The 123,385-nt window shown below is 38.6% G+C and overlaps 2 protein-coding genes across 4 annotated transcripts; one reads left to right on the forward strand and one right to left on the reverse strand.

Annotated features, from left to right (window-relative positions):
• Positions 1-15,945: 15,945 nt before the first annotated feature.
• Positions 15,946-97,733, reverse strand: zgc:153039 (uncharacterized protein LOC767698 homolog). 2 transcript variants are annotated; one of them, XM_057838001.1, is made up of 13 exons: positions 97,196-97,733; positions 90,043-90,177; positions 89,589-89,726; positions 89,019-89,336; positions 88,079-88,186; positions 86,933-87,044; positions 66,606-66,763; positions 65,551-65,633; positions 49,804-49,928; positions 37,724-37,916; positions 24,470-24,644; positions 23,675-23,821; positions 15,946-18,518 (listed from the first exon to the last, which is right to left on the reverse strand). In XM_057838001.1, exons 1-13 carry the CDS (start codon positions 97,413-97,415, stop codon positions 17,575-17,577), a joined length of 2,856 nt encoding a protein of 951 aa, XP_057693984.1. In that variant the 5' UTR covers positions 97,416-97,733; the 3' UTR covers positions 15,946-17,574. The 2 variants fall into 2 exon arrangements, with proteins under 2 accessions (XP_057693984.1, XP_057693985.1); XM_057838002.1 differs by lacking the exon at positions 88,079-88,186.
• Positions 97,734-103,790: 6,057 nt separating this feature from the next.
• Positions 103,791-110,877, forward strand: LOC130917790 (uncharacterized). Of its 2 annotated transcripts, XM_057839477.1 has the most exons (5): positions 103,791-104,627; positions 104,722-104,764; positions 105,153-105,236; positions 107,698-107,943; positions 108,228-110,877. In XM_057839477.1, exons 1-5 carry the CDS (start codon positions 104,229-104,231, stop codon positions 108,683-108,685), a joined length of 1,230 nt encoding a protein of 409 aa, XP_057695460.1. In that variant the 5' UTR covers positions 103,791-104,228; the 3' UTR covers positions 108,686-110,877. The 2 variants fall into 2 exon arrangements, with proteins under 2 accessions (XP_057695460.1, XP_057695461.1); XM_057839478.1 differs by lacking the exon at positions 105,153-105,236.
• The last annotated feature ends 12,508 nt before the right edge of the window (positions 110,878-123,385 follow it).

Genomic DNA, 123,385 nt, shown 5'->3' on the forward strand with positions numbered 1-123,385 from the left:
TGCAAAGAGACTCCTGTTGCATTTTAATGAACTGGTGTGTTTGCTAGTTGTAAAATTAACACTGTGAGTGCTCTATTCCCATTTCCTCTGCATGGATAACCTGAGCATTTTATTCACAGCATTGTGAGCTAATTACAGCTGTAAACACCCACAACAACAAAAGCTTGTAACAATTTGCCTTGCTAATTTCAGTGAGACGCATTGACCCGTTTTTCATGCCGACTGAACAACAATTCCGATGCAGTGATCATGCTGGGCTCGACTGTGTGAGGATGTGCAATTTGTTTGTTCTCTGAGTCACACAGAGATGACTGGACTTCTCTCTGCTACGGAAGTGGGCTCAGGAGACGCTAGTGTGGGTGCAATTTAATCTTCATGACTGAATATATGTGATTACATCTGTGGCAGGGTGGGGGCAGCAGGAGGTGACAGCCAGTGAAATAAGAGGTGGGATGATAATGACTTGCAGCAGGACTGAAGCTGAGCATAGATGAGATCTGGTTTTGTTCTTCATTTGGGTCACCGCTTTGATTGCGCCACACAAAATGAGTACTAGCATTTCTTTTTTCTCAAAATATAGTTTAAGCAGCCCAATAAGGAACATTAGAGACGTCATAGATGGTAGATTTGTGGATGCCTCACTTTATAACATGTTTCAAAGTAATAGTAGTTCTGATGATGAAGTACAGTGATAGCAAACAGCAATGCTGTTTGACAAAATGCAATTGTTGGAAATATGACACCATCTCAGTTAATGTGCTATTGAGCACAACACTTAATATTTGACACACTAAGTAATGGTAATGATGGTGATTTTATTAACCAAAGAAAAAATACTATTCAGACTCCAAATACCTGGCCCTGTGTGAAAAAAAAAAAAAATTGCTTGGACCACCTTTAACCCTGCAACAACTTCAATCAAAAGCCCCATTTTTCCTTTCAGAATTGTTTTTATTCTGCAACAATGGAGGGGTTTGAGCATAAGCAGCCTTTGTATTGATTGAATGGAAAAAATAAAACACAATTAAAAAATAAATAAAATAAAGCTCATCAAATGTAACTGTTAAGCACTTTTTAGATGTTCAAAGGGAGTAGGAAGAAAAAAGAAAGCTACAACTTCTTCTTCTACCTCTTTTTCTGAACACAATACTATGCATATACAACAGAATTTTTTGACTCCCGGGACTGAGGGCTCAAAATCTCACTTGCTTTGTTCTTCTTGGTGAGAACACTAAAAAAAAACGGCTACTCCTCTGTTAGAATAAAATTTGGTAGGTATGTTCTTGGGAAATATATTCATCAATCCTCAGAACCTGATTTTTAATTTTTTTTGTCTCATGCCTAATTATTTGGGGAATTTTTCTTGAGTTCGCCAGTAGGGGCGCTCTTTGGGTGTGCTTATCATGTCTCTGAGCTGAATATACATTTAGGAAGCAAGTATGTATGGGGAAAAAAATAAAAAATAAACACTATTCCTTTTGAAATTTGGTGGGTGCAGTTTATAGTCCAAAAAATCCTGTAAATATTTGCTCAGTAATGCAGCACCTTCATTCACTGGACATAGACAAGGACATGCCTTGTCAGTGAAAAAAATAAATAAATCAGTAACACCTAGTGTGCCTGACCACTGAATATTTATCTTTTTGTGTGTGTGTGTGTCAAGTGGTTGCACGAAAAAACTAGCGGAAGCTATATATTTTCATCATCTAAATGCTCAAATTTACTAATATTACTGCATTTGGGTACTGCATTTTGGCATGCCCCAGTGGCGAAGTTATACACACCCAGGGGTCGCGTTAACCGAATGTTTTCCGTCGTTGACCGATTTTTAAAAACGGTGACGGAAAAAACTGAAGTCAATCCGTCATTTTGACGGGTTGCAATTCACACCCCAGACCACAGGGTGGCGAGTGAGCATATTAATTAGCTATTGTCTCTCTTGATGCATGACGTCGTTGGCCTTACTCTGAAAAATGTCAAGGCAACTGAGTGTCCGAAGTTTCTTCAAAAAGCCCCAAAACGACGATGGTGTTGATAAAAGAGGTGAAAAAACAGGGACTGCACAAGCGGGCACACAATTCAAGTCCATTCGCACCAGGAGGAAAGTGTGAGACTACGTTCAGTCCACAGCAGGTGAACTGTTAATTTCATTGTTCCATATGCAACATATTGTAGGCTACCTAACTACTGGGGCCACAGTCAGCTGTTTTTGTCACTGCGGAGAAAAAGTTACATATTCATCTGCTTGATGTGTGATGGCACGGTGTGGATTCTCTGTTAAGCTTGTTCGGACAGAATATTAATTTAAAATGAATGAAAACTAAATACTATTGAATATGTTGAAGCGGTATGCAATGTTAAGAGTCTTGTTAGCTGTAGGCGCACTATCCTAGACCCCTCACTATCCACTCGCGGGGGCCTGCGCTTGTCAGTGACGTTCCTTATTCTCGCTATATGATTATACAACTTTAACATTTGTTAATAATACGCTCTGTGTGTAGTATCATCCATCGCTTTTCCTTTTTAAATGGGCACTTATAAGCGAACGCAAGAAGTAACAACGGGAACATTTTAAACAGGCATTTCACGGGAGAGCATTTCGACTCTTCGGCCAATCATATAGCGAGAGCGAGTGGATAGTGAGGGGACCGCGCGCGGCTCTTAAGTGTCTCTGTCACGTGACTGTCGTAGCCGGTAACGCGCTCGGCCAAATGGACACACAAGTATGGAAGGTGAATTATGCCAAACAAAGGGTCACCACAATGTCATTATCATCATTTTAAAAATTTAAGTGACGGGTAAAAATAGATTATGACCGGATTTTTATGACCCTGTCAGTCAAAATGACAGACAACGAAAAAGTCTAGCGCAACCTCTGTACACACCAAAAGGTACGATGAAGACTGTTATGAAGTCGCGAGTGTTTATTTCAATGCATTTTATTTATGTAATTATATAGCTCTCTCCTTATAAACTATAATATTATGACTGCTTTTTGAGTTAGCAATACTATACAGAAACTATTCTGATATACGTTAAGCAATGTGGTAGGTGGATTAACAGTGATGTCCAGAAAGTTTGCAGCTATGCTATAAATACAGGAAGAAATTAAGTTATTGTACAAAATTTACAGTATCAGTGGTATCCAGAAAATATTTATAGTCAGATGTGCTATGAACATTTTAATATACTGAATTAACAGGATTATACACAAAAATATAGCTGTGCTATTAATGTATTAGTGGATTTATACGATACACTAATATGCATATACAGTATGTTATGTCACCATAATGCTTGGGTGCAGCCTGGAAATTGTGACTGAAGCAGCTTCTTGTGGAAGCAGTTTCCTGAATGTAGAAAAACATTTAAAACAAAAAAACTCAATACAAGGAGTGAATTTCCTTTCAGTGAAAATACACTTTAGAGATTACATTGTAAATGGTACACGGATGATTCACAAGGTAAATAAAGTCATCACAAATTGGAAGTCGAGATATATTAGTAGTGTTTGTTTTTGGAGATTCTATTGTATTAAAGACTGTTGCAGGCTATGAGGCATAAGAACACTACTAAATAAATGTTAGATAATTTAGAGCTGGCAAGGCTACACTTTTATGGAGACTCATTTATAGGGGTTTGTGCATCTCCCAAATCAATGCAGCAATGATTCGCAGTGTTTAAAATGTATACGAAGTATCGTTTATAAAATGCAACTGAGAGGAAAAGAGTTGACCAAATGGTTCCAAGAACTCAAGAATACCTTTTAATGGACTTGAATTACAGTGACAGAAAGGCGAATTGTTTTAGGATCAAAGTGAAAATAGGTCACAGAGAATTTCAATGTGATTTTACAGAACTAACAGGTCATTGTTTCAGTAAACCAAAAGTTGCAGATATACTTTTCCATGCCTGACTGTAATGTCTTTAGAGGTGTCTGGCTATCAGTTCTGTGTGATGTAATTTATTCCTACATCATGCTCTCCCTCGAACAGAGGTTATTAAAGTTTAGTACAAATACCAACAGTGGTTTGTAGCATCCTTCTAGTCGTATGTGAAAATTTCAAATAAATTATCAAACGACTTTTTTATTGACTACAGTGCATTCATGTATTAGTACAGTTCAGTTGTATTTGACTTAAACTACAATAGATCCAATTTTTTTTTTTTTTTAAGAACGGTTTCTTTTTTTTACTTTTACTAACAACATCTAAGTGTAATAATTACCATTCAACTCAATCCTAAAGTACACCACCCCCTAAAATCTAATGGGAGTGTTAACGTTCAAATTGTGGTTTATAAAAATAAAACTTCTATCTTAAACCTCTAACCTCTATATAAAGCTCAGTATTCTTTGAGGTTGCACTTACTGTTAAATGTTTGAGAACCACTGCAGTAAAAGACACAAAGGGGATAGGGTTGTGCCGCATGGTGACACAGAGGAACCAAAAGGCAATGTTCTCCATCCAGTGAGTCGCCTTGTTTGTGAAGCTTCTGCTGCCCTACCTGTGAATGGAAATGATGGATTTTCGTAGTACAGTGTAGTCCACAAATGAGGGAGAATAAGAAATGAGGAATAGCCGTCCACCTGTGGCTCTGCAAGCACAATCAGCATAAATATTCAAACACACTATGGGAGGCTCGTTGAGGTGCCTGGCGGGACGCCTCGCACACACAGCAGATCCTTTACAGATGGATTACATTACATGTATCTTATCATTCCATATCTGTATTTCTTTCCATATTGGATTAACATTGATAACAAGGCAAATTCTAAAATAGACACAGAGAAAATAGGTATAAGAGTAAAAAATTAAAATTCTAAAGCAAAGCATATTTTTCGTGAATCATGAGCCAACACAAGTGGACAGACATTAAACAACTTTTTATTGGCTCTTGTGTCACTCCTGGTTGAAGTCAAATGAAAATAGTATACTTTCATATATATTAAAAAAAAAAAAATTGTTGTTGTTTTTTAAATTAAACTTTCCCAGCGTTATTTCGTTGTGTAAATGGTTTTATAAATCTCATAAAAATATGTAGACTATTTAAATATTGAGTAAACTTGCGTTTTTTTTTTCCTGCCAACGAGAATTCGTTACGAAAGACACTTTTATTTATGCACACAAAGGCAAATGTGATCCTTTCGAATCTTCTCCTCTGTATGTCTGTAAAACCGTGTTTTTTTCAAAAATATTAAACTTTCCCAGCGTTATTTTGTTGTGTAAATGGTTTTATAAATCTCATAAAAATATGTAGACTATTTAAATATTGAGTAAACTTGCGTTTTTTGTCTGCCAACTGAGAATTCGTTACGAAAGACACTTTTATTTATGCACACAAAGGCAAATGTGATCCTTTTGAATTTTCTCCTCTGTGTGTCTGTAAAACCTTTTTTTATTTTATTTTTTTTATTTATTTTTTTTATTAAACTTTCCCAGCGTTATTTCGTTGTGTAAATGGTTTTATAAATATCATAGAAATATGTAGACTATTTAAACAGTAAGAAAACTTGAAGAAATGAAAATAAATTGCTGCTGCATTTTTTTTTTTTTTCCGCATCACTCGGCTCGGGCATGCAAATCTATAGTTAATTGATCTGGCCGGTCGGGCTTCAATACCAGCGGGCCGTGTCGGGTTGGGCTGGAATTTTTTAGGCCCGATCTAACTTCTACGGGCTTGCTTTGAATGTAAAGTAGCTCTTTTTACAGGTAAACATGAGAATAACAATACAAATACCAAATTCATTGCATCACCGGAATTGCGCAGGGAAGATTTTTGAACGTACTTATATATTTTAAAATGCGCCTAATCGATTCAGCGTGTTGCCCGCATCGAATCGAATCGTCCCTGCCCCGCATCGGGATGCATCGCCGCATCGATTATTGTTGACACCCTTAGTGGATACAGCTGAAAAAATGCTTTAATTGAAGTTACCAAAAACAAATTACAAACAAAAGACAAAAGGATCCAGAAATCGAATACGAGGGGCTTAGACACTGCAATAAACAATAACGCAACAAGGACTGAACCAAAACGAGGAGCTCAAATACACAGACAAGGGGTAACGAGACAATGAGGCACAGGTGGGTGATACAAGATGCAGTGGATTGGTCAGAACACAAGGAGCAGGCAAAACAGGTGAAATCAAAGGGTAATCACAAGAACCAGTCACACTAGGGCACAAACTTAATACTAGGCCTGAACACAGGTCTTAAGGCTCCCCTGATGCAGGTTTGAGGTCAACAGATTTTTTTCCCTTGGAGAAGGAACCTGTCTCGTTAAAAAAGGCATTTCCTGTTCTCACTAGGGGGCGCTAGGTCTAATGGGTAATCTTTCAATGCACTCGTGTGAAGGGTGGGATACCACACGTACATGGCAGATATGAAAAAGATTGAAAGTTGTGTCAAGGAATTATTAGTCATTTACTGAATTCGGTGTTTTGCCCAAAAAATGGCCGACTTTGGCACCACGCCCAGGTCAGACCCGTGAATGAAAACGCACCATTTTAGAAACTTTACATCTCATATGTCTCCTGAACAGTCTCACCAATTTTGAAGATGATCCAACTAAATCCCTCGGCGAAAAGGTCTCAAATGTGCACCCTGTAAATCGATAAAAATGTCATATTCGAGCCAAAATAACCGACTTCCTGTTGGGTTTGGAATATGGGTGCCAATGCTTTTTTGGAGCGGTTTTGGACAAGGTATAGACTCCCCAAATTTCATTGCTCTACGCTGACAGACCCTAATGTTATAGGCCAATTTTAAAATTTCAAGGGGGCCCCACTGAGCCATTTTGTTTTTTTTGCAACGTTGCAAAATTATCGAAATTTACAATTTTCCGTACGTATGTGCAAATTTTGGTGACTTTTCGTGCATGTTCAAGCCTCCAAATTGGCCGTTTTCATTTGCCCTGAAAAAAAAAAAAAAATAATAATCCTTTGCAAAACAATAGGGCCTTCGCACGCTTAGTGCTCGGGCCCTAATAAGTCAACTCAAGGCATGACAGAACCACTCTCCCTTACATATGCACTGCCACTGAACTGAGTGGGAACCGATTCCACACTACCTGCTCTGAAGAAAGACACAATTCTCACTACACCATTAGTGACTTCTATCTAGTGCCGCAGTATGTAATTCATACATTTTAGCAAATGACACCTTGAACTGATTGCCAGCTTTTAGCCTAATATCTATTCACATTCATAGACAAAATATGGAAATTTCCGTTGACCTGTGATGCATTTTTTATGTTGGAAAAAGCCTGATTACCTTACCTACGCAAGCATTCAATGAAAAAAAAACAATATCTCTACACGGAAGACGAGATCACCTGTTGAATTGCTAAACGATTTAGCATCCTCTTGAGGTGGGGGGGGGCTGCTCTCCATTCTGTTGGCCCCAAAGCAGAAACAAAGAAATTAAGTGGGCGTTCTTGGGATTTCTGTATAAATAAGGCCTCCACTTGTTCAACTACAATGGTCGTGTACTCTCTTTTCATTCCTACACCACCTCCTCTTGGCGACTGGCTGGAGAGTCTGCAAGGAACGCCAACAGATTGCAGAAAAACACACAACATACCCATGATATTTACGAATTACATTATTTCCCCCCCCCCCCCCCCCCCAGTTTCGGGCATCTTTACCTGAAACAATTAATACATTAAATCACAAAAGGTTCCAGAGTAATCCTATATGCTTCCCTTATATGGGTTATTTTCTTTGCTGCTGCTTGCCTTAGCTACATTCACTTTTTAATTTTAAATGGCTTGACATTTCCATTTGAACAGATTCTACAGAAGCATATATTTGCCCTGGATTTTATAATAATACAGGATTCATCTTGAAAAAGTACATTTGATTGGTCCCCCATCACAGGCATGGAAAAATAAAACTACTTACGGTATATAGGCCTATTGTCCTGTGTGATTACTTCACGATAGGCCTGCAATTGCACACTGAAAAGCCTTTGACACATTGAGTACCTCAGCTATGATTACTCTAGACTCACCAAGCTAACCTTTAAATATGTCAGCACTGTGTTGCCAACTGAAACGTTTTCTGCATATTTTAATGCATATGGCTGAAAGCAACCGCCAGGAGTCTGTTTGGCTTCTAAAATTCTTAACTGGTAATCGAATCTGTGTGTCAGCATGACCAGATTGCACTTGACATCCCACCCTCCATACATCTTTTAATTCTTTTCCCCTCTCATTTTCCCTGATCCATGTGATGAGTCAGGAAAACTGTGTGTCTTGTAAAATAAAGTGGATGTGAAGATGCGGGGAGGCAGATGAAATGGAAAGTAGGCTAGAAATTAAAAGTGTGGTGATAAGGAGCATGGGAATTTTTATGCAGAAGTGTTAAGCCTATGATACATGAGGGAGTGACACATTTCCTCTGATCAGGGCTGTGGACGTGACAGGGCAAAAAATGCATTGCCTCGAGGCAGACACACTTAGCCCTGATGTTGTCTACCTTTGATTTTGCCAGATCCACGCGCACACGCACGCACACATTGAAAAATTTTGGTGTTTCCTCTTCACTACTGCGTATCCTTTCATCACTTTTCCCCTTTAGAAAGATCACACACACAAAAAAATAAACATGCTAGTAGACCACTGAAATGTATCCCACGGCACAACCGCCATTAGTTTATGACATCTATTTCATACAAACCGCATCCATAAAGTATTGCAGCATCAGGAGAACTCAACGATGGGCTTTTAAAGGGCAACTGAAGAGCTTTTCGGATTTTGTTCTTGAGTGTTTTACTCGGTTGAATTGTATTAAATGCATCATTCGCTGTCTAAAAAAGTCACATAAAAAAAAAAAAAATTGACCGCGTAGTTTTTGAGTTATGGCCATAGCAACACCATAGCAACGAGGGACGCGCCGCCCTGCCGACCGCTACCTGATGACGTAACTTCCAGGGAGCTTCGCCACCACTCAGAACATGGAAATATAGCACCACGCTATCCTCGCCATATATTGCAAACATTTTCTGGGTTTTACTTGCGAGATTCGTCATGCCATCTCGATGTGTGTTGATGAATTGCTCATAGGAAGACTTGAGACTCTATGAGTGGTCCAAAAAAACTTCTCCTGCAAAGGTTTGAACCGTTTTTGGGAGCATGCATACAGGTCCCCAATCGGCTCATTGTTTTCATCATTTCAGTGACGAGAGCTTTGAAAACCTACAACAATGCAACCTTGGTTTTACAAAGACGTTAGTAGACCCTTACTGGCTTTTCTGATTCTGAAATTTGATGCACTTTTGTTGATAAATGAGGGGGACTCCTACTGCCTGTTTGTTGAAGTGCGACATTGTTTTTTTTGTTGCTGTTGGCCTGTCATAAGTAGATAGGTTTGCTGACAGGTCGTCTACTCGTGATTTTATTGCTATATCAATAGGTATTATGTAAATTCAAATGTCCCCCGCACCAAATAGGTCCTTGGCTCGTTGTTTTTTGGCCTGTCACAGGGTAAATATAAAGCCAGTATCATGGGCATTAATGAAGTGAGATAATTTGCCGGATGACACTAAATGACATCTGTCATAAGCATTCATTAATGCTCATGACAGTATCATGTCATAATTATGATGGTCTTCTGGCAGCCTTATGACTCCACAGTCAAAGTGTTACCGGTTCATATCTTTTGGTGTAAATATCCCATAATACAGTGAGAAAAGCTGTTGCTTATAGTCCAGTGCGGCTTACCTGTAAACAAATGTTTTCGTGTCAAATTTGTTGGGTGGCAGCTTAGTCTGTTGCGCCTTAGTACGACTATTACAGTAAATATAAAATAACACAACTTGGCTAAAAAGGAACATTAAAAGTGCAGGGGAAATGTAACTCACCATACGCTGAATCAACCTTTTTTAACAGCGGCCTAGCCTAAAATTTGACGGCATATATCCTTGGTCACTGTTGTGAAAGTATTCTTGGCTTGAGCAATATGGTTTTTCACTAGTTATGATGCTCTCAGTGCATTTGCTTTTGTTGATGTAGTGGCCCTCAGTCACTTTTTCTGTCCTTTGTGCTTGCACTTTTTTCTTTAAAAAAATTCAACAGTATTCCTGGGTGCTTAGTTTCTTATCGGAGTAGTTTTGAAGGCTTCATTGCCTCGTTTGCTAGCTTTTGGCCACAATTAATGCGGAGAAGTTTTCGTTTTCTTCAAGGTTGTATGCTCCTCTTCTGGCTCATTAGGTGGCCTTTTCACTGTAAAAAAAAAAAAAAAAAAAAACTGTCCAAAGACGTCTGTTTTTCAGTTATCTTCGCTAGCGTGTGGGCTTATTATTTCCGGGAAAAAATCTGATACGCGTACATTTTTATCGAGGACAAGTGCACATAGATATGGCAGAAAACACAGACAAGACTGAAGACTGACTTGCACCCCTCTTTAAAAGAAACTGTATAACTGTGTAACTGGATTCTAAACCAAATTAACTGTTGTGTTTGATAGAAAAATATTTCTAGATGCTGCCATAGCAGATTCATGGCGCACTAAGCCTCCGAACTATTTTTAATTTGTCTGTTTTACCCTGAAAACCCCCGTTTACAGACGTCGCTGCAACCTAGCCAAAAAAGAAGGTAATTATATTTATTATTCAAAATTTCATTTTTAGCTTAGAATCATTCATTGATGTCTAATATTTAGTTTAAAAAAAAAAAAAAAAAAAAAAAAACGACTTTAAAAAATTATTCACTCGCAGATTTTAAACTTTTAAGCAAATTACGTCACAATGAAAAAATTTGGTGTCTGTAAAAAAGTCACGGATATCTACCTCATAACTATCGCTTAATTGTATTTTTTTTTTTTTGTTACCGTCACATTTTCCCCGATATGTTAGATAAATAATCGATCCACAAAAAAAAAAAAAGAAAAGAAAAATAACGTTTAAAAGGGTAACTATATGAAAAAGAAAATCTCAACCACTCCTTGCTGTCTGCGATTTTTGATCGCATCCCTTGTTATATCACCATGCTTCACCCATAAAATCCCCCAAAAATCCGTCAATGTCTTGACACTCGGTGATACATGCTACATGGAGTTTTTGGACCGAAACATGGTATGTACGCGATAATATCTCGTTAAAATTGTGGCGTCTTTAATTCTGTTCTCGCGTGCTCTCCCCTCCAGTTAGGGTTTTACTGTTTAAATATATATATATATATTTTTTAAAATGCCCTCCTGTTCAAAAAATTTTCTTCCCCCAGAAAACTGAGATTTTAAGCTTTCCAATGATGTATCACATGTGCATATCGGACAATTCTGAAATGTGGCCAAATTGGTGGTCTCAGAGCGGAACTTCATGTTACCCGAGTGTTTTCCGCCATATATAGAAATAGATGCTAGCGCAAATGGAATTCAATGACAACATACAATCCGGTTTTATTATAAACAATATTAATATTAGTAATAAAGAATTTGTTTCTGTGCGGCCTGGCAGCAAATGCGCTGCGGACGGGAACTAGTCCCCATGCAGCCCAGTGGTTGGGGACTCCTGCTATAAACAGCTATCAAAACACATTGCATTGTAAATAAACGTAGCAGTTTTTACAAAAACATTGTCCCACGTTGATGGAACCGAGGTTTTTCATTAAAAATATACTGTATTGTGTTCCTTTCTTAGAGTTTAAATGCAAATGAACACATATGACGAAATCTGCTTATCAGGGTTTCTGGTATCAGCAAATCTCATTTAATGCTTTTTAATGCCACTTTAAAGTGCCTATGACAGCAAAAAGTATGTTTATTTCATATTTCACACAGTATTTTATGCTCCTGAATGAAATGGACCACTTGGATGTGTGTGGAAGCGATTGATTTATTTATTCAATTTTTTGAAACCCGCACGATGAAAATGAGTGACTTCCTGGATTGAGAAAGAATGCGAATGTGACGTGAGCCGGGTCACCATCTCACAATACAGCCCTTACTATATAGCATGCAGAAGGATTCAGCTGATTTTGCAGATTAATGGATTTATTTTTTGCATCACGCCAGCCCGATGTGCTGCAGGCTCTTGTTGCTGCACCAGGGTGAGGCATGTGAGCCTTTTTGGGTTTCAAAAAGTTCCCGTTCACCGCTAAAAATGGCACAAACAAGTCCGACAACTGTGGGACTATTGGACCGACGAGGAAGTGAGTAAACTACGTGTTTTTTATTATATCAAATACTGGGATCATGGCACATGTTTTAATAAGTAGGTGGCTTGCATTTTGTGGGTGAAAATGCTCTCTGTCCACTCAGAAGGCCACACGGCCGACACACCCCCCTTGGTCCTCTTTGAGTGCCCGCCCACATAGCGCTTTACTTGGCTTGGCCCCCGAACAGCGCCTCCGCTTCGACGTCGGCTGGTTTGTCGCCGAACTCCGGAGTTTGGCATTCATTCCCTTCTCTCCCCTCTCAGCTTGCCCAACTGGGCCACAGCAGATTGACGAGCCGTAACTTGCTCGCCACCGGTGGATAGCCGATCAGCGAAGACATCAACCCCGCTGCCGTGTTTGACATGAGTCGGGTAGTTTTATGTGATTTTTCATTTTCGAAAGGCGAGAAAAAGACTTAGAAAAGCCGCTCGGTTCCGGTTAGCATGTCGGCTAGCTGTCACACCTCCTGTTTTGTTTACGCTCTTTCCTCCGTCTCCTAAACCGGGGCAGGGAACTGACAAAAGCCGGACTAACTCTGATGGCATAAATTACCTTTCGGCAGGAGCAAGAAGTCAGCACTTTTTACCATTATGCAGTAATTTTGCCCTGTCATACGGAATAAATGCATTTTTAATATTTCATATTCTATGCTATAATGACAGGCGGGGCTAAACGACAGATTAAAAGACTAATTTCTCGTCATCTGCACTTTGCCAAATTGTTGTATATACCGTAATTTCCCGAATATAAGGCGCACCCGAGTATAACACGCACCCCAACTTTACCTGTAAAATCTAGGGAAAATTCTTGTACCCGTGTATAATGCGCACCCTAATTTTAGCACCAATAAACATGAATAAACATCGTGTCTCGAACTTTTATAAAGTACGCGGTTGCAGCATTTTTTAATCCTTTTGTCAAATATTTAAAAAAAAAAAAAATAGAATATTAATTTTCTGTGGTAAAATTTCTCACAGTATATGATAATAATTTTCACAAAGTAAGGAGTTGTAGCGAATTTTAACAGAATTCACCAGCAGAACTAATGTTGGCAAGTTGTGTAGTTCTCGGGGGGAAGAGTTTAGTTAAGGGAACAACCGGAAGTAAACAAATCCCAAATTTGCGTGCAAAACGTACGTTGTTACTTTGTGAGTTTCAATGTAAATAAAACAACGCGGCTTGGCTCAGTGGTTCGACACTCTTCTTCAGACTCCTGTCCTAGCTCGCCACACGGTCAACATTGATACGAAACGGATCACATCGCCATGTGCCGGCATGTTGCAATGCAAAGGTAAGAAAAATGTACCGGTAAATAATAAACGAATAGTACAAAAAAAACTTTTTAATTTTATTAGATGTGAAAAATATAATGAAAACAATTATTTACCACATGACACTTGATTATTATATCACTGTCGTTCGGATTAGGTAATATTGTGCTGGCCCATGCTTACAATGGAGCATGAATCATGATGAATTCTTTTCTGTCTCCGTCCCTGTACCCGTGAATAACGCGCACCCATGATTTTACGAGTAAATTTTGGGAAAATAAGTGCGCGTCATATTCAGAAAATTACGGTAGTCGAATTCTCTCAAAATATGATTTTAAATCACATAATAACGCTATTTAAGATTTTTTTTTTATGCTGTCTCAGGCCCTTTAAAGAGCATATGACACGAGAAAAAAAGTCTTAAATGGCATTATTATGTGAATTAGAATCATATTTTGAGACGATTCGACTATATACAACAATTTAGCAAAGCACAGATGACGAGAAATTAGTCTTTTAATCTGCCGGTTAGCCACGCCTACCATTATAGGGCTTTAGCGTCCCCAACAGGTGGATGACGTCAGCGGTAGACTGGGCTCATCGGTTTTACTATTCAGCCCATTGAGGGGGAATTGTTCAGAACGAGGAAAACGCGATGAAGAGAGCAGCAAAATGTCATTGTTTCAGTCTCTCTACTAAAATATTTTTACAGGATATTCTTTTTATCCAAGTATTTTTCCCCAATAGCTATATAAATGGCTTGAGAAGGACCAGTCAGCCCGTCGAGGGGGAACGATTCACAACGAGGGAAACGCGACGAAGAGAGCGGCAAAATGTCATTGTTTCTGTCTCTTTACTTCAATATTTTTAGAGGATATTCTTTTTATCCAAGTATTTTCCACAATAGCTATATAAATGGCTTGAAAAGGACCAGTCAGCCCGTCGAGGGGGAACTATTCACATCGAGAAAAACGAGACGAAGAGAGCGGCAAAATGTCATTGTTTCTGTCTCTTTACTTCAATATTTTTACAGGAGATTCTTTTTATCCAAGTATTTTCCCCAATTGCTAAATAAATGGCATGGTCATGACAAATAACAGTCTTGTGCTGAATGGAATATGAGATAATAAAAATGCATTTATTCAGGACGACATGGCAAAATTTCATAATGGTCAAAACTGTCGACTTCACCTTTACTGTCGCACCTCCCGAACGATATTTCATGACACCTAAATCGGACATATGTCATTTCCCTTCCCCGGCTTCGGAGAATGTAAACAAACTAGAAGGCGTGACAGCTAGCTGACATGCTAACCCGAACCGAGTGATGTTTCAAAGTCTTCGAAGCGGAAAATCACACATAACTACCCTGGATCATTTGACATGACGACCCGGTGTTGTGCCGAAAAATAGCCGCCCCGCACAACACCGGCGGAGAGCAATTTACAGTTCGTTCCCCGGAGGAGGGTGGCTGGAGTTCCTGTGCAGCTAACGTGCTGCTGCTAATGAGCATTAGGAGAGCTTTTTACATGCCTATCAATGATCAAACGTAAGTAGTCCTTCATTTAAAGAAAGTTTGTAGTGTTTACCTTGTAATCGCTGTATTCGTATTTGACATAATACAAAACAAGATGTTTACTCACTTCCTTGTAAGTCCAATGGTCCCACAGTAAATATCCACGTGAATGGGAACCTTTTGAAACTCCAAAAAGGCGCATACGCCTCTCCCTCATACAGAATAATTTTTTCTGCAGCCGTTTGGCTGGCGTGATGCGAAAAATAAACGTATTAATCCGCAAAATCAGCTGAATCCTTCGTCCTCGTACACAACAGTACACTGAAGCGTGAAGAGGACGTCTTCTACCGTACACGTCACAGCGCCCTCCTCCTCAATGCAAGACCGAAGCCGGAAGTCACTCATTTTCATGGCGCGGGATTCAAAAAACTAAATAAAAATAGCGATCGCTTCCACACACATCCAAGCGGCCCATATCATTCAGAGGCATAAAATACCACGTGTATTATGAAATAAACATGCTTTTTCGTGTCACAGGCACTTTAAAATAATTTAATGTCCATTCACAACTGCAGATAGCTTCACACACACAAACTGTAAGCGTTAAAAGAAACCAGAGTAGCTACTGGTACATAAGAGCGATTCCTGGGCTAAAGATAACATAACTCTTTCGGAGGCCGAACTGAGAAGCATAAGCACCCATAATCTCACACAAACTCATCCAGAAAAATGAGAAAACTACAAATATACACTTTATTGATTGACTACAATGAGTGTGTTTAAACCTGCATTTCCCCCAAGCGAAAAATGCTTTGTTTATTCCCTTAATCCCCAGTCTCCCATTGCCCCCTCAAAAAACAACTTAGTCTCTCTTTGACGTCACCTCCGCACCCACACTCACACGCATCATCAAAATTAGATTTAAAAAATGTAAAAAAAATATAGCTTTTAACTTACAAGTTGACATAGTTTTTAATGCCTCAAAAATTTAATTTAATGCTTTAATGCTTTTTAAGGCCTGGATTTTGACAAAATCCATTCAATGACAATGCTTTTTAATGAACCGCATAAACCCTGTTTATGTTGGAAATGTATGTCTAAGTTTAATGGTCACTATTTCTGATAATTAATTATTGTTGGCCACTTCAGTACCAATCACCTCTGATCAAGTACAAACAAGTCAATTTTGAGGAATCATGGTGTAATCATTTGTCATCAACTTTTTAGTAAACACCACACAAAAAATGAATAAGATATATATACTAGTATATATATAAATAAAAATAATAACATAATTAAAAAAAAAAAAACATATATTATTGATTTCAGGTCTCTAATCTCACTTTTTCTAAGCACCTTTCCTACCTGAAATATCACAGTGATGAAAACACTTTCATTAATAAGCATGATATATATCATGTACAACTATATCAAGAATTGAATAACATTTTTGTGTACTAAGGAGTACTTAGAAATGAACCGAAGGAAATCAATCCACAAGGACAATACATATTTCGGTTTCAGCACCAAACTAAGCATCAATTAAATGTGATAAAAAACTTTTTGGACAATCAATGGAGCATAAATAAGATTAAATTTGCATTCTTTTTCAGGGAGAAAGACCAAAAAGGAGACTGTGAAAATTATCTTTAGTAGCCACTTGGTGATAACACTACACAATTAAAATTGTGTTAAAAGGCTAAGAATTACTTTCCATTTTGGCACCTAATTGTTAAAGTGATCTGACAGTGCGAATGAGGGAAAAACATTTCAAAAATTTGCAAAGTACCTAGTATAAATTCAAGCAATTAAATACAGTAGAAATCACCACGACGCTTGTGAAGACTGTAGGCTGTGCAGTTTGCTAGTTTCAAACCGCCCAACCCCGAAAAGAAAGTTTCATGATCCGATAAAATTTGAAGGAACTCATGAGTGTATCTGCTAGGAAAATTAACAGTCAGACTCGTCCAGGTTGTGCTAGTTCCACACATTAGATCGCTAACATGCTCGGCACTTTTTGATCTGGAGGCGTATGGAATGATCATTTTTTAGAAAATTGAAGGGCGACCCATCTCTACCCCTCTCTGAAAAACGAACTGGAAAAAAGAGGCCACAAGGGAAGCCAGAGGACACTTCAAATTCAGCTCAGTCTGTGGAAACCACTCGCTAGTGTGGGACAGAATTATATGAGGGAAAGGGTTGGCTGCCCATCTTGATGAGAAGATACAACACTGCATAGTCCCACTTTTGCACTGGTGATACATCCATTGTTTCTTTCTAGATGTCCTTATTACTGTGTCTTCATGCCAGGTTTCACCTGATGATTAACAATTATGATCATGACTTTTCACTTTTATTAAAAAAAAAAAAAAAAAAAAAAAATCTAAAGACAACTATATTCTCTGACAGATCTAGACAAAGTACATTCTGTGGGCCACATCCAGTTTATCCACTGTCTTTGACTGGCCCCTCAACGTGTTCATGAAGTCAAAAATAAAATGTAAACTATGGTTCAGTCCATATTTTGAAGAATAGTTGTCTGAGAAGTTAACTACAGACAGCAACTTTAGCAGCTGTATTGAATATACAAAGCATTGAAGAGGTTGCTGCATGTGACAGGAGGTTGAGTGTTCAGATATCAGTGGTGATGACAGGTGTCACCCCATGAATGAGCAAAGTGGGGCCCAGGTCATGGGTCAGCAGTTCTAGCTGGTTCAAATAAGAATTGTAGCGACGGGTGTCAGCCGGGGGGCGGGGCAAGTACAGGAAGCGCACAGCAGGTGGAGGCTGGGCTTGGTCTAGGATCAGCTGATTTACAGCTGACAGGTAGTCATCAGACAATCGCATGCTGTTGCTCGGGAATCTGTTGCCGTATTCATCTTCATCCTCCTCCTCATCCTTTCTCAGCTTCTTTTCTTCCTTGATGGCATCAGGGGACTGTGATGATTGCCTCTTTTCCAATTCACTTTGGCGCTGCCAGTGTAGTGCCACCTGTTGGTCCCAGGGCACAGGGTAGATTTGAGCTTTAATTCTTAGCTCTTTTAACAGCTGCCCTAGCTTTTCCTCCAAGCCTCTCACACTTCTCCCTTCCTCCACGCAAAGGAAGAGACGGAGTGTAGCTTTACGCCAGGATCGTACCATATTAAGAATGCAAGCTAGCTGCAGCAAGAACAGAGAGCAGGTATCCACATAGCTAGTGCCGTCCGGACGCAGTAGGTTGACTGGCCAGACGTCGACGTACACAAAACTCTTCCCTGGAGAGGAGGAGGACGCTGACAGAGCTTGTGCTCGGTCAAAACTGTTAAAATAGCGGGCCAACACCACGTTCTTCAGCATCTTGATTGCATCTGCAATGATTGCTACATATTCCTCAGACCTCAAAACCTTCCCATCATACATGTCATCATTTGCAGCCCCGCTACTGGACCGAAGAGAAGCAAAGTGGAACGGAGTAGGGCGCTGTTCAAGGTCCTGAAGGGGCCATGAAACATCTGTGAGCTGACTGGTGGACAGCTTGTCTTTTGGGACACTGTCATCGTAAAAACCCAGGACGAGAGTGTTGGGACGCATCCCACCTAAAATGTAAAGACAGAATATAATGAGTTAGTGAAAAACAATGATTTGTTTCAAAACTAAGAAAATCAATTCCGCATTACAACTCTGATATCTTTCTACACACTGAGACTGGAAAGTATCTGTCAATCCATTAAACAACATTTCATCATGAAATTACATTTATTGGTCACAGCACTAGGTGCTAAATGTTAAGATCATAAAGGGGCAGAATATCTATCCACCATGTAGCGCTTTATTCGAGGTCAGGTCATGTGTGCAGCAGTCTCAGAAGGTAAGCCCAGGCTTCCCTCGCCCAATCAACTTTATCCAGCTCCTCCAGGGGCATCCGAGGCCTTCCCAGCGTGTCCTGGGTTGACCCCAGGGCAATCACCGAGTGGGATCCAGAACACTTCACCAGGGAGGTGTCCAGGGGGCATCATTATCAGACTCCTGACTCTAATCTGAGCCCCTCTTAGCTGACTGGGCTTCTCACCCTATCTGGGGATGTAGATCGACCGGTAAATAACGAGTTTTACCTTCCACCTGTGCTCCTCCTTTACCGCGACAGATGGATAGATACTGTGTTCACAACACTGCAGACACCACACCGATTCACCTGTCGATCTCCCGTACCATTCTTCTCTCATTTGTAAAGCCTGAACTCCTCCACATTGGGAAGGACTCATTCCTGACCCAGTGAGGGCATTCCACTTTTTTTCCTGACTGAGGACCATGGTCTCAGATTTGGCGGTGCTGATTCTTATGGTGACAGCTTCACAATTGGCTGTGAACTGCTCTTGCCAGAGTTGAAAGTCACCGCCTGAAGAAGCCAGTAGAATCACATCGTCTTCAAAAAGCAGAACTGCAGAACTCAGGTCACCAAACCAGACCTTCTCAATGCCTTGGCTGCGCCTCGCTACAGTTTTCTGTCCATAAACGTTACGAACAGGATAGGTGACAAAGGGCAGTCTTGGTGGAGTCAAACCATAACAGGAAAATGGATTGCCAATACAGAAACAGATGACACTGCTCATACAGATACTGAACTACCTATACAAAGGGGTCCAGTATATCATACTCCCGGAGCACCTCACACAGGATGTCCCCAGAGACACAGTCAACACTGCTTCTCCTGAATCTGAGGTTCAACTTCCCGATAGATCCTCTTCTCAAGTACCCCTGAAAAGACCTTAACACTCCGGTCCCCTTCTTTAAAAAGGGGAACCACAACCCCAATCTACCAATCTAGACTGCAGCGTCCCTGATGTCCAAGTGAAGTTGGATAAACATGTCAACCAAGAAAACCCAACAACATCCAGTCTTAAGGAACTCCAGGTGCATATCATCTCCCCTCGGGTCCTTGCCACTTAGGAGCTTATTATTTAGCAAGGTGCCTTCACAGTAGATAAGAGAGCCCACCTCAGAGTCCCCAGGCTGTGCTTCCTCATGGGAAAGCGTGTTGGTCAAGTTGTACAGGTCTTCAACATATTTGGCCTGCCGACTAAAAAACATCCTTGAATCGAGGATAGCTGCACCCCATCTCCACTATAGACAGTGTTGATGGCGTGCTGCTTTCTCCTACTGAGATGCCGGATGGTGGATCAGAGCTTCTTTGAAGCCATCTGGAAGTCATTCTCCATGGATTTGCCTAACTTCTCCGATGGCAAGGTTTTTGCTTCAGTTACAACCAGAGCTGGGTTCCACTTGGCCTTCCAGTATCCATCACCTGAATATGGAGTCCCACAGGCCAAAAAGGCTCGATAGGATTCATGGTTCAACTTGACGGTTAAGAGCCAACTCACCAACAGTTGGTGATCAGCTCTCCCTTCACCCGAGTGTCCAAGACATGCAGTCGCAAGTCTGATGATGCGACATCAATCATCGAACTGTAGCAGCTGCACATATGGATCCCCCTATGCTTGAACATGGTGTTCATTATATACTTTCTGATGTACAGTGGTACCTCAAAATACAAAATAACAGTAATTTTTATCAGAATGGCTTTCATATCATGTTTTTAATTTTTATGTCGTTGTATGAGGATGCTATAATGTTCACCCGTTCTGCGCTTCTTATAATTTTTCTTCTTATGATTGTCTTAATGTACGCAGGCTCCTGTCTATAAACTTTGAGTAGCTTCTTAAGGATACCTGCTTCATTCATGATCATAGCTGAGCATTATGAGATGATGTACACTTTGTGAATATGGATGTGTATGTGTGTGAATAAATTGAATTAATTTTTTTCATATAATGAATCCCATTTAACATGCAAATCCCCTAATTCGTTGCAACCCTACTACAGCAACACATTAAATTTTAAAATCAAAGTAAAGCCAGAACAAACACATTTGAATCACTCAATGTAACTAACATAACTGTTAATACCTGTAATAGTAGTTGATAATATACCATAATGCAAAAAAATACGAAATGTGGAAACTTACCTTTTATGTGAGGTGATGTCTGAAAGCAAACGTCATAACAAAGATAGGCTAATTGGAGAGCAGCTCATAGCAAACATGAGCTCCTTTCTGACATACGCTTAACTCCATTTAAATTCCGGGATTTACACGGGTAGCCCTTATGTCTGAAAGCAACTTCCAGGGTAAATTGACACGGACATTAAGCGGGATGCGTTCTAGTATAATGTCCGGGACTTACCCGGGACGCAGCATGCGTGAAAGTAGCCGTTTAATTCCCGGGTCACAGCCGAAGGCTGATGACATAAATATCATGGCGGGCCGATCGTCATTTCCTCTTTCTTTGTAACAAGACAAAAAGCGGTAAACAAACATCGCAAATCAACATGGCAAACTGGAAATAGCTAAATTAAAAATGAAACCTAACAAAATTAAATTGCTACTGCATCTTAGAGACGAGGAAGAGACAGTCCATCGTCCATCTTTGGAAATGTGTGGTTTATTTTGTTGCTGATGCTGATGTAGTGTCCGGGTTATAAATCCCGCCCCATGCCCTTTCCGCAGAGAGCCTGCCGAGTCGCCAACATGGGACAAGTTGCCTTTGACACCATTTCCCACACAATCCTTCTCGACAGACTCTCCTCCCTTGGTATCACCCACACACCCCTTTCCCAGTTCACTTCCTACCTCTCCGACCAAACCCAAATTGTCAGATTCGGCCCCCATAAATCCAATTCCCTCCCTGTCTTCACTGGCGTACCCCAGGGTTCTGTCCTGGGGCCGCTCATTCACTTCCACTGTTACGCGGATGACACCCAGCTCTACATTTCCTCAAAACCAACCTCCTCCCTTCCACCTTCCTCCATCACCCTCTGTTTGGATGACATTAACTCTTGGTTCTCCTCTAACTTCCTCCTACTCAACAGTTCAAAATCAGAAGTCCTCCTAGTTGGAACGACCGCCATGCTATCTCATGTCAATATGTTCTCTATTACCATCAACAATGTACCAATCTCTCCTTCTGCTCAGGTTAAGAGTCTGGGTGTCATCCTCGACAGCCCGCTCTCCTTCCGGTCACATATCAACGGCATCACCAGATCCGCCTACTTCCATCTTCGCAATATTTCTCGTATCCTCCCTTCTCTCACTCGCCATACCGCTTCCACCCAGGTCCGTAGTCTAATACCTTCCCGGCTCGATTACTGTAACTCACTGCTCTTTGGTCTCCCAAACAATTCCCTCCAAAAACAGCAGCTCCTCCAGAACGCCTCATCACTCGGACCCCCGCCACACAACACATCACCCCCATCCTCCGTCAACTTCACTGGCTTCCAGTCAAACAAAGAATCAATTACAAGATCCTCATCATTACCTTCAAAGCACTCCATGGCTTGGTCCCTCCCTACCTTTGTAATCTACTCTGTTTAAACAATCCACCCCGTCCACTTCACTCTTCCACTATCCTCCACCTTTCCATCCCCCGTGTCCATCTCTCCACCTTTGGTTCCAGAGCATTAAGTCACTGTGCCCCCCAACTCTGGAACTCCCTACCTCCTGACCTTTGCAGTATATCTACCCTTTCACTCTTCAAATCCAGACTCAAAACACACCTGTTCACTCTTTCCTTCCCACCATGATCCCCAGCTCTGTTATATCTTTACGTCTCTTTATCGAGCTTTTAATCTTTTTATGATTGTTTTGTTGGTATTGTGATTCCATCTGTCTTGTGAAGCGTCTTTGTGTGGCTTGAAAAGCACTCTAGAAATAAAATGTATTATTATCATTATTATTAAGTGTGAAAGTGTGTGAAATTCCCGGAACATCTCTCAATGTCTGATAACCATGACACAGGTAAATCCCACACCACCTTACACGGGAAATTACCGGGATATAGGTCTAAAAGGGACTATTGAGTGCTAAAAGACTAGCTAACTTCAGCAGCCTTTGTATCATTGCAGTGCTTACCATTTCATCTTGCTGTACCTGCCTTGAAAAAGCATCGCTTGTAAGTAATATTCTTTTGTTTCATATACATAAGCATTGTGTAGCACATTGTGCTCCGTACATTTCGTTTTTTGTCAAACGTAGTCACATTATTGCACTGCTGTGAGTGGGAATGATCCCTAACAGTATGTATTATCTTTTGTATGCTAAATAATTTTTCATAATATGAAGCAAAAGAGCTTCGAAAAACTTTTTGTTAAATGAAATTCTCATGTACCGAAGTTTTCATATCTCGTGGTACTGCTGTACTTTTGCACAATGCTTTTTGCCCGTGCTGGGCAAGTACCAGCCCGTATATTTTCAGAGATTGAAGGAGGAATGCGTATAGATGTGCGAATCATTGAGTGAGCACAGTCAGATGCATGCTGTCAGTGAGTCAGTTTCATCCAGGAGGTCCAAAGGTTTGGCATTTTCTTATCCTTCATGAATTAATGCAGCCTGATCAAATGTTTTGGCATGTCAAACTTTTCCTATCGATGATTGAGAAGAAATTTAAAGGAGGATGAGGAGAGGCCAGTTTCATCGGGTGTAAACTGTCTTAGTGACAATTCTATGACAGTATATCATAATTCCCTGTTGCACAGGAAAACCTCTGGCATCACAAGTACAAATCCTGCATGATCAGGGAGCATTCAGAAAGTATGCAGGACATGTCTCATAATAGTAAATTGTTCATTTGTCTCATTAGAATGTGGAAAGTGTGCAAGCAGATTGCAAAACTTATGAGACTTATATTAATGGAACACTAACCCAGTCCAGAGATGAACAGAAGGTGTTGGATTCCATGACGCACCGAATCAGCCAGTGTTAAGTTAACGAAAGCCTTAATATTGAGATGGTCCACCAGAGATAGCCAGGAGGCATACTGGGATTGTAGAGGGTCTGAGGGCAATGTGTCTGTAAGTCAGCAGGTGGGAGGACAAACATATACATTAGTCAAACGCAAAACATACAGTATCAGTAGAGCATCATCCACAGGCCACATCTTAAGGCTAAGAAGCATGAATGGCCTGAAAATAATGCGGGTGGTACATATTAATTACAAGATAGCCTCTTCAGTCCCATCTGTGTGTGCGTGTGAATAACGGCCTCATATTTCTTAACACCAAGTGCCTGCTGAAATTAGAGAAGGGCTCTTCACCTGCTAATGAAAATATCATTCCCACTATTGTGCTCTGGTGACACTCAGACAACCTTGCGATTTTGATTACATACAATTCATTCAGGGCCAGCCCTCTGTCCAATATGAAAATAGAATATCTGTATGAGAAAGAAGGCTTCATATTAACATAAAATAAATACAGTAGATGCAAACACGACCAAAAATCCAGTTGAAAACAAGAGCCAACGCACAAATATTAATTACAGCAGTATAATGTGTCGTGCTAGATGTGCCCATTTGTCCATGACGCGGAAGTAACAGTTCTTGATTAAATATTAAAACTAGTAGTCTTGTGATTTTCTCCTAAATTTGCAGAGATTCATAGAGACTCTGAAATACAGTAACTACATTTACACACTACAATCCCAAATCAATATTCTTACTGAGATCTCCAAGTTGGACATGCCCCAGAACGTAGAGTCCACTCTTTTTAATATCATTGATGAAGGTGATGAGGCCAACACTGCTGCGGGGGTTGGAGATCATCAGCAGAATTTGAGGCCTCCAGAACTTGACGTGATCCTTCCTCACATCCAGCATCAGTAAATACTTGCGCACCTGGAAGTAAAAAGGCCTTTAAGGAACTGAAATAAAATGCTGACAATATGTTAAATGTGCCTTGTTTGAGCCTGATTGGTCAAAAAGAACCAAGAAAGATAGGCCTTGTGTTTACAGCTGGCAAGCAGGAATCCAGATATGCTGCCTATCCATGGTACTAGGTGAGTCATTCCCAAAGTGACGTTACAAAAAAGTACCACTGTCTACAATCCCTGATGGCTTTTTAACGATATGAGTATAAAGTTACATTTTCATAAGGGTATTTACTGAGGTATAAAATTATATTTTTGCTCGAGTTTAAAAAAAAATTTGGTGTTTAGGTAAAATAATATAAACAAACAAAAAATATCACTTCAATATTCACTTTAAGATAATGGTAAACTACACTCAAATTAAATAAAAACTACACTAAATCAAAGGAGTTAAAGTGCATGTGACACGAAAAAGCATGTTTATTTCATAATACACGCGGTATTTTATGCTCCTGAATGATACGGACCGCTTGGATGTGTGTGGAAGCGATCGCTATATTTATTTAGTTTTTTTAATCCCGCGCCATGAAAATGAGTGACTTCCGCCTTCGGTCTTGCATTGAGGAGGAGGGCGCTGTGACGTGTACGGGTGAAGGCATCCTCTTCACTAAACAGCTGTTGTGTATGAGGACTAAGGATTCAGCTGATTTTGCGGATTAATACGTTTATTTTTCGCATCACGGCAGCCAAACGGCTGTATAAAAATCTTACTTTATGAGGGAGAGGCGTGTGCGTCTTTTTGGAGTTTCAAAAGGTTCCCATCCACCGTGGACATTGGCCAAAACAAGCCCTACCACTGTGGGACCATTGGAGTTACGAGGAAGTAAGTAAACATCTTGTTTTGTTTTATGTCAAATACGAATACAGCGATTACAAAGTAAACACTACAAACTTTCTTTAAATAAAGGAGTACTTACGTTTGATCATTGATAGGCATATAAAAAGCTCTCCTCATGCACATTAGCTGCACGTTAGCTGCACAACAACTGCAGCTGCCCTCCTCCGGGGAACGAACTGTAAATTGCTCTCCGCCGGGCGGTTTGCCGATCCACGAAGACAATCGACAACCCAGTCATCAGGTCAAATAATCCGGGCTAGTTATGTGTGATTTTCCGCTTTGAAGACTTTGAAACATCACTCGGTTCGGGTTAGCATGTCGGCTAGCTGTCACGCCTCTTGGTTTGTTTACATTCTCCGAAGCCAGGGAAAGGAAATGACATATGTCCGATTTAGGTGTCATAAAATATCTTTTGGGAGGTGTGACAGTAGTCAGAAGACAGAAGACAGAAGTCGACAGTTTGGACCATTATGGAGTAATTTTGCCATGTCGTCCGGAATAAGTGCATTTTTATTATATCATATTCCATTTAGCACAAGACTGTTATTTGTCATCACCATTCCATTTATTTAGCAACAGGGGAAAATACTTGGATAAAAAGAAAATCCTGTAAAAATATTGAAGTAAAGAGACAGAATCAATGAATTTTGCATCTCTCTTCATCGCGTTAAATTCTTTGTGAATAGTTCCCCCTCAATGGGCTGACTGATCCTTCTCAAGCCATTTATTTAGCTATTGGGGAAAAATACTTGGATAAAAAAATATCCCGTAAAAATATTGGAGTAGAGAGACTGAAACAATGACATTTTGCGGCTCTCTTCGTCGCGTTTTCCTCGTTCTGAATAATTCCCCCTCAATGGGCTGAATAGTAAAACCGATGAGCCCAGTCACCCACTGACGTCAGCCACCTGTTGGGGACGCTAGAGCCCTATAATGGTAGGCGTGGCTAACCGGCAGATTAAAAGACTAATTTCTCGTCATCTGCGCTTTGCTAAATTTTTGTATATAGTCGAATCGTCTCAAAATATGATTCTAATTCACATAATAATGCTATTTAAGACTTTTTTTCTCCTGTCGTATGCTCTTTAAATTACATTTTGTTTATACTGAAAACTACCATCTTATCAGTCTTCATTTATTTTCCCTTTGGCTTATCCCCTTAGGGGCTGCCACAGTGTATGATCCTTTTCCATGTCAGGCTTTCTTCTGCATCCAGCAGCCTTCATATCTCTTATCACTGCATCCATCCAACCTTCTATTTGGTCTTTCACGCCATCTTTTGCCAGGTAGCTCCCTCCTCAACATCCCTTTACCAATATACTCACATTTTCTCCTCTAATTGTGCCCAAATAATCATAGTCTGCTCTCTCTATCATTGTGTCCAAAAGATCTGACTTTGGCTGCTGCGCTGATGAAACCACATTTGATACTGTTCAACCTGGTCACTCCTTGAGAGAACCTAAAGATCCTCATTTCCGTGACCTCCACCTCAGCTTCCTGTCTTTTTTCAGCGGCATTGTCTCTGATCTGTACATCATGGCTTGTTTCACCACTGTCTTATAACTTTGCCCTTCTTTCGTTCATTTATTCAGAGACAAACAGCTGAAATCTTACTTGACATCTTACATTTAGGGCACAACCACTAATATAACATAACTAATATAACATAACACCCTCGATTTCAAAGTTCACTCTTATTACTCGATAAGACATTATTTTCACCTCCAACACACTCTTAACCAATTATTATTATTATTATTTTTTTAAATAACCCTTACTCAATTTCTGTTGCCATCAACACCATAGTAAATCAATTTGAATCCTGCTCTTAAAGTGCATGTGACACGAAAAAGCGTGTTCATTTCAAAATACACGTGGTATTTTATGCTCCTGAATGGTATGGACCGCTTGGATGTGTGTGGAAGCGATCTCTATATTTATTTAGTTTTTTTTAATCCCGCGCCATGAAAATGAGTGACTTCCGGCAACAGTCTCGAGTTGAGAAAGAGGGCGCTGTGATGTGTACGGTAGACGGAGTCCTCTTCACTATACTGCCGTACTGTTGTATGAGAAGAACTAAGGGTTCAGCTGATTTTGCGGATTAATACATTCATTTTTCGCATCACGCCAGCAAAACGGCTGCAGAAAAATCTTGCTGTATGAGGGAGAGGCGTGTGCGCCTTTTTGGAGTTTCAAAAGGTTCCCGTTCACCGTGGATATTGGCCAAAACTTGGCTGGTAAAAAGCTCTCCTCATGCACATTAGCTGCACTTTAGCTGCACAACAACTGCAGCCGCCCTCCTCCGGGAAACGAACTATATATTGCTCTCCGGCGGGCGGTTTGCCGATCAGCGAAGACAATCGACAACCCAGTCGTCATGTCAAAATTTCCGAGCTAGGTATGTGTGATTTCCGCTTAGAAGACTTTGAAACATCACTTGGTTCGGGTTAGCATGTCAGCTAGCTGTCACGCCTCTTGGTTTGTTTACATTCTCTGAAGCCGGGGAAGGGAAATGACATATGCCCGATTTAGGTGTCATAAAATATCGTTCGGGAGGTGCCACAGTAAAGGTGAAGTCGACAGTTTTGACCATTATGGAGTCATTTTGCCATGTCGTACTGAATAAGTGCATTTTTATTATTTCTTATTCCATTTAGCACAAGACTGTTATATGTCATGACCATGCCATTTATTTAGCAATTGGGGAAAATACTTGGATAAAAAGAAAATCCTGTAAAAATATTGAAGTAGAGAGACAGAAACAATGACATTTTGCGGCTGTTTTCGTCGCATTTTCCTCGTTCTGAATAATTCCCCCTCAATGGGCTGAGTAGTAAAACTGATGAGCCCATTCTCCCGCTGACGTCATCCACCTGTTGGGGACGCTAGAGCCTTATAATGGTAGGCGTGGCTAACCGGCAGATTAAAAGACTAATTTCTCGTCATCTGCGCTTTTCTACATTGTTGTATATAGTCGAATCGTCTCAAAATATGATTCTAATTCACATAATAATGCTTTTTAAGACTTTTTTTCCTCATGTCGTATGCTCTTTAAGCCTCTAAACCTTACTCCACCTTCTACCCTGCAGACACGGTGAATTTATCTTTCTTCTGATTATCATGTAACTGAACTCCCTAGCTTTTGTGTTAAAGTGCCCACATTCAAAGTGGCCATTTTTAGATATGGAGGCTGTCCGTTCCTCTTCTCTTTTTTTTAGCTGAGAAACCATTATCCAACTCTCCTTGATTTTTTGACCCACAGAAGCTGAATGTCCATCAACGCCATGTTGGTCAACAGCGTTGGTGGCGGACGTTGTTATTCCGTATTGTTTTAATATTGCTTATCAGAACTGGTAGAAAAAGTGCTGCACTGACATATTTGTGTTTATTGGGTTACACTTTCCACACACGCATATTCTGGTAATACAATCCTCATTACCAACTAAAAGGTTTTTTAAAACTCAATCCTAACCTCATGTAAATGGCCAATAAACTTCTATTTATGAAGTCAAGCATTTGCATGCCTTGATCTTAAAAGTATAGTTGAGTCGTGACAATCTCTAGCGTCTTTTCTTATTAATAAACATCAATGCCATTTTGAATGGTGATTTGTCTAGATCAGGGGTAGCAAACTCCGGTCCTCGAGGGCCCCTATCCAGCTTGTTTTCCATGTCTCCCTCCTTTAAAACACCTGAATCAAACGATCAGCTCATCAGTAAGCTTTGCAGGAGCCTGATAATGATCCCTATTATTTGAGTCAGGTGTTTTGGAGGAGGGAGACATGGAAAACAGGCTGGATAGGGGCCCTCGAGGACTGACGTTGGCTACCCCTGGTCTAAATGTTTCCCGCACTTGTCAAAGTCAGCTGGGATAGGGCAAAGCTCACCCTCAAGGCAAATGAGTGTAAGCGATTGAAAACAAAGGGACAGATAGGATTCATTGTTGTTTACCGCTTCACAGTGAGCATTTCATACATATGCCATTTATGACTCTGGGGAGTGAGCAGCTTTTTAATGCCTGGGGAGGAGTTTGGAGAGTCATTGGTTTCTTGGGCAAGGTCACCTCAGTCCAGGAGTTTACTCAGTCCCCATACGCCACTAGCAGTTGGGGAATGGCTTTGGATCTCATCACGAGAACTAATTAGAATTTCAAAAATTTATTTGACTCAATGTAGTGTCTACAAGTATATCTTTTCATGGGACAACACTGATAAAAATGACACTTTGACATGATGAAAAGTAGTCTGTGTGCAGCTTATATAATAGAGTTAATTTATTTTCCCCTCAAAATAACTCAAAATATAGCCATTAATATCTAAACCCCTGGCAACAAAAGTGTGTACAACCCTTAAAAACTACGTACATCCCTAAATGTCCAAATTGAGTTCTGCTTGTCATTTTCCCTCCAAAATGTCATGTGACTCGTTGCAGGAGTGCTGTCAGCATTGTTGCAGAGATTGAAAAGGTGGGGGGTCAGCCGGTTAGTGCTCAGACCGCACACTCTACATCAAATTGGTGTGCATGGCTGTCACCCCAGGAGGAAGCCTCTTCTGAACGTAGTTTCTAAGGGGTGTACTCACTTTTGTTGCCAGGGGTTTAGATATTAATGGCTATATTTTGAGTTACTTTGAGGGGAAAATAAATTAACTGAATTAATATAAGCTGCACACAGAATAATTTTCATTGTGTCAACGTGTCATTTTGTCAGTGTTGTCCCATTAAAGGTGTACTTAAATATCTGCAGAAATGTGAGGGGTGTACTCACTTTTGTGATACACTGTACATGTACACATATATACATTATACACAATGTGTGTGGGTGCGTGTATAGGTATGTTTGTCAAACAACATAAATCATTAGCATACTATTTTCCTTATATTTCAATACACTAGAAATAAAATATATCAAATGTTAAAATTGATAAAACTTGTATTTTTGTTTTCTTTTTGGCAAGTGCTTACTAAATTTGATGCCTGATACAGGAGTCAAAAAGCTGGGAAAGGCATGCTTACCACTGTGTTACATCACCTTTCCTAATAACAGTACTTTAGCATTTGGGAACAGTGAACACAAACTGTTGAACTGCGGCTATGAAGGTGGAGTTCTTTCCTATTCTTGCATATAAAACTTTGTTCAAGATTCTGGTTCTCGTTTTGTCGGTTATGCGCGTCATAATGTGCACCAACTTTTTAATGTGAGATGGGTCTGGAATTGTGGCAGGCCAGTCTCGTACTCACAGTCTTGAACTACGAAGCTATACGATTGGAACAAGCACAGAATTTGGCTTGGCATTGGTTGTTGAAATAAACAGAGATAGATGTCTCTGAAAAAGGTATCGTTTTGGAAAGCAACACAGTACAGTGATCGCTCACAACTTCGTGGTTCAGGTTTCGCAGCTTCAGTGCATCACGGGTTTTTTAAAAAAGTATTCATCAAAAAATAAAAAATAAAAAAAATACATGTTTCATTTTGAGGAGCAGGAGACCTGACGCGGGCTTTGTACTATCATAACCTCCCCTATTACGACCGACAGAAGAGTCCAAAAGTGACCTTATCCCATGAGCTGATTGGCTGCATACTATCGCAACCTCCCCTATGCTGATTGACGAACCATAGAACAAATTAGAGTGGATTTATCTTGTGAGCTAATTGGCTGCACACATCACGGCCTCGCCTAGACGCTTACCTTGTTCCATCTCTCCAATCTCACAGGTGAATTTCAACGAGAGGACTTCCCGGGTCATATTCAGTGGTACTTTTCTCCGTTTCTACCAACTTTGAGAGCACCCAAAGCCCACTACAAACCTCCACAAATTCAGGGGGAATTTTTAACTTTTTTACCTGTTTTCTTACCCTAAAATGGACCACTCTATCCCTGCCAGACACCTCCAGGACCGCCGAGGGGATATACAACATTACTTTTCACCATTTTTACCTGCTTTGTGAATACCTAAAGCTCGCTACAAACCTCCAACACCTCACAAAGAGTTTCAAAAACTTTTACAGACAAATGGAGCTCTCTATCCTCTCCAAACACCTTCTGGACCTCCAGGGTAATTTTCAGTGGTACTTTTAACAATTCTTACCCACTTTGAGAGCACCTAAAGCCTGCTACAAACCCCCAACATCTCTGGGGAAATTTTAACTTCTTTTTTACCCACAAAGGAAGCATCATATCCCCGCTACATGAACACTTCGCTCGTGAGTGGACCTACACGACATTCAGGAGGTCTGCCAAGCTTCCCAATGCATCACGCAGGTACTTTAATTAAACCCTACTTCGCGGTTTTTCACTTTTCGTGGAAGGCTCTGGTTCCTATTAACCGCAAAAAAGGAGGGATCACTGTACATGTTATTCCATGTGTCTTCACAGTTGTGCCTGCAGCCATGATACAGCATAAGTATTTTTGCTTTGTATCCATCCATCCCATGGTTACCAAGAAAGAATTATATGTTGTGTTCACTTTAATGAGTGTAACTTCTACTATTTCAAGTAAAGTATCAAAAAGTACCGAATAAGTACATAAATATGAAAAGAATGAATGAGTAACCTTTTGAGTAACTGCTTGTTTTTGTTTGATTTTTTTAAACATTTTTTTTGTTCTCTTAGAATAAACTTATCTGTATGAACTGTTGTTATGATGATACTAATACAATAACTAATTGCATAACCACATTAAGCCAAAGAAATACAAAAAAAAAAAAACTAATTAAAGAGAAAAGAGAGAGAGAGAAAAAAAAAAACAGTAATGAAGCATCATTTGTCCAAAGAGCTTGAGTGCTCTGCGCTCCATTAGAGAAAATGGTTCTAAGTTTGAGTAGTGAATACTGTAGTTTGTTCATAGTTACTAATATGAAATTAAAAGGATCATACCTCCAGTTTTCCATGGTCAATCGGTGCCAAATAAAAACTCTGATAGAGTTTTAAATCCACAATTTTGATTCATGTTGAGGGCAGCGCCCTATGTCAAATACTTCATTTGGTACGGTGCTTTACAGACAGCTTTACAGTGATTGAACAGGCTTGTGTGATGATAGAATGGCAAGCTTGCGTCTGATTGGTCTAGTGGAGTCATGTGATTAAATATTGCAACGTCTCATTGGTGAAATCAGAAGCGCTACTCTTGGCAATAGCACTGCTAGCAAAAAAAAAAAATCTAATATGTAGAATAAAGAGGAAAAATGTAACAACTCTTGTGTAGCCCAAAGTAGTGGAGTAAGAGTAGCATTTTTGTCTTCACAAATCTACTCAAGTAAAAGTAAAAAGTATGGCTTAGTAAATCTACTCTTAGAAGTATATATTTTCTCAAAAATGTACATGTAACGCATTTCTACCCACCAATGCTCAATGGAGGCTGAGAGAGATCAAACCCACCTAAGAACACTCCCAGACACATTAAGCACAATTGTCTAAAATTTAGTCATAATCCGCCCAGCCGTTTTGGAGTCTATAAGGAACGAACGTACACAGACACACAAACACTTTCCGCACACACACGTACTAGGTTGCATTTATATACAAGTATAGATTTAACATGAATACGTATAACCAGTAAAATGTATGAGGAATGTTTTTAATGTTTTTAATTTTTAAAAAATGTTATTTCACACAATTTTGTCTTGCAGTTTTTGATGCAAAATGCTACTACCTGAAATTAATCAGCAAAGGAGTTGTTTTTGAAGTCTTAGCTAATTTTAAACAGAAATGGCCTCAGCTACGGGAAATTAAGCTACATCCATGCAAAAATTCACCATGGCAACTCTACTAGGCAACATAATTCTATTCAATACACTTGCATCAAAACAGTTGATTACAAATTATTCACAGTCATGCTCACATCCCCCTAAATTAAATACTTTTAAAAAACAATTAAATAAACCGTTTAGGGAGGGGGAAAAAAATATTTTAATTGCGCCTTCCTTGATATGGCAATTACTACTTAATCAGTAGTAAAGGCTATCAAGGGTATTTTGCTACAAAACATTCTTCAGAGCACACTTTTGGTGTAAATAAGCAAAATAATAATGTGTTGCAAATTCAATTGAATGAAAGGAGTGCTGATAATGATTGATCCCAGAAGTTGTAGATATCAGCAATCTCGTTGAATGCTTGCTTGCTTGCACATTTAGGATTCAGCCATTTCCAACCATAATTCGATGACATCAATTCTATTTTTTTTTTTTTTTGCTTTTATCACCAAATAACCAGCAATAGTTTCAGAGGTAGAGAGCAACTGCCTCCACTCATCTAATCATTTGTCTTCTTTATCTTCCCATTTTCTTCTGTCTTCTCATCCATCAGGCTATCATCATTTCTGTCTTTTCAGCCTCATCCATCACTTCATTTGCTCAATCACTCATCCTCTCTCCATGCTTATATTCTGTCTCCATCTATTTCTTTACTTGATACCATCAGCGTCAGTTTGCCTTTTTCGTCCTATGTCTTCCCTTAACACTGTTGTCAGCAGCTTGTTATCTCATAGTGGTGTTTTTGTTGTGAGCGTTTCGGTCTCCATTCCTTGCTGCAATACCATCCAGCTGGCACTCATCGGGTACTGTTGGAATTTGACATATTTACCATGGTTACAAGCAGAGTTGGTTAGTAACGTGTCACATGTATTCCGTTACATTTACTTGAGTAACTTTTTGAGAAAAATGTACTTTTAAGAGTAGTTTTACTAAGCTATACTTTTAACTTTTACTTGAGTAGATTTGATGGGGGAAAAAAAAAAAAAAAACGCTACTCTTACTCCACCACTTTGGGAGATACAACAGTCGTTACATTTTTCCCTCTTTATTCTACATATTAGATTTTTTTTTTTTTTTTTTGCCAGCGATGCCAATTAGCTGTAGCAGCCGTAGTAGTAGCAAGTAGCTCTACCGATTTCACCGATGAGACATCGCAACAATAATCACATGACTCTATTATACCAATGAGACGCAAGCTTGCCGTTCTAGCTTCACGCCAGCCTGTTAAATCATGTGATGTCTGTAAAGCAACGTAAAAAGGAGGAAGTATTTGATATGGAGAACTGCCCGCAACATGACCCGAAAGCACGGATTTTAACCTCTCTCTCTGTTTTTATTTTTCACCAATTGACTACGGAAAACCGGAGATAAGCTCTTTTTAATTTCAAAATACTGTAGTAATTATGAAGGAACTCTTCACTATTCAAACTAGGAAATATTTTCTCCACCAGAGGGCACTCATGGTCTTTGGACGAATAATGCTTTATTTATGTTTTTTTTTCTCTCGTCGGAATTCAATGATTTTTTTTTTTTTTTTTTGTAATTCTTTGGCTTAATGTGGGTATGTAATGGATTATTGTACATTGTCATTATAACAACAGTTCATATAGATATCTGTGCTCAGTATAAAAATATAAGCAGTTACTCACAACTTAGGGGCAGTTTACATGGCGACTCTGCTACACAAAGACGCAATGACTGAGTTGCGGACTCGCCTCGCGTGCATATGGTGCCGGCGAAGACGGAAGGTGAAAACGAAAAATTCTGAATCCTGCCTCCAAAGTGAAAGAATCCGATTGCGGGGGGTTGAGGGGGGCTTCCTCGGCATGCATATCAAAGGCTCCTGCTGCGTGAGACCGCGCTGTTAACGTCAGCACTCGTACACGTCACATTGGGCGTGCGCAGCGCTGCTACTAAACATTAAAAACAGCAAATATGGCGGAATGTCAGCTTTAATTTACTGTTTTAATAATATTTTTAAATTAAATATGTTGAACGTTTCAATTTTTGTGCCTTTTTGAACAAAAGAAAAATGACATCGCTTCGAAAGGGCGGGCATATTTTTTTCCGGGCTGAGGGAGCTTGGTGGGGTCAAAGTGCATCATTCTCTGTCGCCCGGTAAATCTGCACTGCCCCCTAGGGCTTGGCATGAATACTACATCGTTTTCATGCGGAATTGCGACATTGTTCAAAAGGAGACGCAAATGCAAAATTGAAATTGTTCGTATTCTCAGAGAGTCACCATGTAAACGGCCCCTTACTTCTTACTTGAGTATTCTTTTCATCAAATACTGTACTTTTTAATTTGTACTTGAGTACATTTTTTGGATGACTACTTTTACTTTTACTTGGATAAAATTTCAGGCTACTCTACCCACCTCTGTTTATAAGATAGCTACACACCAGTCTAATTTGCTATTTACACAATAAATAAATGGAGGCCAAGATGAATAAAAATGGATAGGCACAGTTCATTTGAAAAAGAAATGTGGTTAAGTGTGGAGATGGCCATACTCCCGTATTTACCGGACAATAAGTCACAGTTTTTTTTTTTAATAGCTTGGCCGAGGGTGCGACTTTATACTCTGGAGCGATTTATGTGTGACATTATTAAATCATTATTATATTTTTCACATGTTATTTTAACACTAAACTGCACGAGGCCTGTGCTTCAACATTGGCGGTAACTTATAAAAACAAATAAAAACAACTGAGAATGGTTGAACAAAATAGCACAGAAAAGAAAATTAAATTCTGCAGATTACAAGCCGCAAGTAGTGAAATATGCAGCTAAAAACAGTAATCGAGCAACAGAAAGAAAGTTTGGAGTTAGCGAGAAACAGTTGTTCTTTATTCTAGTTTTATTTTAAATTGCCTTTCAAGTTGACATGTCTGTTCTTGGTATTGGATTCGCAACTTATACTCCGGTTCGTCTTATATGTTTTTTTTTTTTTTTTTCGTTTTCATTGCACATTTTTTGGCTGGTTCAAGTAATAGTCTGAAAAATATGGTAATCAGTTTTGTAAAATATTGTTAGGAGCTGTGTTGAAACTGTGAAATTGATTATCGATTGAACAAAGGGGACAAATATCGAAAACATATTCGTAGTTGTTTGTACAAAAATAGTTGAGTGCTTGTTGCCATTACTATAATTTCAGCAGGGATAAAAAAATATATAGAAAGTGTACTGCAGTAAACCTCTTTATCCTTTGAATATTTTGAGAAAAGCATGTTAACGACACTTTGAATGACACTTGGAAACCTAGTTTTTAGCCACGGCTTATATAATTAAAAAAAACAACATTCCATTACAGCAATTAATGCAAAATAAAGCGGCATGGAAAATGAATGAATGAATGAATGAATGAATGAATGAATGAATGCAGTGCAACACAAGCTGCCGATTCAATCTTAACATGTTTGCCTTCTAAAGAACAATTCAATGTGTTCGCTATGAGAAGTTGAATAGATCGATGCAAATGCATTCATTAATAGACTATTTTGTGCCATTTAAAATGTTTTGATTCTGGTTTACATTGAAAAAATTAAAAATGAATTGATTGAATTACCTATTTAACAGGCGTTTAAATGTGACTGAGTATTTCTAATAACTCATATGCAAATGCTTGAGGTTGTGTGCAACAACATTCATTTTTCATTTTTATTTTCTTTTTGTGAGGAAAAGTTATCTTTTCCTTTTATCTTCTATCACACAGTATATTAGATAAAAGTGCAAAAAATTTGAAATAGTTTGGTATTGTACTTATTTTTACATCACATAAGCCTCGCAGCCTGTTGACTTCTCTGTGCTGAAAAAGCAAACATATAGCCTCTACTGCTGTGCTTATGTGTAATCATTTCAATTGCTGAACTGCTCTGTGTGAGAGAAAAAGCAGGAAAGGGAGGAGGATGATAGGGAGGGAGGGATCAGTGAGGGCTGAAGAAAAGCAAAGGGAGGAGGAGGAGGAGGGAAAAAGTGCAATAAGTTGAGTGGTTGTAATAATGTTCTGCCTCTTGACAAACTGCTTGCCAACCCAACCACCCTGAATCCCCTTGGCAACAGACCTTATTGGCAACAGAGCTACCTCACCTTGAAAGCAACAGGCCTGCCTATAGAGGACATAGAGAACTATGATCTAAAGTAATGTATGCGTGTGCTTGTACAAGTGCAGCACTTTATTGAGGGAAAAATATGCAGTGTGTGTCTGTTATGTCTGATATAAAAATGATAGATGGCTACACAACAATGAATGGGTATGAATATGGAGAGACATCATTTGATGTGTGTGTTGTTCTCTGCTGCATACACTTGGCAAAGGGAAGCAATAGTCTGTTGGTGTGTCTCAATAAACATTTTTAAGAGATTGCTTGGCGAGAACACCGTTTTTCTTTTAAGTTGACAGGGTGAGATTTTAGTTGCTGTAATAATGACGAAGCAGTGTTGTGTGTCTGTTTCAAACCTGGTGGAAAATGAGAGCCTGGCTAATGTAGCCCCAGCTGGAGGTTGGACTGAGATAGTGAATCAGCAGAAGCAACAGCAACATGAAGGCGATGCTAGCCGAGGCGTAGATCGCGTTGATGAGAAACATCATGACGGCACAGCCCACGATACCCAACACGCACGTATGCCAGGTGAAGTAACGAAAAGTGGGTCTAGGGAGGAAACAGAGTAAAATATGTCTTTATTGAATCACTTGTGCTCTAGCTATACATATATAATGTTTAAAAATACAAAACATTTTTCTTTGTTAATCAATATAAATGGTTGCAGAATGTTCCAAGTACAAACTTCAGGCTACTTCTTATTTATCATAAATTCGAACTTTCTGAAACTCTGGCAGTGCTCTTCATTTCACTGGCCGGCTTCTTTTGCAAGTTCAGAGGTCAAGACTTAAACAGTGGGGGGACCGATCTTTTGCAGTTGCTGCCCCCAGGATGTGGAATAGCCTACCCCCTGAAATCCGCACCATTACCAATTTAGGCCTTTTTAAATCTCTGTTAACTCATTTGCTCCCGGAAACGTATACATACGTTCTATTTTTAAATGCTTCATTGTCCCAAAAACGAATTTGTACGTCTTTTGCGGGTTTTTTTTTTTTTTTTTTTAACGAGAAGAATCTTTAGCTTGCGATCTATCTGAGAAACAAAAAACAAGGCTCCAAACCCATTTTAAAGCAATAAAACTGGCCACTGGAGGGCAGTTGCGCATTCTGTAAAGACCCGCAACCCGATTCAACAGCAATGAAAGGCCGGGCAGGACGGTCGGCGCGCTGGCGGCAGTATGCCAGGCGGCGGTCGACCGAACAAAACAACCGAGAGGACGCCTGGAATGCCAGGCGCTGGACGACGGAGCAAAACGACTGAGACCACCGTGCAGCGGGCTCGCCAAGCAGACCCCGCAGAGATTCAAAAATAATCCATCTTTGTGAGACAGACAACGATGAGGGAAAAGTTTACACGGCAGACGCGGCGACAACGGCGTCATCTCTCGGTAGTCATGTGTAAACAAATTGTTACTTTGCTATCAAAAGCTCTATTTGTCTTGTTTATTATGATATTTTGTAAGGTGGTTGGTTGGAGGAACACGCGGCGTCGATGGTGGTGTTGGATCGTGGGTCCACCATCCGTTGCGTCCCCTCTTTATGGTGGATGATGAACGTGGACTCACTGGGGAGTCCATCGCAGTTTCTGGCGACGGGAGCCGATCCCTTCGGAAATGCCGTTCTAATGCATTGACAGGTTTTAGATCCTAAGGGTGGTAACATCGCCATCTGTAGCCGAAAAACCTCGATATCAAATAGGACCCTGCTCCATTTGCGTAGCCACTATGAAAAGGAAAACATTATTCAGATGTTTGGGATGTAACTAATGCAAAAAATAGCTGTGTTAAAGTCAAAGTTATGCTTGAAATGTATGCGTTTACAAAAAGCTAATTTTCTCCGTTTTTTTTATCAGGAATTGGAAAATTGCTCAAACTAAGCTATATTCTATTGCTGATTTCTAAAGAATGGAAAAAGATATCCAGAAAAACAGCCGGAAGCGAAGGGTCTTGCTCTGGTGAAAATGGCTGGGAGTGAATGAGTTAAAGACGCACTTTTTTGAGACTCGCTTTTTCTTCGGACTAGGGTAGCCTGGTCTTATTTCTTAAAGGTTTTGATGTTTTCTGATTTTGTCTGTTTTATTGTTTTATTTGCTGTTTTGACTTATCATGATGCGTTGTTTTGTTTTACTTAAAGTCAATAAATAGTACTTACCTTTTATCTATCATGAACCATGTTTGTCTTTGTTGTAAAGCACTTTGAGGGCATTCAGGTTTTTGTAAAGGGCTATAGGAATAAATTTGATTGGATTTTTATTAAACTGGAGTTTAATAACTAGTGTGGGTGGACGAACAGGATGTACAAGGCTTGACTTCCTGTTCAACTGACTAAATGCTTCTGAGGCCTTCCACAGTTGGTAATCTTTGCCACGTGAAGTAAAAATCCTGGCCTTGTTAAAAGTCCAGCCTTCTTGGGGGTGTTCTGAATTTGTGGGAAGGCGACTGTATTGATTTACAGTGATTTAGAGGCATTTTATTGTTTACATAATTATAGCTGACATTATCTGATTACAACAAATAACATTATTTCAGGTAACTTTAATGCTTTTTGTGCATGTTTGGTACAGCATACATACAAGTTGTAATTCTTAACTTCATTTGTGACAATATAAATTACTATAAACACAAAAAGTCAGACTCCTGTTCTTGTTTGTGGCAAAAAAAGTGAGACCAAGAAAAAAGTATTTAAGAAAAACATAATAATGATAACCTGTACAAATCAATTGGGGGAAAAAATATGTTTCCAAATGATGTGGTTGCATACTTTTCTCACGCTCTCATAACTGGGATGTTGTGCTCAGAATTACCATAAACAACCACATGCAACATTCAACATGTCACAGCAAAAAAAGATTGCATTTATGGACAGTGTTATGAAAAGGTGATAGACTGAAACAATCTAAAGCCAATTTTAAACCCGGTTGCTGTACAAATGGAGCCAGAACAAAGGAATCTCTGTGACAGATTTGAAATCGCTTTTCCATTCTTTTCAGACCACTTATTTGTGTGAAAAGAAGATTCCGTACGCAAGTTGAAAAGTCATGCATACCTTCCAAAATGGAATCAACGGATATAAAAAAAAATGTAAACATAAAACTGCTTAAGGGCACCTTTAAGATAAGACCTGACCTATAGCCACTGACACTCCAGAAAATGATCACAAATTTAAACTTTGCATTTAGTCTTAACCACAAGCCTTAACCCTTCTTCATTCGATTAGCGAGAGGGTGTAATAATGATAAAAGCTCACCTTAACCCCCCCCCCCCCACACACACACACACACACACACTGCTTTTTGTTTTTTTGGGATATTATCAGCAATAATTTGTTCTTCTATGCAATCCCCTCTCTCTCACCCCAGCCCCTGTCTGTGGTTTTCCAGCAGCTGATGCCGCATTGCTGAATCTGCAAAAGTACCCTCAGAATATCACTGCAAATCAGGGAATTAAAACGGGCGACTGGACTGGGCATTTTGCCCTGAATCACGTCATAATAATGGTACAGCTTGGACAAAAACTTGATCTTTATGCATGCGCGCGCTCATACGGTAAGTAATTGAATGAGACATTACGTCAGGCAACAGACTGAACTACTAAATTACCTCAGGTAACATGAGAACAGGCCTAAAAAAATCCAGTACTGATTACTAACATGCCAAATATGTTGAGTAATTGATTTGAGTTTCTAATGGCAATGTGCATTCTTCTCAAACAAATGAACTCTGGATTGATTTGCTCACAGAATATTGTGTAGTCCTATGGAACATCCAAGTGCTCTTGAGAAAAAACTCAAATCCGAAACTTCACATGCAGCTATGTTTTTTAGAAAACAATTGATAATGGAGCATTATGGCTGTGGTCCTTAGAGGAGGCAAAGCAAGCTTTTAAATTGATGCGCTCGCCGCCATTCTTCACAGTAAGTTTTCACTGCTGGTGAGATGTGGCATTGTGTGGTGCTCACACACAATTTAACTTTGGTTTAATCTGCCTATGGAATATAAAAGTGCTCTTTAGCAAACTTCAAACATGCAGCAATTTCTTTTTTTTCAGTGTGCATTATGGCTATGCTCCTGCAGTCATTTTGATAGGATAGCTCGCAACTCATTAGAGAGAAGCAACTTTCAACATATTTAGATATTTTTTCTAATCAATGACTGATAACTAAACCAGACATCTACAGAATATAATTTAACAGCACCAGCAGGGCCAACCAATTATTAAATCCTCGTGTTCAATTACGTCCGTTCCTTCTTATCGTGTGAATTTTCAATAAAAACATGTAAAAAATATAATGGTGTGTGATATTAGTTTAAAGACTCCTTACTATGGCTTTTCACCAGGGGTGAAACTGAGCCGGAACGAGCCGGAATAATGTTCCGGCATGAAATTGGAATTCCGACATACGGTGGTTTGATCCTAAAAAATATGACGGCAACTGTCAAAACCCCATTTAAAAAAAAAACCCTGCCACGCTGTCACACACGCATCTTCTATAAGAACAATCTACTAACGTCAGATTTACATCCACAAGTGTTAACAACAAGCCTGATAAAGAGCTTGTGCCTATCTGTTTCTGACAAGTCGCGTAACTTGCACATGCATTGCAGGCAGCAAAAAAAAAAAAAAAAAAAAAAAAAACCTGGACTTTGCTGTCCATTCAATTGGCTGACATACAAACATCTGATCAGCATGGATAGTTAGCTCTGGTCAGTTCAAATGCGCGTCAACAAATAGAGGGGGAAAAAAAGAAGCTTGTTGTATCAAAGGGGCAATGGAACGGAAAAATGACCAGATCTTTAAAAGAAAGGAAAGAGTTGATGAGGTTTATTTTATTTTATTTGGATGATTTAAAACATCTTCCATGTTAATGTGCACTTTGGGCTTATTTTTGTTCATTTATGTAAGACTACTTATTTATTTCTTTATGATTAAAAAAAAGTTAATGTTTGCTTTGTCTTCAAAATATAGAGTGGGGCAAATAAGTATTTACTCAACCACCAATTGTGGTTTACCCATGTTGACAATTACAGGCCTCTCTCATATTTTCAAGTGGGAGAACTTGCACAATTAGTGGTTCACTAAATACTTATTTGACCCACTATATTCCATTTCACTCTGCATAATTTAAGTCATTTGTACTTATTTTTTGATATTGTGTGTTACTTATATATTTATTATTTGAAAAAAAAAAAAACTCAATGTTTACATTGTCTTCAATTTTAAAGTATATCCGGTGTTCTTGAATAGTTAAAATTGAGGTTTTGCTTTTAGATTTGAGGAAATGAGGGAAAATAAAAATTAGATGAAGTTTTAGATGAAATTTTGTAAATCAGTGAAAAAATACAATTTTGAATGGAAATCAGTTTCTCATTTATGCCTTGTTCCAGTGTAACACAGTAGCCTAATGCATGTGTGAAACCTTTCATTCATTCATTTTCTGAGCCGCTTATCCTCACGAGGGTCACGGGGGAGCTGAAGCCAATCCCAGCTAATTATGGGCAGTATGTGGGGTACACCCTGAAACGGTTGCCAGCACAGTGCAGGGCACAAGGAGACGAACAACCATTCGCACACACAGTCATACCGAGGGACAATTTATTGTGTTTGATCAGCCTGCCATTAGTGTTATATTTATAACCGTGTCAAAAGCAGTTTTTGCATTTCGGTGGTTTTTAGGAGGTGTAAAAAATGTTTACTTTCTATGATAAAAGCACCGTTTCACTGGATATGAGGTCATATATTGATTGCCAAGTTGTTGTGGCAACGCAAAGCCGTCATGTGACTGGTTTGCCTCGTAAATTGAACTACCCAGTTGGTCCAATATGTATGTCAATCATTCACCCAGAAATTAGTGTCAGAAAAAAAGACATTTTTGCAAAAGGCACTGTCAACACAGCTGATGGGGGAAAATATTACATTATGCTTTTGTGATGTATGATTTCTTCTGTGACATAGATTGTAACAACTTCTATTGTTTTTATGGCTGTGAACAACTTCTATTGTTTTTCACCTTGTTCCCATAGTTAGGAGACGCGCTTGAGTAGGGAATCTCACGAGATAACTTGCTTTGAGAAGGGAATCTCACGAGATAACTTGTTTTGCACCCATAATATTTACCATTTGTTGCATCTGTTGCAGCACAGCTCATTTGTCCCATGTGAAAAGCTTTTCAAGGGGGCTGAACCAAAAGTAGCTTTACTGTTTGTCATTGGGCAGGGCCGCGCCGCCCGTGGGCGGAGGTTGCCCTCTCCGCCTCCGCGGGGCGCGTCCCTACAAAAACCGGACATTTCCGGGCGACCCGTGAAGTCCGCCAGCGGGTCACGTACGGATCGCCTGGCTTTGTTCCTTCGCCGCCTTACCAGAGTGTGTTGGCTCCCCACTCATTTGTCACGGTAAGCGATTTTCATTGCTAAGGGACATTTCGTTTTGCTGCAACGGTAACGCATGGATTCTGGGGTTGACAAACTCAAATCTAGCGTCATCGTTGACATTTGTTGATACTTGTTTGCTTGCTCTTTTGGGATTGTAATCAATAAATTTATTTATTCTGCATTTTCTAATCAATAAACATTGTCTATTTTGCAAAAGTGTGCCTGTTACTCATTCACCGCGAACCTGGAAATTTCGGAAAACAACAGCTAAGAAAGTGTGTATTTACTAATCCTTGAGGTTTTAGGGACATACTCAGTTGCACATAATAACTTTCGATGATGTAAAAAAAAATTAACTTGGCTCAAAATATACAGTGCCTTGCAAAAGTATTCGGCCCCCTTGAACCTTGCAACCTTTCGCCACATTTCAGGCTTCAAACATAAAGATATATAATTTAAATTTTTTGTCAAGAATCAACAACAAGTGGGACACAATCGTGAAGTGGAACAAAATTTATTGGATAATTTAAACTTTTTTAACAAATAAAAAACTGAAAAGTGGGGCGTGCAATATTATTCGGCCCCCTTGCGTTAATACTTTGTAGTGCCACCTTTTGCTCCAATTACAGCTGCAAGTCGCTTGGGGTATGTTTCTATCAGTTTTGCACATCGAGAGACTGACATTCTTGCCCATTCTTCCTTGCAAAACAGCTCGAGCTCAGTGAGGTTGGATGGAGAGTGTTTGTGAACAGCAGTCTTCAGCTCTTTCCACAGATTCTCGATTGGATTCAGGTCTGGACTTTGACTTGGCCATTCTAACACCTGGATACGTTTATTTTTGAACCATTCCATTGTAGATTTGGCTTTATGTTTTGGATCATTGTCCTGTTGGAAGATAAATCTCCGTCCCAGTCTCAGGTCTTGTGCAGATACCAACAGGTTTTCTTCAAGAATGTTCCTGTATTTGGCTGCATCCATCTTCCCGTCAATTTTAACCGTCTTCCCTGTCCCTGCTGAAGAAAAGCAGGCCCAAACCATGATGCTGCCACCACCATGTTTGACAGTGGGGATGGTGTGTTCAGGGTGATGAGCTGTGTTGCTTTTACGCCAAGCATATCGTTTTGCATTGTGGCCAAAAAGTTCAATTTTGGTTTCATCTGACCAGAGCACCTTCTTCCACATGTTTGGTGTGTCTCCCAGGTGGCTTGTGGCAAACTTTAAACCAGACTTTTTATGGATATCTTTGAGAAATGGCTTTCTTCTTGCCACTCTTCCATAAAGGCCAGATTTGTGCAGTGTACAAATCAATTGTTGTCCTATGGACAGACTCTCCCAATTCAGCTGTAGATCTCTGCAGTTCATCCAGAGTGATCATGGGCCTCTTGGCTGCATCTCTGATCAGTTTTCTCCTTGTTTGAGAAGAAAGTTTGGAAGGACGGCCGGGTCTTGGTAGATTTGCAGTGGTCTGATGCTCCTTCCATTTCAATATGATGGCTTGCACAGTGCTCCTTGAGATGTTTAAAGCTTGGGAAATCTTTTTGTATCCAAATCCGGCTTTAAACTTCTCCACAACAGTATCTCGGACCTGCCTGGTGTGTTCCTTGGTTTTCATAATGCTCTCTGCACTTTAAACAGAACCCTGAGACTATCACAGAGCAGGTGCATTTATACGGAGACTTGATTACACACAGGTGGTTTCTATTTATCATCATCGGTCATTTAGGACAACATTGGATCATTCAGAGATCCTCACTGAACTTCTGGAGTGAGTTTGCTGCACTGAAAGTAAAGGGGCCGAATAATATTGCACGCCCCACTTTTCAGTTTTTTTATTTGTTAAAAAAGTTTAAATTATCCAATAAATGTTGTTCCACTTCACAATTGTGTCCCACTTGTTGTTGATTCTTGACAAAAAAATTAAATTTCATATCTTTATGTTTGAAGCCTGAAATGTGGCGAAAGGTTGCAAGATTCAAGGGGGCCGAATACTTTTGCAAGGCACTGTAGTATTGGCAGACCAGTGAGTTAAATGAAGCACAGACCCAATTTTAGGACCAGTTTTTGCAGAAACAGACTTTTTCCTCCCACTGTATTTATGTTTAGTGAGTCGTCTGTGTTTTAATGCAATTGAATGCATTGAATGAAGGCCAAGACAAATAATATTTTCTTTCTGAAGGGTTTCTCAAGGTAAATGGCATCGGAGATAATCAAAGTAGTTTCAGAACAATTGGACGGTTGATGTCACTTGGTTGGTGGAAAGTAGTTTATTGATAGGTGCTTGTCAGGGCACTCAAGGTCACTGTATGAACAGGAAAAAAAGTTGAAGGAGGAAAAAAGGCGATAAGTAGAGGTTTTGAATTAAAAATAAATAAATAATTAATAATAATTTAAAAAACAAACAAACATTTTACCAACTTCAAATCACAAGGAAAAATAAGTTCAGTTTTGCCTAAAATCCTTCCAGTGAAGAAGTAATGCTGCATGTATGTGCTACATTACAGGATGTGCTTCTGTGTGCACTTGTGTGTGCTGATGCAGTCCTGCTAGCCTTAAGGAATAGACTGCATTGCTGGAACCACTACTGATAAAGCTGTAGCCCATACAGGGGCCTCATCACATTCATAGATAACACCAGAAACACACACACATACGCACACAATGAGAGACACACATGCACTCACTTCTGTGAGGCAGCTTTACTCACACATCGATGATCGTCATAAAAAATAAAAAATAAAAAAACCTCCAGCATGACTTCACACAAAGCCAGTCTCTAAATTGCAATTCTATATTGCCTCAGCAGACACACCCTTGCACACAGACATACTTAACAAGTGGACATCTTTTCCGCTACATCATAATTTCAAAACCACCCCTACACAATGCCAAATTTAAGGGAAAGGGAAATATTTCTGGTAAATTAGTTATGCTAATTAGAGAGCAGCTCTCCAGGGAGAGACGGTGCTAAATGGCTTTTAATTCTTTTCGCTTGGAAAGAGACGTGGGAGAGAGCCTGGCACAATGAGGGAAGCTATGAAAGAAGCAGAGTCTAAAAGGGGGTAAAGAAGGGAAAAAAAACAGTGCGGCTAGCAGGCAACCCACATTATCAGCTGTGGGGACTCCAGGTCCCTCGGCCGACTGGAAGATCGGCAGTCGGAAAAGTTTTGCCACAGTCTTTAAGTCCAGTCTGTGCTAGAAGTAAAAAAGGCATGATTTCCATAAATAAAAAAAGTAAAGAATATTTCTGTAGCTGGGGGTCTGACCGCCAAGGGTCCTGCCTATGCACAAGACCCCTTTGGCCCCTCCCATAGGTGGTGAGTCTATGGGAAGCGGGGCCCACGTTGCCTTTTCGGACTGTGCCCGGACTACCCCGTAGGGTGGAGGCCCAGCCACCAGATGCTCGCCTTCGAGCCCCACCTCCAGGCCTGGCTCTACAGGGGGGGCCATGCAAACCCGCATGTGGGCAAAGTAAACCTGGATCCATTCATTTTTTTCGTCATAAGAGGTCTTCTGAACCATGCTTAATCTGGCCCCACAACCTAGGTTGAAGTGGCTGGGGGGGGTTTCATGCCATCGGTCTTGGCAGCTACACTAACACCGACAACGCTTGACAAAAGCTTCATCAGACTTCATCAAAAACTCTTTTCTTTAGATTGTATAGATGAATAGGACTACATCCGATGCTGTATGCCGCTACAAAAGAACGAGTTTAAAGGGATGGATATCCACTGTTTGCTACGACAAGAGTATGCCATGGTGGTCGATTAGCGGTTTTCAACAAACATTCAGAGGACCTTATCAGACTTTATTGCCCAGGAAAACTGTCCAATTCTTGATCCATTTACAGAAGAACAGTTTACGGCTAACACTGAGGATTCTGTGTTTTGATTTAAAGAGGACTGATTCCCACACCATGATATCAAACAGCAGACATTGTAGGTCTAGCACTGATAGCCGTTAGCCCTGAGTTTATCAGATGCTATGCTAGGGTGGGGATTTTTGACGACTTTGTCCACTTCAAGATTAGAAGGCACGGTAAAGTGGATTTCCATTTTTTCTTCTTTGTAGATGCCGTGTGTTTTTTTTGTTTTTTTTTTTTGTTTTTTTTTTAGGTCAGACTGCCTCAGAGAACACACTTGTTAGACTTCTAGTGTCTAGCTCACACAAGTGACTAGCTGCTGCTTATGAATGAGGACAACACAATCAGGCGTGTTGATGAGAAAGTTTTGATCAGTCAAATATAGTCTTGCAGTGAGGTGCTGTGTTCATATGGATTTTTTGTTAAAGTTTGTTAAATTTGGACAGTGCGGTTTATAGTCCGGTGCAATCGATAGTCCCGGAATTAGGGTAATTATATCTTATGTTTATTCCACTCTAAATGTACAGGTGAAAATATTTTGGATCATCAATCCAGTTAAATATATAAATTAAATTATAAACTACTGTTCCATTTGCGAGGAAGAAAAAAGGGCACTTTGAGATATTTACTAAAGAAGCTAAATACAAATATAAAATGAAAACCCTCTCCAGGAGCATGAAGGAGATGCTAACACTGATCTCAACATGGAACTACAGCTCAAGACTTTCTCAGTTGTTATACATAAACACACAAATCATCGTTATGTTCATGTGACTTTATGCTTAATTACACCGAATGAAACCAGTACTTTAAATGATCTTTTATTATGTTTTACTGTAGTTTACTAATTATATTTAACTATACATTGATATTTTACTGTATTTAAAAACAAAACAAATTCTTCTGTGATGTTTTGGAGGTGCAGATATTAAAATGGACTCTTGGGATTTTACTCATTTCCTTCGTTAATCAAAACATGAAAATATTTTTTCCGAGCCTGTGCAGCTGGAGAAATACAAATCAAGGTACCACTGTGAAGTTTGCAAACTTTCCACATTTAGATTTTTTATTTCCATGTTAATCTAAGTACATTTATAAATCTTTGTATGAGAGCTATTTCAAATTGAAAATGTAGAATAATAAATGTATTTTTCTCACATTTTTCTGAAAATAGCTTCAAGTTCAAAACCTCAACCTTTTTGTTGTTTTTAGAGGCTTTAATTTTTACCTACACTGTCTGTTTTAGGATTTTGAATATAACTGCACTCAAGTTATACGTGCTTGGGAGGCTCCAAGTATTCTCATAAATTTCAAGACTAATATCCAGCTTTTACTGCAGGGGAATCCATAATACAAAATGCAATACCGGAGGTGATATGTCATAACAAGGGAGTGATGCACTGTGCCTAAACAGCTTCTCTCCAGTGTGACAAATTAAAAGTAGTTGCACCTATCATGTTTAGAATGTATCTCTCAGCCCAAGGAAGGTTTTAATCCTGCAAGGTATGACTTTAGGAAAGCAGTCCCAGTTACTACGTTTGGAGATGCACATCTGTAATGACAGATAGTGGCAACTGCAGCAGCAGCAAACAGAAATATGAAATGACTCATAAAAAGTGATTCAAATACCAAATGCCACCAGTGTCACAATGTAATCATTGAGCTAAAGACACACTGACTCCGTCCTCATGTGTGAACACAGCTTTAGGGAGCTTTTATAAATCAGGATCATTGCTAGTGTCCAAGGAATACAAGCTGCACGCCAAAACACAAACATTGTAAATTTAAATCTCTTAGCATTTCCAATCCCAGGTACTTGAGCAACCAATTCACTCCTCACACCCTCAAACACAAACAGTTTTATGGCTGGTCCCTTTCCAATATGGGGCCATAAGCAGGGACCAGGTTTATGTCTTTTAATTAGTACACAGTTGCCATAGTACCATCCAGCTGGAATACTAGCACCCCTTTCACACATAAACAATCATACCCGCAGAGAAGAGGGAACAGGAACAAGGAGTATGATTAGGAAGGAAAAGGGAAAATGGGCTACGAAATAATACATCTTATAGAGTTTTATGTATTGCCTTTACTATCAACATGTGACCTCATTGAGGATGTAGCAGGTAAGATATATTGTACGACTGCATATATTTGGAGGAGGTAGGAAATAACACTCTAGCTGCATGCGTATTTGGAAGGTTGTTGTACCTGAAATTGGGTGCAGAGGCCCATTCCAAAGCGAGGCATGCCAAGTCCACCGCAGCATAAACCAGGAGAAAGAAAATGGTTACAATACTGGCAATGGTGTTGAGCTTCCCGGAAAACAGAACCAACTACAAAAAAAGAGGAGAGAAATAAATTAAGGAAATATTTTAAAGTGTGAATATAACCTCACAAATATAAGTCAGAAAAAAATACTTCATTTCAAAACCTTTTTTATAAAAACATAAATATTGTTGCAACTATGTATGTATTAACTCTTAAAATTACCTAACAATAAGATCTGGCAACCTAATTTTATTTCTACCTTATGACAATGGTCTCATTGGTCAGGTTATATTTTTGGACGTCAGAGTTCTAAGGTGTGGTGTAGGGCGTTAGAATGGCTTAAAATGGATGAGAAACACACTAATTGCGTGAGAGTTGAGAACCCTGCAGTGTATGTGAATAAAAACAATTACTTTTGTAGAGTACCATACAGAATCAACACACAGCAGATAGCTGTTTTTCTAATTCATTCATTCTGAATCAAACATTTTTGTGACGTATTGGGCGAATAGGCGTCCATAGATTAACAAATATTGTTCAATAACTCATTCCGCATTGTTCTTGCTCTCCAAATTCTACTTTTGAGTTACCAGTACACAAAAGAATTCCTCTGTCAAATTCTTGTGGTAAAATTACCAATTACTTTATTTTACATAAAGCGCATGACCCAGTCTTTGGCAGGATGATGCTACAGATGGAACAGATGGCATCTACAGATCAATCCTTTCTTGCTTCGTATTCAGACCATGAAACAGAGTGATGTAACTGTGACCAATTCTTAAACAACAGGTACCTTTGAAATAATATTCAACATCCTCTTTTTTTTTTTTTTAACAAAATTCCACTGTAACGTACATCCTGAGGCAGTTAAGAAAATGAGAGCTCTGGAATCATCATCCTCAGAGAAGCTACATATGTGTATGAGGGAATATTCCATTTATTTTTCTATTTTGCATTGTACATATTGTACGCCCTAGTTCTTATGTGAGTCACAATGAGCAGTGGAAAGAAAGTAATAATATATATACGGTGCATGAAGATTCTTTTTCAGGATAGCTAGTCATCTGACATCAAACAGATTTTTAATGGTGAATCCTATAATAGAAAACATTTTAAAACTTGTCAGAAGTTGATGTCTTTCATTTGTACAGCACCTTACTTCAATCTTTCTACATTTATATTTAGAGTATCAGCAGCTAGGAACAGAAATAGAATTAAACAACAAACTGATGGGAATTACAATGGCTTATATCAAAACTGATAGATCACTAATGTTCAAGTTTAAACAGTATGTCATTGTAATCAAGGGCATTGTCATAGCTATGTCAAATATTTTCAACTCAAATGTACAGTACATCAAAGGGTGCATTGCCTGATACAATGCAATCGTACTTATAAAAATGTTTGTTACACTACACATTGGTACCTTTACTTACGAACGTCTCTACAAACGTTATATTCAGGTTACGGCACGTTTAAACTAAATATTGCCTCTTGTTAAGAAAAAAAAAATCCGGTTATGAGAGGCAAAAATACTATACAATACTGTAAAAGATACAGTGTTTCACAAAAGTGAGTACACCCCTCGCATTTCTGCAGATATTTAAGTACCGTAATTTTCGCACTATAAAGGCGCACCTGACTATAGACCCTACTCACGTGACGTCACAGCCACGCCCCCGCGCCATGATGTCCGCATACTCGCCATAGAAATGCATTAGCGCTTCGTAAATTCTTCCTATTATTGCACGTTTTACTGCTCGTCAACATTAATACTCAAAATGGTGAAGTCGTGTGTGGCGGTCGGTTGCAAAAACAGAGAAGATAGACGGAGAGACTTGAATTTTTACCGTATTCCGAGAGACACGAAGAGGAGGCCGCGATTGACTGCTGCAATTCGACGAGACAACTGGGCTCCAAACGACTACCACAGATTATGTAGTAGTCATTTTATATCTGGTAAGATGCATTTAATATATATTTAGAGGGTTTCGGGCTGACAACCACAATTAAGATCATTGCTAGGCTAATCGCCGACAACATACACGTATGTATGTAGTTAGTGCTATCGCTAAACCATATAAACATTAAAAGCCCTAGCTCCATTGACAAATGACATGAAATACATTAGACTTGACAGTGGATGTTAGCAAGAACAAAAGATTTTCAATTGAAAATTTCGTAACTCACCTTCCGAGCACAAGATTCCTGCCGAATTTTCGTGTACGAGGACGTGTTTCACCTAACCAGCAACGTAGCATTTATAAGCCTCCAAGCTCTTAAAGTTTTTCAAACTTTCGTGAGAATAGGCTGATTTTGTGTGGGTATCAGATGTCAGGCGAAGCCAGCGGGTCGAAAAACATCGATTTAGGCATCAAATACGGATCTGGCGAATGGATAAACTGAAGCTTTTCCACGTAACGCCTTTTATGCAACGGATCCAATGAGTTTACAGCGTCAGATAACACCGGGGCTTCCATGAATTGCTCTATAACTTGCTCGACTAATAGAAAACAATGAGAATAGGTCTGAAAAAGAGGTACAATATGGCGACCGGAAACAGCGACACGCCCATTTTGTGACGTAGGTGAGTAGGGTCTATAGCAGCAACCCACCATATTTGACACCAAAATGATATTTGTTCATACATAGGCCGCACTGGACTATAAGCCACGGCTATCCTTATTGTATTATGGGATATTTACTTGAAAAGATATCAACCAGTAACATTTGATTTGACAGCGGCATCATAGGACTGTCATAAGACTAAATGAACCACCATGAAGCTTTGAACCAATTGGCTGAAAAGCTTCATTGCTTCATTTGGCTATCACTGCTCCCAAGGGGGAGACAGTCAACCTCTGCTGCCACCTGCTGTCAACACTGTTGCCTTCCAACCTGCCTCCTAGCATGCATTGCAGCGCTACAGATGTAAATAACAATAAAAATTCATGTTCTGTGTTAATTATTTATTAGTTACTGTTCCAGTTGTTTCATTAATTGCTAGTTATGGTATTTGGTAACACTTTATTTTACAGAGACAAGATAAGATAATCATAATTATGACATGACACTGTCATGGTATTAATGAAGGCTTATAACACATGTCATTTAATGTCATCTGGCAAACTATCCTAACCCTTTTGAATGATGAAGATCCGAGCTGGACATAAATGGAGTTAGTGACATAATTTGCTGGATGACGCCTAATGACATCTGTCATAAGCATTCAGTGATGCCCATGATCGTGTCATGTCATAATTATGACGATCTTATGACGCCACTGTCAAATGAAGTGCTACCTCTTAACCCAAATAAATCAACAAATAAGCTGCACTGGACTATAAGCCGCATGATTCAAAATGAAGGAAAAAAGTAGCGGCTTATAGTCCGAAAATTATGGTATATATTTTCATGGGACAAAACTGACAAAATTACACTTTAACAAATGAAAAGTAGTCTGTGTGCAGCTTATATAATTGAGTTCATTTATTTTCCCCTCAAAATAACTCAATATATAGCCATTAATATCTAAACCCCTGGCAACAAAAGTGAGTACATCGCATGGGAACTACGTACATCCCTAAATCTCCGAATTGAGTACTGCTTGTCATTTTCCCTCCAAAATGTCATGTGACTTGTTACAGGAGTGCTGTCAGCATTGCTGCAGAGATTGAAGAGGTGGGGGGTCAGCCTGTTATGGAACAAACCATACGCCATACTCTACATCAAATTGGTGTGCATGGCTGTCACCCCAGGAGGAAGCCTCTTCTGAAGACGGTACACAAGAAAGCCGGCAAACAGTTTGCTGAAGACATATCAACATAGCACATGGATTACTGGAAACATGTCCTATGGTCTGATGAGACGAAGATTAATTTGTTTGGTTCCGATGGTCTCAAGCATGTGTGGTTGCGACCAGGTGTGGAGTACAAATACCCCCCCCCCCCCCCCAATCTCTACAGCAATGCTGACAGCACTCCTGCAATGAGTCACATGACATTTTGGAGGGAAAATGACAAGCAGTACTCAATTTGGACATTTAGGGATGTACGTTTTTTCATAGGGGTGTACTCACTTTTGTTGCCAGGGGTTTAGATATTAATGTCTATATTTTGAGTTATTTTGGGGGGGAAATAAATTAACTCTATTATACAAGCTCCACACAGACAACTTTTCATTGTGTCAAAGTGTCATTTGTCAGCGTTGTCCCATGAAAAGATATACTTAACTCATTTACTCCCAAAAACGCATAAATATGTTCTATTTTTAATTGTTTCAGTGTCCCAAAGACGTATTTATACGTCTTTTACGTTTTTTTCCAAAAAAAGCATCTCTGAGTTCTGATTCGAATTAGCTTCAAAGCACAAAGCTGAAAATGCATTTTAAAGCAATAAAACTGGCCACTGGGGGGCAGTAGTGCATTTGGTAAGACCCGCAACCCTATTCAACAGCAACGAACAGCCAAGCCGCAAAGCCGGTGCGCCGGCAGAAGACGACCAAATGGATACCAGGCAGTGGACGACCGAGCAGAACAACCAGTAGGTCGCCCGGGATGCCAGGCGCTGGACGACCAAGCAGAAAGACCAGGACCACTAGATGCCGTTGAGTCTGTGCTGCTCACGAGCAGAGCCCGCAGAGACTCGAAAAACTTCTTTTTGAGACAGGCAACGATGAGGGAAAAGTTTAACCGGCTGTCGCGGCCACAATAGTGGCATCTTTCAGTTAGTTATGTGCAAATAATGAATGAGATAGGCGATAAGCACCATCGATCTTGTGAATGAGGACATTGCCTCACTCGAAAGATAAGATATATTCATATTTTTTTATTTTGTTCTATTATCGACTCCAATACAGGTACGTATTAACGGTTAGGTGGGGTCTACGGAATGATTCAAATGTGTTTGGCTTTTGTTTTATTCCAGTTTTACCCCAATTATAAAATTTAATGTTGCGTGTCAGTAGTGCTGGGAACGGATTAGGGCAGACATGTCCAAAGTCCGGCCCAGGGGCCAAATGCGGCCCGTGGTCAGATTTCACCCGGCCCCCAGCCTCTGTCATAAAATCAAAAATGTCTGGCCCTTACTCAGACTTAATAAATTGGTCAGCAGTACTGCAACCAGCATATGCTTACACACGAAATGCTGCTCCTCATTTACCCACTAAAAGGCAGCAGCACTTTAACCCTTTATTGCCAAATGTCACATTTGATACACCTAATATTTCATGATTTTGAGACTACTTTAGAATTTTGACATTTCTTTTTGGCAAAAAAAAAAAACAATGGATGCAAGTCAACACATGCATTTGCAGGTTCTATGAGGAAAAAAAAACATGATTTAGCATGAGTTATGGATATTAGAGCGCTTATTACACATATTCATTTTGACTTTTCTTTTTACAAATTTGAAAAAATGGTTTCATTAGGACCGTATTTTTCAAATTTTGGGATTCTCTGATAATTGCTTCATGTTGCAGGTATTAAAGGGCTAAGCAACATGACCCAGTGTGACCCATTACTTCCATTTTCTAAAATGGCGACAATCAACAAAAAAAAGAAAGTTGACGGTGACGGCCGACGCTTCAAGGATAGGTGGAAATTGGACTATTTCTTCACTAAAATACGCAAGAACCGTGTCTCCCTCATTTGCAAAGAGACTGTCGCTGTTTTTATAGAATTCAATATGAGGTGATATTACCAAACAAGACTTGCTGACATGTACAAGACTACAGGATAGATACGTAGCGAGAAATTGAAGCAACTTGAAGCTAGTTTAATTTCACAGCAGCAGTATTTCGCATGAGCCCGAGAGTCGAAAGAGAACGCCACAAAGACTAGTTGTAAGATTGTTAAAATTATTCAGTTTAAAAAATAATAAAGCAAATGTGTCACACTGAATGGCTCGCTAAAATTGGCTTCAATACTGTATATTGTTCTACGTAAAGGACGTCAGCCAAGGTTGGCCCCCCCACATTTTTACCGCACCAAATCTGGCCCCCTTTGCAAAAAGTTTGGACACCCCTGGATTAGGGCATTTACATGTACAGTGGGGAGAACAAGTATTTGATACACTGCCAATGGGTTTTCCCATTGTGAGTGTATCAAATACTTGTTCTCCCCACTGTAAAACGCATCTCTAATTTTCGGGTTATGAGACTACTTCTAAAACCAATTAATGTCATAAGTACGAGTACCACTGTATATTGTTATGTACAGTATTTATTGTTTTGGGGGTAACATTTTTCTATCTGATATACTTCCTGACACAACTAACATATTGTGAAAACAATGTTAAATTACTTAAATAGGACACCTGCATCACCACGGTGTGAGGGTAGATTAATGGGGAAGGTTCCATTCAGGATATGTAAAATTCACTTTCATATGAAAAGGGCAGTTTGGTTCATAGAACACTAGTCTAGCTCTTATTCTCCTTAGCCCAGGTACGCTTCTGATGTTATCTCTTGCTCAGAAGTGGCTTGATGCAAGGAATGTGACATTTTTAGCCAATAACTAGTATTTATTTGCTCTTGATGCACCAACTTCAACCACAGTCCATTCTGTCCTGAGCTTGACAACCCTCATAAAGCTCCAGTTATCAGTGTCGCTGGTGCACCTTTTCGTGAGACACATTTTCCTTCCACTGATGCTGTCAATATACTTGGATACAGTACTAGGTGAACAACCAGTTTCTTCAAAAAAGACCTTTTGCGGCTTAGATCCTGTGCAGGGTGTCAATGACTGTCTTCTGGATATCTGTCTAATCAGTGGTCTTCCCCATGATATTGTAGTCTTCTGAATCAGACCTAACAATGCTTTAAAAGGCAAATTAAAACTTTGCAGATGTGTCTTCTTAGCAGATTAGGGTGTGACACCACCACTAACTTTTGTGTTTTTATGATCCATAAACCATAATGATCTGAATTACCAGAAACAAATGCTGGAAATATCTCACTCGACACTCGATGTGTAATGATTCAATATAATGTATGAATTTCACTTTCTGAAACTGACAAAAAAATACTTTTTTTTTTTTCTCACAAACATCTAATGTGTGTGCACCTGTATATGCATACTCATTTCCATAAATTCATTTCAATTAATATACAGTTTAGCTTTTAAACAAAAGTTTTGTTCATTATTCAAATGTATTTTTTTTGAAAATGTTCCTGTAAATTATACTTCGTCAACAAGACCATTTCAAAGTAGGCACTTTTACATACTCTGCATTATTATATTGTGTTATGAGTATAGTCACAATATACCATTATTATCTGGTCTTTGCCTTTTTGGCAAAGCCAGATAATGTTATATACATATAAGATTTCAACACCCTAAAAATTTTAGCTGAGCTCTTCACGTTCCTGAAATGTGAATGTGTTAGGGGCGAGATTACAATCAGACTTATGTCATCAGTGAATCATTCGAATGGTCGTGGAATAGAGCGGGAAGATGAGAGTCAATGATCTCCGAGGAGCTAACGATTTCCATCTAATTGCTCCCCATCTACTCATAGGCAGTTGAGTTGGTCGAAAAGGACTCGAGTGGGACAAAGAGAGAAAGAGAAACATAGAGCACAAGTAATGATTAACCATTCTGCCTCTCCCTCTTTCTTTGAAAAATAATGGTTTTGTCAGGCCTTTAAACGCCAAAAGCTTTCTCCTCGATTCCTCTATCACCAGCCTCTCCCCTTGTCTAGTATTCTCTGCTTCAACCAAAACTGACTTCTTTTAACCACTTGCAAAATAAAATATCAGCATCTTTGAGACGATTAGTTACATTTATTACAGCTAGCTGTTGGAAATTTATTCTGATGTTATGCTTCGGTGCTTAGGTTTTGCTGTCGAGTGCAAGAAATTATATCAACCAATAGATTTCATTACATTTTATCTTTTTTTAGGTGCTGTAGCTACATCTGGACCTAATACATAACAATTACAATGCATAACAAAAACACCCCATCTCTAGCAAACTAAAGCAGCATACTGAGTACAACAGGAGAAAAAAAGTCTTAAATGGCATTATTATGTGAATTAGTATCATATTTTGAGACGATTCGACTATATACAACAATTTAGCAAAGCGCAGATGACGAAAAATTAGTCTTTTAATCTGCCGGTTAGCCACGCCTACCATTATAGGGCTCTAGCGTCCCAAACAGGTGGATGACGTCAGCGGGAGAATGGGCTCATCGGTTTTACTATTCAGCCCATTGAGGGGGAATTATTCATAACGAGGAAAACGCAACGAAGAGAGACGCAAAATGTCATTGTTTTAGTCTCTCTATTCCAATATTTTTACAGGATATTCTTTTTATCCAAATATTTTTCCCCAATAGCTAAATAAATGACATAGTAATGACAAATAACAGTCTGGTGCTAAATGGAATATGAAATAATAAAAACACATCTATTCAGGACGACATGGCAAAATTACTCCATAATCAAAACTGTTGACTTCACCTATACTGTCGCACCTCCCGAATTAATATTTTATGCCACCTAAGTCGGGCTTATGTCATTTCCCTTCGGAGAATGTAAACAAACCAAGAGGCGTGACAGCTAGCCGACATGCTAACCACAACCACTTTCAAAGTCTTCGACGTGGAAAATCACACATAACTAGCCCGGATCATTTCACATGATTACTGGGTTGTCGATTGTCTTCGCCGATCGGCAACCCGCCCGGCGGCGAACAAGTTAGAGCTCGTCGTTCCCCTGCTGAGGGCAGAGGGCTCGTTTGCGAGGAAGCAGCTGGACAATGACTGCCGGACAAACCGGCCGACATCAGAGGAGCGTGTAGCTGCCAAATGGTTAACACGAATATGGCAAAACAATGCTTTACTAAACGGCAAAGTATTAACAGCAAGAGACTCATAGGACGGCGGCTGCAGTTGTTATGCAGCTAACATGACAAAACGTGTATGAGGAGAGCTTTTTACATGCCCATCCATGATTAAACGTAAGTAGTCCTTTACTTAAAGAAAGTTTATAGTGTTTACTTTGTAATCACTGTATTCGCGGCTATTTTTAACACAAAGTTGCAATATCTGATCGGTTGGAAAATTTGACAGAACACCGGGCACATGAACAGGGCACTAAGTGTAGTGCTCTCCCGGCGGGGGGATGTGCTGCCGGTCATTGGCCGAGGGGACAGGGAGCATGTCAGCCACAAAATGCAAGGCACCTACATATTAAAATTATCCCAGTATTTGACATAATACAAAACACGATGTTTACTCACTTCCTCGTAAGTCCCATGGTCCCATAGTAGTAGGGCTTGTTTTGGCCAATATCCACCGGTGAACGGGAACCTTTTGAAACCCTAAAAAAGGCTCACACGCCACTCCCTCGTACAGCAAGATTTTTCTGCAGCCGTTTGGTTGGCGTGATGCGAAAAATAAACAAATTAATCTGCAAAATCAGCTGAATCCTTAGTCCTTCTCATACAACAGTACGGCTGTATAGTGAAGAGGACTCCTTCTCCCGTACATGTCACAGCGCCCTCTTCCTTAATGCAAGACCGAAGCAAGAAGTCTGTCATTTTCGTAGCGTGGGATTAAAAAAAATTGTATAAATATATCATAAATATCTCGATCGCTTCTTCACACATCCAAGTGGTCCATTTCATTCAGGAGCATAAAATACCACGTGTATTATGAAATAAACATGCTTTTTCGTGTCACAGGCACTTTAATATTAGGCATGTGCCAGTATGACATTCTGACGGCATGATAACCTTAAGCCAAAATATCACGGTATCACGGTATTGCAATTACAGCTCTAAAATGTGTGGGGTTAAAAAAAATAATTTTTTCCATCGAACAGGAATTTTTATTTTTCAGAACATATAAGCAAATTGGAACATTAGTTTAGTATAGTTTAATGTTAAGGTAAAATTTAAAAAATATATATATATATATATTATAAATACAATTAAAATAAATGCAATGCTTTAGGTGAGCCTAAACCCACAGCCACAGATCAACATTATTAGTGTTTACTAACCTTTAATTGTGTATAAATGCGAAATCATATTGACGGTATTGCCTCCTCGGCAGCCACCCTTCACAAACATGTTTTACGAGTTGGTTGGTCCTCCTCCTCTAAGCCGTGGCCGTCTGTAACTTTTCTTTTGCTGAAATATTTCCAGCGATTTCGTTTTCTTCGATGGGGGAAAAAGTTCAGGGGTTTCACCTCCTCCAGCCATCGTGTAGCACAGCTGACTCACTGACACTGAGCAACAACCGGTGGGGGAGGGTTTAACCTTACAGCTATAAACAATAACATAAAACATAGCTAATACCCTTGGGATGGTATGACGGAAAATGTTTGCGGTTTTGAAACCTTGGCATTTTCATACCACGGTACACCATGAAACCGCTAATCGGCACATGTCTGTTGCATATTTAATTATATACATGCAAATCTTTGGATGAGCCACTGAAATCACAAACGATTTGCATTCTTATTCTTGTGATGCATTACACAAGCTCCCACTACAGCTTTGTCAAGTGTTGTTGAATTTGGTGTGATTGCTATCTGGTACCTCTTTTTCAGTCTACCAGGAAAAATGCATACTCTGTAGAGTTATTCTGTAGCTCCGTTCCTTTTGAATTGTCATTTTGGTAGCATTTGACTGTGGTTTTTTTTTTGCATGATAATGTCTCCCATAAGCCTCAATTAGTCCAAATATTTTCAGGTGGCTTCAGCGTATATCTATCCTGACACATGTACTTACATATATGATCTTACTTCCTGCCCTTCAGATGTTGTTGCTTAAGCCAAAGGCTTTTTTTGGGTGGGGTTTTACTCATAGCACTTGCTAAATTTAAATGCATAAAATTTCTTTAACAAAATTAATTAAATTTACATTCTAATCGGAGACACTGTTTTCAAGGACACTTAGGCATAACACTTTTGGTCAGAAAAAAATCATTTTGACATGTGCAGATTGATCAAATATACTTGAAATAGTACAGTGCTTCTCAGTTATTTTCTGTTATGCCCCCCAGGAAGACGTAAACGTTTTGTGCCCCCCCCCCCCAGCTCTCTGCTGCCTTTGTAAACAGTATCATTTGTCTATAAAATCATGTTTATTATTATAAGTACACCTCAGTATAATATTGTTTCCTTTTTAATATTAACAAAAAAAGTACAGTGGTATGAAAGAGTATCTGAACCTTTTGGAATTTCTCACATTTCTGCATAAAATCCCCATCAAATGTGATCTTTGTCAAAATCACACAGATGTAAAAATAGTGTCTGCTTTAACTAAAAGCACTCAAACATTTATAGGTTTTGTATAGTTTAGAGGTTTCGTGTGTGACGTGAGGACCAAGTTTGTTGCATTCAGTGACGTTTTCACAGTTAAATCTTGAGTTATCAGTGTCCACATGATGGCGCCACAAACGTAGAATTTGCACTTCTTTACTTTCCCCGTCGTTCTTAAGAACCCTGGTTTAAAAATGCATGTGCGTGTGGATAATAGGCCAAACCGTAGAAAAATATATTCTTTTTGCCAAATAATCTGCAACGTGTGGACATGGCCTTAAATAGCAATTGAAACCAATTTTTACCAAACAATTTAACTAAGTTGTCTGCCTGATCACTGATGAGTGGTTTAAAGCTGCCATGCCCACTATAAAACACACACCAGGTAAGAATTGTCTTGATGAGAAGCACTGTCTGATGTGCATCATTGCTCGGTCAAAAGAGCTGTTTGAAGACCTGCGATCAAGGATTGTTGATTTACTGTATATAAAGCTGGGAAATGATACAAAACCACCTCTAAAAGTCCGGATGTTCATCAATCGACAGTCCGAGAAGTTGTCTACAAATGGAGCGTTTGGCACTGCTGCTTCTCTCCCAAGGAGTGACCATCCACCAAAGATGACACCGAGAGTTCAGCGCAGAATACTCAGAGAGGTAAAAAAAGAACCCTAAAATCTCTGCTAAAGACCTGCAGAAATCACTGGCAAAGTCCAATATCTCTGTGCACACATCAACTATATGTAAAACTATGACCAAAAATTGCGGAGGACTTCACGGAGGAAGTCACTGCTTTCTATTAAAAAAAAAAAAAAAAAAACATTGTTGCTCGTTTAATGTTTCAAAAAAGGCACTTGGACATTCCACAGAAGTTTTGGCAAAATATTTTGTGGACTGAGGAAACCAAAGTCGACACAACAACTCCACAACAACACAGATGGCGAACAGGAGAGCCGAGAATATGTTCCAATCCACGGTAAAATCAGTTTTAAATTACCAAAAACACATTGACACAAGTCATTGACAACAGTCTGTCTTGCGCTAGCCATGTTGAATAAACTCCGCTCTCCTCGTATGTTTACGTCCGTGCGCAAGTCCCTCGTCCCGCCCGTCGCTGATTGGTCCACTCCGCTGTCTGTTTGCTGTGGCTTGCTCCGCCCTGGAAATTTTATCCGCTTAATGGTGGCCAGACTCAATAGCTGGAACAGCGGTGAGTCTGGAGTACCAGGCTAGAAGCATGATGGAGGGAGCATCATGTTTTGGGGCTTTTTACCTACCTCAGGGCCTGGACAATTTGCAATCATTAATGGAAGAATGAATTCAAAAGTTTATAAGGATGTTTTATAGGAAAACCTGAGGCCGTCTTTCAAACAGTTGAAGCTAAAAAGAGGATAGATGCTGGAACAAGACATTGATCCAAAAACACAGTAAATCAAGTTCAGAACGGTTTCAGAAGAACAAAATACACGGTCTGGAGTGGCCAAGTCAAAGTCCAGACTTGAATCCCATTGAGATGCTGTGGCAGGACCTAAAGACAGTGATTCATGCCAGACATCCCAGGAATCTGAATGAACTACAGCAGTTTTGCTGAGAAGAATGGGCCAAGATTAGTTCTGATCGATGTGTCAGACTGATCTGCAGCTACAGGAAGCGTCTGGTTGAAGTTATTGCTGCCAAAGGGGGGGGCCACAAAATATTAAACGTGATGGTTCACTTACTTATTTTCACCCCTTCTGTCATTGTTTGCATACTATCTTCATTAAAATATGAAAACCTGTAAATGTTTGGGTAGGATGTTAGTTAAAGCAGACACAGTTTTTTCATCTGTGTGATTTTGACAAAGATCAGATCACGGTTGATGGTGATTTTATGCAGAAATGTGAGAAATTCCAAAACATTCAGATACTTTTTCATACCACCGTAACATAGCTCAACTTACAATAAAGTTTAATTATTAACATTGTTTTGTTTGTATCAGAAAAGACCTAAAGAGAAAATGACACCAGAAAGCATGTTTATTTCATATTACACGCTGTATTTTATGCTCCTGAATGAAATGGACCGCTTGGATGTGTGTGGAAGCGATCTATGTATTTATTCAACTTATTGAATCCCGTGCCATGAAAATGACTGATTTCCAGCTAGAGTCTCGTGTTGAAGAAGAGGGCAGCTGTGATGTCAGAGAATGAGATCATCTCCACGATACAGCCATACTACTGTATGCAGAAGGACTGCAAATTATAAGCTGATTTTGCTGATTAATTCGTTTACTTTTCCCGTCAAGCCAGTAATTATTTTTGCTGCAGGCAGTATCAGTTCCTTTGCTATGGTGTGGGGTTATTTTGCACTGAGCAACTTGGTATGTTACCTAATATAATGCTAACAGTGCTCGCTAGTTACTAACATTGACAAAATAGGATGACTTTTTGCAATATTCGGCACGCTTTCGCTGAAGAAAAAAATCAAGCGGCTTATCAATGTGATTGGGGTCTAATGTCTTTAAATGACATCTAAATTGATTTGGTTCCCTGCTGTCCGCTGCAAACATTTTTAGACACAGGAAACAGACTGGTCTTTCCTCGTCTCCCACTGTACTAAAAGTCAAAGCCAAAATCCAAACGCGACATAAGCTTTGTTATATTTCCTCGTCATACCTCTTCATATCTCCATCACTCTTTGCTGTGTGCTCTTGTTTAGTTCAAAAATACTGTGCACACTCTGTAAATGAGAGCGCAACTGCCACCCACTGAGTCGATGTGCAATTTAGCTTTACTCTAGTACAGCAAAAAAGTATGTTCCCCGATGTCACTTGCGCCATGCCCATCATCGCTCTGCGTCCCCCTGGAGGCCCGTGCCCCACTATTCGATAAGTACTGAAATACAGTGTATCACAAAAGTGAGTACACGCTAAATAACGCTAACGTTTAAAGTAGAAATGGGTGGCAGGATGTTTCGTTGACACAGAAGTCGCTACGGCTTTTCATTCTTCTAATGTGCACCGGGTCCAGGCTGTGACAACATTACAAAGACTGTTCTGTCCCAGCAAAAGCCGGGGCCTTATGGAGTACAGTATGTATGCTCAACAATCCCAGTGGTGATAAACAACAAAAAAAGGGCTAGGCTGGTGAGAAATAAAAAACGTTCAATCAACTCTGCCAACCTGTTAAGCATAGTATGTCATTCCCAAAACTCACCAGTGAATCCAGTCTGGCATCTCCAATTGGCTCTGCTAAATATTAGATCTTTAGCTGGCAAATCTTTCTTAATTAATGATTTTATCAGCAACAATTTATTTTTATTCTGTGATTAAATGCGATCATTTGTCTTGGTTTTTACGTTGTGTTTATTTAAATGTGATTTTTATGGTCTTCATGTGATGTAAAGCACTTTGAATTGCCTTGTGTTGAATTGTGCTATATAAATAAATTTGCCTTGCCTTGCCTTGCCTAATACTACAGTGTATCACAAAAGTGAGTACACCCCTCGTATTTCTGCAGATATTTAAGTATATCTTTTCATGGGACAACACTGACAAAATGACACTTTGACACAATGAAAAGTAGTCCGTGTGCAGCTTATATAATAGAGTTTATAGTCATTAATGGTTATAGTTTATAGCCATTAATGTCCATACGCCTGGCAACAAAAGTGAGTACACCCCTTAGTAAATACGTACATCCCTAAATGTTCAAATTGAGTACTGCTTGTCATTTTCCCTCCAAAATGTCATGTGACTCGTTACAGGAGTGCTGTCAGCATTGCTGCAGAGCTTGAAGAGGTGAGGGGTCAGCCTGTTAGTGCTTAGACCATACACCGCACTCTACATCAAATTGGTGTGCATGGCTGTCACCCCAGGAGGATGCCTCTTCTGAAGACGGCACACAAGAAATATCGCAAACAGTTTGCTGAAGACATGTCAACAAAGCACATGGATTACTGGAACCATGTCCTATGGTCTGATGAGACGGGCGGGCTTTCTTGTTTCTTGTTACTTTAATAAAATTACATTTTTCAAGAAAAAGTACTGGAATGTTCGGACTGTAAGCTGCCACCCACCTAATTTGACACGAAAACAGCATTTCTTCATAGATAAGCCGCATCGAACCATAAGTCGCAGCTGTCTTCACTGTATTATTGAACATTTACAACATATTAACAGGTAACACTTTAATTGACAGCAGTCTCATACGACTGTCATAAGACCATCATAATTATGACATGATACTGTCATGAGCATTAATGAAATTAAATTTTCCTTTTTTCCACTGTTACATTGCTAGTAGCAACTTTATGTCAAACCCATGTCTCCAAAAATAATTGCCATCACTGTCCCAACACATTTAGAGATGTCAACATGGACAGATGGAAATGTCACAACAATCAGTGGATTACACTTCCATAGTTTTCTTCACTCACTTGCACAAGGAACCAGGAAATAAGCACAGAGACCCAGGGGTTGCCACTGTTTGATGTCCTTTTAGCAGGAAACAACACTTTACCTGAATGAAAAGTGAAACAAATGATCATGTTTGTAAATATTACAAACTACAAATCAAGTGTTATCAGCCGCTGTAATAGAGACTGGCATAGAGACAAAAAAATAAAAAAAATAAAAAAAACATAGAAGTGGTTATCCTTGGAAATGTATTGATTTATTGCTGATGATTCAAGGCTAAAAACACATGCTGTTAATTTTGCATGCAGCTCCTTGCTCAGAAACTAAAGCAAAAATCCTGAATCATCAAGAGGTAGGGAACATTCAAATGTTTACAGGATGTTAAATTAGTTCTACCTGTAAATGTTCAAGTGTATTTTAGATCCACCCTGAAATTTCACCAGACAGTCAAATACCCCTAATATTTTATAGGTCGTGTCACTGGATCATGTAATGTCAGTTCATTGATTAGTGTATTTATTAAGTAATTGATGGCTGAATCAAATTATTATATCATCAGCAAGCTATCCAGAAGCTTGATAATGATTCTGATTTTTTTGATTCAGGTGTGTTGGAGGAGGGAAAACACGGAAAACACAACAGGAAAGGTGGCCCCAAGGTCCGGATTTGGTGAACCATAATATACTAGTAGATTATGGTGGTGTATAAAGCCAAAAACACAAAGACAGTGTCATTGTCCCAACACTTACAACATTAACACATTTCAGTTTTACACGCTACGTCTGAAATGGACTGAAGCATAAGAGAAAAATATACCTCTGATGTACGCATTCTACAGCAAGGTTTCAGGTGTCTAATGAGTATGGGGGGGGGAATGTGGTTCCAGAAAAGTATGGATCCACATAGCTTGTACTATTAATCATTGTTGGAAATGGTACAGTAAAATGTTGTACAATTTATATTATTAAGTAATTTAATCTCTTTTCTTGATTTAAGGGTGCCTCTATCATTCACGTTGCATATACATAGAGCAGATCACATTCTTAACCATCCAGAAACTTAATGTATTACGCACCAAACAAGTCATCTCTAGCCAATGCATAGAGGATGCGAGAAGCTCCAATGAGGTTGCTCATGGCTGCCGAAAGTGTGGAGGAGTAAACTCCGATGGTGACAAAAGGGTTCCAGATGTTGATGTCTCTCAGAAAACTGTAGTCCTTTTGAAGCAGCACCCTGGGAGGAAAACATACCATCTGTGTATTGCCTATAGACCTTGAGTTCATATTTTTATCAATATGTTTACCAAACTTAAGTTTTTTCAACCTGTTCTGTTCAGCTGTATTGATCAACCAGAATGGTGGCTCTGTAACCCTTTTTAATTCTAAAACATTTTTTTACACCCTATATACCCTAAAATGCTTGCTAAAAGCAAGGTAATGTTAAATATCATCAAACCAATTTTGATAACTAAAAAATATAGTGACGCGATATCGATAACCGATAATTTCCTCCTCATTCCAACCGGTAACCAATAATGTCAAGCCGATAATCCTATTAAAATATTTATGTAAAATTATTAAATATGCACAAAAGAAAATATTACTGTGCAAAAATATAATTTATTGCTCTTTTTTTTTCAACATCAAATGTTAATAAGTGATAAATTCCAACATCTAAATAAAGACAGATTGTCTGACACTCTGTAATGGTAAACTTTTGGCAACAATTACTTACAGAGTAAATACCTAAATTGCATAAAAATGCCTTTAAAAGTAAGCCATTCTTGACATATAACATTATTACACTGCAAAAATACACCTCCTTAAACTAGTTAAATTCCCTTGTTTTCAGTGTAAATCTATTGGAAATAAGTGAAATTATCTGCCAGCGCTAAATAGCTATCTGAAAATAATCTTAACAGCCTTATTTTAAGCAATACATTATTATACTTAATCCTAAAAAAACTTGTCAGAAATGTTCTTTATTCAAGAATAGGTCTGGTTCAAAACATTATTTGAAAGCAATTTTTTCTTGATTTAGGTGATTTTTTTTTTTTTTTTTAAAGATGTATGGGCTTAATAAGAACAAATGGCAATATTTACTTCAAGTGAGTGGAATAATCTGGCACATTCATCAGTTAACTAGTCTTTAACACTTAAAACAAGATGGGGAAAATTATTTGATTAGGTTTAAGAAGAATGATCTGATTAAGACGTCATAAATTTATAGCGTACTCAATGCATTACTGACTGCTGACTTCTTTGTGAGTGTGGTTTGGTGCATGTTCAAATTATCATCTAACCACTGTGCCGTCGTGATAAGCATGCTTACTTGACATCACTTATCCACATGTCTGTGGTGAAACTAATGTGATCGGCATGTTTTTCACGAAGAATGGTGGTCATATAAACTGCATTTTTTAAATCCGGGGCTTGGGCTCTCAGGTCACTTCGGTAAAAAAAAAAACGTTTCTCGTCCGGCATCCCCTCCCACCCATGCACTTCAGTCCGTCCGGCCCTTAAATTAGCAGCTGCGCCATGCCTCTGTCTGGCCGTAGTGCTCGATGAGTTGAACTGAAGATGAGTAGCGGCCGCAGCTACGTTCGTACCGGATACCCGCCCGCCCCGGCCGGCTCGCCCCGGCATATTCGGGGCCTGGCTCTGCTCCGACTGGAGGCGCGCTGCCGGGGAACCGGGCTCGGCCCGCCTGCCCGCCTAGCCCGGCCTGCCGGACCGGCCATCGAGGCGGGCTCCGTTGGAAGACGGCTACTTGTCGACTATCGATCTCGTGCCGGTGTTTAGCCTTAGATGGAATTCAACCCCCGCCTTGGGATGCATTCCCAAAAAACCCGACTCTGGGAAGGCCGCAGCGTCTCTCAATCGTCACAAGCCCCGTAGTTTAGCTCAGTTTACGTGTGGTTAGCTTTAGCATTCGCGCTAGCAGCAGCCTCGTATTCGTTTAAAAAATCTTTGTGATGCAGTTTTAAATGGCTGATCGGGTTAGTGGTCTTGAATGAGGACGCTTTCTTTCCGCCTTGTGAAACTGCAGTGCATGTTTTGCAGATGGCGAGAGCATCGTTTGTTTCACACATGGAAAAATCAACCCACGCTAGTGACAGAGCCGCCATGATTTCACTTCAACCCTGTTGTGTATCACCGCCTCCTCCATGACGGCATACTCCTTAACCCCTCCTCCCTCAGGGGCTTCAGAGAGTGGATGGGTTGAGGACAAAGGCGGTGGAGAAGTGGACAAAACTGCTTCGGTTGCGCACATTTGGAGGCTAAATCAAGTACTATCTAATTATCGGATTGCATAATCGATTGAATGTTTTAAAATCTAGATTATCTGTGTGACGTCATAATTGCCATTATCGGATGATAATTACCGGTAACCGATATAATCGTGCATCTTTAAAAAAAAAAAAAAAAAAGTAAATACATGTTCTAAATGATTTGTAGTAATATGTGCAATATTTCGTCTCATTGTGGTAAATAAATATACCCCTCCGTTAAAATATGGAAGAGGGCAAGTGTTTTCACAGCACTTTGTTTGTTTGCTTGTTTGTTTTATAAGCAAACGATTTCAAGCTTTTCAGTCCCTGAAAACAATTTCACATCAACACACAAAGCGAGGGTTCAATCCAGCAGTCACTGAAATTCCAAGTGCAATTTATCTTGGGTTTGCTTATCTGGAAACACGCATACATATTTACTCATTAGTGAGAAAGTAAGAAAAAGAAAATTTTACACACATTTTATTTCATAGTGTTTATACATGGTTTGAGTAGATGAATGCTAATATCAGGACTGCAACAACAAATCGATAAGCTAGATAAATATAGCATAGGGAACAAACTGCACTCTAGATTTATTGTGTTATATGATGATTGTGTCAGTAACGATGTGCTATCAATGTTTTGTGCCTAGTGTTCTTCATGCTGTGTGCACCTTCATCTCTTAACGGCAGTGCGGCACATGTACGCAGATAAGACACCTATTTAGAGAGAAGTCGACAGTAATGTACTGTCCCATTTAAAAAAATTTGCATTGACCAAGTCTAGTGGACTACCTAAATGTATTCTCCTCATTCCTATTTTATCAAGAATGCATTGGTGCAGACTTTTGCAGACATTGTAAGGGCACCTGCCTCTGCGTACACAGCGCTGCCCCTCCTCCTACTTAGGTGTGTGTGGCTGAGTGTTCTGTGTGTAGGCTTGGAAAGATGAGTGGAGCAGGGACCATGTGCAAAAATCCCAATCAGATGGGTTAGTTAGACCAGTCTTTGGCCTCACATCGACTCAATTCTAAAAGTTTGTGCATCCAGCCTTTTTACATATTCAGAATCAATGCCTTGCCAAATTCTGATTTTGCCTTTGTTTCCCAGATCCTGCATTGCCTGCCTGCTCATTCGTCCACTTGTCTACCCATCTGCCCAACTGTCTGCTAGCATGCCACTCTCCCACCTTGAAACCCTGGTCAATAAACTCTTGTCACAATTGCCCTCTTGTCTCCTGTCCTAGCATTTGGGTGCACTGCACACCCTGAATCCTAACATTTATGTCGTGTTGACTTTTATATGTGTATTGGCAGGAGCCATTGGTCAACAGCAGTAGAGCCTGGCAGGAGAGAAAATGAGATGTATACCTTCAATTGTTTTGCCCAATCCATTTTTTCCAGCTATAAACAGAGAATATGAATTTATTACCTTCTCATCAAAGATCAAAATCAAGTGGCCCAAAGGTGGTGTGTCATTTTAAACTCATTTGTTGTAGGGGCAAAATGGTTTTCAATGAAAATGTAGACAGCAACGTGATGATTGCTCTGCCAAGGTGCCTAATGACGAGTTCTTAGAATGGACTCCCTTCCGAGAGAGCAACTGAGAGTAAGTGTTCATGTGTGTGACACTGCTTGCGTGTATTAGCGTGCAAGATGCTGCACTCAACATGGAGGCAGTGAGATCAGAGATGAAAAAACCCAGCAGGGTGTGCATGATTACCGCTGGCTCCCTACTGCTTACCAATACAACACAGCCAGAAAGTAGAATTACAGTGAAAAGCATTTCTCACTCGCTCCTGATCCTTCTCAATCTCTTGTGGAGTTTCAAAACACGCACGTGCGCAATGCGCATGCACACGTAACGGTGCCTGTATCCTGACATTCACCCCCCCCAAAAAATTGTTTCTTTACATCATGGGATATTTGTTCAATGCATAATAAAACTGCATAACCAAATTTCTGTTTGTGCAGCTGAAAAACCAGATCTATTCATTTCATCCTAAAATCATCTACCCTAGCCTCATTAGTGTGGTATACATGTTCACTGTTTTTGCCTTACTCGTGATCCCCCCCCCAATCCTTTACAAATAAATTTGCACACTACAGTTTAAGCAATGTCCATGCTATCTCATTCTTGATCTCTTTGCCTGCTTGCTATGGAAATTAAGAAGCTCATCACGTAAACTTTAAGGTCCACTGACTTTAATACTTAATCATCATAGCCCTATTAAGTATTTTTCTCTCCACTCACGGATTTGAGCAAACTATTATGATACATGGGTTCCAAGTGGCACACAAACATTCATAATGATGTGTGCATTTAAACGACCATGTTCTGAATCATGTACATGATTTGAAAAAAGAAAACATATAGAAACTCTTAGAGATTACAATTCATGTTTGAACCTTGTAGCCAATTTATATACAATTTTAATGAATTTAACAACAACAAAAAAAGACTTCTGACCATTGTTCAACTATTGGTTATGTTGTGTTTATGTACTGCATAAAAAGTAAAGTATGTGTACATGCTTTTGCTATAATATAAAGGGTAGAGGTCTGAAATTTCAATCATAGATACATATCCACTCATAGGGACATAATCTTAAAAAACTCCACACATCACATTGTATGATTTTTTAAAAAAATAATGCACCGTATTTTTCGGACTACAAGTCGCACCTGAGTATAAGTCGCACCAGCCATAAAATGCCCAACGAAGAGAAAAAAAACATACAAGTCGCACTGGAGTATAAGTCACATTTTGGGGGGAAATCCAACACATAGAACAGACATGTCATCTTGAAAGGAAATTTAATATAAAAATACAATAGAGAACAACATGCTGAATAAGTGTACAGTGTACAGTGCATGAACAACGAAATGTGAATATACTGTCCTCACCAGGACGCTACGGCTCGGTCCTGGCTATTCAGCGGGCTAAACTCCCAAATGACGATGCTGGACATCCGTATAATTTGCTGAATCAATTTCGTCCTCGATACCAAACAGGTTCGCATCGACTTAAATAAATGATAATTAGGTGCTTTTACAGCAATGACAAGACACAAACAGTTAGCATGCATTCGTTAGCATTAGCACATTGTTCACACAACTGGCTCTAAGTGTCCGATTGCGGGTGGAAACACAACAACAACAGAAAAGATGATACACAGAGGCGTTGCCTCTGTAGAGATATTTTACAAGCATAAACAATGAACGTAGGTTCGCAGCCGTGTTTCTCTCTCGCTAACTCGCCCACTCACTCAGCTATGTAGCTGTCAGTGTTCTTCTGGCGTGTGAGCGCTGTTCTTCACTTAAACAAGTGCAAGTGCGCCCCAACGTGGGCGTGAAAGTGCCTCAAACTAAAAGCATGCATTTCAATATAAAAAAGTCAATAATACAATTGAACACACATTGCCGAAGTCAGAACGCGAACGTGGCCATAGCTATTAAGTTATTCAGATAACAATAGCATAAAGAACATGCTAACAAGTTTACCAAACCATCAGTGTCACTCCGAAACACCAAAATAACATGTGAAATGATATCATAATGTGTTAATAATTTCAGACATAAGTTGCTCCTGAGTATAAGTTGCACCCCCAGCCAAACTATGAAAAAAACTGCAACTTATAGCCCGAAAAATACGGTATTTGTAATTTACTGGAGTTCATAAGTATTTTTGCCCCCGTGAAAAAGGCAATAACTTTAACACTCAAAGAGTTGTCAGTCTAACTTAAAAACGTCCACCTTTACCCCATGACTAACCAACCACCCACCCACCACCCATTTGAGCTCAATGTTGTCAGCTGTGCACCCCACAGGCTGTCATAATCCAACTGATACAATATAGACAATAGAAAGAGGAGGTCCCTACTTGATTGCAAAGAAAGTCTTGGTATGGCATATCTCCACCTCAAAGAAACTTCAAATACACCTTAGGTGCTTGTGATTATATCTTATTAGGTTAAAGAAAAAAAAAACAGCATATGTGTATGGCATACTAGTATAATTGCATTACTGTCCTCTCCAAGCAGTTTGCAACTAAATACAGATGCTATTAAATTTGCACCAAACTTTAGACATCCAAAATAAAATTGGTAGTGGAAACAAACGATTCAATGGATTTGACCTGAACATAAGCTCAAGCATAGTGAATACCTCCTACACGTCAACCGTGATAAAGAATTAAGGGTCTGTGTTGATTGCCCACAGGGGAGTGATGTTTGGGTTAAAACTGATGGGCTCATTATTGGTTTAGCTGATGTGTAGCTTGGGCAAAATAAATCTCGACAAGCTTGAGATTTGCAAACTGGCTTTCAAATAAAAGTTTTTAGCATACTGGATGACACAACATGGGAGCTGACAGGTGCAGTATGTTTATCATGTCCTGTAGATTCATTGAAAATGTTATTGATTATGACTGTGTGACTGTGTTTGAATGCCAGATTATTAATTATTGATCCAATCATTCCAATGAAATGAACACTAACATAAAAAAAAGAAGGGAGTTAAGGTATGGGGGTGTGAATGACAGATTAAAGGAGTTTTCAGAGGATAGAGAGGAAATATTGTGAAATGACTCAAAGTCAGCCACGGAGATTGTGATCCTGATTGTTTTTATTCTCATTGGCCCAGCACAATCTTTAAATATTTAGTTAACCATCTCTTTTCATACTGTCAATTACTAAGTCATGAATATATATTTGTTTCATTGATCATTTATTATGTTTGTGCTTTTGATGAGCCAATGATAGCGAGGAGTTGGAATAATTCACTGAATGTTTTGGTGTATGAAGAATAAAAGCCACGCTCATTCTTCTGCAATTCTGGTGGTCTAAATTTATTTGGTTCACATCACTTGTCAGAAAAATTCAAATACATGGGGGGAAAATGGCTTCAGAGTTCCACTAAATGCTGAAATGGGATAGAAGCCTGTTATTGAGAAGAGTCCATATTACGACTATCAGTGAAATGCTTATTATGTGATGAAAATGACCCTCCCATGAATCAATACACAGATTGTCTCCAAAATGTAAGAGAAAATCTCTCATCTATCTGGTCAAATTAAAATTAAAAAAAAAAAAAAATTCTGTTGCACTATTTATTTATTTATTTATTTATTTATATGACTGATTTTATACAATGTTTGATTTTCAAATCTGCTCCTTTTTCTTCTGTATGCTTTTGTTTCCATTCATTTGTAATATTCTTATATTATTCACCACAATTACCGTATTTTTCAGACTATAAGTCGCACCGGAGTATAAGTCGCATTTTTGGGGGAAATTTACTTGATAAAATCTAACACATAGAACAGATATGTCATCTTGAAAGGCAATTTAAAATAAAAATACAATATAGAACAACATGCTGAATAAGTGTACAGTATGATAATGTTACATGATGCATGAACAATGAAATATGAACATGGCCGGTATGTTAACATAAAGAACATGCTAACAAGTTTACCAAACCATCAGTGTCACTCTAAAACACCAAAATAACATGTGAAATGATATAATAATGTGTTAATAATTTCACACATAAGTCGCTCCTGAGTATAAGTCGCACCCCCAGCCAAACTATGAAAAAAACTGCGACTTATAGTCTGAAAAATACGTTACATTCTTCTAATGCAGATTCTTCATCTATTTTCACTCAATACGAATTTAACTTATCAGTCCTTAGCACAATTATCCCTTTATAGCCATATGTGTGACATTTTAGAATTACATGATTTTGAGACTAATTCAGAATTTTGAAAATGTCTTTCTCAAAAAAATTGGTGGATGCAAGTCAACGCATGCATCCGGAGGTTCCATGAGAAAAAAAAATCCAGATTTAGTGAAGGTTAAAGATACTAGAGTTTGGCCCAGGACTTTGTCTCAGTTTTTGAATTTGGACCACTCTGAGTATGACAACTCTATTATTGCCCATGGCTGAAGGAACATAACTCATCCAGTGATTGAGCTTTCCATTTGCTTATTGCTGTCTTCACAATAACAGATACAGAGTCCGCATCACTCTAAAAATAGCTAAAATCATTTTGCAACAAGAGACTTGAACCCCTCTATTTGATGCAGGATCTCAGTCCTGACCCAGAAAAGACACTCTTGCGTTGAGACCATGGCCTCAGATTTGATGGTTCTATTTCTATCCCAAACACTTAACACTCAGCTGCAAACCACTGCAGTGAAAGTTAGGGATCACGGCTTAACGAAGCTAACAAAAGCACTTCATCTACAAAAAAGAAGGAATGTAATATTGAGGTTTAAGAAAATGAAAAGAACACATAACCTTAACACCATGTATTATTTCCATAAATGCAAAAAACAGAATCAGTGACAAAGGGCAGCATTGCAGTGCCCAATTCTCATTGGAAACAAAATCTGACGTATTCCGCCAATGAGGACAAAACTTAATAGGGACCGAACAAGCCATATGAAAGTCATTGTTATTTTTACTTCCGGATTACCTCCACAGGACATTAGCACCGGTTGCATCCTCTAGAACCTTACTAAAAGATAGGTCTCAGACCTTCAAGATGCCATTGCGTCAACTGTATGGAGACAAAGGTACTACCACCAAACTTAAAACCTTTACTGCTGGGATTTAGTGTTTGTCTTTAACCCCAATTTACCATGACCTTGTAGGTACTTAAAGGGTATAGCTGAGGTACACCGGGAGCAAGAAAAAGATACAGACAGATAAACTAGAGACACCGTAGAAGAGAAGCAAGGGGAGAATAGTAGGAGGCAGCGAGACAGAGCGAAAGTGAAAGATAAGTGCTCTCGGGGGAGTTGACTGTGGTTAAGGATTATTAAATGGAATCAATAACTAACAAGTCCTCTGTGTGTGCACACATGCATAGATTGCACGCACACACAACAGCAGCCACACCTTTTACGTATTCAACCCACTTCTCGATCGAGGAGTCTTGGGCATTTGTTTTTCTATTCCTAAATTATCCACATACAATCTCCACATTTGAAACATTAACAGTGGTTGATAATGTGTATCTACATCCCCCGTGGTAAACACTGTTGGTGTTCTTCCGATAAAGAAAGAATAACACGATGTTGAAATGCAAGAGTCTAAAATTTCTATGCAGTTATTGTGATCTATGGAAAAAGCTCAAACCTGCAGTCAGAGATAGAAACCAAACCGACATACCTAATCAACAGGTCCATTAGCCTTATTCAGAGTTCTAGAAGGAATATTACAGTTGTCGCAAAAGTTGTGCAACGAAATGTTAAAGGGACAGACAACTAGTATAAATGACCTTAAGGTGAAAGACAATTCCCCAAAGTGTTTAAGTATGGAATTTTAAAATGTCATCGACCTCTGATAATGGAGAAAATAATAAGCATGAAAAATGACACCTCTTACGAGTGCCGCCAGATTGTGATGTAAGTTATACCCATGCACATACACACTGATAGACTCAAGAGTGGTCAATTCATTGAAACAAAATTTATTTACATTATGAATGAAATCCAGCAACCCCCCATCTATTAAATAAATAAATAAATTATTACTTTTCATTCAGATGGGACACGTTACTGAAGGCTTGGCCATTGTAAGAGACATGGACGCATCGCTTTAATAAAAAAAAAAAAAATAAATAAAGGAAAATGAGAAAAGAAAGAAGGCAAAATTGTCAGAAATCTCCGTACTGCTGTCATAGGGGTGAATAATAAAAGATGGGAGGATGACCCCGTAGATGGATGGAAGGTGGTGTTAATGGTAGGTAGGAAGAGAAAGTAAAAGAAAAGCCATGCGTATTGTATTTTTTGTAATAGTGCCAGGCTAATAGGCCAGTAACGGAAAATGATTATACACATCTGAATCAAATTTGAAATAATTCTGCCAAAACATCCCCCCACCCACCCAAAAAAAATAAAGCAGCCTTATTTTAAGTTTATGTCAATTTATTTTTACCAATGTGCAATGTTCCACAAAGTTAGCATTAGTACACAAACTCACTTCAACAACCTGAGCCAAAATGCCACACTGACCTCAAAATGTATTTTCCAATGCATTCAATACATTATAGTGATGACATGTCTCTACTACTATGGTATAGACATGCAGTACAACACCCCATTGTATCTTTTTACTAAAAAATACACAAATGCCAATTCTCATTCAGAAAAAGCATGATGCCGTACTGAGAATGTGCTACCAATTGTGAGTTTTACAGGTTGAATGCTAAAAAAAAAGGTTCTTTGCAAATAATTAACGAAATGCAAAACGTTATGGACATGTTAAAACAATGTTACCGACGCAAAGACAAAAATGGATTGCAAATGATTCTGCCAAGGAAAATTGCGCAATTGATGATAATGAAATAACACTTAATGTGGAGGAACGGCACTCTGTCAAAAAAACAACACAATTAATTTACGGTAACTGCAATAATCACATTGGCTTGCTTTATAATGTATGTCAGTTCTGCATGGCACAACAATTCAAATTCAAATCTTTTGTTTTAGGGGTATTTCTTGAACTCTTATAAGAAATGTGACTCATTCAAGTCAAATGCACCCACAACCACAAAAAGAGTGGATGTAGGAAAATATAACCTTGATCCATCTTTAAAAGTTATACAAATAATAAAATTAAATGGAACAAAAAGGATATAGAATTTGAGTAGAACAGCAAAAGACCGACAGACGATTAAGCAAAACCTACAGAAAAAAGTATGGAAAAAGTGAAAATTAAATGGATTGTGTGTGTGTATGTTTGAATTTTTTGCAGATGACAGACAATTCAAGGGATATGTGGACTGAACAAACATTCACAAAAGGCTGCATGTCAGAGATAGCGCAACAAAAGAAAGCCCAGCAGATTCAAACTAATATAATTATCAAGTACCGGTAATTTATTAAAACCAAAGCTTCTGTAGCACAGGGCGGATTATCCTTCAGGTCACTCATGCACAACATTTTTCCAGCAGGAAACACTTGGGCATATTGTTTGCACTCACCACCCAAGAATTTGCATAATAATGATGGCAAGTGCTGAGGACAAGATCAAGTAAAGAAAAAAAATTATTTGAAAAATCTTTCAGACTTCCGGAACATAAGAGCAACTAACGAAAGATACTAAACATCAACATACTGGACTGTCTCAGAAAATTAGAATACACAATATTCTAATTTTCTGAGACAGTCCTGTACATTAATCCACCATTTAAAGCAGGGGTGTCCAAACTTTTTGCAAAGGGGACCAGATTTGGCGTGGTAAAAATGTGGGGGGCCGACCTTGGCTGACGTCCTTTACATAGAACAATATACAGGACTGTCTCAGAAAATTAGAATATTGTGTATTCTAATTTTCTGAGACAGTCCAGTACAGCAAAAATGCAATGACAATGAATTTAAAATGCAAACGTGTCTGTAGCAAGTCCAACACACACACACTCCCAAAACTGCGCAGACACGCATGCACAGCTTCATAAGCGGGACAGGGAAATCGATCATGCCTGGCTAGCTGGTCACAGGAGGTTAATAGATTCTCCTTATCACATATTGTCTTAGGCTTCATCGTCACCATCACTGTCCCTTTCTATTCTGGCATATCATTTACGGTCATCTGAAAAAAAATGGTAAATCTAAGTAAATCTATAAAGTAACCTGGAAGCCGAAGGTACAGTGTTTAAATTAGCTTCATTTACCTTCAATTGAATTACATGTTCCTAATATGTAAATTAGAATGAAGCTTTGACAGTGATTGGGATGATAAAAGCATTTAATTATGGGAGGTTTTTTTTTTTTTTTTTTTTTTAGCTGATTGCAAAATGAACTGAAACCCTAAATTCTTTAGTGATGCAAATAATAATATATCCAAACTATTACAGAATGACAGACTGTGTGCTCCTGCAGTAAAGAATAAAAAACAAGTAATATTTCTTTACAGTATATATCCAAACTGAAGGAAGGTGATTGATAATGACGTATCTGTGGCTGGCATAGCTAGGGCATCAATACATCATGTTAGCAGTGTGTGCTTCCAGCTGTTGTACTGAATGGAACTAGGCTGTGTTTATGTGTTTACATGCTCATTTTTTACAAGAATGAGAATACTGCCATTATTTTCGTTTGTTACAGTCAGCTTGTGCCTTTCAGGCTGAACAGATTTCATTCGGTGGTTTTCTTCTAATGAAATTGGATATTTAATGTTGTTATAGAAACCCTTTTTAGGACCTATGACTAAATGTCACAATTTAATTAAATTATTTTTTAAATATCCTACATTTAGAAATTAAGATTTTACCATTTACTTAATATACAATACTTAGGACCATATCTAAAGTTGGGACCAACTGATGCAAGTTTTGCTCAAAACATGAACTTATGTTCAAGGAATTTCAAGATTAGTGGGGGTTCAGATAATAACATGGTGCAAGAGAGTGAGAGTCTTTATCGGCTGTTGCTGCAAACCTTAGTCCTTACAGTGAGCACTGACATTATTAATCTTTGCTGCTACTAGGGATGCTGTGATATCGTCACTGCCTGCAAACACGGGTGGGCAATTATTATTTTTACAGAAGGTTACCATTGTTATGCACAAAATCATCTGCAACAGTTATTATCAAAACCCCTGACACTCTCTTTAATGCACTATTGACTTCTTCAAAAGATGTGCTGCAAACAACAATTCAAGAAAGACTTGTGAAATAAAGTTTGTCAGTACGTGGTCTCTCTTGACTGAAGCAAAACAGATTTGTTAGAAAGCACGACTGCCCCCATTTGGATGACTTGTACAATTGCAGTTAATTGGAGCTTTTGAAACAGTAATTCAACTGTCATACCGTATGAAACAAAATGTGTACTTATCATTTTATTTTTCAATGATTGCTGAATGGGCATTGTTATTTATGTGTAGAGTAGGATGCCTTCTAATGATGACTTTTATCAAATTAAAAGAAATTATACCATTAAGGGTTGAATCGTCCTGATGTAAAATGAAATCATGACATTGGACATCATTTCAATAGAAACAGGCCATTTTCATCAGTAACAAATTGGATGCATGTCACTTCTGTCTAATATACTGGCAAATTATTTCCTGATATCCTTGTATCAGATAAATTGCAGTCAAACTGGCACTCACAACTGATTGCATGAGATAAACAGTAGATAATATACGATTTGCATCGCCTTAACACTTTCAGGCACTTCCTGTTCTGATTATACTGTATTTGAAAATATTGCTGAATAATCTCAGAACAATGTGATTTAGCATATGTTTGCAAGTGGTGTAATATACAAGGGCTTAGGTTTGGTTTCAACATTGGTAGGGACGCCATAATGCAAACTTTTTTCTGAGGACAGGACATTAATAAGACCAAACAAATAGGGTACATTTTCTCAAAAATAGCTGGTTCCTAAGTGAAAATGAAATGAAAGAAAAGTTAAAATTATTTTCATGGGAGAAAGTCATTTTTCAAAATGCTTGCATCATAAAAAGGAAATTTACATTGATTGTGTTTCTGTGGGGGAGGGGGGGGGGGTTGAGATTTAAAAAATGTGCATATGCTGCAAATAAAAATATTTTTGGGAAAAATGATGTAGAAAATAAATACATCTTAATTAATGAATAATTGCACAAAATGCACAGTTGAATTAACGTTAACAGCAGAAAACGCACAGGAAGACACCTCTCTATGCAGCTTTCTACTTGAGTTTTACAGTTTAGCAAGTTCACACGGTTTAATGTCATGCTAACTCTGATGCAGGTCGGACTTTCAGTAGCAAATTTAGTGGCGTGTTCCCCCACCTCCACAACATTGACGTCTTTTTACATTACTAACAGTGGCTGCTGCTGCTGGATGAAAAAAACCTACACTATATAATATTTACATAATATACCTCCTCTTCAAATGGGGTGGAGGAGTCAGCATGTTGATATGTATTTCTGCTGGGATTGTGTGAATGTGGGGGTTCTAGTCATCAGCCAATCCAACGTGTGTTTGAGGAGAAAAAAAATGGACCGGCACATTCAGCAGGTGAAAAGGGGTAAATGTAAATGTGGACATAATGAAAGTAATTGACTTAATGATGGTAGGGTCAATTATATCCTTACAACATATGGGAAGACAATCTAAATGACCTATATAACTGAACTTATTACATAATGCAAATAAGGTTGCTTAAAAGTTGGTGGGGACAATATGAGCATCTTGAAACGTTGGTAGTGTTATGTCCCTACTGTCCCTATGCAAACCTACACCCTTGGTCATATATTTTAAAGCAAGTACCACATCAAACATACTTTATTCTCTAAGTCTCACCATCTTGGTCTACAATAAAACAAAGTAGCATAGAGGACTAAAAACAATGTAAAAAATGAATGAACATAAAATGAAGCAGAGGTTTTTTTTTTTTTGGTTTTTTTTTATTAGTACACAGTACTAAACCACTGAAATCGTTTGAATATTAGCACTGTTTAAATACTGTATATAAAAACAAATAATTGTACCTGTACTTAAAAAATGTTTCCATTAAATGTATTACACAAAATGGAACCTACAGTATATTCTGTACCTGTTCTTATTTTAAAGAAACGGTTCTAAAAGAATGCACTACTTAAAAGTTGAATCCAGTTGAACTGTACGTTATAATAAAAGGTGTAAAGTTTAGGTCACTTTGAACATTTTAGGTGAGTCTTTTGCAAATCACTGGACTGGGGTCGCATACAACTGGTGGTGCTCATACAACACAATAAAAACCACTGTCCTATGCAGATTGCTTTTCACACTTTCTAATTCAATTACAAAATGTAAATCTGTGAATTAGACATTTTGGAGGCATGTTACATTCTGTTGTTGTGGTTATTATTGCTTCTGTTTTTGATAAGGGAAAAATCAAGTGATTCTCAAATTGTGGTATACAGGCTCCCTCTTGTGTTTATCGAAAGACTCATTCTAATGTCAAAACCGCATAATCTTCATTTGCATTTTCAATTTTTTGGGGTTAATTTAGTACATTTAGTTATATCAAATAAATGTTTTAAATTAATTTCCCATTCCGGTTTATGGCTATGTTTTTTTTTTCCTTTGTGTTACAGAGCTTTGGAATGTGTTTGTAGGCATGGCTTCCCAGGCTTGGGACTATCATCAACAATTTATTTAGGCAGGGGAGAGACAGGAGAATAGAATAGAATAGAATAGAATAGAATAGAATAGAATAGAATAGAATAGAATAGAATAGAATAGAATAGAATAGAATAGAATAGAATAGAAAGCCTTCATTGTCATTGGACAGAGTAAAACAAGATTTAAAGCTTCGCCATAACGTGCACCACATAAAAAAGCAAAAGTACAATGAGGCTAATACAAACACACACACACAAGTGCAGTGTACACTGATTGGGAATAAAGTGAATAACTGGCAAGTGGTGGTAATATAACAGTACGTATATGACAATTTACAGTACTTAGACTAGGAGGCAGACGGCTGACTTGATTGTGCCAATTACAGTTTGTGCATAAATATTGATGTAAGAGTGCAAACATGCTATAAAGTAACTGTGCAAAGATTGCATATGCAGTACTCAGATTATGCTGTACTTAGATTGAGACAAATGTCTTTTGTCTGAGATAAATGTCCGAGAACATATTACTTAATAAGATGGCTATGAAAATGTTGTGGCATTAGCAGTGCAATGTCAATGATATTTCAGTGCAAACTTTAGTTGAGCATGGTGACAGCTCTGATGAATGATGTCACACCATTTTGCCTAATCAATAGAGCTGTGCACGACTTATTGGTGACTCGAATTGGCATTTGAGTGAGCATGGAAAACGATTGGCAAATCCAAGCTTTCAAACTGGGATGAGAACAAAATTAATATAGTTGTGTATAAGGAGAGCCAATTGCCAGAATAAGAATATCTCCTGTATGTATTGTCATTGGATGTATGGTGTGTGGCACGGCTGTTGGCCTTCAAAAAACGTGTAGACAGCCGGAAATGTTTGTTGTCTACATTAACATGGAAATAGCTAGGCATCTGATCAGCTCTAAATTAAGATGTTAAACAGCCAGTCAATCAAGCACATCAACGTGTCAACGCTTCTGTTGTTAGTTTGCTGTTGGCATCTAACTCCACCATAGCAACGCAAGGAGTATGCCAACTGAGACCAAAAGGGGAGGTCTCTCTCAACAGCAAGGTTAGCTTAGCATTAGCCATTTGTTTTGGCATCTCTCCAATCAAAGTTACAATTAAATGGATTGTTTAGAATGGCTCAGAATTTGTTAAATCCAACTTTACTATTATTCTATTGTAATTAAATGTTTGTCAATATGGTGGTACTTGGGTAGCTACTTTACATATTTTTTAGGTGGTATGTGGTGTAGAGTGCCATTATGATGACAAAAGTGATTTATATACTGTACCTGGTTTGAAGAACTGCTGACCCAAAGTCACTGGGCCACCCTCTCTACCAATTGTGACACTGCCAGCCCACAGTACTCCTGTCATAGTGGATATATTGTTTTTTGTAGGCACATGAGTATGAGTGCAGCACCGTTCTCAGAATTATGGAGAAATCACGATGGGTCAACCTTTGCCCTGATAATGGTGAATACCAGTACTTGTTCAATGAGTGTATTCTTCTGGGTTATGAGTTAAATATTATCTCAACACGTTTTTTGTGCATAACAGACCTTTGTGTGAATGGAGTTCCATTCAAGGCAAATGTGAAACTACTACTACTAGTTTCATTTGATGCAACACAGAATAAAACTGCTTGGGGGAAATGGTTTGAAAGCCTCTTTACTTTTATTTGAAATAATAAAATCAATAATTGTTTGATTATTAGCAAATTCATGAAATGGTGTCACATTTGCCTTGCCTTTTGACTTTTGCGCAGACATCGCAGGATCGATTCGCACCCAGTGACGGTGTGAGTGATAGTGCTAATGGTGTCTGTATGTGCCCTGTGACAGACTTGTGACCGATCAGGGTTTATACAGCCTTTGCCCAAAGTCAGTTGAGAGAGGCTCCAGCACCCCACAACCCTGACCAGGATAAGCAGTCGTGAAAATGAATGATTATCATAACTAATATTCTTTGTTGAATACATTTGTAAATTACTAGTAATTTAGTTGGATTCTGAACAATTAAAAAATATATAATAATTAACAAAAAAAAGTAAAAATTAAAATAAAAAATAATTATTATTATACACGTTTTCATGGCTACGCTTAATTAAACCGTAACTGTTAAGGGAATCCTTTAATCCAATTAAAATTTGTTGACTGAAATCTGAATAAAACTGGTAAAACAGGCTGACTGATATTGAATGGCTCATTAAAGTACCTTATAATATATAATGTTCTTATTTCACAGATGGTCTAACATACAATATTTGTTAGACAAAGTAATCGAAAAAATTACAGCGAGTGCAAAGTGCATTAAGGATCAAAATACATTTTGACAATACTCTAATGCATAAATAAACATGTCGTGAAGTAATAAATTATGGACTGCATTTCAACATTAAAAGAGTCCAGATGAGTGTCACTAATCTTAACGAAAGGGTCAGATCTAAACAAGGTGAAAGTCATTTTTGAATATTAATTTCTATTTTATTTTATTTTATACTAAAGTTTTACAATAGTTGGGGTGATTTGTGATTTTAAATGTGAACATAATTTAATTGCATTTTTAATTTTTTAAAGGATAACATTCGTAAACAGCATAATCCAGTATTCAATTTCTTGATGAAAGTACTACATGCAGTTTTCCCATTACAAAATATTGATCTGATAGTTGTGATAGTGCAGATCCCAGAATGGCTCTAAGACAGCAGAGCTCAGGAATGCATAACAGTTACCTGATACCTCATATGGCACTATCTAACTATTGTGCCAAAGGTTCTGATATGGCATGAATTACATTTGTACGATATGAGTGTTAACAGAGACACACCCAAATACCAACATAAACTTGCACCCGCACTCACGCCATGTGACAGACCCAGTGTAGATTCTATGTTGTATCATGTGAATATGGCTAAATACACAAAATACATCTATTGTTTCCTCTATAAAGAAAAGCTTTCATAAGACGTCTTTTGGATGGGGTGGGGGTTGTTGGTCTTGTTATTTAGAACAGAATAAAAACGTACATTTTCAAATAAGCTAGAGAGGTCCACAAGGTCTGACAAGAAGCTTGCTCTCAATTCAGTGAGTGTGCGGAGCATGGCGGAATAAATGATGGCTGCATTGATCTTCAGTGCTGTCTAATAGCCTTGTCATGTCAATTTAACACCTCAGGAACACTTGCTTTGTAGCTAATCAATAACAAACTCTGGCAAGCAGCAATAGACATGTAGAAAGAGAAAAAAGGAGGAAAATAAGGCTGTAAAAGGAGAGAATAAGGAAAATACTCTAAACAACAGGAATTAGGGAAATTAACACAACACTGGTTTTCAACTAAAATAAACCCACAGTGTGGTATTTGAAATCAAATACAATTTTGATTAAGCTAATCTCTTTTTCCACAAAACCAAAACGATCTTGTCTTTACAGACGAAGTATATTTTTAGTTCTGCTTGATTTATTTTTAAGAAATTCTTCATAAATAATCTAAATTCTCCATACTAGGATATGTGAAACCCGTTATAGTATATAGTAATAAATATAATTGAGAATCTAACAGTGATTCCTCGTTTTTCGTGGTTAATGGGGACCAGAACCCGCCGCGAAAAGTGAAAATATTTTTTTATGTGCGCTAAACAAAATTTTTTAAACTTTTTTTTTTCTGTGTTCAATGTTTTTATTCAGATTTAGCATTGGAAAGAGATACATAAAAGACACGATTTTCCCTTTTCTTCCCAAAGAATAATTATTTTTAAAAAATGTATATTTTAATAAATCGTTTTTAAGTACTTCAAATGTAATCATGATAAGTTTTAAACATGTTATTGTCGCACCGAATTATTTTTAAACAAGGATCAAATACTGTAGTAGAACTATGCTTGGCTTTATTAAATGCTTCATTGAGTGAGTTCACTCACTCCACTTCACTGCTCACTTACACACAATGAGTTGCCACAGCAACTGTTTAACAAGTTAAACTATGATTGACGCATGCGGCGCATTTGAAGTTCATGACTCTGGCAAGGTCAGACACGAACATCTGTCAACATCGTTAACTTTAAAAAGCAACTCCAGAGCACCGCCTGGCAAACAAAGAGCAGGGAGGGAGCAAGAGAGAGCAAGAGTGAGACTACGCGATCAGCTCAGGACTGCTTTTCTATATATATATTTTTTTTTTTTTTAACTGAAAAAAAAATCCGAGATAGACTGAGTTTGGATCACTTTATATACTATAATACTGTATGTTAGTAATCTATTGCATTATAGGAAATAATAACACATTACTGTAAGCACTGAATAAAATTGCCTAATTGCCAAGGCTGTTTACATGTGTTCCTTTGCAAAATGTTATACTGTTAAAAAAAAATCTAATTCTAACAATAAACCGTTTGGAACAAAGAGAGAGTTCGCTACATCAGAACTGCTTGCAAGGTTTGCAAGTTATACTTACTTTACTCATCCCTCCCATTCCTCAAACCTTTGATCAAATTAATGTTCCTCACTAACGTGCATGTAACGTTGACTGTTTCTTGCTCACATTTACAAGTTTCAAGATGTTAGCCACTTTTGCTTTTACATATAAAATGTTTGTAAAGTTGTGTTTTAAATACCGCTAAAAGTTTATAACAAACGTGGAAAAACATGACTTCATCACAAAGTCACATAAAATTAATGATTGCTGGTCCCATTATACGATACATATTTCAGGGGGCTGCCCTCAGTGCAGCGCACTCTTCACAGTTTTGATGAGTAAAATCACCAAAAGCATTATCCAACTTGAACCACAAAATTGACCGTGAAAAAAGGGAAACTCAAATTTGGAATACAAATAGAGCAGGTTTGGTAGGGCATTAATTTAATTAAAGAAAAAATAGCACTTGTGCCTTCAACCCTCTGGATGTCCTGTTAGAAATCAAATACACAAGACATTTTCTCATATTTATAAAACCTTGGTTTTGACTCCCTAGTTAAGAGTAGTGTTTGAGAGGATGTCTTTGAGCATTACTTACCGGTCACATGAGCAGGCCACAAGCACACTGAGAAGATTGTAGATTATGAAGGTGAAGATGACAGCTGTAATAGTACCACGTGGAATAGAGTAGCTTGGATTCTTGAGGTCACCTTGGAGATGGGTCAAGAATGAACATTTGGTCAGTCCAGTGTTGTTTTCATCAACAATGATGATAACGAAAATATTTCGCCGACAAACAATTTTTTCACGGCGATGATGAGCTTAAAAACGGGTCTTGGAAGAATATATCATAGCAAGACGAATGCCAGTTTTTGTCTGATGAGACGAGAACTAGATGAAAATTTGCCATAGTTTCCATCATAAGTTCACAATGTGTGACATTTTCTTATTGTATGTGTAGGTAGCACGCATGGTCGTGTAACTAATGTGACGTGCTGCACCATCCCGCGCCACACACAAATGCTTACTCACCGGTGTCCTTCTGCTTGATAAGTTTTGTTCTCTTATCCAGACTAGTTATGTCATGTTTCTATAGCCTTTAAAGGTCCATGCTGAGTGATCATCACACACTAACTGTAACTTGTAGCGTTAGCACAGCGTTTGTGTTAGCATTAGCATGTAGAGTGGAGTGTGACGTCTTAAACTCTTAGAAAACTTTTTGCATACAGTTCCTGGCATCCAGGTGAGTTTAAGTAATTGAAAACAATATATTGTTTCCCTGCTGATTGTGTATTATCATCACTTAGCTGGGGATGTCATGGTAGACCCTAAAATTATGTGCTTGTCTGTCAATGAGATTGTTGGAAACCTTTTATTTATTTATTTATTTATTTATTTATTTATTCATGGACTAAAACTTTTGAAGTTAACAGATGAAAACATTTTGAGTAATTGTCAACTAAAGACGAAATTTGTTTTCGTTGACTAAAACTAGACAAAGATTAACACATTTTGAAATGATTAAAATATGACTACCTAATAAGTATTTTTGACCAAAAGACTAAGATGAAAATTAAAAGGGCAGCCAAAAACAACACTGGGTTGAAATAATTAAATATGACTAATAAGTATTTCTGTCCAAAAGACTTAAGACGAAAACTAAAAGGGTAGCCAAAAACAACACAGGGTCAGTCTGTATACAGGTTATCAGTTTACCCAAACACTGTTAAAAAAGACCAAATACCTGACATATTAGACCCCGCCATGATGCCGGTGCAACCATTAAACATGACAGCAAAAACAGTGGCAAATGTCATTGTGTTTCCCGTTGTGTAATCACCAGTGTAGTCAGCTGTCGAAAGAGAACAGTAAATAATTTATTGAAGTTGTTCTTGAAGATTGAATCTCCAATCAGCAAGAGCAATGATATATTTTTCCAACTTCTTCATATTCAGGCTGTATTTTTTTAAGTGAAATTGTTGAGTTGTGACATGGGAAAAAAAAAAAAAAAACCTTAAAAAAAAAATAAATAAAAAAAATAAAAAAACTAGCCTCCTATGAATTCAACAATACACAACAAACAGTGATACTGACTTGACAAAAGAAAACAAATATTCTAGCAAGTAGTCAGTTCTTCACAATGGCAAGTCAAATTCTTAGAGAAAATTTGGTTTAAAGCTGTCACAGTTTTTTAACATGAATATAGAACATTTTTATAGAAATTTGGAATTAGTAATTGCTGTTGGGGGGTTGAGGGGAGCATAGTACCACCATGACTGACGATAAACATGATGAAATATGTAATTTGGTAAAGTTTTCAGATAAAATGTTTCCATTACTTATGTTTAAAATAATAAACAGATTTTTTAAAAAAATAGAATCTAAAAATACATTTATTGTAAATTCAAATTGTTAGAACGTAAAATATGAATGAGATCTTGGATGTCATTACTATTCTTGACTAGGCATATAAATTGCAAATTAAATCAATAGATATTCCAATTTCACAAACAATTATTTGTACAACCATTCTATGTAAACCAACAGTTTTTCCATTTGGAAATAAATATTTCTCAATATTGTTTGAAAAGAGGTATCACAAAATGATTTCAAAACAACATACAGTACATATACACTGTACTTTAGTGCAATAATACTTTATGTAATATTTCAGCCCGCCTTACCCCACAGATTCCCAAGAAGAGTTTCCAACTTGAAGCCGGTAAAGTTTGCTGTACTGGGGCCTGTTGCATTTACCGTAGGGTTGGAGTTGGCAAAACCAGGCAGAAGGATGGTGCGAGGATGTACAGCAAAGAAGCTGATAAAGATTGTGCCGAGGACAAACATGACCACCAGGAAGATGAGAAAGGTGGCCTTGGCATAGATGTGAGCACCGACCATGCACACAAGCAAACATAGAAGGGCGATGGCTGTGGCATAAAGTAGAGACCACCAGTAGCCAGATGGGAGAACCTGGTATGAAGAAGTGGCAAGTGCCCCATCTAAGAGGAAATGAGATTTAAAAAGCTCTGCTTTATACTATGAATAGGCATACATGAATGTCATCATAAATACGTACTGCCGACAAACTTACAGTCATCATAACATATTTTTTTATTTTACACATATTTTATTAATTACAAATGATTTTCACACATGAACGCGCTATTATGTTATCGCTGTATCATGTTTTCGAAAACCAATATGACATTTTTTAACCTAAAAATAATATGAATAGTTAAGATCAAACTCACCCTCTGGCACTCCGAAGGTGGCAATAATGGCTTCAACCAAACCCAGCACATAAAGAGCACAAGCACACACATTAGCCAAGAAGAACATGATTCCAATACTACCACCAAATTCTGGCCCTAATGCTCGGCTGATCATGTCTGAGGAATGTTAAGGAAATGTAGTCTGCAATACAGTAAAATCAATTTTAAAATTACAGCCTATTGACAGTGTTAAAGAAAAAAGTGTATTTCGAACAAATCAAACCCCAACAACTGATTTCCTTGTGCCCCTTTGGCTAAACACATTTGCCTGATGCAATTGCTGGGTGCTCTTAAACCTGTTGCAGATGATGTTTCTTGGGTGTGATTTGCTGTGTGACATAAATAAAAGTGGACACACAATTTTGTTGCTGCAAAATTCTATAATTCACAAGGAATATTTCACATAATAAGTTAAATGTGTTGAAAAGGATACAATAGGCTCCCCCAGCATCTAGGGCTCCATTCGTGGAGATAGCACATACTGACAGAACGGTCATGGAGATAATGAAGTAAGCCACAATGAACATCGCAATTCCTTGGTACAGTCCAGACTGGCCAACCAAAAAGCCTTGAGAAAAGTAATAAAGAAATAAGGTAATGAGGGCTAACCACCTGTTTACATAAAAAGGCAGTTGAACCGGTGTGAATAAAATTTAAATAATAAAGAATAAAATACAATATCATGCACTTGTTATCAAATCATGTTTAAAAAACCACTGCAAACCTGAAACAAACCTTGCATATTTTCAATGCCATTACTAAATGTCATTTTAATGAAAAACAATGGAAGATATACTGTACATTCGTGGACAAGACTTACACTGCTGGCCAAAAGTATTGGCACCCCAGCAATTCTGTCAGATAATGCTCAATTTCTCCCAGAAAATGATTGTAATTACAAAATGCTTTGATAGTAATGGCTTCATTTATTTTGTTTGCAATGAAAAAACACAAGAGATTAAAAAAAAAAAAAAAAAAAAAAAAATGAAATCATTATCATTTTACACAAAACTCCAAAAATGGGCCGGACCAAAGTATTGGCACCCTCAGCCTAATACTTGGTATTTCAACCTTTAGACAAAATATCTGCGAACAACCGCCCGGTATCCATCAATGAGATTCTTACAATGCTCTGCTGGAATTTTAGACCATTTTTCTTTGGCCAACAGCTCCAGGTCTCTGAGATTTGAAGGTTGCCTTCTCCAAACTGCCATTTTCAGATCTGTCCACAGGTGTCCTATTGAATTCAGGTCTGGACTCAATGCTGGCCACTTTAGAAGTCTCCAGTGCTTTCTCTCAAACCATTTTCTAGTGCTTTTTGAAGAGTGTTTTGGGTAATAATCCTGCTGGAAGACCCATGACTTCTGAGGGAGACCCAGCTTTCTCACACTGGGCCCTACATTATGCTGCAAAATGTGTTGGTAGTCTCCAGACTTCATAATGCTATGCACACGGTCAAGCAGAGGCAGAAAAGCAACCCCAAAACATCAGGGGACCTCCGCCATGTTTGACTGTGGGGACCGTGTTCTTTTCTTTGAAGGCCTCGTTTTTTTCCTGTAAACTCTATATTGATGCCTTTTCCCAAAAAGCTCTACTTTTGTGTCTCCTGGCCAGAGAACATTCTTCCAAAACGTTTTTGGCTTTCTCAGGTAAGTTTTGGCAAACTCCAGCCTGGCTTTTTTATGTCTCTGGGTCAGAAGTTGGGTTTTCCTGAGTATCCTACCATAGAGTCCCTTTTCATTCAGACGCTGACAGATAGTACTGATTGACACTGTTGTACCCTCGGACTGCAGGACAGCTTGAACTTGTTTGGATGTTAGTCAAGGTTCTTTATCCACCATCCTCACAATTTTTCAGTGAAATCTCTCGTCAAATGTTCATTTACGTCCACATTTAGGGAGGTTAGCCACAGTGCCATTGGGCTTTACACTTATCGACGGCACTGCGCACGGTAGACACAGGAACATTCAGGTCTTTGGAGATGGACTTGTAGCATTGAGATTGCCCATGCTTCCTCACAAATTTGCTTCTCAAGTCCTTAGACAGTTCTTTGGTCTTGTTTCTTTTTTCCATGCTCAATGTGGTACACACAAGGACACAGGACAGAGGTTGAGGCTATGTCTACACTCAGACAGATAATTTTCTTCAGGCTATTTTGCCGACTAGTTTTATACCAGTCCACACTTCGTTTAAGGTGTTTTTAAGGCCGCCCCGCTTCTGCAAGGTACGCCTGCGTTTGTGCAAACTATGCATGCATAGAGAGGAGAAGCCTCATGTGTTACGTCATCACTCGCGCGGTTTACAGCTGAACCGGAAACTCATTACTCGCCCATGGCAAATTTCGAAATTACTAAACCTTCTAGACTGTCATTATTTTGTGATCACTGTTTTTTTCGTGATCGCAATTGAACGCATCACGCAGGAGTGAGAGTAAAGGGAGAGCACGCTCGGCTTTTACAAGCAGGCGCCGAGTTGTGATTGAAATAAATCTTTACAAAACAACGAAAGCCTGACATCATTACTTGGGAGGTTACAATCGATGCTTAGTTGCGCTCTCGCCACTTGGAAAATAACAAATAGAAGCATATGGTGTGGCGCTGGGTATATTTTCTGGAAGCCGCAACCAGGACTGCTTGTGCATAACAGTGACGATCCGGGAAGTGGCAACAGTTTTGAAAGGCAGAAATGTCTTAGGAAAAAAAACTGTTTGCGTGCCTCTTTGACTGGGGGTGTGACCACGCAGGTCACTTTTTGGGGGTTTAATTTTCCTCTACACATTTTTATATACAGTACTCATGCGCGGTCGGCATTGAGTTGGGAGGGGCCAGCCCTGCAGCTGGCTGATCAAAAACTATTAGGGAAATGAGCTCTGTAAAAACGCTCATCTCCACCTCATTGCGGAAATGGGCACTGAATTGAAGCATATTATTGAGACGTAGTGTGAAGGTTCAAGAAAAATGTGTGGAAAAGAAAAGAGGAGCAGGAATGCCACGTCGTGATTGCCCACCTCCATTGTTTACAATGCTGTCATGCCGCCCTAAAAATAGCGACAATACCTTCCTGAATATCCGAATATTGTACTGAGACAGCAGTTCATATTAGGCGGCGCGTAGGCGGCGGGTAACATTACCCGCCTACAATATCTGTCTAACACCTAATCCGGATAATAGGCATACTAGTGTAGCCGACAGCCGTATAGTCCAACTAATTAAACGTTTAAGGACATTATCCGTCCTAGTGTAGACGTAGCCTGAGTCAACTTTAATCAATTTTAACCGACTGCAAGTGTTACTTAGTTTTTGCCACCACTGTTGTGTGCCACAGGTAAGTAACATGTGCTGTTGATTACACAAATTAGAGAAGCATCACATGATTTTTCAAAGGGTGCCAATACTTTTGTCCGGCCTAATTTTGGAGTTTTGTGTAAAATGTTAATGATTTTTTTTTTTCCTCTCTCGTCTGTGTTTTTCATTGCTAGCAAAATCAATGAAGATACTACTACCAAAGCATTTGTAATTGCAATCATTTTCTGTGAGAAATTGAGCATTATCTGACAGAATTGCAGGGGTGCAAATACTTTTGGCTAGCAGTGTAAAGTTCTCTAAAACTAAAACAGGAATCCACATCAGATATTTATAGAATGTATGAATCATTTGCACACCAGCTGGGTAGTAACTCAGACAAGTTTACCAGTTAGGTTTCCTGAATTTTCAAACGATAACCAACTCATATTGGAAATAAGGATTCTTAGGTGATTATGCATTATATTTTCTTAACCTACTGATCGGAAGCAACTCACTACTTTGGAGTCAAGTGCTTATAACACATACCTTTAGTGTGTATTTAAGAGGAGACTAAAGGCTGGAGGAAAGCTGCAGTTCTCATACCCATCTACAGTATTATTTCTTGCACCTTGGCTTGTAGTACCACTTGCTGCTATTGCCTGTGCCTATGTCGTTATCATTACTTAATGCACAGCCACAAAGTTACAAGTCGTCAGAAATCAGAATTCATATTGTGTAAAAGAATTATGAATTAGAATGTGACGACAACAATCTGGGCAGCGTGGATTTATCATTTCAATGAGTACAAAAGATTTTCATGTTTTGTTTTGTTTGTTTGTGGAATGCACTTAACTTTGCTTTGCATTATTGTGACACTTACTTCTTATTTCTGTGATCCCTGAGATTTCACAGATATAGGTTAGTATAGTTTTTGTGAAACATTACTACTCACCTCCTTGGGTTTTTTTTTTCCCTAGGTGAAAGCAACTTTGGTTATCATTAAGTATATTATTCATCATGATAATCAAAATAATGTAATACCAGTCGGAAATGTACAGAAGACAGAGGCTTTAGAGTATGTTTTTCTAAGCTAGCAGTATATTATAACTGGAGTTTTGTGTTAAACAATAAAACCATTGTTAATTCCTTTCGAGGCTGGCATGCTAGTGTGAGCGAATAGTCTTAAGTCGTACACAGACGCTACTGTGTGTTGTGTGTGCATGTAAGTTTGTCTGCACGCAGGCGTGTGTATGCACGACATAGCAGCTGACATCTCACGAGACTTGGGGTGGGGGTAGAAAATAGCACGGTGGTAGAACTAAGAGACTTGACAAAGTCGATCAACTAATATTATGTGTGGTGCAGCAATAAAATCTAGATGAATGACAACCTCTGTGTGAGTGCTTCATGGTTGACTGCACTTTTTTTTATGATTTTACAGCAATAATGTATACTTTCAATTGCATGTCACATTGTGATTTCCTGCTTCACACTAATAGAAATGTTTGTTTTAGTCACTATCTGACCATAACTTTTAAGTGAGAGGAATTCATTCATCCATCATCCAAATTGTTTATCCATAAAGGGTTGCAGGGGTGCTGAAGCCTATGCTAGCTAACTATGGGCAGGAGGCTGGGTACGCCCTGAACTAGTTGCAAACCAATTCCAGCACACCTACATATAGAAAAATTTGAATGTTCAATTCACCTCACATATGCATGTCTGTGGGATGAAAGCGGAATATCCAGAGAAAATCCACACAAGTAGTGTACAGGGAGAACATGCAAACCCCACCCTTGTTCGCAGAACTGTGAAGCGTCTTGCTAACTAGTGAGCCAACGTGCCAACACGCTAAATGAGTGTAAGCAGTCTTCCTTTAGTCCTCTTTGACTTTGCTCTCGGCCTTGCTGTTGACAGCATAACCTCCTTTGATTACAAATTCTGATGTGTCCCAGATTTCAGCACAACATCGGACTTCATCGTATGTCTGAAAAGGACTTATTGTCTACTAGCGATAGACCGATTATCGGCAGGGCCGATTATCGGCGACCTTTTTTTTTTTTTTTTTTAAATCCGAGCGGCCAATATGAAAAAATCTATTTAAAACTGGTTTATTTTGGATCAGATGCAGCTGTGTATCTCTCTCTCCTGCTTGCCGTCTCCTGCACTAGTAATCACCCCGTCCTCAGATAGGTGAAATGGTATTGGTAAATGGAGTTACACTTGTACTGTGCCTTTCCACCTTTTTAAGGCCCTAAAAGCTATTTTTGTTGTATTGTATTTTCTGTGGAAAAATTTCAGAGACCTATTAATTTAACCTTTTATTCAACTTTATAAGAGATGTTTCTTCGTCAAGGAAATTCAGGCATTCCTGGAACTATTATTTTCTATTTGTGTCATTCAATAAACATGCTTTAGGCATTTCAATGAAGTTCAGTGTTTGTATTATTCAATTATTTTACGCCAATTTTACTGTAAATGAATATCGGTTCCAAAAAACAGTTATCGGCCCCTCTGACCACTAATAATCGGTATAGGTCCTGAAAAACCCATATCGCTCAATCTCTATTGGTTTCATTTCATTTTATTGATTTTCTTCATTAGGCAGCTGGAGCCAAACCCAGCTGACTTTAGAATAGAGGCTAGGTACACCTTGGACAGGTCAATATCTAGTGGCAAAGAAATTTAAAGTATCACGCTCAAAACAGTAAAGGAAGAGACATGTAACCCACAAGGTTTTTTTTATTTTTTAAAAGTGGCACAGTGGAAGAGTGTTTAGCAATGACTTACAGTTTTGAGATTGGGGGCTCCAATCCTGCCTCTGTCCTTCCTATGTGGAGTTTCTATGCCCATTTTCACACAACTCATGTTTTCTTTCCCACATTCCAAAATTGTACGTACAGTAGTTGAAGACTCTAAATTGTCTTTGGACATGAGTGTGGTTGTGCACTGTTGTTTATGTGTTTTGAGACTGGTTACCCCAAAGTCAACCAGAATAGTCTCAAGTTCATTTTCTGCAGGCCAAATTGAATGTAAATTTATTTTAACTAATCATATACAACCAGGTGTCCCTTAGGAATGAAAATCGCTTACCGTGACAAATGAGCGGGAGCCAACGCTCCGGTAAGGCGGCGAAGGAACAAAGCCAGGCGATCTGTACGTGACCCGCTGCGGACTTCCTTCGCCGCCTTACCGGAGCGTTGGCTCCCGCTCATTTGTCACAGTAAGCAATTTTCATTGCCAAGGGACACCTGGTTGTGCTGTAATGTAGCGCGGGGATTCTGGGATTGACAAACTCAAATCTAGCGTTTCGTTACCCTTGTTATGCTTGTTTTTGATACTTGTTGCTTGCTCTTGTGGGATTGTAATCAATAAATCTCATTTGTTCTGCATTTTCTAATCAATAAACATTGTCTATTGAGCAAAAGTGTGCCTGTTACTGATTCACGGCGAACCTGGAAATTTCGGAAAACATATACCTAAGACGTCTTACGGGCAATATACTGTAGGTGTTACTCTGTTAAATCAGATGCTCCATTTACACACGAATAGGACTAAACTCGTCAAAGGAAGTACAGGTTTAAAATTAGTCCCCATCGAGGGTCTCCGAATTTTTTGTGAATACCTAAAATTTATTAACTTTAAAAGAAACGTAAAAGGTCGCAATCGGGTGAAAAGGATCAGGTTTTATGTTTTTCTGCTTCATGCTCATACAGCCTCTCACCCTCCCTCCTGCGAAGTAGTACGACCAAACTCAGACCCACAGCGGCCCTTGAGGACCGGTTTGGAGACCCCTGGTCTAAATCATCATTAAGGTTGGTACACAGTCTAAACTGTGCTGTGGCAAATCATTCATTGTTTTATTGTTTTATTGTTTTTGTTTATTGTTTTTTGTTATTGTTTTGCATAAGTTGCTAAATAATGTTGTAAATGTGCAAAAAAAAAAGTGACTAAAAATTTCACACCATTTTAAACACTGTGTGGCGCTAAATGTGAGAAATGTTGGAGTAATTTTGGGCATGTGCTGCTTTACAAACGGCGCCCCATATGCGCATGCGCGCATTGCGATGGCGATGTTCAAAGGATATATTGTGCAGGCCTAGTCTATAATATCTTGACCACATTAATGCGACTTTGAGCACTAACAAAACTGAATTATGTGGTGCACTTTTACTGGACTATAGTCTATATTATAATCTAAAGATAACAAATTACAACTCCTCATAACTCAAAATTTGCACGTACATAAACCTCGTGTGCAGATTTACTGACCATAAAATAACAATTCATTTTAACACTCACCGATTCTTAGAAATAGAACCACGCTGAACATTGACAGCAAGGTTGGGATGACCACACCGAAAAAAGTAGACAGTTTCTTTGGTTGCCCCGAGTGGGAGAGCCGATGCCTGGGGCTGACCAGATGCTCCTCCGGCACCTGGCCGGTCGGAGGTGACCGAAGTTCGGACTCATTGACGCTGGTGGAAAGCCGGTAGTGGAGGAGAGGGGTCCGCTCTGACATCTTGAAACTCGGCAAGCTTCACAAACTGACTAAATCGTTTCGTTTTTTTTCCCTTTTTTTACTTCTGTTTTTCCCGCTGGCTGTTTTAACATACAGCAAGCCTATAAACTTTAAATCAAGAAAGTTAATCAGTGACATTTCCTGGGCGCCGGCGACTCGAAAAAACATGGCCTGGCCATCAACATAGCAACGCTGTTAATAATTGTTTCATGTATGCGAAAAAATCAGAGCGTTTGCAAAGTTGAGAGACTTTTAAAAAAAAGTTTTTAAGTCGGGTGCACGTCCACAAAGGTCCCCATGATGATGCATGTCTCTGCTAATCCACTGGAGCGCGATCAGTGATCATGTGACAAACTAACATCAAGTTGCACTTTTAACGTGTATTTCCGTGTTTTCTCTCCAAATTAAAACAACGCAATTACTATACTGATAGCAATTTAACTTGATTATGACTGTGAAAGAGAGCAGCGGTTTGGTTTTATATTTGATAAACTCTTGTACGTTCATGAGCAACGTAATTCCTGAGCCAATTTAGACAATAAGAGTGAATAGCCATTTCCGGTAACATTGATATATTTATATTCTTGACGAGAAGGATTTTTTAAAAAATCCCTCAACAACCTGATGATGGTGATGATGATAGATCGCATGATCTGCTCCGCCCTGCCCTATCACAACACTATTTTTTCGAGACGCCAGCTTTGTAGTAAGATATACTGTATAACAATGTCGACATTGCTGACATTTATTGATTGGGTAAACCCATCCCTTTAAAAACAGTGGTCATTTTACCATAAGCGAATTTTGGGGGGGGGGGGGACCTGGTGGCCGAAAAGTGTCATTGCATGAAATTGCCTTTCCTATAGACCCTACCCACGTGACGTCACAACTCCGCTCTCCTGAATGGTACCGCCCACTTGTCCGTCAAAACATAGTGTTAACCTGTTACGGCTACGTACATTTCTCCTATTTACGGCGTGTTTTTCTGCTCCTTAACATTAATAATCAAAATGGTGAAGGCGTGTGTGGCTGTTGGTTGCACTAACAGAGAAGATGGAAGGAGAGACTTGAAGTTTTACCGTATTCCGAGGGATCCAAAGAGAGCGAAATGGACGGCTGCAATTCGACGTGAAAACTGGGCACCAAAAAATCACCACAGACTATGTAGTAGTCATTTTATATCCGGTAAGATGCATTTAAGATATACTTAGAGGGTTTTGGGCTGACAAATAACCACAATTAAGATCATTGCGAGGCTAATCGCCGACAACATACGACGTAGTACGACATAGTTTCAAATTCAAGATGTTTGTGACTTCCCTTTCTTCCACCATCGTTATTTTTTGAATAATATTTAGCTGGTACCAAGTGAAAGAAACTGGCCTCGTCTACGGGGCTGACAAATAACCACAATTAAAATCATTGCGAGGCTAATCGCCGACAACATACGACGTAGTACGACATAGTTTCAAATTCAAGATGTTTGTGACTTCCCTTTCTTCCACCATCGTTATTTTTTTAATAATATTTAGCTGGTACCAAGTGAAAGAAACTGGCCTCGTCTACGGGGCTGACAAATAACCACAATTAAGATCATTGCTAGGCTAATCGCCGACAACATACACGTATGTATGTAGTGAGAGTGCTATCGCTAAACCATATAAACATTAAAAGCCTTAACTCCATTGACAAACGACATGAAATACATTAGACTTGACAGTGGATGTTAGCAATAACAAAAGATTTTGAATTGAAAATTTCGTAACTCACCTTTCCAAGCACAAGATAGATTCCTGCCGAATTTTCGTGGACGAGGACCTGTTTCACCCAACCAGCAACGAAGTATTTATAAGCCTCCAAGCTCTTGAAGTTTTTCATATTTTCGTGAGAATAGGCTGATTTAGTGTGGACAAGATAATTGTAAATATCTGCGTAGCAGATGTCAGGCAGACAGGGCGAAGACAGTGGGTCGAAAAACATCGATTTGGGCATCAAATATGTATCTGGCGACTGTACAGAATGAAGCTTTTCCTCATAACGCCTTTTATGCAACAGATCCAGTGAGTTTGCGGCATCAGAAAGCACCGGGTCTTCCATGAAATGCATTTTAAATTCCGCCATCAATTGAAAACAATGCTAATACAGAGTCAAAATGACGGACAAGTGGGCGGAACCATACAGCGAGCACGTGGTTTTGTGACGTAGGTGGGTAGGGTCTATATATATATATATATATATATATATATATATATATATATATATATATATATATATACAGGGGTGCACATATTTTTTTGCCCAGGTTCTCAGAGGAGGACCTGGAGATGTGACTTGGTCCTCATTGAGCTTGAGAGCCGACCCGCCTGATGAAAATTGGAAGAAAAAAAAAACGTTTAAAAGGGTAAATATATAAAAAAGAAAATCTCGACCACTCCTTGATTTCTGCGATTTCTGTCTCGCGACCCTTGCTATATTTCCATGTTTTACCCATAAAATCCCCCCAAAAATGCAGCTGTGGCAATTCACAGCGATGCCCTGACACTCATTGATACATGCTACATGGAGTTTTTGGATTGAAACAAGGTAAGCACGCAATTATATCTTGTTAAAGTCATAGCGTCTGCAATTCTGCTCTCGCGTGCTCTCACCTCCAGATACGGTTTTGCTGTTTAAAAATTATTATTATTTATTTTTTTTTTTTTTAAATGCCCTCCTGTTAAAAAAAAATTGCTTCCCCCTGAAAATTGACGTTTTAATCTTTCCAATGATGTATCACACATGCATGTAGGACAATTTTGAAATTTGGCCAAATTGGGGGTCTCAGAGCGGAACCTGAGTGTTTTCCACCAAATTTAAATTGCAAAATTTGAACATAACTCAAATTATATTAACATACAGTAATATTGTATACAATAAATACAAACTTGTTAAAAATCTCTTAAATATCCAGGAATGCAAAAATAAAGTCAAAAGACCACTTAAAATTGTCTGTCTAAATAAAGAAATTAAATATAACTGAAAAAAAAAACTCTTAGTCAGGGAATAACAAAAATAACTAAAAATTAAGCATTCATTCACGTAAAACACTACTGCTTTTGCTCACAAGCACAGCCAAACTCAACAAAAAATGGAAGCTCCTTTGGGCTGCTTTAAGACCACATAAATAAATCAAAAAGAAAATTGGGGGGAAGGAAGTAAACCTCGGTTCACTACATTTCACACCGTTTAATTAACGTTGAAAGTAAAAAACACATCAGGGGGACAGTGTCTCTAAGCAGCTTCCTTCTCGAGTTTTGCAGGTTAGCAAATTCACAGTTTAATGTCATGCTAACTCTGATGCAGATGGAACTTTCAGTGGCAAAATTAGTTGTGTGTTCCCCACCTCCATAAAATTGACGTTTTAGTTTTTTTTTCACTTACAGTGACTGCTGCTGCTGGCCGAAAAAAGACTTCCAATATCTCTCCTCTTCGAAGGGTGCGGAGGAGGTGGCATGGGGCTGGGGCTGGGGCTGTGACTGTCTGTGTGTGTGTGTGTGTGTGGGGGGGGGGTTAAGGTTTTTTTTTTTTTTTTTTTTTTTAGGGTTGGGGGGGGGTCAAGAAATGAGCCAATCAAACGTGCGTGTGAGGGGAAAAAAAGGACCAGCACATTCATCAAGTGAAAAGGAGTAAATGTAACTGAAAATTAAAATAATTCACTTAATAATGGTAGGGCCAGTTCTATCCTTACAACATTCAGTGAGGAGCAGAAGTATTTGCGACCCTTGTGATTTTGCAAGTTCATCCACTTAGAAAATAGGTATAGGTCTGAAATTTCAATCGTAGATGCATTTCCACTCATAGAGACATAATTTATTTTTTAAATCCAGAAATCACATTGCATGATTTTTTAAAAAATAATTTAATTGTAATTTACTGGCGTTCATAAGTATTTGTACCCCTGAGAAAAAACAATAATTATGACACTCAAAGAGTTGTCAGTCTACCTTAAAAAAGTCAACCTTTCCCCCATGAGTAACCACCCACCCACCACCCGTTTGAGCTTAATATTGTCACCTATGCACCCCACAATCAGTCATAATCCAACTGCTACCATGGGCAAGACCAGAGAGCTTTCGAAAGATGCCAGAGACAAAAATGTTGCGCTCCAAAAAGCTGGAAAAGGCTATGGGACAATTGGAAAGCAGCTTGGTGAAAATAAATCAACAGTTGCAGCAATTGTTAGAAAATGGAAAAGGTTAAACATGACTGATAGATAATCTACCTCAGACTGGGACTTCATGAGAAAAGTAAGGGCTCAGCCTAGAACTACGCGGCAGCAGCTGAGCAATGACCTGAAGTGAGTTGGATGCACAGTTTCAAAGGCTCCTTTCAGTAGAACACTATGGTGCAATGGTTTAAAATCATGCATTGCTTAGGAGGTTGAAGCCAGTACATGTGGAAGCCCTTCTGAAGTTTGCCAGGGACCATCTGAAAGATGCAGAGGGGTCATGGGAGAAAGTCATGCAGATGAGACCAAAGTAGAACTTTTTGCTGCAAACTTTACTCGTTATGTGTGGAGGAAAAAGAAGGACGAGTATAATCCCAAGAACACCTTCCCCACTGTGAAGTATGGGGGTGGAAACGTCATGCTTTGGGGCTGCTTTTCGGCAAAGGGGACAGGACGACTGTACTGTGTAAAGCAAAGGATGAATGGTGAAATGTATCGTCAGATTTTGACCCACAACCTCCTTCCCTCAGTCAGAGACTTGAAGATGAGTCGTGGCTGAATATTCCGGCATGATAACGATCAGAAGTGCATAGCCGAGCTGACCAAGGAGTGGCTGCGTAAAAAGCATATCAAGGTTCTGGAGTGGTTTAGCTAGTCTCCAGACCCGGATCCAATAGAAATTCTTTGGATGGAGCTGAAACTTCGTGTTTCTCAACGACAGCCACGAAACCTGACAGATCTAGAGAAGATCTGTGTGGAGGAATGGGCCAAAATCCCTGGTTCCATATGTAAAAACCTGGCGAAGAACTACAGAAAGCGTCTGACTAATATATTATTGAAAAATCATACAATGTGAGTTCCGGATTTTCTTTTTAAATTATGTCTCTATAAATGGAAATGTATCTATGATTTGAAATTTCAGAACTCTACCTATTTTCTAAGTAGGTGAACTTGCAAAACCACAATGGGTGCAAATACTTCTGCTCCTCACTGTATGGGAAGACAATGTAAATTACCTATTTCACTGAAGCAATAAGCATTTTTAAAGGTGATCTTGTTTCGCACTTCTCATGTTTGAGTTGAGTCGAAATGAGTTAGTGACCTTGTTGAAGTTTATCATCTACAGTACGTGGTGTGTGTGATTTGATTTAATTTGATTGCAATCACTTTTTTTTTCATCAAATCTCTCTGCAAACGAGTAGATTGGAAATCTGCAGGGGTGGTAAAGTACTAGAATCTTCAAACATTGATTAAGTTTTACTAAAAGGGACAGACTTTATTATGCGCAACCATGTGGAAAGAATGATGCTCGTTTAATTGAAAAAACTGATTTTTATTTTTCTGATGTGTAACAGTGAAGAAAAAACAAACAAAAGCCAGTATTTCCAAGAAGTGGCCAGCCTGTGTGTGGAGGAAGATCTTATAAACGCCGGTTCTATTTTAGCCAATCAACTAAGAGTATCCAGATTGCATGCCCACACTGTGATGTCAGTATTACCCATTGTCTCGTGCACATGTCTGAGTCCATCAGTGTTTATGTGCGAGAATATAGCTGATGTCACAAAATGACTTGACTCGTTAATGGTGTAATTCTTTTTTAATCATATCTTATTTTTTCCATTATCAGAGATCTAGTTTGCATACTTAAATACTTTGAGCAACTGTCTTTCTCACTAAGGTCATTTATACTCTGTGTTTTGTGTTCGTCTATCCCTTTAACATGATCAATTCTGTTGAATATTGAATTAACTAACAAATTCCCACAAACATCTGACCGTGTCTCAAGAACACACTTTTTCAACACCAGCAAAAGTGAATATATGGCAGAGTTTTATCATGACTTTCTTGTGTGTGCAAAATGAATACAAACATATTTTGGCTGGTCTCTTTAATATAACTGTAATAATAATACAAGAATTATACTGTGCTGCTTTTTAAAATGATCAGATGAGTATGCTGCTCACACACTTACAAATTTAATTCACGCAAGAGATCTTTGCAACATATAATCTTGTGTAGCTGTGCTTCTCTATGGAAAGAGCCGTTACCTTAGCAACGCCAAGCAGTAAGTGCCTTTTGAAAGGCTGGGCTACTCTGTCATGACCACCCCCTTTTTCTCTTTTATCAGCTCCCTACTCATTCTACATAATGACGCCACAACAGTCCACTGGGATACAACAGAGTTAGCACAACATGGGGATTTCTTCTTTATATCTTCAAAGCTGTCAGTGTGCTTTTGGTCTTTCAGAGAAGAGTGAATTTTGTCATTTTTGCCACAGCAGGATATTTCTTAACTCCACTGCATCCGCATCTAGACGCATGTCTTCTTTACAAAAGGATGGGAAGCTCTTCACCAATGCCTGAGGCCTTGTTTCTGAAGAGCATAACCGGATACAGACAGTCACGCTTCTGCACAGTAAAGGAATTATTGCTTTTTATGTGTGTTTTAAATCTGTTTATATTTTACAGTTTTTTCCTTATAAATGTCAAACTAAACTCAGAAGACAAACATCAGAGTTAACCAAAAAAATTCTACTCCGGCACTGCTGACGGATAAGAAATGAAGGCATATGAAAGGATGGTGAAACATTTGTTTGGGTATCAAAATGGCAGGGCCAGCTTTTTGTCCCAAAAATCCGAAACATATTAACAGGGATGAACAAAACTTTCCTGAGGGATTTCAGGAGTTCTCCAAATGTCTTTCATGTAATAAAAATAATGACGAGACCATGATCCTCCCATGTTCTCATACCATGTGTGTTCAATGCATATCAACTGAAGGGGAGAAGAGGTCAGGTCAGTCTATCCGCTATGATCCGAAGACCCGTGGCTGCTCAGTGTTGTGTCCATTATGTCTGTATGATGTGGAGCTGCCATGTAGATCGTGGTCATCTGCTGTATCCTGTCTCCCAAAATATCCTACTATTAAATTTGAATGTGTCAGTCAGGTGACTGGCAGACACGAGGGAGCATCTGAACCAAACCATCCACCACGATTTTTGCAAGTGAGAGCTATCACTGTCAAAAATCTTTGAAAAACTTGTAATAGTGCATGAATTACTGTCAAATCATTTTTTTCTATTTCACTGTGAAATTCAGGGGGACTTCTGCACTGTTGCTGCTTTTGAAGAGACAGAACAATGTGAGTTATTTATATATATATATATATGTATATATATATATATATGTATATATATATATATATATATATATATATATATATATATATATATATATATATATATATATATATATATATATATATATATATATATATATATATATATATATGGGTTTATTAGATACAGTAAGATACATCAGAAAGCATGCCTTTATCATACACAGTTTGTTTGACAAAGGGGTTAAGTATATATATACATACATACATACATATATACATATATATATATATATATATATATATATATATATATATATATATATATATATATGTATATAACAACGAAGAAAACGTTTTTAATGTAATATCCCTCATTGATAATTGACACTTGTCTTGATATTACATCTAGGTTCCAGTGCTTGCAGTTTTACCATATCACCAAAGGAGGGCAATATAGAACTAGAGGAGGATAAAATGGAGCAGTCTGTTAATGGTATGATTCACATTCTCAAATGTATTACAGACGAGATCACAGATCATGATCACGCTATGTGGATGTTCAGCATCATGTTCTATTTCAAAAATTTCGTTGAGAATTTTATATTATTTTCTTCAGGGTCAAAAGTTCACATACATTTGCTTAGTGAGTAGCATGTCCTTTGAACTGCATGAGTAATATAATACATAATGTATATGTATTATTATGTATATATTATAAATGTGTATATATACTGTATATACACTCACCGGCCACTTTATTAGGTACACCACGCTAGTAACGGGTTGGACCCCCTTTTGCCTTCAGAACTGCCTCAATACTTCGTGGCATAGATTCAACAAGGTGCTGGAAGCATTCCTCAGAGAGTTTGGTCCATATTGACATGATGGCATTCCACAGTTGGTGCAGATTTGTCGGCTGCACATCCATGATGCGAATCTCCCGTTTCACCACTTCCCAAAGATGCTCTATTGGATTGAGATCTGGTGACCGTGAAGGCCATTTGAGGACAGTGAACTCATTGTCATGTTCAAGAAACCAGTCTGAGATGATTCCAGCTATATGACATGGCGCATTATCCTGCTGAAAGTAGCCATCAGTAGTTGGGTACATTGTGGTCATAATGGGATGGACATGGTCAGCAACAATACTCAGGCAGGCTGTGGCGTTTCAACGATGCTCAATTGGTACCAAGGGGCCCAAAGAGTGCCAAGAAAATATTCCCCACACCATTACACCACCACCACCAGCCTGAACCGTTGATACAAGGCAGGATGAATCCATGCTTTCATGTTGTTGACGCCAAATTCTGACCCTACCATCCGAATGTCGCAGCAGAAATCGAGACTCATCAGACCAGGCAACGTTTTTCCAATGTTCTACTGTCCAATTTTGATGAGCTTGTGCAAATTGTAGCCTCAGTATCCTGTTCTTTGCTGAAAGGAGTGGCACCCGGCGTGGTCTTCTGCTGCTGTAGCGCATCTGCCTCAAAGTTCGACGTATTGTGTGTTCAGAGATGCTCTTCTGCCTACCTTGGTTGTAACGGGTGGTTATTTGAGTCAATGTTGCCTTTCTATCAGCTTGAACCAGTCTGGCCATTCTCCTCTGACCTCTGGCATCAACAAGGCATTTCCGCCCACAGAACTGCTGCTCACTGGATATTTTTTCTTTTTCGGACCATTCTCTGTAAACGCTAGAGATGGTTGTGCGTGAAAATCCCAGTAGAACAGCAGTTTCTGAAATACTCAGACCAGCTCTTCTGGCACCAACAACCATGCCACATTCAAAGTCACTCAAATCGCCTTTCTTCCCCATACTGATGCTCTGTTTGACCTGCAGGAGATTGTCTACATGCCTAAATGCACTGAGTTGCTGCCATGTGATTGGCTGATTAGAAATTAAGTGTTAACGAGCAGTTCGACAGGTGTACCTAATAAAGTGGCCGGTGAGTATATAATATATAATATATATATATATATGTATATATATTTTTTTTAATTATTAAATTTATTAGGATCATGGAAGTTTCCACTTGGGGAAAATATATACATACAGTATATCCTGTATATACATAATATAATAAAAATATACACCAAAATGCTTGCTTTCCAAAGCATTACTATACTTCATCTGTGCATTTAAGGAGGATTTGCGTCAGTCAATCCACCTCATTTTGGGTTAAAAAACCAAACTTACGTTTTGGCTAAGAACAAGGATTTCACCCCGATCCTCTGTGTCCTTGTGCCCGAAAACGGTGAGCTTCAGGCGTGGACGAGAGGAGCGCGAACCGCCCGGAGCCTCCCTGCTGGAAGTTCTCGTAGTGCTAAAAAATGTCCACGTTCTTTCATTCCACACGTTCATTCACAGTTTATCTGCACATTGCAGCTAAATAAATGACAATAAATGTCATAATCCACCTCAGAGTGCCACATTTTGGGCTAAAACTGCCAAAGTTATGCTGCACCTGACAAGGTGAACCCACCCCGATCCTCTCTGTACTTTTGCCTGCATACATATAGTTTGTCTCAGGCGGCCCCAAAGCTGCACGTGGCGACAGGAGCTTCATCGCTGTATTTTTATCCAAACATGCTCTCTCACTCTTTACGCCTCCTCAACGTGCCCAATATTGTTCATTAAAATCGAAAATTAAGTTTCGTATGAGCGCCATTATTTCAGTCTGATGGCCAATGGAACAAGCGCATTGTCTTTTAGTCCTAACTACGGAGGAGGAGGAGGAGGAGATTCATAATTTTCAAAAATTGAGGGCGTCAAATGGGATTTGAGTTTACGGCTTTATTAACACATTAACTGACAGCACTAATATAGTATATGTACATAAATGTGTGTGGATATGTATAGATACATATCTAGATATATGTTATTTTGATTTTGTATTTTTTACTTCTTATTTAAGAAATGTTTCTTAAATTTATTTCTTATTCTTTATTTCATTTAGGTTTACATTTTGCTCTCGACCCAGTAACTGCACCCCCTTCTCTTCATCTTTCCAATTCCTGCCTCACTGTTACTTACCAAGAAGCAATCCCACTTGGTCCACTTCCAAATAACGTCAGGAGGCTGATGACGACCTCTGACCCCAGGGTGATGGATTACCTCCCTCAAGTTTGTGCTGATGTTGTCATTGCACAGGGGCAGTATTACTGGGAAGTGGAGGTCTGCAACAGTTCTCTCTACAAAATTGGTACGGTTTTGTCATTAATATTGCTTTGGTTTTATTGCATTTTCATAGGCTCTAAAGTCTAAACCGGGATGCCCACACATTTTTGCGTCACGAGCCTCTGTTCAAATGACCAATCTTAAATGACCAGTTAAATGACTACAAGGTTTTTATAAACCAAATGCTTGTGTATCCAAGGCTAAAGAAGGAATTAGAATTATAGTAATACAGGGGCACAATTTGAATGTTTGAATTTTTACTTTGTGAAAGCTTCACTCACTTACTGCAAACCTTTTTATGTTTTCTAGGTGTGACCTCCTTGGATGGTCAAGAAGGCTGGTGGCTAGAAAGACAGGGTTTTTCATTTTGCACAGTTTATGATGGAAGAAAAGAGTTGCTCAACACTGTCCCCCCTCAAATCAAAACCATTGGACTGTTTCTTAATTTTGGAGGGGGAGCTCTTAGTTTCCATAACCCTGTAACCCAGGAGCATCTCGTAACCCTGCCTACCCACTTCAATCCATCAGGAGTGTTGCCAACACTGGGCCTGGGTCAGGGGTGGCTAAAATTGCGTTGTGGCCTTCCCCCTCCTCTCTATGTTTTTCTCAGTAAAAATTCAGCCTATAGAGGGCCCTGTGGACCCAGTAGAGGCCTGTGGCAGAGGGATATTCCTTTCCAGTCAGTGCGTAAATTTATACAGAAGTTTGAGGAGTTGTCAGCATCAAACCTTGCCCTAAACCCTAGTTTTGGATCATCCAGTTCCTGAGCATTCTTTCGGACAGATCCCTCTAGGCATATAGATGGAAAACCGTCAATGAAAAGACAATCATACTCTGCATATCAGGAATTCACTGACAGACCAACAAATCCTCAGGAAGGCTTGATCTATGGATACTATTTGAAAGGCAAATGTTCCATCGTGAAGGATTTTGCCTCCTACCATTCTCTTTGTGACCCCAGAACTATAATTGACTCTCTCCCCAGGACACAGTTCTTTCCCCCAATCACACAACCCCGCTCTGCTGGGTTTGGGCGAAATGAGTCCTCAATACTGTAACGTGTGAGGAAAGGGTGGGATTTTACCAGTGTGACTTCTTAATTTGGCTCTGTGTGACATTTGTCAGACAGTAGGGGTCTTTACACTATCAACACAACTCTCTATAGGCCAACTTGGGCATGAGCTATTCTACCATAATTGTTAATTGTGTGCTTTTGCCACTTTGTTCCTACATTGCTGGGGTGTAAACAGTTTGACATAATGCGTAAGCAGGGAGAGGTGAGACAAGAGAGGTGTGAGTACAGTGGCACCCATGGTGTCAACTCAGAGCAAAACGGACAGGTGGCACTCCACGTTGATCCCACGCTCTGCCTCCGATCAGATAGTAGGCTGCCCTTTTTTGACCCTTTGAAAGCCACAGGACTCCCAAAAAGTTCAAAAGGGACAGCATTGTGGAAGAAAACGGGGGGCGGGGACAGCATGCATGAATTAAAGACAGCAGGTGACGGTAAAAAAAGGAATGAACTGAGGGAGGATTTCCAACTATAGCTCTCAAGCCAAGAATCCCTGAATAGATCAAATGTCTTCGTCTGAGAGTTAAAATGTGCACTGGGTTGCACTAACTACTAAAATTAATCTGAAATACAGTCAGAGCTGACAGTATGTAAACTTAAGTGTTTACTTTACTCATTTTTTCATTAAAAACATGTTTTCAAATATATGTACTGAGGTGGGTAGAGTAGCCAAAAATTTTACTCAAGTAAGAGTAGTGTTACTTCAAAATAATAGGACAAAAGTAAAAGTAGTTGTCCAAAAAAATGCAGTCAAGTACAAGTAAAAAAGTATTTGGTGAAAAGAATAATCATGCAATTAGTAAGAATGTGCGTAACTTCTTACGATATATTAAATTTTTTTTATAACAATGTTTATTTTTTTCTCAGCACAAAATCATCTATATGAACTGTTATTACCATACTTTAAAGAAGAACTTCAGAAGATGATCAACTTTATACATACAGCCCTTTACAAAAACCTTTGAGAAATCCTTAAAGAGCATACGACATGAGAAAAAAAGTCTTAAATGGCATTATTATGTGAATTAGAATCATATTTTGAGACGATTCGACTATATACAACAATTTAGCAAAGCGCAGATGACGAGAAATTAGTCTTTTAATCTGCTGATTAGCCACGCCTACCATTATAGGGCTTTAGCGTCCCCAACAGGTGGATGACGTCAGCGGTAGACTGGGCTCATCGGTTTTACTATTCAGCCCATTGAGGGGGAATTATTCAGAACGAGGAAAACGCGACGAAGAGAGCCGCAAAACGTCATTGTTTCAGTCTCTCTACTCCAATATTTTTACAGGATATTCTTTTTATCCAAGTATTTATCCCCAATAGCTATATAAATGGCTTGACAAGGACCAGTCAGCCCGTCGAGGGGGAACTATTCACAATGAGGAAAACGCGGCGAAGAGAGCTGCAAAATGTCATTGTTTCTGTCTCTTTACTTCAATATTTTTACAAGATATTCTTTTTATCCAAGTATTTTTCCCAATTGCTAAATAAACGGCATGGTCATGACAAATAACAGTCTTGTGCTAAATGAAATATGAAATAATAAAAATGCATTTATTCAGGACGACATGGCAAAATTACTCCATCATGGTCAAAACTGTTGACTTCACCTTTACTGTCGCACCTCCCGAACGATATTTTATGACACCTAAATCGGACATACTGTATGTCATTTCCCTTCCCCGGCTTTGGAGAATGTAAACAAACCAAAAGGCGTGACAGCTAGCCGACATGCTAACCCGAACCGAGTAATGTTTCAAAGTCTTCGAAGCGGAAAATCACACATAACTCGCCTGGATTATTTGACATGATGACTGAGTTGTCGATTGTCTTCGCGGATCGGCAAACCGCCCGGTGGAGAGCAATTTACAGTTCGTTCCCCGGAGGAGGGTTGCTGCAGTTGTTGTGCAGCTAACGTGCTAATGTGCATGAGGAGAGCTTTTTCCATGCCCATCAATGATCAAACGTAAGTAGTCCTTTATTTAAAGAAAGTTCGTAGTGTTTACTTTGTAATAGCTGTATTAATATTTGACATAATACTAAACAAGATGTTTACTCACTTCCTCGTAAGTCCAATAGTCCCACTGTAGTCGGGCTTGTTTTGGCCAATATCCACGGCGAATGGGAACCTTTTAAAACTCCAAAAAGGCGCATACGCCTCTCCCTCATCCAGATTGATTTTTCTGCAGCCGTTTGGCTGGCGTGATGCGAAAAATAAACGTATTAATCAGCAGAATCAGCTGAATCCTTCGTCCTCATACACAACAGTACGCTGTATAGTGAAGAGGACGTCTTCTACCGTACACGTCACAGCCCCCCCCCCAATGCAAGACCGAAGCCGGAAGTCACTCATTTTCATGGCGCGGGATTAAAAAAACTAAATAAATATAGCGATCGCTTCCACACACATCCAAGCGGTCCATATCATTCAGGAGCATAAAATACCGCGTGTATTATGAAATAAACATGCTTTTTCGTGTCACATGAACTTTAAAGTGCTTTACAACAAAGGAAAATATAGTAACGTTAAACACTAAAACACATTACATTAAGCCAAAGAAATACAAAAAATCATTCTGGCAAAAGAAGAAAAAAATACAGAAATGAAGCATCATTCGCCCTAAGAGCATGAGTGCCATCTAGTGGAGAAATCATATTTCCTATTATGAAACTAAATGGATCATATCTCCCCTATTTTCTGTGGTCAATCGGTGCAAAATAAAAACTGGGAAAGGTTAAAACCCGCACATTCGAGTCATGTTGATGGCAGCGCACTATGTCAAATACCAAATTTTGTACGGTGCTTTAAAGATGCCACGTGATTGAACAGGCCGACATGATCATAGAGGTGTTATTGGTATAATTGAGTCATGTGATTATTATTGCGACGTCTTATTGGTGAAACTGGTTTGCGTCTCTGGCAAAAAAAAAAAAAAAAAAAGTATGATCTAATATGTAGAATAAAAGGAAAAAATGTAACGACTAGTATAGCACAAAGTACTGGAGTAAGAGTAGTGTTTCTTCTTTACAAATCTACTCAAGTAAAAGTATGGCTTCCTAAAACTACTGTTAGAAGTTATTTTTTCTTGAAACGTTACTCAAGTAAATGTAACGGAGTAAATGTAACACGATATTACCCACCTCTGTATACATAACATACTGTAAATTTTACAGTGTAGGATGAGTAACTACATACTCCTTTTGACCATTTGCTTTCCCCAAGATTAGAGTTCCAAGATTACCAAGACCTGCATTACAATGACGTGTATACTTTGATTGGTATGTAATACATAACAAAGATAAAATGTAAGGTAATTAGCAGGACTATTACTGTATATATTACTTTAAAGTAGCTGTTATCACAGTTAAGAAAACTTGTGGTTGTTTGGAATGCATCTTTAAATTTGACCCTTACATGTGGATTGAGTTAATAAGGTAATGAGAGTTCTATGTTCCAAATTCCAACAATCGAGGGCCATTAGTGGCAACCGATGAGTTAATGTGTACAGGCCAAATCCTTATTTGAGTGGATTAGTAAAACAGGGATTGCGCTCAAGAGGAAGGAAGGCAGCTAGCTTGTACAAAGAATCCTATATACAGACAAGGGAGTGACTGCGCTGCCATCATTATGGCTACCCACCTAAGATTTACCTTTATATTTGAACACAACCAAACCAACACTGTTTTGAAAATGAACTGCAGGTTCCCTCCAAATCAGTTGTGTTGCTACAGCTGTTAATGGCTAGGAAATCTGAGGTTGGTTTTACTTTAAATTTGATTTTGAATCGCGATGTCAGTCCTGGGAAGACAGCCAAGGCATGGAATAGTACAATAATGGGGTTTTCCATCTGCCTGTATCCCTACTGCTTCCGTCTAGTTTCTTCTTATAGCAACTTTATTTGTCATTCATGGATTTCCACCTTCGATGGCAGTCCAACATACAGTTTCTAAACCAAAAGGGGCAAATGAACAGATAAATCTACTAGCAAATATCTTGGATTAAAACCACCTTTCCCATCTGCAAGACCACTAAATGTGGGTCATTTGGACGAGTATTCCGCCATAACATTGACCCAGAACATACTACCAGGGCAACAAATGAGTAACTCAAGAAGAATATTTCTTATCACAAAAATCAGAGATTAATTCATTGGCTGCCTTTGACAGTCATAGTCAACTCATCCATTTGGACTGCGGCCAGTCTCTCCCAGCTCAAATGGATTTGACTTCACCAGTACATGCAAGGGCAGCATTTTGAGAATTCCAATTGAGGATTCCGGTGGCTGCACAAAATATTGACACTTTTGGATTAGTTTGGAAATTTTCACTTAGCAGAGCACTCACTTTTGTTACCAGTGGTTCTTCAAGTTAATGGCTGCGTGTTATTTTTCGAGAGTACAGTAAAATAGAAAATGTCATGTCATCTATACACAAACTACTTTGTTGCATAGTCTCCTTTTATCAGTGTTGTCCAGTGAAACTATATGATAAAAAAATATATATCGAAATATTTAAAGAAATGTTAAGGGTGTACCCACTTTTGTGAGACACTGCTGATACCGTATATGTATTTGTCATTTCATGGTAGCGCTTATTATAGTTGTGATTCCTCGGTCAAATAGCATTTATCACATTGTGACAGTGATTATAATTAGCATGTGAATGTTTTTAACTGACGAGTCCCCAACTTATTGACCTGTTTACTTATACTTGGACATATTAAACAGTCGATCTCAAGTGCCCACACTTGTATTCACAAAGGTCAACTCCCTCTTGTACCATCTTTTCTTTTTTATTGGCTGTCTTTTTGCTGTTTGAATTAAATTAGCATTATAATTTTATTAACAATTGTAAACTCAAAATCAAAAAATGGTCCTGAAAAAGAAATAATTGATTTTGGACAGTTATCAACTGCACCTTCTTCAGTTTGTGCAGATACTGAATACTGGATAATAGCTGATGAGTCAAATAGGTTCTTGTTAGAACAGTCGCTGTTAACACCATTCATCATAATGCCGGTTTGTTGATGTTTTACGCTTAGCCACCTAAAATGTATGCGTGCTGTCACTGCTTTTAGTTAGGTCCACTTCCATCACATTAAGGACATTTGCAGAAAGTGTGGGGAAGCCATTTTGCTCACATAAACAAAAGACTGAATTTACTGATGGTGTAGTGATACGTTCTTCCTGACTGATGCAGATCATGTGTGCTCAGTTCCCACAGTGATGCTGTGAATGTTAGGGTTAATGGTTGTCTGTCTTTGTATGTGACCTGCAACTAGGGTTGCCAACCATCCCTTAAAAACTGAATTGTCCTGTTTTCAGAAACAAAAGTACTCGTCCTGTATAGAGCTTTCAAGAGACATTCCGAGTTATTACGAAACTCGAAAATAGTGTCTCATTTGTTGAACGAACGAATACTGGTATGGTGTTTTAAAAGAATATGGAGGGAAACGCATTCCCCTACCTATCTGCTTTTTGACCAATGAGCCGAAGGAACACTGACGATACAAAATCCCACTCATCTCATTGGTCGAGGTTCTGTCGCTTGCCATATTGATAACGGAAGACAACAAGAGTGTGGGAGATAAAGGTTTGAGTAAAGCTTGAGTAAAAAGCAGGTTCAAAATGATGATAATTTGTTTTTTTCGTTCTTCTGTGTGTATTTTATTTTCAACAATTGTATCATATTTTTGTGTTCTATCAATTTCATTTATTTTTCCACATTATATTTGGAGTGATCATTTGTGAAAATGTTATTGCTGAGGGTACTTTGGATGCATCTAAGTTGTTAAAGGTTTACCTCAGGGTATATGTTTTGGCTTTTTAAAAAAGTTTTGAAAAATAAAATAAAATTAAGGTGGGGGGGTGCCAAATACACATACAAACAAACAAAAAATGGCTCAGGACGTTAAGGGTTAAACTATTTTAATTTTTTTTTTTTTCATTGTAATTATTAGATTATTTTAAATTAAGATGGACAGTTGTTAGTTTTATTCCAGTACTTTTTTTTTCTGTGTTTCAATGTATTTTATACAGATTTGACAGGATTACAGGAAGATCCATATGAGACACCCCCCCAACCCCCACACCGGCTCCCAACAACAACAAAAAATAAATTTAAAAAAAAAAAAAACACCTTTTCCCACTATCACAGGCATATACATCAAACATAAATATTATAAGACCATAAGCTTATAAACAGGATACATATTGAATCTACTTTTATACAACAGAAATTTCATTCCTCTATCTTTGTTGAAAGATGATCCACGTACTTCAGAAAGACACCCCACTCTTGATGAAATTTTTGTTCTGAGCTGCTCATCACGTATCTGATCTTTTCAAGTTTCAGATGGAGTAACACATCTTTTATCCACTGTGATATTGTCGGTGGGGCTGCATCCTTCCATTTAAATAATGATCAGGCGGCGAGCTAGTAATGTTGAAAAGGCAATGATTTTTCATCCCCCGATAGGTAATACTAATCTCTCGTGCACGACCCCAAAGAGAAATGTAAGTGGATTTAAAGGGAGTTTGACCTTCATCGTATTAGAAATTGCATTACAGATGCCCTCCCAGTATTGCTGCAGCTTGGGACAATACCAAAACATATGTGCTAAAGTGGCCTCTTCTGATTTACATCGATCACATGACGGATCAATTTGAGAGTAAATTTTTGCCAACCAAGAATTAGAGAGGTGGGACCTGTGTACGATCTTGAACTGGATTAAGCAGTGCTTTGCGCAAAATGAAGATGAATGGATTCTCCTCAGAACCTCTGCCCAGTCAGTTGTGTTAATAACAATGTCGAGATCCTTCTCCCACGCGTCTTTGATTTTGTACGTAGAAGTGGAATTTAAATGGGAGAATGATATCAGCATCGTCGAGATTCCCTTTTTCTTGGTAGGGTTAGAAAACATCAAACTATCAATTGCATTATTATGAGGTTTATCTGGAACGCCTGGGATGGAGCTTGAGATTAAATGTCTTGTCTGCAAATATCTAAAAAAGTTAGAGACCGGGAGGTAATATTTTTGGGACAATTGTTCGAAGGAGGCAAACTTGTTTTCAATATAAGGGTCTCCAAAACTCATCAGCCCTTGTCGTCGCCATGCATGGAAAGTGGAATCCTGCAGTGCGGGAGGAAAAAAGTTATTTGATGCTATTGGAGTTGATAAACTCATGCTATGGAGACCGAATTGTTTTCTAAACTGCATGTAGATTTTTTTTTTTTTTTATTATTATTAAAACTACATTGCAGATAATTATTGTTTTTCCCATGTGCTTATATTACTAAAGCATGTACCTAAATAATTCAGGTTTGACTAAAATTATTATAATATTATAATATATATATATTTTTTTAATTACTTTTCACATACAAAAAAAAAAAAAAAAAAACATAATTAAAGTGTGACGGTTATCGGGCCAGCCAGCTCTACCAATGAGGTGTCTGCTTATTAAAAATTTTTTTTTTTTTTTTTCTTAATCAGAGAGTTGGCAACCCATATCTGCATTTAACTGGGAGACCATTACAGGGTGTCATCAGGCTTCACCTACAATCAGCTGGGATAGCCTTCAGATTCCCTAGACCTTGAACAGTAAAAGTGGCAGAGAAAATGTAAAGATGGATAAGAATGTGACCAAAATGACACAGTTTCATAGGAATGTGTGGGGGGGTGTCAGGGATTGGCAGCATACATACTATACAAGTTGACAGGTCGCCTGTTAAGCACTTACATTGGCATTCTGAAATGATATCAACTAAATTAATGCAGTGGATCTAAAAGTGTAGTTCGAGTAGTACTCATTGTCCACACAATCTAAGTATAGACACGTGAAAGAATTTGTTCAGTCTTTTTTATTCATTTATTATTATTTTTTTTTTAAACCTTCCTTGTTCAGCAGCTTACATAGAATGGTCTCTTTAAAGGCTAAAACAGGTTTAATGTGCCGGATAGGAGTTTTGTGTACTCCCATTGTGGTTGTTTATAGCATGTTGTTTATTCAGAGAATGCGGCTGGACAGAAAAGGGTTGTGGGGAAGGCAGAGAGAATGAATGAACAGAGGGAATAATGACACAAATTAATCATTACATATATATGATACCTAATCTCAGTCCTGTTGCTGTCTTGATAACAGGAATTCTGGAACAGTGGGCCTCACCTACCACCCTGTTATTATGGTACCCATGATTAAATGTTCAAACTGCATGTTTCAGTGGTTTAAGATTCTACTTATTTTTAATCCAGATGTAACCTTTAAGTAAAACTTGATTTCATTTAACACTTTAGGTAATGTTTATTTTTTTAAAAAATATTTAGGTATAATCTTACCTTTAATGAATTCTGATACTATAAAATGATTGACTTTTTATAAATTCATGAAATTTTATAAAATATTTTACACAGTTTTAACTTTAACATTTAATATTATTTTGCATAAAATCCCTGCCTAATTCTGATGGTCATAAGAGCCTGTATTAAAGTTGGTTGAGAGGCACTGAATTAACCTGCTCATTTGAGACTTTAATTAATCAATATAATTTTCTCATAAATACCAGTCAGAACCAGGTGATTGCGTTTTTTTTTATCACAACAATTATATATACAAAGAAAAACAGCTCTTGTCAGTACAGTATTGTAGGAAGAAACTATAATACACTATATGATAAATGAATTAATCAGGACAACTGACCATATGCACCATGGACATTAATTATCAGATTATTCAAATATTAAGTTTTGACAAAAGATACAAGAAAATCACTTTCTTTAATTCTCTAATACATCTTTGAACATTGAACCCTAAATTTGCAATGTTCATGGCTACGTTTTGCATAAGCAGCAGCACCACCTAATGGTGTGTAGGATGTATGCCTAATTTGCTGAACGTTCAAATTCTTCCATCACTTTTTTAAAATTAAAAATAGTTAGAAAATACAGTAGTTAAGTCCTTTTTCGTGGGATGCATATTTATTATTACTCTTTGTACAACTACAGCCTTCACTATAGGCTACTGTACACTACTCCAGTCCACCACCTCCATCTCGCCCCATTAAGACTGAAGTATTTGCAACAATTAATTTACGTTGAGTTGAGGTTAATCAACGCAATTTAAATAGCTCGGCCAGACTAATGTGACGAATGTGTAAACCGATCAAAGCATGGTATACATAAGAAGTAATTCATGGATGACGAATAATGATTGCGACTGCGTCACGAATAAAGAATGAGATTTTATAGACCAATATGTCACGCTGTCCGTTACGCTTTCTTGGGGACCACCCTAGAGAACTCGTACCAAACAAAAGTATGCTTTTTTTTTTTTTTTTAAAGTTTCCTCTGTGTTTGTAAATCAGTGTCACTTGTATGAATAAACATCGCCTATACGAGACTATTTCCATATTGAGAAAGGAAAGGACCATTCGCTTCTTTCCGCCGCATGACCAGCGCAAAAATTAGCTTTACAAGTGAGCGGTACGCCTCTTATTACCATCATTATTGACATCAGCATAACAGTGGATGTAAAGCAACATGTGCCTCTTGTGTGGTTGCAGCGTGATTATACTTCCTGCTTTGACTGATATGCAACGATGCAGTTAGATTAAGAACTCGGGCTTCTGTTGCAGGGAAATGGGATGCAATTCATTTTAATGGATTTAATCCTAAACGTTCAAGCATTTCAAACGGTAAAACCAACATCACAGTGTATTCTTATCCAAATCTGAGTCAGAAATAACGAAATCCGGGCAGAGAAATTAACCCTTTATGAGCGCTCATTTAACTCATTTGCTGCCAGTGACTCATAGGCGGAGTTTGACTTTTGGGGCAGGGGGGGGGGGCACAACATGTTGATGACCCCAAAACACAGTGTCAGCAGTAAAATTAATTTACAGGAATATTTATAATAATAAATTGAAAAGGAGCTTTATTTTGTTCCCCATCGATCTTGAGAGGAATTCTATAACAGGCTGCTGGCAGGACAGCTATTCTTTTCGCCAAGACCATCATCCATTGAAAAGGTATGCCCGTCGGTGTCGTGCCAATGTAGTTACCTCAGTCAAAAATTGTATCCCCTGGGCGGAGCCATATGGAGGTAGATTTGTGTCTTCATTATTTGATTTAAAAAAATAAAAAAGTTGCTTCAATCAAAATATATATTTTCAATGAAAAAAAGTCACGTCAATCAAAAAAAAAAAAAAAAAGTGTTTGAATGCAAAAATAAATTTGAAACTAACAACAATGCATTTTGAAAGCGATTTTTATTTGAATTTTTTTTTGGATTGAAGTCAATTTTTTTTTTTTAATTGAAGCAACTTTTTTGATTGAAGTAATGTTGTTTTGTGTTTGGCCATCATTTTGGCTATGACATTTGTGTCTTTATTATTCAATCACAAAATAAGTTGCTTCATACAAAAAAATATATTTTTAAAAGAAAAATCACTTCAATCAAAAAAATAAAAAATTAAATCATAGAAAAACGTTTTTGAATGCGGAAAAATATTTGAGACTCAAAAATGTGCATTTGGACACTTAGTTTTTGATTTAAAAAGAGTTTTCTTTGATTTTAGCAATCATTTTTGTGTTTGGGCCATAATATGAGTAGGACATTTGTGTCTAGTTGCTTCAATCAAAAAATATATATATTTTCAATCAAAGAAAAAAAATCATTTGAAAAATAAAATTGTCCTCCCCTATTTTTTTTTTTTTTTTTGGAACATAATATGCAAAGCAAATGACAGTCTAAGGTGCCAGTCAGATGATCTGTTTGAAAAATAATTTTGATCCATTATAAAAAATATCTTTTTTTGTTCATTTCATTCATTTTTGTTGCTTGTTTTCTTGCTTTACAACTTTTATGTATAGGAAAGTCAATTACATGCAATGACACTTTGCCTGGCTCGCCCTTAAACTCCGCTTATGATTGACTGTGCTAGACGTCCAATTGATTTTGACTGCGGGGCCTGCAGTTCAAACCTCCTAAAACCACTGAAATGCAAAGAAAAGTGCTTTTTGCATCGTTATACCTATAACACACATCCAAAACTGGTTGTACACATGTATTAGGTTATTACTGTCACAAGGCATACACGAGAAACTAATTATCATTCAAAATTGTATTTTTTTTCTCAATAATTTGTAAAATAACAGTTAACAAAAACACCAGTTACACCAAATTCCATCTCCTGGTTTTTATTTTTCCTCATTTCCTTGCATCTAAATGCAAAACCCCAATTTTAGAGCAACACTTGGTAACTTTTCAATTTTAGTCGATTTTAGTGACGCCAGTGGACAAAAGCAGTACTGTTTTCCCTTAAGGAAGACTGCGTTTCCCATGAGGACCAGCAGACACTCGCCTAGTCTTGAAATCACGATGGTCGCCTGCAGATGGATTAAACAACATTTCTGTTTCCAGCGGCTGTGTGAAGGATGAAAAGTAATAAGGTAATGAATCCAGTTGTAGCTAAACAATAGCATTTGACGGTTAGCAACAGCGTGGCTTAGTGTGTCTAACAACCCCACGCCACCCAAACTCTGCAGCGCTGATGAATTCGGTTGGGGGGGTGTCATGCCAGCGAGTGAAAGCTGGGCCAATGTTTATTATTTGATTGAACACGTTTATTTCGAATACTTAATACATAGGTACCGATAATCGGTGACAATAATGAAAAAAACAAAAAACTAAATATGAGTATTCGAAAAGGAGTGAGAAGAAGTAAAGACTTATTTACTCCCACCCCTTGTCCTTAAGTCCTGACATATCAGTTCCATTCCTTACATTTAAATATATACATTCTTGTTTAACACATATACAATCTCACCATATAACCCTGCATATGACCTATCCACAAAAAAAAGCCCAGAAAACATGAATAAATGACAGCACTGTCCCATATCCCAATAACCACAACACCCTAGTTATTATCCATATTTCCATCATCCTTATATTTCTTGAAAATCATATCTTTATACAGTTTCTTAATTGTCCAATATTTATACATTGTTTTAAATCCACATGAAATTTCTTCAGTAGTCTCACCCCACATACTGATATGCAAAAACTTTTCCTTGTCGTCCGCCCTTTCTTTCTTTTTCCTCCTCGGACAAAACCTTTTTGCCTCTTTTGTTCCTTGTAGAATTCGCGCAAAAGCGTTCGTATTGACTTCCGTCTTTATAATGAATGGGGAATGGGGGAAGTCACATATGCCCTAAAGCAGTCCGCACAGATTATAGTTTTTTTGTGTGTGGCAGGGTTCCTGCCACCCTTCTCAAAGTTAATTAGGGTTGGTGAAAGCAATACAGACCTCCTCAAAATCTAAAAGAGGTGTCATTCAACTAGTTGCCAATCGACATATAATCACAAAATGAAAATATTTTATAAAGATTGAAAAGTTACCTAGTGTTGCTTTAACTACTTAAGAACATAGGGTGTCGATTAAAATGGAAGCTAATGTAAACATTTACTTAAAAAAAAAAAAAAGATATGAGTACTATACAATATAAAAATAAGTACAAATGACTTACATTATGCACAGTGAAATGGAATATATTTTTAAGATCACGCATAAAATGTTAAATTAGGAAAACTTAACATAATTGAACAGAAATAAATCCAAAGTGCACATTAACATGGAAGATGTTCTGAATATCCCCATCAGAGCAAATAAAATAAAATAAGCCTTTTTAACCCTCCTTTGTCTGAGCTGATCAATTTTCTGTTGCATTGCCCTTTTTAATGAACCAATCTAAGCTTATTACCCATGCTGATCACATGTTGGTCTTACAGCCACTTGAACGGACATCTGAGTTCTCAACCACTCGACCACTCATCACGAAATTGCTTTTTTGATTTAGTCATAAATATTATATTAAAATAATTTAAAATATACTATAATGATTAATTATTTTTAAAATAATATAATTGAGACATTGCGTCTACATATGAGGACTTCATATTATGGGTCACGTTTGCCAGCCAAATGTGACTAATTTGTGGGCTTCATGACCTAAAAATGATGCCTACATAAGTGGACGTCAGGTCTTGAGTTTTTTTTTTTTTTTTTAATTACCAAAATATAGGCACTTGTCCTATATAAATGGTTAGGCAATGAAGGACCCTCCACTATTTCTGTAAATCAGACGTACCTTTGCGTTCATTTGTATAAGACCAACATTGCACTGAGCCATGCAGCTACCAGTGAACAGGTGGTGTGTGTGTGTGTGTGTCGGGGGGGGGGGGGGGGGGGGGGGGGGGCAAGAGAAATGGGGAGGGAATGGAAAAGATGGGGGTTGGTGCAGGACGCGCATCTGCCAGGCTATTATAACTCATTGGTTTAATAGTCACACCTCCAAGTCCGACCGGCAAACAGGATGCAGTCCCAAGTGGGCACAGTATAGTCAAGCGGAGCAATTGGGGAGGGAGGGGGGCACGACACACCGTTAAGCAATCCACATTAATCCAAGCGTCTGTCGGATACCGGCAAATACACAGCACTGTGATTGAGGGTGTTTATCCATACAATGGCACCATTATGCACCATTATGGATGAGTAACCGCCTATACCCACGCACACGCGCAGCACATTTTCCTTTTAATGGTCTTGCATTTCCGCCTAGAATCCAATGCTTTGTTTGAAATGATAGATAGATAGATAGATAGATAGATAGATAGATAGATAGATAGATAGATAGATAGATAGATAGATAGATAGATAGATAGATAGATAGATAGATAGATAGATAGATAGATAGATAGATAGATAGATAGATAGATAGATAGATAGATAGATAGATAGATAGATAGAGATTTCATTATGACTGCAAATTATTAAAATTAAAATATTAAAATAATAACGAATAACAAAGACATACACTGGCTGTAGCCCCCCAGTAAAACATTTTTTTCTCATATTCCATAGTCTTTAACTTATTGCTTATTATTGACAACGATAGACGTCCAATTCATTTCAACAAAGATGACTAACTGTAAATGCTCATGTTTCAATCCAATGACGGCACCAAACGTCCAATCCATTTTCCTATTGCCTTCCAAGCCAAAATGAATTGGCGCCGTCAATGGCAGCCTGTTTTTTTTTTTTTTCTTCTTCTTCTTCTTCAAAATTATTCCGAGCCATATTAAAGGTTACCTCCCTCCATATGCTGTGGTTTTGAAACATGAACTGCATGGACTGACTACAATACACATTTTTTTTTTCTCCATCGTTCCCAGTTGGCTGAGTTTTTGTCTCTCCAATGGACAAGTTGATGCCGTCTGTCTAATGAATCACCGAGTGCAGTGCGGGAGAAATGCGTCGCTTAGCACCCCATGATGAAGTGCAAACAGGCCATCATCGACTCTCATTGCTGGGGGGTTTGAAGCGTGA

Source organism: Corythoichthys intestinalis, chromosome 6, assembly GCF_030265065.1.
Source record: "Corythoichthys intestinalis isolate RoL2023-P3 chromosome 6, ASM3026506v1, whole genome shotgun sequence".
Classification (NCBI taxonomy): domain Eukaryota; kingdom Metazoa; phylum Chordata; class Actinopteri; order Syngnathiformes; family Syngnathidae; genus Corythoichthys; species Corythoichthys intestinalis.

Bases quoted from the DNA above. Each gene is read 5' to 3' on its own strand.
- zgc:153039 (XM_057838001.1), bottom strand. From the start codon at position 97,415: ATGTCAGAGCGGACCCCTCTCCTCCACTACCGGCTTTCCACCAGCGTC. The intron at 87,045-88,078 runs GTATTTGGTCTT...CCCATCTCCAAG, and splicing joins GGCGGGGTCTAATATGTCAG to GTGACCTCAAGAATCCAAGC. The intron at 37,917-49,803 runs GTACAACAACCT...TTTCCTCCCTAG, and splicing joins GCCTCTGCACCCAATTTCAG to ACCCACTTTTCGTTACTTCA.
- LOC130917790 (XM_057839477.1), top strand. From the start codon at position 104,229: ATGGCAGGGCCAGCTTTTTGTCCCAAAAATCCGAAACATATTAACAGG. The intron at 104,628-104,721 runs GTGAGAGCTATC...TGTGAAATTCAG, and splicing joins ATCCACCACGATTTTTGCAA to GGGGACTTCTGCACTGTTGC. The intron at 104,765-105,152 runs GTGAGTTATTTA...TATTACATCTAG, and splicing joins TTTTGAAGAGACAGAACAAT to GTTCCAGTGCTTGCAGTTTT.